Below are 142786 nucleotides of genomic sequence, written 5' to 3'. Positions count from 1 at the left end.
GCCTCTGGAGACCACTGTTCTTGTCACTGTCTCCATAGTTCTGCCTTTTCCAAAATGTCATAGAGTTGAAATCATACAGTATTTAGCGTTTCGGACTAGCTACCTTCACTGAGCTGCATTTAAGGCAGCTCTGTGTCTTTTCATGGCTCAACAGCTCATTGCTTTTTCAGTGCTGAGGAAATTGATTTTCTGAAAAGTAAATTCAAAGAAGAGCTAAGTAGATATTGTAGAAATAATATATATAGATTGCATTAAATATATATAAATAAACATATATATTGCATTCAATATATATATTGCAATATATATAATGCAATACATATATATATATATTGCAATATATATAATGCAATACATATATATATATATGTGTATATATATATATATATTGCATTAAAAAAACTCTTAGCTAGACACCACTTCAGATTTAGTAATTTGGAAGATGTATTTGAGAAAATCACCCAGAATGAAGCACCAAGAGGCAAAGAGATGAAAAAATATGAAAAATAAGTCAAAAGACATCTGGAGAACAAGTCAAGAAAACCAAACATACATTTACTAGGCTGTTCTGAAGGCGAGAATAGAGAGCAGAGGAGAGGCAACATTCAAATATTAATGACCGAGAAATTTTCACAATTGAACAAAAAGGCATGCGCTGTGAGTTTGAAAAAGCATGCTGATTTCTAGGCAAGGTAAATAAAAATGAATTCACACTTGGACCACCCATGGTGGAACTACAGAATATTAAGGATAAAGAAAACTCATAAAAGCCATCAGAGAAAAAACAGATTACTTTCAAAGTAATGATGATTCTGGCCAGCCAGGTACTGTCGGGTGCCTCACGTCCTCAGACTCAAACTGAGCACCTACTATGTGCCGGGCCCTGTGCTCTCCTGCTGCAGTGTTCTAGCCCTACTTTGTACATTTTACTTTTCTTCTTGAGCTAGCCCAGGTCATACACCTTCCTCCAGGAAGTCTTCCTGACTACCCCTGTTCTCATCACTTCCCCTTAATCGGTGTCACCATCACAGCCCACCCGCCACCGTTACCACCACCATTGGGTCCTGCGCTCTCTGGCTTCTGTTCCTTGTGTGTTGGTCTGTTTTCCCTCACATAAATAATAAGCACTGGGAGCTCTGTGGCCTTATCTGTGATCTTTCTGTCTTCCTCTCCAAGTTAGTACAGTGTTGGCTACACAGGATGTGTTTAATGAATATTTTTGAACACTTAATCCATTGATCCTGTAGAGTCAAATATAAGTTACATTTTCATGCAGAGTCGAGCCTATTTTTACAAGCTTTTGTGGCCTTTTGAAAGCACATGTCCCCACTTGATGATCTGGCTAGGATAGAGTTAATAAGGTACTCTTAAGCCACATTTTAAAGCCTGTCATTATATTACTTATGATCATTTTTAAAATAATGCCTTTTAAAACTAATAATCAAATCATATGTGCCTGGAAGAGTACAGGAAGTAAATAAACATCAATTGTAATCCCACTAGTTAAAATTGATTACTAATATTATTTATTTATTCATTCTAAATCCAATAACTACTTACTAAATAGCTATTTTGTTCCAGGCACCATGCTGAGTTTTGGGGGTGGAGCAGCCCATATTTTGATATAATTTTTATTTTTCATATAGATTTTTGAGTATATAATATAGAAATTTACCTTATATGCCATCTTTTTTTTTTAAAGATTTTATTGGGGGAGGGGAACAGAACTTTACTGGGGAACAGTGTGATTTCCAGGACTTTATTAGGAAACAGTGTGTTTTTCCCAGGACCCATCAGCTCCAAGTCAAGTTGTCCTTTCAGTCTTAGTTGTAGAGGGTGCAGCTCAGCTCCAAGTTCAGTTGCCGTTGTTCAATCTTAGTTGCAGGGGGCGCAGCCCACCATCCCTTGCGGGAGTCAAACCGGCAACCTTGTGGTTGAGGACCTGGCACTCCAACCAACTGGGCAATCTGGCCGCCCGGGAGCTCAGCGGCAGCTCGTTGTCTTCATTCTAGTTGTAGAGGGCACAGCTCACTGGCCCATGTGGGAATCGAACTGGCGACCCTGTTGCCCAGAGCTCGCGCTCTAACCAACTGAGCCACCCGTCTGGCCCCTTGTATGCCATCTTGTATCTTGCTTTTTATAGTTCATGCTGTCCCAGCATTTTCTCATATATTATCTTTAAAACATGGTTTTAATTAATTAGCTGCCCAATACATACTCTATTTTATGGATGTGCCACGATTCCTCTAATAAGCACCCCACTACACTTAACCCACTTTTAAAACACCCCTTCTGCGGCCCAATGAGCTAGCTGGAGCGTGACAAGAATGTAAGAGCATCAACTACAAGGTGACACCCACACCTTCCGGGGGGTGTGAGTCAGAGCTGGGGTCTGGGTTTATCGGGGCGTTCACGTGGGCTGGCCTTTGGGTGGAGCTTTTAAAGATAAATTCCAAGGTCAGACTGTGACCATCTCTCTGCAAACTGGCGAGAGGAATAGACCAGAACAGAAACAAGGGGACTCAGCCCTGGCCATCTAGGGGTCACTCTGAGCTGGGGGACCACCAGGGAGAGCTGACCTCCCAGGAAAGGAGCCCTGGGATGTTTCTGCACTTGGTTCTGAGCCACAGGAACCGCCTAGAGCTGAAGCTACTGTGAAAGGACTATGTCCAGTGGAGGGAAGGGAAACAAGTTGGGGGGACTCCCTCTCCATTCTAGACAAAGACAAGACGTATACTTTGAACTGAATTGGACTGCCTTCTGATTTTCCCAGCTCCTGCAGCCTCACCCACGCGGGCCGTGGACTGGGGTGAGGTGGGTTCTTTTTTCTGGCTGTGTGCTAGCGACTGATTTGTCTTCCTGGAAGTGATCTTAGAGCCCATGGATGGTTGTGGTTAGCCATGCTGTGGTGGGTCCAGAGGAAAAGGGTTTGTTGCCAGGTGAGTCCTGTCGTGTGCCGGATGCTGGGGTAAGAGATTTAGATGGGTTATCTAAGTCTTCCTGTCATCAGTCCATTGGACATCAATGGACATCAGTCCAAGGCAGCCTCGTCCATTCACTCATTTGATGAGTATCGACAGAGCACCAATGATGGATCAGACACACTCTCGGTACTCGGTTTTGGTAGCCAATAAGTCATACAGTCTGCTCCCACGCAACTTCGAGTCTACGCTGGTATTTTTGCTCCCATTATTCAGAGGAGGAAACTGAGGTCCCAAGAGGTCAAGAAAGTCACCTTGCTTACACAGCTGGCCCTGGCAGAGCCAGAAGAGGAGCTGAGTCCTGGGTGGCTCCAGCCCTCCTGCACTTCCAGACTCTCCAGGCCCTAGGAGGGCTGTTCCCTGATGTGCACACATGTTGCCCGTGGCATCCATTAAAGAGGCAAGCTTGACTCAGGCTGCCCGTGGCTCACTCTGATTCAGCATGACTGTGGAGGGAGCTGGACAGACTCCTTTCCAGACAATGAGAGGCAGCCTCCTAACTGGGCCAGGGCTGGGCCTGTGCACTGACATCAACCGGAAGCAGGTCCACAGATGAGTGGGTGGCAGAAGTTGGGGCTCCCGTAGGCATTTACAGGCACGGGCCCAATCGTGGAGGCCGTGAGACAGCAACAAGGGGTGAAGCCAGGGCAATGCAGGAGCAGCAGTGTTCTAGAAGTTGGGTTCCCACCGCCTCAGCTCACACGCTCTGACTTCCCATCCAGGCTCCACGATCCAACTTGGAATACTCCCCTTGAGGATAATACTCCCCTTGAGAATACGGCTTCCCTCCGAATTGACCCACCTGTTCCTTTGTTGACCCAGACAACAGTTCTTTTGTAGCAGGTAATTATGGAGCGATTGTGCCATATTTGGGAATGCCTGAGACTGTGGCAGTTTTTAAGTGTGTGCCAGCTCACTGTCCCCCAGCGTCCTGATATGGCACTCACTGTGTTCTGGGGTGTCCAGAGGGCACGTTGGAGGGGAACGTGGGGAGAAGGCTCAGATCAACCAGTTCAGGAAAACTCCTAATTCTGTCCTGAACTTACTGCCAGCCTGCACTTTCAGAGGGAGGCTCAGTGCTACCTGTACCGGCCTGGGAGTTGAGACAGCTCCTCTCAGCTTGGGGTGGGAATCCCGGCAAAGCCCTGGGCCCAAGCTGAGTGGTTGAGCCCCTGGAAATGGGGTTTTCTTGGGGAAAGAGACTGCCCAAGCTTCCAGCTTGCTGCCCCTCACGCTTGTTTTTCTGGTGCTGCTGTCAGACTAGATGTGAGCAGCTGCCTCCTCTTTGGAGAGATGGCGTTATTTCAATGTGATGGCCAAGAAGCCAGCGTTTCACCCAAAACTGGGCCCACAAGGGCTATTCTGGGGAAAGCTGAAAACCATGCCTCTTTCTTGCTCCCCAGAATTATTGGCTCACATTTATCGTGATGGGCTCCTGGAGGGCAAGGCTTGTCTGTTTACCTGTTTCCCGGCACATGGAAGCTACTCAACACAGATTTGTGAATTGGCAAAGGATCTTCCTGAAACAGGCAAGGGAATGCTGGCGACATGCTGTGCTCCCACAGGAGAGAAAGAAGGCAGGCGGGAACCCTCCACCACTTGTCTTTTGCGAGGAAGCTTTTGGATGTTAGAGTCCCAGCTGCGGGGCTTGTGGCAGGAGTGCCCGTTGTTTAGGAGTGTGGGTTCTGGGATCGGGCAGATCCAGGCTCGAATCCACCCACCTGCACCGACGCGAGGAGGTCATCTTCTGTCTCCCCGACTCATGTCTCAGTTTCCCCACATCTGTGATGGGGCCGCCAAAGCTGGCCTACTGGGCTGAGTGGGGAGAAGTAACCTTCCTTGTTTCAGACGTTTTGCTCTGGGCTCAGCGCCCACAAGACTACAAGCCATGTCAGCTGCTGGTAGCCTTAGGCAGAACCCTCTGAAATTGCCACTGTTCAACCATTTTTGACCTGTGATGGCGATTTCTCACGATTCAAGCCAACATTGCCATCTCATTGTCATTGCTTGGGAGCTGCAGTGTGGCACTGGGTTGGCTGAGGCCCCTTCTCAGCCTCCCCCAAGGAGTCAGGTCCCAGCTCAGCCTGCACGGTCACCTCCTCCAGTTCTCTTTTTGCCAGGTGAGGAGAGGGAGCCCAGGAAAGTGGGTTCTTGCCCAAAGGTATACAACCTGCCCAAAGATATACGACCCAGGACCGGAATCCAGTTTTTGGCTTCTAATTCAGTTCTCTTTCTGCTGCTTCAGTCCAAAGCTGCTGCCATGTGTGGGTCCAGGTGGGCCAGGTGCTCAAGCATCACTGGAAATGTCATAGGGTGCATGAAGATGGCAATTTCCAGAACTCCCCTCAGAGGCAGTATTGCACGGGGTTAGAAGTGTCTGGAGTCCCAGCTCTGACACTTATGGTTGGGGGAGCTCAGTTTCTTCCTCTGTACAATGGGATAATGATAGTGTCACTTCATGGGGGTGTCAGGGGAGTAAATGAATACGTATTTGTGAATCGTATTGTAAATAATACAATTTGTAAATACAATTTCCAAAATTTTTAAAAATATTGTAGAGCACTTGGTGAGTGTTGCTTAAATGTTTGCTATTATTATTATGAAGCATTTGGGGTTGGTATTACCGGTGGGTATGTGAGTTTGGGCCAGCGTTGAGTCACAGAATAGAAAAGAGCCCTCGAGAATGGACTCCGAGGTCTGCTTTTCCTCCACCCCGTCCCCTCCTGTGCCAACAGTGGCTCTAAATACACACGGACAAACACTCAGACTAGCCGCCTGTGGAGGCTGGGGTTGGCGTGTTTTATTCACGAAGCATGTCCCGTTCCTAGAACAATGCAGGACACATGTAGCAACACGGTAAAACTTTGCTACATGAATGAATAAACTTGTCCCCGCCCTAAAGGTGACAGAGTCTAAAGGAGGAATCTGGAAATAGTCACAGACGCTATGGAAAGCAATTCGGAATACTTTAAGTTCGGGCATTCTCAAACCCTCCCCAATTTGCCCTCCACATCATATGAATTCTGTTGCTTCTCATCTCGAAGAGCCAGGCTCCTCTCTCAGTTGTCACTGTTTCTGCTTTTCCAGGCTTTTAGTATATATCACCTGGAAAATTGCAATAGACTCACCTTCTGCCCCACCCCGTAAAGCCAAAAGAGGGACTTCCTAAAAAAATAAATCACGTTAGATCACTCCCTTGCGTGAACACATTTGGAATCTCCCCATTATTGCCTCCAGGCTAGAAAGATGCTCACCATCTCTAGACATCAGCAAAATGCAAATCAAAGTCACAGCGAGACACCACATCACATCCACGAGGATGGCGACCATCACAAAGGCACAGTAACCAAAGCTGAGGAGGATGTGGAGAGATTGGAACCTTCACACACGGCTGGTGGGAGCGTAACATGGTGCCGCTGGTGTGGACACAGTCTGGCATCTCCTCAAAGGTTTAAACACAGAGTGACCATGTGACCCAGCAATTCCTCTCCTAGCTAAATGCCCAAGAACCTAAGTAAACCCTTGATCGATTTTCTAAAGAACACTGTTGTGCTGAATCCTTCTCCCCCATTTTCATTTCAATTTTAAATCATATTTGATTCTTTCCTGTCTACATTTCACAAAGTTTCAACTTAGTCACCGTCACGGCTACCAAGCTCTATCCTGTTGGACTACCGTGTGCAAGAAGAGATTTTATCACAATGACAGTTCTTCCTCCCACGTTTAGGCAGCCACACGTTTTACCTCGTGTGGCCTTTGCCCTTGTTAGTTTTATTTTGTTATATTGTCCTAACAATAATGTTCATTATGGATTGAATGGCATCCTGATAGATTGCATTTATTTCTCAAATGTTAAATAAGTTTTAAATCGATAATAATGTACATGGTAGAAAAAAACGCAAGCATTAGGAAAGGGTATAGAGAGGAGAGGTTGTGTGCGTCTTAGGGAAGCCTCGGCGGACCCATGGGAGCCCTGGACCTGCGCTGGCCCTCGGAGCATCTGAGTCAGGACACGGAGGCCGCGTCTTTTTGTTCTGGGCAGGCCAGCTGTCAGACGCAGCCCTTCGTAGGGTCTGATCAGGAAGAAGTTCTTTTCAGCTGATGGCAGTCCTGTCCCACCTGCTCAGGTCTGATGGCTCAGGGGGCCATCTGCTCTGCAGCCAGCACTCCTTGAAGCTGGGGTAAGTCCCCCCAGAAGGGGATCGGGTGGGCCCAGAGTGGACACCATTGTCACACGTGATCACCAAGTTATCTCGGGCCCTCCCTGATCTTTTTGGCCAAATGCTTATGTTTTACTTTTGTTTCTTGAACCTGTGAAGGGCCCTCCCAGCCCGGGAGAGCTGTCAGGAGCCTCTCTGTCTTCCATTCCAGGTGCCACTCCCTGCCCCAGGGGAAAGAGTCCACACACTTGGGGCAGCTGGGAACTTAACCTCAGGCAGCCTGGGGAAGAGAACCTTGAGAATCAAGGCTTCCCCCGCCCCCCCCCGCCCCCCCGCACCCCCCCCCTTTTTTTCTTTTTTTGTAAGGCAACTTTCTAGGGCTGTGGAGTTATAAAAAGCTCCCATGTGTCATTTTCTGGCAGTTGGACAGATGCAGAACACCACTTGGCAAGCGCTCCTATCTTACCCAAGGCTTAGCATTTGATTGATGTGTTGGGCTTGGCAAAAGCTGTTGAAGGCTATCACAAATTTCTCCTAACAAGGTGTGTTAACTTATAATAAAAATTTAACACAAAATACTCTTTTCCAAATAAATGCCCCTTCGCCGATGGCTCCTGGGCAGAATGCTGCCAAGCTCCTTGGGAGACACTTGCAAAATTGGTAGACAAGGCTTAGAAGGATGAACCCCATGTGGGACGACAGGCCACCCCAATCTCAACTGGCTGACGTGTGGGGTAAGACCCCCTGCCTGGGAGGAAGTCCCACCCACCTCAGGATGTGACTGAGGGCACTCCTCTCCTCTTTCCGTGCCTCCCCAGGCCCCATGGCATCCTGCCCCGTCCTGCAGAAGGAGAGGGTGTTCCAATCGGGCTCGCACGCCTACAGAATCCCCGCTCTGCTCTACCTGCCACAGCAGAAGACCCTGCTGGCCTTTGCAGAGAAGCGGCTGAGCAAGAAGGATGAGCACGCACTGCTGGTCGTCCTGCGCAGAGGAAGCTATGATGCGTCCACTCACCAGGTCCGGGTAAGGCAGGATGCGGCTGCCTAGCTGCACTGGGAATGCAGGACCACGCCATCCTGGGGCGGCTGGGGTCTGGGGGAAACCCAAGAGGGACCCAGGGACCTATCAGCGCCCCCAAGTGATCACCTGGATGACACACGGGCTCACTGTGCACACGTCCAGTTGGCCTGGCCGCCTTGGCGTCACTGCGTGACTGGACAAGTCAGTCAGGGAACCTGATGTTCGGAAAGGTTTCCCTATGTGACTGTGAAACTGAGCGAGGACTTGTTTAGTATCGTTTCCCTGGGAGGTTGTACCATTCGAGTAAAATTAACCTGGGGTGTGGGGGCTGGGGTGGGTGGAGTGATGCTTTGTGTCCTGAAGTTCCAGTGTGCAGATCAAGTTAATTAATTTTGACAAAGACACCCAAGGCTGGCTTATCACATATGAAAAGTTTAATAGTATCACGATCATTACTGTGTGGTCATTATTACATAGTAGCTGTTCAGAGCATGGGGTTTGAAACAGATGGACCTGCATTCAAGTCCTGGTTCTATCATTTCCCAGAGGTATGGCCTTGGGCAACTCTGCCCTAGTAAGCTTCTCGTTTCCCAGATGTAAGGTGGAGCTAAGAACACCTGTCCCCCAGGAGTTAGGTGTTAGGGCAGATGAGACAATGGATGTTCGACTCTTGACACGGTGTCTGGGGCATAGGGGGAGAGACGGCACGGCTGCAGCATATACGACATAGATTTGGGATTATGGAAGCTCAGGGGGAGTCCTTAGTGTCGTGGTGCTGCCCGCTCCTAGGTTGCCTTAATAGAAGATGGGAGGTGATTGTCACATTCTGCCCCACACTGGACATGCTACTGTAGTTACTTCTAGGGCTTTACTTTTCCAGAATGGAAAGTTAGACCAGGCCAGTAAGTTGAGGGAACCAGGGTGAAGCTGGGAATAGCTCGTGCCCAAATCACCTTTGCATCTTGAGGTCTCGCCCGCCCTGGGTGCTCTGTAATGTACGTTCGTGGGAATGGAGGCAGCAGCCATTTGAGAAGTGGGCTGCTTTGGAGGGAGTGAGGTGGAGCCCTGGCTCCCACAGCTCTGGGAGGTGTTATAAGGGTGAGTGAGTGATGCTGGATGAACAGCTTTCCTTGACGACCTTTGATCCTAACCCCACGAGAGCCTCCTTCTCCCCAGAGTCCAGCTCCTGTCACTGTCACTGGTCATTTCAAGGCAGTGCTTCTCCTTCTTCCTCTCTCCTCACATTCAGTGGCACGCTCAGGAGGTGGTGGCCCAAGCCCAGCTGGAGGGCCACCGGTCCATGAACCCTAGCCCGTTGTATGACGAGAAGACAGGGACTCTCTTCCTCTTCTTCATCGCCATCCCCAAGCAAGTGTCTGAGCACCACCAGCTCCACACAAGGGTCAACGTGACCCGGCTCTGCCAAGTTACCAGCACGGACCACGGGAGGTCCTGGAGTCCCGCCAGTGACCTCACCAGCTCTGCCATTGGCCCCGCCCACAAGGAATGGGCCACTTTCGCGGTGGGCCCGGGGCACTGCCTGCAGCTGCACAATGAGACGCAGAGCCTGGTGGTGCCAGCCTATGCCTACCGGAATGTGCACACCCACCGGGGGCCTTGCCCCTTTGCTTTCTGCTTCCTCAGCCACGACCACGGGCTCACGTGGGAAAGAGGCAACTTTGTCGCCCAGGACACCCTGGAGTGCCAAGTGGCTGAGGTGGGGGGTGCGAAACAGAGGGTGGTGTATCTGAACGCTAGAAGCCCCCTCCGAGTCAGGGTCCAGGCTGAGAGTACCAATGACGGGCTCGATTTCCAGGGGACCCAGCCAGTGCAGAAGCTTGTGGAGCCTCCCCACGGCTGCCATGGGAGCATCATCAGCTTCCCCATCTCCAGCAAGGGGTCCCACTCCTTGGACAGGTGGCTGCTCTACACTCACCCGACCGATCCCCAGCAGAGGTCCAACCTGGGCGTCTACCTCAACACGCGGCCCCCGGCCCCCGACGCCTGGTCCCTGCCGGCCCTGCTGGCCAAGGGGAGCTGTGCCTACTCGGACCTCCAGGGCCTGGGCACTGGCCCGGATGGCTCACCTCAGTTTGGGTGTCTGTACGAATCAGATAATTATGAGGAGATTGTCTTCGTCATGTTCACCCTGAAACAAGCCTTCCCAGCTGAATTTTCACCTCAGTGAGCCCACCACGTGTTCCCCAAGGGCTCCTACTGGCCTGGACCCCCCTTTCTTGGCTCTTGGTTCCCATCACTGAAAGTGTGAGGCTGCCTCTTGCCCTCCTTTGTGGTTTCATCTTCTCAGAGGATTCTATTTTCAGCCCAGAAAACGAAGGAACCTGACTTGGCGGAGCCCCTTGCCAGGGCCAGCCCGGGGAGCTCTGCGTGGCTCAGCCTGCCTGCTCCGCAGGCCACCAGCTTCTGGGCACGTCTGGATACATTATCTAGGGCGCCCCGTTCTTCTTGGGAAATGCTCCTTGTGTTCGCCTGGGAAAGGTTGAGACAATGATGTAAATTAGCAGAGGTGTGTGTTTGTGTGTGTGTCCTTGGTAATGCTTTATGGCAGACAGGGTGGGGAACAGCTTTGCAGGGAGCTAAGGCGGGGTCTAGGAAAATCAAGCTAGTTTAAGTCATTGGGTCAGCTTCCCAAGGTTGCCATAACAAATTACCACGAACTTGATGGCTTAAAACAACAGAAATTTATTCTCTCACAGTTCTGAAGGATGGATGTCCAAAATCAAGGTGACTGAAAGGCTGTGTTTGCTCCCAAGGTTTTAGGGTAGAATCCTTCCTGGCCTCTTCCAGCTTCTGGAGGCCCTGGTATTCCTTTGCTCATGACTATATAACTTTAATGCCTCTATTTTCAATGGCTTTCTCCTCTGTCTCTTGTGTTTTCTCTTCTGTCTCTTCTCAGGACACTTGTCACTGAATTGCACACTTGAATAATCCAGGGTGATCCTTCCCTTAATTACATGTGCAAAGACTCTTTTCCAAATAACATCATAGATTCATAGGGGGTTAGAACACGGATATGGCTTTTGGGGGATACCATTCAATGCAGCATAGTCATAATAAGTTATTTTTGTATAGGTGACGTGGCTAAAAGTACAAATGAAATTCAGATGAATCAGATAAATCAGGATAATGGAGAGGGCAGCAGGGGGTGAGCTGTTTAATGTGCCTGTGACACAGCTACTTTGGGGCGCTCAGTCTTTGTGGTAACAAGTATGTCACCAGGAGGAGGCGGAGAGAGAGGGGCGGGGGTGCTGTGCTTGTGTCGGTCTTGCCGTATAGAGAGAGCGGGGAGACAGCCTGAGAAGGGACCTGACCTGAATGAAGGAGGCTGACATCTCTCTGACCTCTGGGGTCTTTGGGAGCCTTTGGCACACGTCCCTATGGAAGAGCGGGCTTGCCCCGTGCCCCTGCTCACCCCTCTAATCAGTTCTCCTCCTGATTGGGTCAATCTCGCAGTTTGATAATGGAATGGGGAGAATCAATGACAACAGCCGTGGGTTGTTGCATTTGAGCTGTGTCTCCGTGTGGCCAGGCAGTGGTTAAATGGAATTTTCACAGTGGGGAGCTTTGGTTCTGGGTGTGGTTCCTGGCACTGGCCTCCTATCTGGGTGCTACTTCTCCTTGTGGGGTTTTAATAGATCCAGATGAGTAATTGGGGCCTGGTCGTTGCTGGAATGGAAAGTTGTGCCCCTCTGTTTTGGGGGATGCTCACCAGCTATCTTTCCAACCCCACCGGGGTAGCTGGCGGGAGATGGTGCTGAGGCTGTCAGTAGGTGTGGACAGGGCGTGAGGGCCAGGGCCGTGCACGCTCCAGATGCGGGCACTATAGTGTATCATCATTCACATCGGGAGACTTCTGAGAGTGAAAGGAGGACGCTGGTAAGAGTTACACCAAAACAGTGGGGATTAACCTGGGCTGTCCTGGGCAAAGCAAGAGGCTTCAAAGAGGAAGACCCACCGAGGACTGTGTCAGGGGCTGGCCTCCCTTACCCACCTGGAAGAGAATCAATGATCTATTAAGGGGCTTGAGATGAAGCAGAATAGGATGGAGCCTCTGGCCACTACCAAGCAGAATGGCACTCTCTTACACTCCCTCCAGTCTCAATTCCAACTGCTTGTTAGAATTCCCTGGGGAGCTTTTAAATCATGCTGATGCCCGAGCCCCACCCCTGACCAACTGACTCATAATCTCGGGGGGGGGGGGCCCAGACATGGGTGTTTTTTCAAAAGCTCCTGAAGTTATTCTAGTGAACTAAGGCTCCTGAGCCGCTGGCACAGACGATCTCTAAAGTTGCTTCTAGTTCTAAATGTATACAAATGCCGACGTCTTCGGATTTGAATGAAAAAAATAAACTGATCTACTCTTTGAAAGACACCACTAGGAGTGAAAAGAAAAGCCGTAGATGGGGAGAAGATATTTATTGTACATATATCTGACAAAGAACTTGTATCCAGAATATATAAAGAGTATCTACAAACCAATAAGAAAAAGACAATCCAAGAAAAATGGGCCAGAGGCTTGAATAAGCACTTCACAAAAGAAGAGATCCTACAGGCTGTTAAACACATAATCATTAGGGAAATGCAAATGAATACCATGAGAAACCCTCTAGAATGACTAAAATTAAAAAGATTGACAGCAGCAAGTATTGGCAAGGATGTGAAGCAACAGGAACTCTCATACATTTTGGGAGGAAGTGTAACGAGTACAAACACTTTGGAAAGCAGTTTTGTAGTGTCTCCCTAAGCTGAACATGCAAATACTACTCTCTGACCCAGCACTTCCACTCTGAAGTACACGTCCAAGAGAAATGCGTGCAAGACAGCTGCCAAAGACACAATGAGAAGGTTTACAAAAGCTCCATTCATAAGAGTCCCAAACTGGAAACAACCCAAATGTCAATAGAAAATAGAATGGATAACTACATGGGGGAGTAGTCATGCAATGGAATGAATATTACACAACCATAAAAGAATGAACTACTGCCACACACAGTAGCATGGCTGATTTTCAGATGTTACGGTGAGTGAAAGAAGCCAGAGTCAAAAGCATACGTACTTTATGATTCTATGTATATGAAGTTCAAGAACAAGCAAAACCAATCTGTGGTACACAAGTCAGGATAGAGGCCAGTTCTGGGGGGGAAGACTGTTCACGGGGGAGGGGCGAGGAGGCTTCTGGGTGCTGGGAAGATGCCAGTGATTGATCTGGTGCTGGTCAGAAGGGTGCATCCATGTGTAAACATCCAACGGGGTCTGTACACAAGGTTTGTATACCTTACTGCATGCATGTATACCTAATAAAATCGAAAAGTTGAACTGAATAGCGGATTTTCTGGTTAAACCTCCAAATCAATATGTCCTTTTGGGTTGTCAAACTTTGGAACTTTAGAATTTTTTAAATAAACTTTTTTGGGGGAAGCAATTTTAGATTTACAGAACAGTTGCACAGGCAGTATGGAGAGTTCCCGTACACCGCACGTCCAGGTCCTCCTAGCTGTGGTACACTTGTGAGAACGAAGAGATTAACATTGGAACATTACCACTCACTAAACTCTAGACTTTATTTGGATCTCACCAGTTTTTTCCCACTAGTGTCCTTTTTCTTTTCTAGGATCCAATCTGGGATATATTTAGTGTATTTAGTGAAACCGAATTTTTATTATAATTTGTGTCCACGTACACACAGATTGATACACGTTTCCAGCACGCCCTTCCCCTCCACCCATCTTCCCCTAAAAATTTGTCAAACAAGTGAAAAAATAAGCAAATGCCAAGATTCGTGCCTCAGGCCCAGACTGCTGGATTGCAAGTGTCAGACGTTGTTCAGCCTCTGAAGGCTCAGGGAGGTGACCCCTCAGCCACCCAAGTCACTTACACCGGAGCTCCAGGTCTAGGCTGTGGCCCATTGGCCAGTTTTGAGCCCAATGCCACTGTGTGGGACATCCGTGAGCTGGTGTGGAAAGTGTGTGTGTGTGTGTGTGTGTGTGTGTGTGTTTTGTGATGTACATGGTCCACTGCCAGGCCCACGCTGGAAGGAGCCTGGTGGGGCAGCTCTACTCAGTACTCTGCCTGGTAATCTGACAATCAGGACATAGAACAGCAGGGAACAGGGAAAGCTGACCTCACCAGCACACTCCCCTTAGTGCAGACCAGGGGGAACCTGGAGCGCCAGGTCTGGGGAGCCCCCTTCGTCCTGGTCCTTGCAGGTATTTGACTCAGGGCTGTTATCAGCACTGAGGTGTCGGAGCTCTTGTCACCATTAGGGACCCCTGGGACAACGGTCGTCATTTCCATCACCTCCTCATCCATTTCCGCTCTTTGTTCAGTCCAGGCATTTGATGGCTCATGGGAAATGACCGTGGAGGATTGAGAGCTACGTGCTGTGGTCTCACCCGTTGCCGCATGCAGTGCAGAGACTTTTCAGAAGTGGTCCGCTAAGGACCCTAGAAATAGATCAGGGTCAGTGACATGGCCAAGGGTACCTTTTCCACCATGAATTCAGTTTGCTGCCTCAGGATGGCTAAGGCCACCATTATACAACAAATGTGTATTGAGTGGGACCTGATGGTGCTCTAGGGGATGGGAATTCCATGGAAACAAGACAGAGCCACTGCCCTCAGGAAACTCACATCTTGTGGGATAAAGTGGACGATAAACACGTAAGCAACTGTGAGGTGTGATTGAAAAATGCAGTGACTGTTTAAAGAAAAAAATATATATTACAGTAAAAGACACATTGCCATTGATCCTCCTCAAAATACGCCCCCTCGCTTCGAATACACATATCCCATCGTTCTTGCCACTTTCTGAAGCAGTTCTGGAAGTCCTCTTTTGTGAGTGTCTTTAGTTGCACTGTCATGGCTGCCTCGATGTCCTGAATCATTTTGACTTTGGGGAAGAGACAGAAGTCACATGGTGCCAGATTCAGTGAATAAGGTGGATGAGGACACACCATAATGTTTGTCTTTTTTTTTTTTAATGTATATACATTTTTGGCACCCCTGGTATTTATTCTTTTTTTAAAATAAATTTTATTGGGGAATATTGGGGAACAGTGTGCTTCTCCAGGACCCATCAGCTCCAGGTCACTGTCCTTCAATCTAGCTGTGGAGGGAGAAGCTCAGCTCCAAGTCCAGTCGCTGTTCTCAATCTTTAGTTGCAGGAGGCGCAGCCCACCATCCCATTCGGGAACTGAATCGGCAACCTTGCTGTCGAGAGTTTGTGTTCCAACCAACTGAGCCATCCGGCAGCCCCCATAATGGTTTTATTTGACAGAAATTGCCGCATAGCAGAAGTGGTATGTGACACGAAGCATTGCCATGATGGAGAATGAAGACACTCATGAAAGAGGACTGCCAGAACTGCTTCAGAAGTGGCAAGAATGATGGGATAAGTGTGTTTGAAGCAAGGGGAGTATTTTGAGGGGGATTGATGGCAATGTGTCTTTTACTGTAATAATTTTTTTTAATTTAAACATTCACCATATTTTTTGATCACACCTCATAAGTAGGAATGCAACTCTGTACTGTTTAGTGATAAAGAGAATGTAAAAGGGAACAATATTGTCAAGAATGAGTGGGGGTCTGCTCAATCTGGGGTCCTCAGAGATGACGCCTCTGAGTAGGTGACGTTCTCATGAAGACCTGGGAGGGACAACAACACATCTTGCTTGTTCCCCTCAAGAAGCCAGAGCCATGGACCCAGGACCCGCTGGCTGCTGGACCCGGGGACGTTAGTCTCCTGCCTTTCCCTCGTGTTACCCAGGCAGCCACTTCACGGATTTCTACCTGTACTTAGAACAGTGGTTTTCAAAGAGTGGTCCATGGAGCAGCAGCCTCCCCTGGGAAGCTGAGAGAAATGCAAACCCTTGGGTGCTCCCGAATCCTACCTACAGACTTTGTGAATCTGAAACTCATGGTGGGCGCAGCAAGCTGTGTTTGAACAAGCCTTCCAGATGATTCTGAAATATGAAAGAGTTTGAAAACTTGGAGATGCCCTGGTGTGGACCGCAACCTGCCTAGGACTTTGTTCCAGATGCAGGAAACTTCTCCCAGTTCTGCAAGACCACCCTGACCACCCTGATGGCCTTACCTGATCGAATGGCTGCCTGTGGGATTTCAGGTAACTCTGGGGGCCCCAGAGAAGGGTGGTTGATGATCTGGGCTGGGTCAGAGGATTTGGGGCGTCACTTTGGAAGGCCCAGAGACTGGCCCTGTGGAGAGGCCAGGAGGGGGTCTGCTAAACCCGGTGGTATGATAAGGAGAGTCTACTTTTCCCAGAAGGGGCCCTCTCTCTGCAAAGCGAAGATTAACTGGGACAACATGTGGCCCCAAAAACTGACTGAAACTTGTCCACTCTTAGCGGTAAGGCCACACATGGCAGGACACGAAAGGTTAGCCCTTTAGAGATGGGAGTGACCTTGAAGTCTAAGTCCACCCTAGTCAGTTGACGGGGTTAAAGCAGGTCGCATGAGGTCCAGTGGCTTCCTCAAGACCACACAGAGGCAGGGCCAAGAGAGCAATTGGCTTTTCTGAGCCCAGACCAATGTCCCCGCCTCTGTTCAGAGTTGTCTTCACAGCCTCCGCCTAAACATCCAAGAAGAGCAAAGGGGTCTGTGCATCCAGGTTCTGGGAGGTGGAATTCTGGTTGGCTTGTGTCCGGAGCCAGAGCCTTTAATCCCTGGGCACTGTGCCACCTTTCCTGGCACTCCCTCATCACCTCATCAGAGTGGGCGGGGAGACGGCAGCTCACATGTGAGGCCTGGTCTGCGGACTTACCAGCCCACGATGTCTCAGAAGGCACCATTCACGATCAGCATCAGGAGATCTCAGTGCTGGGGCCATACTGCAACCCCCCACCGCACGTCACCTCCCCACCACGTGAAGAAGGAAGGAAGGAATCCAGTATTTAAATGCGATACTTTCATCCTAGTGCTCAGAGGTGAGAAAGCTGACTGTACTTTTGGCAAGGTGTTACTTTTTCAAATTCCATTTTTGTACTTTTTTAAGGGGAGGGTTTCAAAGTAATAGATGCCAAACATTTGCAAGTACAAAGAAGCAGGAAAAAATATCACCCCAAATCACACTAACTGGAAGCACATTTCTTCTGGTCTTTTATCTGTGAACTTTTCTTTTTTCCTAAAGCTGAGATCGTGCTGTAAAGTCGACATAGAATGGTGCTTTTGCTCCCCCGTTGACATTATATCGTGAGCATTCCTCCACGTTATTTTCTTGCAAAAGATAATAGATCAAAGAGAGACACCATGAAGTACAACCTAACTTGTAATGCGCTTATAATTTTTTAACTAATAATTTCTTCTTCTTTAATCCAACCAGAAAATATACATACATTTATTTATTTATTAACACTCACTATGTGTTAGGCACTGAGCTGAGGGTATGAAACAAAAGTGAATGTCTAGTGAGGGCTGACTGTGCACCGGTCTCACTCATTTTATCCTTACAACAATCCTATGAGGCAGGTTACTGTTATCACCCCCATTTTACAGAGGGACAAACTGAGGCAGAGAGAGATTAAGCCACTCGACCATGATTTTACAAGCTGGTGACAGGAGACAGGGGGTCAGTTTTCCGAGTTGGCCCTTTTCCCACCTGGCTGGGGAGGAGTTAGACGGTAGACTGCTGCACAGGGCAGACGTCCCCACGTAGAGTGTAGGCTCTGAAGGCAGGCGGTTTTGTTCCCTGCTGTATCCCTGGGGTCTAGGACAGCGTCTGTGCACATGGCAGGCTCTCAGTCAATATTGATTGAATGAATGAATGAATGAATGGAAACAGGCAAGGTACCGATTTGGTCATATTAGAGCCCAGAGTGAGTGTGGGAGAGGGAGGAGTCAGGAAAGGCTGGCAAGGCACGGGCCGTGAAGGGCTTGGTATGACCTGCCAGGGAGCTTGCATCTCATCCTGCCATGGTAAGGGTTTCACTCAGAGGAGTGGCAGACTCTGATTTGTATTTTAGACAGAGAGCCCTGGTAGAAATGGGAGGACAGAGGGAGAGATGTGAGTGGGGTGGGATGGAACGTGAGGGAGGAAGGGCTAGGGAAAGCCCTCTTGGAAAGTCCTGGGGACAAACAATGCAAGGGTGGAATGCAGCCAGGGCCAGTGCAGCTGCATCAAAGAGAATGGATTCCAGAGAGTTCTGTAGCTTGGCGATCCATCCATCAGATGTGGGTGGGGATAAAGACGTCATCTGGATTCTGGCTTGGGAAGCTGGGAGGTTTGATGACAGGAATCTAGATAGATGAGACGTGTAGAAAAACAGGTTTTTGGTGTAAAGATGGAATGTTCAGATGAGGTTGGGCTTAAGTGTCCATTGTATATTCACGCAGGCAGCAGGAAGTGTGGATGGGAGTTCAGTAAGGCCAGGGCTGGAAGGGCAGATTTGGAAGCCATAGTGGAGAAAATGCCCTGGGAGAGTGTGGGAGAGACAAAAGAGAAGCCAACAACAAGAGCGGGGGACACGCCAAGAGCTCAGAGGCTGGGGGTGAGACAGGACGGTCAGGAGGAAGATAGGGAGCTGGGGGAGCAATCAGAAAAATGTGGGGAGGTGGGAGAGGGCGGGAGGATGTTGGGAGAAAGAAATTAGTGAAGATCTTGATGAGAAGGTCTTGGTACGGCAGGTGGGTGGGTGGAGCCAGGCCACAGTGGGAAGAGGGGACACTGTGACAGTGGAGGACAATTTATCTATAAAGGTCATCAGTTAAGGTGAAAAGAAAGGACGATACCCAGGCAAGAAGAAAGCAGGTGGGAGCCCGGTTCTCAGTCTTTGCTGTCCACTAGACTAGCCAGGAGATGGCCAGGCCCCACCAAGAGATTTCTATTTAGTTGGCCTGGGACCTTTCAAATGCACAGCCAAGACTGAAAGCCATTGGCAGGGTTTTTGTTTTACAAAATGGAAAAAATCTTCAGCTTGCTTATAGGGGGTTGTGGAGGGGAGGGAGACAATCAAGGGGGACCTGGGTGGCTTTTGGAGCCATCCCAGCATAGGCTGAGGGAAACCTGGAGAAGCAGGGGAATGATGAGGCTAGAGGCAGATGTGGGTGCATTTAAAGGTGCTTGGGCAGAAAAGCGAGGAGGTTGTTTTTTGATGGCTTCCAGATGTGAGCTGCTCTGAGGAGCACGGGGAGGCGAGGTAGGGAAGCAGGACCAACTAGGAGAAACACAGGCGTGGGTACGGCAGCCATCGGAGAGGCAGAGGAGACGTGTGGAAGACCCTGGCTGCCATGCTGCTTGGGAGCTGTGGGTTTGTTCTGGTGCTAAGCCGCCTGGTAGGAAATTTCTCTGTGAAAGGTCAGCAGCCCCGTCAGGAGGGAGGAGGTTTTCAAGCAGGAGTGGGGGGAGCAGTGGGGTGAAGAGGGGGCTGAAGGCCCCAGAGAGAGGAGGCAGGGGGGTGGATACTGTGTGTGCTGGAGGCTGAGTGTGTGGAGGTGGGAAGCGGGTGGACGGGGTCCGGGCAAGGACAGGGGCTTGTGAGAGACTGCGGGAAGGAGATCGTGTCTGAGGGGGTAGAGGGAGATCTGGACGTCAAGTTTTGGGTTGCACACGTTCCGAGGGCAGCAGCTACAATGGGCCGAGGTGGGAATAGCTGCTGACCCAGACATGAAATGAGAAGGTCCCCTGGCAAGTCCTCGGGAGTGGGATGGGAAATCAGTAGAGAGGCAGGTGGTGGCCAAAGTAGAGAGCCTTTGCAAGTAAAGGAGTTTGGGCTTTGTCCTACAGACAGTTCAAGATTTTCAGTAGGGGAGGGGCAAGTTCAAAGCGAGGTCTGAGGAAGATGAACCTGGACATTCTTTGCAGTCTGGCTACAAACCAGGACTTGGAACTATAGATCCCGGAGATCGAGTAGGTCACGGCTGTGATCAGACAAGGACCTCCAGGTGGGAAGGGATTTGTAGTTTGACAGGTTCCACGACTAGCCAAGGCCCTGGTCCCCTTTACCACCCCTCCACCAGGGGGTCGACAAGCCACATTTGAGTTCACAGTAAAAAGGCCTAGAGGATAAGGTGAGACCCATCCTTCTGTTCCACCAGGAACCTGTTCTGATCCTACAGGCCACGCACTTCCCCAGGGACCCTTAAAGTGGTCGTCTGAAATTCTTTTATGCAGGGGACCAGCACTCCATGCCTGGAACCCAGCTAGTCCTCCATGTGTGCTATTTCCAACAGTGGTCTGGGTAACTCACACGGGGGCCCAAGGGTCTGCAGAGGGGACGCTGGGGAGAATTTAGGTGAGTGGGGCAAAGACTCTGGCCTGAGAATCTCAGAGTCCAGCACTGAATTGAGGGTTCATCTAACTCAAAGCATGTAGTATGCGTAGTGGCCATGAGCTCAGGCAGACACGAGCTATAATCTCAGGCCTGCCACTAATTGGAAGATGAATTATTTAACCTCTCTGGTTGTCAGTTTCTCTGCCAGGAAAATGGAGATAATGATAGGACCCCCTCATGGGGTATCACGAGGCTTGAATGAGGCAATTGACGCCTGGAGCTCAGCACAGAGTCCCACACACAGTGGCTGATAGATTGTAGCTGTTAGGATAATTTAGCAGCTATTTCGTGGGTACCAGTTTGGACCGAATTGATTCCCTTCTGAATGCATATGTTGAAGCACTAACCTCCAATATGACTGTATTTGGGTGTTCAGGAGGTAATTAAGGTTAAATGAGTTCAGAAGGATGGGGTCCTAATCCTCCAGGGCTGGTGGCCTTATAAGAAGAGGAAGAGAGAGATCTCTCTCTCTCCACGTACAGGTACTGAAGAAAGGCCACGAGGACAGTGAGAAGGCACCATCTGCAAGGTAAGAAGAGGCAGTTTACCAGAACCCGACAATGCTGGCGCCCTGACCTTGGGCCTCCAGCCCTTAGAACTGTGAGAAATCAACCCCCACCCCTACCCCAGTCTGTGATAGTTCATTATGGCAGCCCGAGCTGACTGAGACCCCTACCGAAAGCCAGTGCGGATTGGAGGCTGTAGCCTGGAGGGATGGATAAGACAAATGCGGATTTGGGGAGGAGCAGGCAAAGCTGGGCAGGCTCGGGGGCTCAAAGAGGAGGGGGGTTTCAGCAGGAGTGCCAGAAAAAGACTGTGCTTCTGGCAGCCTGCGGAGCTGGAACAGTCCAGGGAAGAGGTGATGTGGGGGGGGGAGGGGGGGAGGCAGAGGGGCGGGGATGGTGGGTAGAAATGCAGGGGTGGAGGGGCATTGAAGAAATGACTTTCATGAGGCTTTAGGAGCCAATAGGTGGGCTTTAGGAGCCGATGCAGTGAGGAAAATCCAGGGCTTCCTCAGACCAGGGGTGGCCATGCAGGGGAGACATCAGAAGACGAAATTGCTCAGAAGAGTCTGATGGGATTGAGGCCGGAAACAGGAGGGTGGGTATGTTTTTTGTTTTCGGCACATCAGTGAGGACTGCTGGCTGCTGAGGTAAAGAAGAAGAGGAACAGAATACGAAGCTGGGGAGGAGTTGCCACGTAATCTCTGGGGAAAGTGAGTGGCTGTTGGCAGAAAATGCATTTAGGAAATGCAGTCACAGGCCCTGCCAAGGAAGGGTTGTCATGATTCAGGCTTGGGAAGTGTTCGGAAGCAGAACAGAGGTTGGAGGCAGCTCAGGGGCCCGGGGAAGTGGCCGCCCCAGCACCAGTCAGCAGCAGCCAAGCAGAGAGCTGCTGTCTCCGGAGTTTGGCAAATCTGACCCCAGAGGCCGAGAACCAGAAGGGGTTGGTTGCTATGACAACGTGGTTACCTTGGGGAGACCACTGGTGTGTCTTGCACCAGGTATGGGCTTAGTTCCACAAAGATGCAAATCTGTAAGGTCCGCCAAGGCCATTGGGCCAGCCCCTTCACGCCTCATGTTCAGCCCAGGAGACACACCCAAGCAGCTTTCTTGGGAAGGGACTGTTTACATTTTGTTAAAAATTCAAATCATGTCTTAAATCCAAGGAGGACAGCTCAGTTTTAAATGCCTGCTGTGATGAAAGTCGAGAATCCTTTTGAAACACAAGTTACCAAGGCCTGTTTTTTAAAGTCTATTTCAGAAGTGGGGTTTTCATCCGTGTCGCTTTCTTCAGGATGGCTCCTCTAGGCTGAAGGAAACAGTAAGCTCCGATTCTCCTGCACCATGGGTATGGCAATTGCCGCAGCCACTTTAGAAGACAATATGGCACAATTAATCAAAACTGAAACTGTGCACCACCTTTGAACCTGAGTTGCTCTTCGGGGGGTATTTATCTCTGACTGCACAGGACCCAGAGACACGGCCACGTGTGTACACTGTGGCATGGTTTGTCATAGTAAACGCTGGAAACAATCTAAGTGTCCATCAACAGGAGACTGGTACCATTAATTATGCTATGGCATGGAATGGTATGCTGGCTTTAAAAAAAAAATGTGGTAGGCACAAAAAACCACCACAACATGTTCAGAAATATTGTTAAAGTGAAATAAGCAAGGTGCACAGCAGGGTAAAAAGCAAAGAGGCCTTGCAAAAATATGGTATATGCATAGAAGGTTTTGCAAGAATACACAAGAGGCTGGCCTGGGGGCAATGGGGTTAGGGGTCTGGGAGGGCAGGAAAATGTAGTTTTCATTGTGCTGGCTGAATTTTTAATATGTATTACTTTCAATAAAAATTTAAAAAAGATCCCAGAGAAAAGTCATTCTCTTCCTTATGACTCCCTAGGGATGTGTGTGTCTTTGGAGAGGCTCCCAGCCATGTACATAAAGCCACGCTGTGCCACAGGATTTTATACACCCCTTCTGGAATTGGAGTTGGCTTGTTATTTATTTAATTTTTATTATTATAGAAGTAGTGTGTGGTCATAAAGGAGTCTGGAAAAGTAGGAGGAAGGAAAAAAAAAAATGCCTGTAGAGATGCCACCTAACTCAGCACTTTTCATAATCAGTGATTTCCCAGTATACACTTTTTTTTCCATAGTTAAAATCAATATTTCTTATCGGTTTCCTGATATTTTTCTTTCTTTTTTCCTTTTCACTTACCATTGTATTATGACTATTTTCCTTAACAATCTTGGCAAAAGACACAAGATATTTTTGTGGATGTGATTCTCCCTTACTTGATTCTTGCCAATGTCAAACCTAATTTTCCTTGTTGTAGTTCACCCGTTTGATTTTCCAGGATCTTCAGTGAAAGGGCAGAATGGCTCATTGCCAGGCCTTTGGTAGTCACGGGACGTCATTCAGCGCAATTATGGACTCTGTGGGACCTTGGACCCCTGGGGAAATCTCCTTCATCCCTGTTGGCATCGTTGCTATGGGAACACGAAAGTTGGGGCTCTGCAGAGCGTCACACCTGAACGCCTGGTGGAGGCTAGAGTTTGAGGCTCCCCCTGGTGGCGGAATCACCAGGCTCAGAACCTGACCCATTTAGGTTATTTTTAGTCGGAGATACAGAGGGCTTTATAGAATCCTGTCCTTTTTCAAACCAGGGTGGATAAGCCAATGGCGAGTGTCACTGACCCTGGTTGTGTGCTGGAGCCCACGGACGCTCTGCCCTGCAGGCACTGGTCTGGAGGGCCACCTCGGAGACCTGCCTTGTCGCGAGCACCTACTTTGCACGAGGCATGTTACGTAACTTCACAGAGTCGCAGACTGAGATTCAGACGCCAGATATTTGTGGCAGGGCTGGGACTGGGACCCTGGTCTCACATGTGTGTAATTCAAGGTCTGATTTGCACTCTGAAACAGTTACCAGAGATGTGGAGGGCACAGGGTGGGCGGGTTGTGAACCGAGACCTCACCCTCCCACTCTTAAGGATGCTCCAGGCCGCCGTCTCAGGGACGACTAAACCAAATCAGAGCCAAATTTGTGTGTGCCGGGGTCCAGGGAGAGGATCCGGAGAGGCCAGCTCCAAGAGGCCAGGAGCAGAAGTGGAACTGGGACTCAGTGCGAGGGAAAGTGAGGCGGCGGGATCCTGCCACATAAGCTCATTGCTTTAACACTGAAGGTTTGTCGGTTCTTCCTAGAACTTCTAGAGATGGCCAAGTGCCCGTGCCCTGATGCCTGGCAGCCCACCCTGATGGTGCTCACTGCACTGACTTCCTAGAAATTTTCCTCCAGTGCCCGGGACTGGCCAGGGTTGGCAGTGTGGTTGGGTAGGCTGCCTCAGCCTGAACATGGGCCCACATGAAACATGACCCAACTTTTCCCCTTCAGCTGCTCTCCAACCCTCTGCCCTATGTGCGAGGTTGACCAGATGCCCCCAAGGAGCCCCGGGACTCAAGCCCATGGGCTCTTTTTGGAGCCGTATGACTGGGTATGATTCAAGGGAGCAGCTTGAGGAGCAGATCATGCTTTCTGACCAGTGTGGTATTTCTTTTGTGTGATGGCACAAGATTGGGCTGCTGGGATGGTTCTGAGATGCTGATTTTGGATGGTTCTTACTGATACCGAGCACAAGACAAGTTCAGGGCTCTGGACAACCCATAATTCATGGCCAGTCCCTGGCCTTGAGCTGTGTGGGCCCCCAGGTCACCCCTCACCTGCAGCGTTCCACCCATGGTGCTGCCTCTGTTCAGTAGCACTAAGGATGGCAGAGATGGCGGCAGGTGTTATTTACCCTCGACACGCCTGCCAGTAGTGCCTGGGCACTCATTCTACCCCCTCTGGAGGCGCCTGTCCAGCTGTCAGGCCGCGTCTCCTCCAACGGCTCGCGAGACCATTGCTCTGCAATACCCATGGGCTCCTCCAATCAGCTCACATGAAGCCGTCCAGGATGCCCGTAAGCAGGCCAGGTGCGGATGCACATTCCTTGAGAATGGGACCACTCTCATGTGTGCAAGGCAGGGGTGTGGTCATCAGTGAAAGAGAGCACTGGGTAGCAATGCAGTGATTATGGTCTAAACAATTCACGAGAAGCTGGTTAGAAGATGTGTTGTTCTCCGTTTATGCTACGAATGTCAGAACAGTAGCTTTAACATGACTACAAAATCACGTACCGTTAACATTTTCTCACACGCTCTGGGCAAGACACGCATCTGTGTTTATCCGTGAAACAAAGAAACAACCTCTGAGGGAATTACCGGAAGTCGGTATTCACGGGTGGCGTGAGTAATGGTGCCACCAGCAACAAATAAATAGTGTGGGAAGGGGGCAGAGGCAAGGATGAACAGGTGCTGAAAAGCCACGACATTGTGAAAAATTGCAGCACTGTTGACTTCATCTCCCTGCACAAGATATGAAATCAGCCAGGAATAGTGTGCTTGTCAGGAGAAAACAGGACCTGAACAGGAAGAGAGGACCTGGACATCACTTCATATGCACCAATTAGACATCGAATATATGCGTACTAACCTCCTCTTTATCCATTATTCTAAACCTTATTCAATAAATCACTCTACCTCAATGGATCCTTCGATTTCATAACAGTTCTTAGTACATTGTTTTATAGATAAGGGCCCTGCAAAAAAAAATATTTACCTGGCCCCCACCTGCCGTTAGGGCAGCCCTGAGCGAGAAGTTGGGGTTTTCTGAGCGTGGGGGGCTCAAGGACAGGGGGACAAGGAAGCTGACCATGTCAGATGGCTCAGGCAGTTGGGTTGGGAAGGAAGTGAAGATGGGATGGGCCTTAAAAATGAAGGAAATGAGTGTCATGTGTGTGTCAAAGGGAAATCACACTGGAGTCAAATGGCCAGGACAGTCCCACTGGCCACCCCCAACTCTGCAGAGATGTGGGACTCAATGGGAACAGAGGCGTGAGGCAGGGAGGGTGGGAAGCTGGAAAGTGTGGGGGAAAGATGGTTCTAAGAGTCTTAGACGTGCTGCAGGTTCTCTAGGATGAGTTGGTCAAGGTACAACGGGGCCAGGATTTCGGATGGAGCCTCCTGATGGACCCTAGAGTGACCCAGGGGCTTTGAGGCTGAGAGCAGGGTGGAAGTTGGTGCGGGTCAGCAGGGAAGCGAGGAGAAGGGTGCAAAGTGCATGATGGGAGCATCCAGGTGAGGTAAAGCTGAGGTGCGGGGAGGGACTTCTGGGGAGCCGGCAGACACAGGGTCCGGCTGGTTGGGGGAAGGCCAGAGCATGGAGGCCAGCGCTATGCCCACTGTGTCCCCTCCCCCACTGAGGGCCTGCCCAGAGGGCCCCTGATACAGGCTTGCTGAAGGTTTAAAAGTTCAGTCCTTGGGTTCGGTGGGAGGAATGGGGAGGGGGCTTGGGAGGCAGAGTGAAGACTGGACTTCTCTGGGCTCACGTTTCCCAAAAGGAACTTCACCTGGAGCCCAGAGAAGGCCTGAAGTGGGGGGCCACACTTATTCCGGGCCTCAGAATCAGGACGGGGTCAGTCCACCCGGATGACAGCACTTTGCTCACTCAGCATCACCTGCATCGCATGCTGCTGCAGGCGGGAGGTGCTGGCGCTCCTTGGCTCACGTGAGCTCCTTTAGGGGCTATTTTCCTTAAGGTAGAGGCCTGGCTTGGGCCCTGGAGGGATTCTGCTGTCATGTCCTCCGGGGTGAGGCCTCGGGTTGGGAGGCCACCCCCTGTGCAATAGATCAGAACTTACCCCTTTACCTGGTGGGCCTGATTCAAGGACTGAAGGCACCCAGTCTGGGGCCCAAGGGGCAGGTGCCCACTTTGGAGCCCTCAGAATCTGCTGGTCCTGGCTGGTGGCCTCATGGAGGCAGTTCCCCTTTGGGCTGTGGGCAAAGGCAGCCATGCCTGGCTGCCCCCGACGCTGCTGAGCTGCAGGACTCAGGAAGGAACGTCATTCTTGGTCAGGTGGCCAGTGGGGATACGTGGGTTTCCCGAATGTTCTGTGAAGACCCAGAGGTGAAAATTCCAGCCTTTATTCATGCTGCCATGGAGGATGTGTCGTCCAGTTTCTTTCAGACCCACCAGGCCCAGGGAATGAGTGTGAAAGTGTCAGAGAGCTCCCGTGTGGGCCCTCGGAGGCATCAAGCAGTGTCACCCAAGGTCCTCCCAGCAGCCAGGGCTGTCTGGGGTCTGGATGGCCATGAACCTCCAATATGGAGAGGAGGGCTCAGCTGTAACCCTCCCCTCCATTTTGCTCAGACCTGGGCCAGGCCTTAGCCCCAACTGAGAAGGTGGACCCGGAGCCTCTGTGCCTCGGGTATGTTGGGGGGAGGGCACAGGGAACTGAAAAGCCCTGGGGTAGGGCAAGAGGCTGAGGGATCTGTCCAGGAGGTGGCCATCCCACGTGGGCATCGGGCCAGGCCTTGGAATGGCCGCTGCTTTGGCCTGTCCACACCTGCCAGGCCACTCTTCTTCAGAAGCCAGCCATGAGCCTCCTGACACCACAGGAGCTGCCAATTCCCCTAGGACTTGAGCTGGCATTTGACCCTCTGGGGACTGGGACTCATTAGAGGAAAGAAAAAGGGCCTGCGAGTGAGCGGGAGGGGGCGCAGGCTGGGGATGGGTGGTGGAGGACTGGGCGCTCCTCCGGCTGGGTCTCTGCAATGAGGAAGTTCTCTGCAGCTCGTTTCCTTTCCCTCGCCGAGCGCCTGAAACAGGAAGTCAGTCAGTGAGCTGGTGGCAGCAGCCGGGGCAACAGAGAGGGGACAGACGGCAAGTGGCCGTGCAGGGGCCTCACTCCCCGTGGTGGCGTGTTGGTCCTGGGGGTGGCCGCCGGTCCGGCCCGAGGAGGTCCACGCCCGCCATGGTCCCGTGCTGGAACCATGGCAACATTACCCGCTCCAAGGCAGAGGAGCTGCTCTCCAGGACGGGCAAGGATGGGAGCTTCCTCGTGCGTGCCAGCGAGTCCATCTCCCGGGCCTACGCGCTCTGTGTGCTGTAAGTATGGTGTTGCCCCCGCCCAGGCCCTCCGCCGGGGCCTGGCCTCTCCTGCCCGGGCACAGAGATACGGAGGTGTCACTCAGAGAAGGGAGGCCAGCCTGGGCCTAGCCAGGGGCCCGGCACTGAGACGGGTGGTTTCGTGTCACGGGACAGAGTGACCTGCCTTGCACACTTCCCGGGTTTGTTGGTGAGCCTAGGTGAGGTTTCCTGGGACTTGCAGGCCTGGGAGTTTGGGTTTTGCCATGTTAGAGCTCTCCAGAGCCACTCTGAGGCCTGGTCACACACCCCGGCTGCCCATAGCTATGGTGCCAGGGTGTCCTCAGGGTCTGGAGTCAGGAGAAGGGGTCGGGGCTCTTTGTGGCAGGCAAAGCTCAGGGCTCCATGGTGGTGGGTGTGTCAGAAAGCAGTTCGGTGTTGGTCAGAGATGCCCAGTGTGCAAATCCTCATGGAAGAGCAGATGTGGCAAAGGGGACACTTCCCATGCCAGGTTTCGAGTCCCTGGAGGAAGCTGTTATAGGGGAACCATGAATATGGGGTGGGTTCACTGAAGAAAGGACTTTCAGTTCACCCAGAAGTGGCATCCTGGGCCGAGAGCAGAGGAAGTCACCACCACAGGCAGTTTTATCCTCACGACAACCTGCAGTGCGGGTCCTGTTATCACCCCACTTTGCAGATGAGGAGACTGAGGCGCAGACAGGTTAAATGAGTGACAACAGTCAAATCCAAGGCCATCTGCTCCCAGAGGCTATCCCCAGACAACCAGACTTCTGCCACCCCACTCCTGCCCCTGTCAAGCCGAGTGTGAAGATAGATTCCAGGTGACAGCAAGAGAGCCAGAATGTTTACAAGGGCCAGCTGGCAATACTTAGAAAATAACCCAGGTTCACAGCTGGCCCGCTGGCTTGAGCTCTGACTGCGTCAGAGGGCCCACCTCCCAAGGCCAGCTTCCTGCACCGCCCCCGCCCGCCCCCACACACACACTCAGGGGAAGGGACACAGGCCTGGATTTCCCCACAGGCACTGCCCCCATGGGGACCCACCAACAGGGCTTTGGAAAGAGTAAGGAGATACTGAGCCGACTCCACTCAGCCCAGGTGGATTTCTCCCCTGCCCCAGCGGGCCCTGCATCCAAGGCTGATTCATTAGGTGTTTGCTGTATGCCAGCCTCCTGCAGAGAGCTTCCAGGGCACCTGCTGGTTAACAGGCATGATAGCCCTTTGACCAGGAGCTGTGGCTGTGCTCAGGCTACACATATGGATGGAGGGTCCCTCTGATTCCAACTGGGAGCATCGTGGCCAGTCAGAGCCAGAGCTAGGACCAGAAGCCTTGGGAACCCCTCATCCGACGGCCCCTGAATTTGCAGGTGAGCAGATGGAGCTCAGAGAGCTGGAGTCCTTTGTCCACACTGCCCGTTGGCTGGCAGCAAACTGGGATTCAGGCCTGGTTTCTGGAATTCACTCTCTGTCCCTCCCCTCCCCTCACCTGCACTGAGTTCTCAGACCTGTGGCAGACGGGCGTGGTCTGCACCTTAGCAAGGGTGCCCAGGCTGCCTACAGACGTTCACCACCCTCTAAGCTCACGCCTGGACTCCTTGTCAGTCTCCATCCTCAAGGTCCTGACACCAGGGCCGCTTGGCCAGGCCTTCCCCCCCAGCCCAGGGCTCCCCTTTTCCTCCGCTCTGTGGGTGAATCCACACTTCCTGCGGGCTCAGGAGCCACTGTAAGCTGAGGAATACCATGGACCACCAAACTTCCCCAAAACCTGGGCCACCTCATTTTGCTGCTACCCTTAATTTTGCTAATTAAGATTTAAAAACTCAGTGACAATTAACTGCCACCTTCCAACAGCTCATTTCATGAAAGAAAGCATCCTTTAACACCAAAGAGGCAAAAAAATAATAATAATAAAAGCCAGTGTTTTTAATCAAATAGATTTAACTTCCTGAAAAACAAACTTCACCACCCTTATGTTCTCTGTTCCCTGTGGACCGGTCAGTGGAAAGCTCGCCCCACGCCGTCCTTGGTTCATGGCCTGGTTTTGGGAATCCTGATGGGTGAAGAACAGCTGGGCTTTCCTCCGTTTCAGAAGTGGCAGGCTTCAGCCCTCTGCTATCTCTCTGGAAGTCAGCCAGGTGCAGGGACCCTGAGTGGTGTGGCTCTGGGGTCAGGGCCGTTTAATAACCTTGCTCTAAAAGTGAGCCAGGACTGCTGAAGGAAGCCACAAAGACGCTCCCCCCTGCTCTAGAAATAGCCATATGGAAAAGACCTCACAGCCCAGGGTGCCCACACCTTATCCTGCCTGGGCCCCAGGGGCCAGGACTTCTTCCTGCTCCCCTCTGGTGAGTGAGGGGACAGCAGGAGTCCATCTGATGGTTTAGGCGGCTGTGTGTGGAGCTCCAGGAACTAAATGTAGCTTCCTTGGACATGCTCAGGAGTGAAGACAGGATTTGACTATTTAAATGGAGCCAGGAAGGGGGGTGGGGGGCACCAAAAGACAAGGCTGCAATTCAGTGCTGCCCAGGTGACTTGAGTACACAATCACCCCAGGCCTAGCAAACCCGCATTTCCTCTCAAGAGTCAGCCCTGCCACCTGCCACTGGGCAGGAAAGCTCAGATCTGTCCTAAGGCACTCAGAAGTCTTGCTTTAGGGGGACCCTAGAGGCCTGTCTTGGGGTACAGTGAACCCCAGGGAGAAGACCCCAGGCAGCCGACCACATGGCTGCACAGGGTTTGAGTGGGGTTGGGAACAGGCTGGAGAGGGGACCCCTATGATGGAGTCACAGAGAGGGCCTGGGAGGTCCAAAGATCCAGGAGGTGCAAAACGGTTTCCTGAGGTGTGAACGGATGTGACATAATCCTTTTCTCTCCCTCCAATCTTTGTGCAAAGCTTCAGTCAAGTTGACACTGCTCATTAACTACTGTTGTGCAAATGCAAAGAAAAACAGTTCTTCATATCTGGTATTAAAAGAAAGTGGGCGGGAATGCTGGCACAGACAGTAGCCAGGAGCCAGAGCTGGAGAACCTGGGGTTCCTGAAATCTGGTTTCCATAAGAGTTTGTGCACGACCAGGAGGGAATGGAGGCCCCGAAAGCTGACGGAGTTAGTGGGTTCGTGGTATCCTCTGTGTGAAGTGACTCATAACAAGCGTGGTGACGTTGAGTGTCTCCAGATTTTCTGTGTCTGTGCCCAACACCCCAGAGCAGTTTTTCCACCCAAGGTTTCACAAGCTTGCCTACCTGACAGGTTAAACTCACCTGTGCATAGAACGTCACCGCTTCTCCACTGAATGGTCCCATCTCCTGGAGCGTGAACCCAAGCATGGTGATGAGATGTGGTCCTCCTAGCCAAGCCTTCCTCTTTGGCCCAGTGATGGAGTGAGAGGAGGTCCACTCTCCCTCCCTAATTCATGCCACATGACGCAGTCCTTAGGGGAAGCCCTCTGTGCTTGCCTAGGTCTGATGCGAGTTCTAGCATCTGCGAGACGCTAGCTTCCTTATGCCCACACAGCTTCCTCATTGGTGAAACGCCTACTTGTTGGGTTAACTTTTTTTACTGAGGTATAATTTACATCCCATAAAATCACTCCTGTACAGTGTACAATTCCGTGATGTTTAGTACATGCATGATGCTGTCCAACCATCACCACTAATTCCAGAACATTTTCATCATCCCCCCAGAAAACCCTGGCCCATTACTGGTCACTCCCTATTCTCCCCCCTCCCAACCCCTGGAAACCAGTAGTCTACTTTCTGTCTCCAACCATTTGCCTATTCTGGATGTTTCATATTAGTGGAATCATACACTATGTGGCCTTTTGTGTCTGGCTTTTTCCACCTAACAGAATGTTTTCAAGGTTCATCCAGGTTGTAGCACGAATCATCCCTTTTTATGGCTGAATAATAATAGCCGACTGTATGGATACACCACACTTGATTCGTCCGTTCATCAGTTGATGGACGTTTGGGTTGTTTCTATGTTTTGGCTCCTGTGAATAATGCTGCTGTGAAAGTCACGTCCAAGTTCTTGTAGGGACATACGTTGTCTGTTGTCTTGGGTGGAACCACTGGGTCATATGGTAACTATGGTTATCGTTCTAAGGACATGTCGTACTGTTTTCCGTGGCTGTGGCACCATTTTACCTTCGCAGCAGCAGTGTATGAGGGTTCTGAGTTTTCCATGTCCTCACCAACACTTGTTATTGTCTTTTTGATGATAACCATCCTAGTGGGTGTGTGCTGGCATCTTATTGTGACTTTGATTTGCATTTCCCTAATGATGAACGATGTTGAGCTTCTTCTCATGTGCTTATTGGCCATTTGCACCACTTCTTTGAAGAAATGTCTATTGGTATTCTTGGCCCGTTTAAAAAATTGAGCCATTTGTCTTTCTGTTGTTGTCACTGGATGACTGAGAGGATAAAATGGGAGAATGTGGGCAACATGTATGACCCAGGGCGAACCCATGGTAAGCATGTACTGAATGCTGGCCATTATTTTTTACAAGCTATAAAGTGAGCAGTGACATCTCGGAAGCAGAGGAGCCTAGGGCCCATCTGTGAAGAAAATTCCACAGAAGGAAAGAGGGGCACAGAGGCAGTGTCACTTCTGGAACTTCCTGGAGGCCTGAAAGAGCCTTCCAGAGACCGTGAGCTGTCATGTGGACCTCCTCAGAGGAAGTGCTCAAAGAGATGAGGCAGGAAAAGGACTTGAATGACGCACGAGTGGCTGGTGACGGCTGGGGCCAGGGTTGAGTGCTTGGAAGCCTGAGGAAGAGGGGTCTGGAGCACGTATGCTGGGAAGAACCACTAAATGAAACCAGATAGAATGAAGATAAAGTTGACATGAAATGCAGGCCGTCTTAAGAGGCCGTCCCGTTTAGGAGAAAGATACTGAGAGCACTGAAGCCCTAAGGCTCTGAGAAGGAGCACAGTGTGTGGATGAGGTAGGGGTCAGGTCCTGTGGCACTGGGGAGAAGCAGCCTGGGCCCTGCCCTGCTCATTCCTTGCTCCCTACAGGAGGAAACCATTGTATTTACCAGTACCAGGACCTAAGCAGTTTCGGTTCAATTACTTATTATAAATAACACCAGACAGGGTGATATATACTGGGGGTGCCAAAAAAATGTATACAAGTGGACACTTTATTCAATGTTGCTCAAGCAGTAGTTCATTGTAATCAGAAGTGTCTGGACGCTGATGGTAACCGCTTTGAGCACCTCTTATAATTGCAGAAGTCAAATGTGACTTGTGTTCATCTTCTGTTATTTGTATATATTGAGTATTACAATTTTAATACAGTTTTCCTTTCTTAAAATGTGTATACATTTATTTGGCACACTGTATATATATCATACACATATATGATATATATATACATAATCTCATATATATATGATTTCCATTTTATGTATATAACCATATAATTTTTGTCAGCATTTTCTAGCTGCATTGGCATTTTCCCATTTAGTTAAAATTTCTTCCTAAGTATCATATTTAATGGATGCACAAATTTCTATTACATGATGGACCATAATTTGTGAAATATCAAACATTTAAGTTATTGACAGTGTTTTGTTGTTATAAATATGAAGGTGATGAACATCTTTCTGCAGAAATGTGACATTTCTGTTACAGATTCCCAGGGGTGGAATTACTGGATCAGAGGATCCAGCATTTGTAAGGCTCGGGATACAGAATGACAAATTGCTTTCCAGAAATTTTGTTCCAATTTATGTTCCCAGAAGCAGTACAAAAGAGTGCCCAGCTCATTCCAGTATCACTAGTTTGAATATTTTCATTTAAAAAAAAATACCATTCCGTTGCAAAGTAAAAGGTGGTCGCTTTCTGTTCAGCTTGATTTACATTTCTTGATTGCAGTCGTGGCAAATCTGTTTGACAGGGTTACTGTCGTTCATCATTCCTCTTTTTGTGGATCATCTGTTCCATTGTCTTTGCCATTTTTCTTTTGAAGCTACAGTTTTTTCAATCGATTTGCACAAATTCCTTATATCACATTTGTTGCAAATATTTTCACTGCGGTCTGTCGTTAAACATTGTGATTCTTTTTGACATCCAGAGACTCTAAATTTTTGTAAGGTCTATCAACCTTTTCCTTTTGTGATGTTTCCCCCTTCGCTTTTCGATTTCTCTGCACACAAAGATTCAATTCTGTTTCCTCCTGTGGAAGGCAGGCGGATTGGGACGGGGCGTTTCGAGCTTCATGGACGTGGGCCAAGGGTGACTCTGCTGTCCAAGCTCCAGCAGGTCACCTAATTTCACAAGGCCTTGTTTCCTCATCTGAAAACCGGGACTAAGAAGAATACTTACTTAGGAGTGGTGTTAGGTGGATGGAATGAAAAGTGTGTATCACGTGCTTAGCACAGGATTTGGCAAAAACAGATGGAGAGATTATAGGTTTTGTTGTTATTTTACACAGAACACATTAATCTTTCTGGAATTAATTTAATGAATGATGTAAGACAAAGATTTATGTGTAGTTTTCTTAAGTAACCATCTTTCTCAAAACCTTTTACTGAATAATTGATTTATTTTCCCTTTGTGACTCTTCTTTTACCATATACTAAGAGTGTGTGTGTGTGTGAGAGAGAGAGAGAGAGAGAGAGAGAGTGTTTTAAGAGTTTATTTGAGCCAAACTGACAACATATGACAGGGACCAAGATCTCAAATGCTCCTATAAAGTCTTATACATCTCTTTCTCAACTGTTTACCCCATTCCATATATGTCTGCCTTTCTTACACCAATATCATATGAAGTGCATTACCATACTTTTATAAACTGTTTTATTTTAGGATTTCCATATCTATTCCTTTCAAATAATCTTTCAGGTGAAACCGATAATAATTTTGTCAGGTTTGAAAAAATACACTTAAGCAAGAAAAAAAGAGAAAACATGTACAAACTTTAGAAATTAGGAATGAGATATAACATGTTACCAAGGGATTAAAAACAATAATAGGAGAATGCTAAGCTTATCAGCAGAGTGAGACAGAGAACCTGATGAGGTTTTTGAATTTTAGAGAATGATCTCTCTCTCTGTCATTCACCATGGTAAAACCTGTTTCTGGGCATGCTTGTCTGTGTTTATTTGGCTAGGAATAGTCATACAGAAATACTTTTTTTTACTGAGGTATAGTTGACATGTGACATTATATTAGTTTCATTTTGTATATTATACAGCATAATGATTCACTATTTGTACATGTTGCAAGAATATCTAGTTAACATCCACACATAGTTACAAAAAAATTTTATCTTGTTATGAGAACATTTAAGATTTACTCTCTTAGCAACTTTCAAATATGCAGATACAGTATCGTTAACTATAGTCACCATACATCCCCGTGACTTCTATGATATTTATCTGAGAATAAATAAAACACCACCATGTTTCTTCCTTCTTCCATTTGCTTGTCCTCTTACAGGGGAGTAAAACCATATTAGGATTGATCTGGAAATGCCCTTCCCAGGGGAAGCATCTTCCTGCCTCTTCCTTTCCTCCTTGCTTACAGAGTGTGTGTAGGCGCCTGCTGTCACCAGTGCCGTCCATTGCCACATGGAAAGCTTGCTCTAAGCCCCACTTCCTTTGAGAGCGGTGCTCTCTCCTGTGGTAGCAGAATACGCACTGCGGGCCTAGCGCCATCTTACCCTGGGTGACCCCTGGAAATACCACCCAGTCATTGGAAGGAGTAGCCACTGAGGACCAGTGTTAGAATCTTACATTGTGATTGAATCACCACAGAGAGCTGGCAAGGGCTGCATGGGACGCACGGCCCCCAGAGATCAGTGAGGGTGTTGTCTGGATCATGTTACAGTACAGTAGTTGTCAGAGATGAGTGAGTTGTGAAATCTTTACTGTAAACATTTGACATGTAAGATGGTGTGTGTGTGTTATGTATCTGTATATGCACAGATATGTTTATGTACCCATGTGCGTTCTGCGTGTGTACAGGTATGTATATGCATATAAGACCAGAGGGACGTGCAGCTGCCAGGGAGGGGGAAGGCTGAGTGAGGTGTCCCACCCCCACCTCCCTGCTGAGCCCCCAGCACCCCATGGCATGCAGTTTGGAATAACTATTCTCCCATGGGTTATGTGTAGCAGGGGAGGTTGCGATGGCCACATTTTCCTTTGAAGATCTTAACAGATTCAAGCCCAGGGACGACGTATCTACCCCATGCACTGGGAGTGCTGCCATATTCCTGTCAAGGGCAAAGCGTCCTCTCTTCTTATTGCACTTGCTTTTGAATTCTAATCTATTTAAGTAACATGGAGCTGTTTTTTGTTTCAGTGTTTCTAGAACATCTTTGAAAAAGTCATAAAGGCTTCCTGTTCTGTGTGGCTGTCTCTGTCCCGCTCCATGTAACTCTGTGTTCTTTCTGTCTACAAGCTGATGTTTTGGCCCTGCTCAACCTCTTCCACAAATTAGCTGCCCTCAGCCAAATGAGAGACTGTCTGTGCTCTGCCCTCATTTGCATATCTGCTAAAGGAAGTGTCACCAGACCTAGCAGTGAACGATAAGAGCACAGCAGGGTTCCAGCTATACTCAGGCACTTGTCTGGTAGGCTCTGCAAATGGGCTTTGAGGCTGGAGGTAAAGGGGCTGCCATCTCTGTTTCCCAGGATATCGCCAGGAGGTGAGATGGCACTGGACTAGAGAGTCACCCTTGTTATCTCTGATAGAAGCCAATTGTGGTGTCAATTCAGGCTCTGAAGAATAGGACAGGGAGTGGAAAGATGGGAATTAAATGGATGCGAGGAAGAGAGAAAAAGAGACTTTCCTACGAAAAATGAAGAGAAGTGTGGAAGTGAAATTCCCACAACGTTCTCCAAAACTTTCTTTAAATGTCCATTGATTCAAAAGCCATTAAAGATTGTAAAATTGACCACATAAAATTGTAAAACTTCTATTGTGCTTAAAAACCAAACAAAAATCCCCCCAAAATCAATAAACACTGTTAAAAATAAATAATTCGAAACTATATTATACTAGATATCAGTCTTACAAATAAATAGGCAACAGATTTAAAAAAATGTGAGCCCAAGACATGAAAAAGGAATTCACAGAAAAAGAAATACAAATAGTGAAACCCATGCAAACATGTTCAATCTTTCTCATAAAGAAAGGCAAAGCAAGCTATAATTTTTCTTTCACCTCTCAGATTTGCAAAGATTAAAACGTCTGATAACAGCTGGTTGGCAGGGTGTGGGGAAGTCGACACTTTCATATCCGGTTAAGAGGAGAAAAAAGTGACACAACCTCGTTAGAAGGCAACGGTTAGTCTCTATCAAAATATAAAGTGGACATGTCCTTTAGACCAGCTGCTCTCCTTCTAATGATTGATCCATCATCCCTAATTAACGTCAGCAGGTATGTGTTTAATGTGTCCAGGCACTGCGCTAAATGCTTTTCCTATGTTAATTCCCTTAGTCTGCCCAACCACAGAGTAGCTGTCGTGTCATCTTTGTCCCCACTTTACTGATGGGGAAACTAAAACTACGAACTCGCCAACATACACAAGATGTAGGAACAGAGAAGTTCACGGCGGCACTATTTATAATAGTAAAAAGTTAAAAATAACTGTCATCATCATGGTCAAATAAATGAGTGTACAACCTCAAGGTAGAACATGACTTAAGAAGGCCTCTAAGATATTTGTTTGGTCAAAAAAGCAAATTTCCAAACAGTGTATGCAGCATGATGTTATTTGCATTTAGAAAAGCATGCATATGTCAGTTTGTGTGCATGTTTTAAAGTCCTGGAATGAGGTACAAAGTAGTAAGTCTAAGAAATAGTAAATCTAAGAAATGGGGAAAGGACACATTTGTTTTCCATTTTGTATCTTTGTCTGTGGTCTTCAAATTTGTGAAGTCGTGTACAATTTTCAAATCTAGTTAAACAAAAACACATATAAATGCTTCATGAAGTGCCAGGCACACAGGAGGGGCTATAAATAAGTGAAATTTTTATAATGAAGCACTCATTGTCTTGGTCACAAACACAAAAAAAGTATCTGTGAGCTGGAGTGTGACCCCTGCCTACGGGTTCAGCAGAGCTGGGCAGGTTTTCAAGGTTCATGAGGATCCCAGATAGAGGAAATGGGGGGAGAGTATGGTGGGTGAGAGAACAGACCAGCAGTTTCAGTTAAGAGTGTGAGACCCAGATAGCGTTCCTTGGAACTCCTTCTGCCTCTGGGCTCAGCAGTGGAGCCAATGGACTTTTATGGTTGTCCCCTGCGGCCAGGCTCTCTGTGGGCGGGGTCACCAGCTGGACCACCCACCACTGGGCAGACTTGACAACTCCCATTCCTCTCAAACGTTTTAGGAAAGTGAAAAGTAGCTCCGCCTTCTCCTCCTCACCGTGGGAACCGAAGGAAGGTGGAGCTTCTAGAAGAGAATCCAGGGCCCCAGTTTCTTCCTCGTTAGAAGCAACTCTAAGTCTCAGTGACCAGTTGCTGGGAAAATCCAGGTCTCTGACGAGATGGTGGCTGACATTTGGGAGAATGAACCCAAGGGGCAAAGTCTTCAGGGGAGGAAGCCATAGGAGTGAGGGGAGCTCAGCAGAAGGGAGACACACCCCAAAGCTGAACAAGCCTCACCTTGGCCAGGGTGGCCGTCTGTGGCTGTGTCTGACACTCCTTGGCATGTCCCCACCTTGCTCAGCCCACTCTAGAGTCTTATTTCTATTGGAAACACCCCCTTTGTCTGTTCTTTTGGCCAACATGCCAGCCAGAGGTGGAGGAAGCCCTTCCAGCTGGCAGACTCCTTTAGATCAGACCACAACGCTGTCATGCGGTGGTGTGAATCACACCCCAAAAGTACCCACCCACGTTTTCCTGAGGTTCCCTGCATGCTGACTGGGTGGGGAAAGGGTCCTCAGTCCAGGACCACTTGCTGTCAGAGCCAATGTCCGCCTCAGAACAGTTAGCTCCAAAGTTCAGAGATTTCACGCTCAGATTCCTCGAGCCATGTCAGGAACTCTTGTCATTTCACCTACCAGAAAAATGTTCCTGCAGGGGTTCTAATGTCCTCTTTGGTCTGTTTCAGGTATCGGAATTGTGTTTACACTTATAGGATTCTGCCCAACGAAGATGATAAATTCACCGTTCAGGTAAGACCTTTCTAAACCTAGAAATACGACCCTGACTGGAGCCTATATTGGCAGAGAAAGAGTGCAAAGAGGGAGAAGAGAAGAGGCGCATGCTCCAGCTAGCCTAGACAGAAAGTCCTGGCTGAGCCCATCTTTCTTCTAGAAGTGCACAGGTGGGGTGGCTTAGCGAGTAAACTGTGACCCTGCAAAGTGACCGTGCTCTGTGACGTGATAGAGCAGACATGCCAGACATGATTTGTGCTCATGGGTGTGAAGAGGAAACGATGGTGAAGAGGAATGCTCAGAGATGAAGGAAAGTGACTGTGGCTCGTCTGTTACTTTCTTCAGTGCGCTCAGAAGAGTGAGAATCAATAGACCAGGAAGGAGAGAAGGAAGGGAACTTGCAGGAAAACAAACCATATTTTCTGTGGGGCTAGCAGTTTGCCCCAAGGATGGGCACAAAACAGTACCTTTCTATTTGTAGAAATTGGTTCCGCCAAAGGCTGCTGCTCGTGGTTTCAGATTGTATCACATACACTCCAAATGTGTAAAACTTGCCATTAAAGAAAAACCACCTCGCTAGTCCAAATCTGTGAAGACCACCCTATGCACAGTTTGCGTGACAAACACACAGGCTTTGTGCCACCACAGTGCATGACAACTTAGTGATGTGGAGGCCAGGGCAGCTATTTTTATCTGGCTGCGTTAAGGGAGCACGGGGGGGCTGGGCAGAACAAAGGAGGTGACACACCCAGTGTCCTCACTGGGGACAGAGGAGTCCTGCTCAGTTCTCTGGACCGTGGTGAGAAGCACCGGCAGGCAGGTTCACCTGTGTGGCAAGCAGAGCAGGCAGGAGAGACAGAGCTTGGGACATGATGTCACAGAGGAGTAGTGACAGGATCTGTGGGGTTTAGTTGAAAAGATAGTAGAAGTGGAAGGGGAGAGGTGGGGCACAATCTCTGATTCCAGAACCTGAAGGGATTGATGCATTTTGTGCAGGACAGAGCTGGACTCAAGGGCAGAACAACAGGCAGGCCCCTGGGGCACAAGTCACTGGAAATATGTCAAGAGGGAGAAGCGATGGAGTAGAATGCCGCTGGGGAGACTAGTTCTGGGGACCAAAGGAATCACTTCAATGAACCATGGGGGACAGAGAGTAAGACCTTGAGGGGCACACTTGAGCCAACACAGGTGGTCACAAAGCTGTCTTGTCAGGAGGCTGGGGCTGTTTGCGGCACGGTTTCAATGGGAGATGCAAACTTGGGCTCAAGTGGAACCGCTCCACCTCATAGAGGTCAGGCTGGGTGTTGCTTCAGGCTTCTTCATCCCTCCTATACATGAATCTGCACCAATATCTAAAAAATGTCCACTTGAGTGTTTTTAGCTAGTCTGGGCCACCCACATGTCCCGGCCTGGTTGCCAGGAACAAATGGTGGCACACCTGGTACAAGACTGTACTTTGAAGTACTTGGTGGCTGCTTATCATTAAAATGGTTGTCTCTCAGGTGGGCTCCTCACCTGCCAGGGATGTGGCCACCAAGGGGAGGCCAGTGTGGGGCAGGCAGGCGGCCGCAATGCCCTTTACAATTTTTTCCAAGTCTCGTACTGCATGAACTTTCTTGCCTGGGTTGGAATCCTTGGTAGGTGGTTTGCTGAAAGGAGTCTGAACTCTCTTAAGTTAAAAGTTGGTCAATGCGTTTGATCTTTTTTCCCCTTGTGGTTTCTTGTATTCATTCAAAGTGAAGAAGACTTTAAGTATGACTAGGCCTTAAGCTGGAAAAGACATGACTTTGTGGCTTCTTGTGTAGTTTGTACCCATGGCTTGTAGACGTATAGACTGTGTCTAGCGTCGGTCCCCTCTCGCCTGCACACTCTTGCTGTTGTGGTATTGTGAAGTACTGGAGGTCCTACAGGTATCTCCAAGCTGATGATTGTGAAGCGGCTTCAGAATCAGGGGGCATCATCAGGTTTGGGGGGGTCGTGAAGGCCAGAAACTCACTTTGACTAACTCATGTAAGAGGTGGGCCTTTGTGGAGATGCACAGGGCAAGGAAGGAGAAGGCCTGGGAACTGGGACCAGAAGGGCCTGGGGCCCTACACCCTAGGTGCTACCTGCTACAACTCAATCTTTCTCTGTGGGTCTGCTCTTCTCCCACTAACAGGCTCACTTCTCAGTTCCCAGTCCCAAGAGGGAATCTGGTTGTCTCAGCCACCAATGGCTTTCTCTGCATGGGCCACTCAGGGAACACCTGTCTGTGTATAAATTGGCTGTGTTAGAACAGATGACTGCCCAGCACTCAGAGATGGGGGTAGAGGTGTAGGGAGAGAGTGTGATTATCTGAGGCTCAAAGTCAGCCAGGGCAATAGGCAGGCAGTTTCACAAAAGAGCTGTGGCCCTGCTGGGCATGTCTGCTCCTGACCCCAACTGTGGGACTGTGGCCTCCTTTGTGGCCAAAATCAGGTAACCAGGTTATAGGGAGCTGTGGGGACTAGGAGGCCCAAGGAAGTTTCCACCCCTAAGATATGCTTTACTATAAAAATACAATACCTTACTAAAATAATAAGAGTAGATGTTCACTGGGAGCAAATGAAAGCCAGCACACAATTAGATGAAGTCTGAGATTCAACAGAGCTCTAACAGTTATTGACCGCTTCTTATTTCCTCTTTTCATGCTGAGGCAAAACCTCATACTCTTTTCTGAGCTTACCCACAGTTTCTAAATAACTCATTCCTTACATCTCAGTCTCTTTAGTGCCACCAGAACATGAGGCTCCCAAAATAAGTATCTGGCCTGAAACACTGCCAAGTAAAGCACTGAGGGCTTTAATTGCTTTCTTATGTTAATTACCTTACCTCTTCTCTCTGGGGCTTTGGTCTTTTTGTCAGAACCAAAGAGCCACTGCCTCTTTGTTCTCGGCAGAGCAACCTTGTGAAGTCAGTCCATGGTTCGTGGCCCGTGACAGCCCCATTTTGGTCAGGAAGAGGAGTGATCCTGACACTTGGTGACTTTACTCTCCACCTTTTGCAAATTTATGAAAAATCAGTGATGAGAGGGAAGGAAGTAAAGTATAACTTCATTCAACTCCCGTGTTTTAAGTATGAATGTAGCCGAGGCCTGCAGAAGTTGGAGCTCACACCCAGTTCCCCAGACCTCCTCTTCTAAGCCTTTCTTCTTTGACCCCACAAAGTGTGTCCAAACCTGGCTGGGCACTGGATCCCCTGGGAAAGGATGGACTCTGCCCCAGGAAGATGAGGAGGCAGGGTGATGTCACCTCTCAAGGGGAGAGGCTCTTTTCCTTTCTACAGTATAGATACCATTTGATCACAAGTGACATTTGGCCTTGCAGTAAATTATTGAGGTACCTGGAATACAGGCAGACCCCTCTGTTCCCAGCTGGTTCAAGTCCAGAATTTGCTAGCTGTGTGGCCTTGGGTGAGGACATAATTCTGCTGGAAAGTAGACGTCACACATGTGCCTCCCAGGGCATGTGTAAAACACCCAGGCCCAGTGGGTGGCCAGTCTGGGGGAACTGCTGCCCTCACCATCACAGTCTTTATTCTTTGTGAAAGGGAGCAGATATCAATCAAAATGATCATTCTGCTAACCAACATAAGTCAGTTCTGCTTCATAAGTCAGGTCAAGTGAAGGAGGAAAGGAAAAATGGGGGGAAATGAGACAGAAAAAGAGGGAGAAAGACCATGGAGGGAGAGGAGAGAAAGAAAGAACAAATGAAAGAGGGAAAAAGGAGACAGAGGGAAAGAGATAAGACAGAGGAAGAAAAAAGAAGAAAGAGGGAAGACTAGTGGGGGGGTGCCAGTCAGGGGCAGTTTTGACAGAAGACGAGACGGGAATAGGTGTGGGGCAAAGTGATGGCAGAGAAGGAGGAGGCAGGTGGTATTCTAGAAGATTCTAGGCAGTGCCTAGGGGTGGTGGGAAGGAGGACAGATATTGTGGTGACCAGGCTTCCTTAGCTCTGCATCTCGGACTGTGGATTTCCACATCTCAGTTACCTTAGCAGCCCATGGAATTGTTAAGTAGTTGTTCAACAGCTGCTCTGACCCCCACACACTGAGAAACCTCTGGACCTGAATCACAGGTCCTCAAGGGTGGGCAGCACTCTGAGGGTTGTGTGAGGCCAGAGGAAGGCAGGTCGGCTCAGCCCCTCAGGCCTGAGGTTCCCGCCCCAAGTGAGTGGGTTTCTTGTAAAGCTCAAACTCCTTTCCTGACTTGGAAAGGGAAGTGACCCTGCGCTAAGGAATGCTGAGTCCAGAATTAGCTGTCTGGCTCCTGCTGCCTTTTGAAACGATCCTCTTCCCTGGGAGATAAGGAGGCATTTGAGGCGTGCAAGCAGTCCTGATGGGCCAACTTCAGCATGAGTGAGGGGACGCCACAGGCTTCATGAGTGGACTTGTCACATGACTGGCTGCCCCAAACCCAATGCCACAGTCAAAGTTAATGGGGCCCTTTGAGAAATGGGGCCCTGGAGTAAACGAGGCTCCATTCCTACAACCCCTCAACCCTTGTTCTTTTTCTGACATCCTTCCTACCAAGAAGGATAAAACGGAAAGTAAAAACCACCCCAGGTCCCCCGTCAGTATTCCCTATGAACTTCCTGTCTTTTCTCATGGTTGAGATTGTATCCAGGATCCTGACTGTTTAAGTCAAGACAAGAACACACACAAGTTTTAATGCAAGTTTAGTTGAAGAAGGAATTTGAAACTCTGACTCATAGATGCTTTCGGTATTCTTTCCTGATTTAGAAGAAAAGTTCAGTAGCTGGAGTCATTCTGGTGAGAGACTTAGGACTCAGTTCCTGGTCCCTGATGGTGGCCGTCACGTTACTCTGGGCAGTGTGGCTTTTGGAGAAGGAAAACGAAACAACTTTCTAAAAGCTGTTCCGTCACAAGTGTCCGGGTGGGTAAACGGTTTAGCCATTGTTATTACTCTCAGGAAGAGGGTGGCAGCTTTTATTGTTCTGAGTGGTCACCAAGTGAAGTAAAGATTCCGTCTCAGCCACCGGCTGAAGGATGTGGCTCTAACACACACTTCCTGACATTGCACAAGAGGGAACAGAAAAGGCCCAGGCGACAGAAGCCATGCAGGGCCAGGGCCACCCTGCAGGACGCTGTGGCCATGTCGAGAACAGTGGGCCTGGCGGGGATCCACAGTGTCCGAATGGTCCCTTTGTGTCATGACTGCCATCTTCTAGAAGCCTGCATTTTTTTTTTATTTTATTATTTTATTATACTACCTGCCATAGACCATGGACAGGTTTGTTTTCCAAGCTTCTGAGTATTTCAAAGCATCTTCTAGTTGCCGTTATATTCAAAAGGGAATTTGATGGAGATAACATTCCTGGGGACCAAGTTTTCCTTCAGAATTCTACAGAGGTGTTGTTCCGCTACCCTGAGAGAGTTAGTAATAAAATAGCCCCACTTACAAATCCCAGGCCAAGCTGGTACCAGTTCCATTATAAGGAACCAGATGTTTTTCTTTTTCTGATCTGAAGCTGGGGGGAATTCTTTTCTACCCCTGTCATCTTTCCTTTTGTTGATAGTTTCTGGAATGCATGCAGACTGTTCGCTTTGCAAACTTGGGTCTTTCTTTTGGCTCAGAAGACGTTCCTTCTGTTTGGTCTTCGAGGATGTTTTTATCCCAGCTCTTCTGGTTTCCATTTGTCAGCTGTACCTCTCAATGATTGTCTTTACTTTCTTCCCCTCCCCTGGGCCATCTTGTCCCTGCTTCTTGTGCTCTGAGCCTCTGGTTCACCTTCTCTCAGGGCCCATTTCCCTTTTATTGCCCAAAGCAGAGCTCACCCAGGCCCACACCAGCTGTGGTTGGTGGGTTTAGGCACGGGACTAGAATGCGAGTGTAACCGATGAGATGTGAAGGGAAGTGTTCTGTGGGGCTTCTGGCAAAGCTTTATTTGTCTTAGAAAGAGATGCAAGACTGAAGCGGTCCTATTCCTACCTTTGGAAGCTGTCATAGGATGCGATAGCTGAGGCTACTGCTGTCATCTTGTAACCAGGAGGCAGGTAGCTGGAGAGTGAGGTGAACATGCAGGCGCGGGGCAGAAAGATGGTATTCCATCAGTCTGGGTCCTCGATGATGCCACCGAATTAACTGAACAGAATTAACCAGCCTGGTCATTGCCCTGCCTCCAGACTTACTGTTTCTGAGATAATTGATTCTTTTTTGTTCAAGTAACTGAATTAGGGTTTTCTGTTACCTGCAGCTAAAAATATCCTAAGATGTGACAGTTTAAACTCTCCTAGGGGAATTTCAAAGCAGAAAATGAACATTTTAAATTGAATGTCAAGTTCCATTGCACCCAAAACCCACAAGCCACGGTCTGACGCACAGTCTCTGACTCTCCCCTCTGAGCTGTGCGTGGCCTGCCCCATGTTTTTGGGACCCAGTCCCACCCCTCCTGGACATTCCCTGTGATGGGTCTTCATGTCAAACATCCTGGGGTTCAATATCCCTTTCTCTAACTCTAACCAGAAAAAGCACAAACACAATATTTTAACAATTAGTTGCTTATTGCAGAATGGTTTAGCTTCTCTCAACTACACCCTTCAAGGTCATTATCTGGGTCTAATCTTCAGATATGTAAGAGGCCAGTTAAATTTACCCAACAGAAGAGAATCTTTTCTCTAAGAAAATACCTCGCCCGAGAGGCCTTCCCTGATTACTCCATAAAAATATCTACCTGCCCCCTCCTGTGGCCCTCTAACCCCTTACCCTGCTTGATTTTCTTCATGGCACTTGTAACTACCTGACTTTATATACTCATTACCGGATGTATTTATTTTCTGTCCTAGAACAGTTCCTGGCATCTAGTGGGCACTGAATAAATATTTATTGAATGAATTAATTCTGGCTGCCCCTGTAAGAATCTAGAAAGAGCTGCGAGTTTCCCTTAAAACTATGACTTGTTGCCCTTATCATTTCAGTGGGGTCTCCATGGTGTTCACTGTATCTATTGATGCGTCGCTCTTGATTTTGATGCCTTGGCCAAGTCCCTCTGCGTGCTGGGCAGGCTGCTCTGGTCCATAGTCCTGATTTTGCTATCACTTTCTCCCATGTGGATTTTCATTTCGCCAGTGAGTTTTTCATTTGGGTGCAAGCCTGCCTCATCTGGCTGGTCTCCCTCTTTAACCGGTCCAGTGCTCCATGGTCTTTCTGGTGGGTTTTCACTTCTGGGTCACAAATGCCTTGCCTTTTTACATGCATGCGAGAAGATCAGCGGCTTCCCAGGATGTTTTACCAGTTCCTGCAGCAGCGTTTTCAGAGAAACCTTCCTCCGGGTCTTATTCTCCCCAGCCTCTGTTTCCTCCTCTGAAATACTGGGATAACAGCAGAACTTCTCACATAGGGAAGGTCCCAGGACCAAAGTGATGTTTTATGTGAAGCAGTTCTGGGCAGTGCCTGGTACGTGACTCAATGAATGAACGTTTAACGATCAATGCCTGCTCGTTGGGCTTATGTCACCCCAGCTTTGAAGGACTGGGGAAGACTGAGGCAGGGGGTCAGGGCAGGGGCTGGTGCCTGGGGTCAGTAGGCAGCAATGACAGGGTCTTGAGGATACCAGGGAGGTCAGAGAGAGGGTCTCATAACTCCCACTGGGGCCCACCTCATCATCCCTTTTTCCCCCTGCTCCCACTTATTGAGCTCTTATGAAGAGCCAGACATTTGATATAAGTTCTTTAATCCTGCAAGGGGGATATTATCATTATTCTCATTTTAAAAACAAAGAAATTCAGGCTCAGATGGGAGGGATAACACTGTTTGCTTGGTTCATATTAGTCAGTGACAGACTAAAGACGTCATTTGACTTGCCATGCTATGGCTTAGGGGTCAGGCCACTCTCCCCACCCTTGGCTTGGCCCGTTGTCATGGAGATGCCCAGCAGCTGGAAGGTAAACACCAGGCTGAGTCTGATGCTGCTGCCATGTTTGGATACTGGCCTTTGCTTCACCAATCACCAAAGTGTGGCCCCAGCCATGGAACCAGGTGTGAGTTGTATGGCATTGGAGCCACTGACCTTCCTGAGTAGGGCTCAAGATGACCCTACTTTTAAGCTGAGCCCGGTCAGGGTTATAGCCATGTGCCCTGACCATATTCCTTGATGGTCAGCATGACTTAGCTCAGAGAATCCCCACAGCCATCTGTTCATTTGCTCATTCATTCAGCAACTACTAGTTGGGCCCTGGGTACAATAGTCAACCTCAAAACATAGTCCCTGCCTTCAAGGGACATTCAGTTGAGAAACCGAAGATAAGCAGTGATCAAGATTATCCCTTGAGCACCAGGTTTATATAGCTTGAAACAGAGGTGTTTCAGGAAACTTCTATAGCAAAAGTAGCTCCCCTCAAAGGGGAGGAAACGAATGGCCCAGCCAATCCCTACAGAAAATCATCACTTCCCCTCTTCTGTGGCACCCCTAGCCATGAGGGGTGGTCCTTGGTCCTGTGTCTGTCCCCCCCAGTGAGCTGTGGGTGCCAGGCAACAAGAATGAGGGTCTCATTTGCCCAGAGCCGGGCACAGGACAGAGGGTTCATGACCGTTCACTGAGTGAAAGGCCCAACTGACTTGGCTCGAGAGTGTGCTTTTATTTACCTCTCAGTGCTCACGAAACCTTTCGAGTTTAACCTTCAACCCCCAGTTCTTGGCAGAGGGGTACCCCATTTTGGGCAATCTCAGGGTAGAATAATCCAAATTTCTTCCCCAAATATTGAACTAATTGGTAGGCGATCGCTTAGTCATTTTTACAAAGCGATTCTCCACAAGGGAGTCGGGAGTTCCCAAAGTCCGTTCATTTCAGCTGCTGTGACTGTCCAAGTCCAGAAACCCTGGGAGGCGACTGCCATCAGAATGTCTGCCTGCTCTCCGCCATATTTATGCTACCTCATGGCTTGGGGGGAAACAGTTCTGAAGTCTTGAAATGAAGAAATGTGTTTTCCAAAATCCAACGTCTCTGGCAAATATACACTCTTAAAGCCCTAAGAAGAGGCCTTAGCACCTCATACTGCGACCAGGACAAGACATGAAGACATAGTCCTAGGTTTTAAAGAAGGAAGCCAGACATTGCAACAAGTAGATTTAAAGGTTACTCAGAAGTCTGCAAGAAAGACCATTAGCTGCTGGGGAAACCAGACAGTGCTTCTCTCTTCCTGGGAAGGCATCCAGGAGATAGTTCCTCCTACGAACATGAAGCTCCTCCCTGCCCCAGGACCTTTGCACTTGCTCTGACCTCTGCCTAGGACTCTGTTTCTCCAGATCACCATGGCTGACTGCCCTGACTCCCCCTCTAAAGTCGTGTCCTGCTCCAGTAGTCATTCTCCATAGTACTCCTGGTCTAGTCTTTGTCATAGCGCCTAACACCATCTGCAACGGTATGCATCTCCCTGTTGCTCCTGCCACCGTAGCGAATGACCACAAACATAGTGATTTAAAATGAGTAGAAATGTATTCTCTTACAGCTCTGGGGGTTGGAAGTCCGAAATGGGTTTCACTGAACTAAAATCAGGTGTTGGCAGGACTGTGGCCCTTCCTGGAGGCTCAAGGGCAAATCTGTTTTCTTGCCTTTTCCAGTTTCTAGGAGCCACCTGCATCCCTTGGCCCTGGACCATTTGTCCATCTTCAAAGCCAGCAATGGCTAGTCAAAGCTTTTTCACCAGGCCATCTCTCTGGTTGAGTCTCTCACCTCCTCTTTCCCTTATGAGGACCCTCACGATTTGATTAGGCGCCCCCTGAATAATTCAGGATAATCTTCCTATGTCAAGGTCAGTCTGGGACAACCTAATTCCCTCTGCATCTTGGTTCCCCAACTCCATGGCAATAAGATCTTCACAGGTTCTGGGGATCAGGACGTGGACATCCTTGAGGGGTCATTGTGCTGCCCACCACAGCGACTATCTTGGTTCTTTATTGATTACTTTGCAATCTGTCTCCACGAGGAGGCTGTAAGGCCCATTTTGCTCACCACTGTGTCTGTGGTGGCTCCTAGAAGAGCACCTAGCACATAGTAGGTGCTCAATAAATATTTGCTAAATGATTGAATGGAGGGATAACTTTGTAATATGAACGAGGGAAGAAAGGCCTCCATTTCTTTACCTCTGAAAGGAGGGCAGTGGACTGGAGACTTCCAAATGCCTTGGTGCTTTAAAATGCTATGATTCCTTCTGTAACAATTCCTTCTGTAACAATGACACCAACAAATAGCGGCGGGTGTTCGGGGCGGCTGTTTCATAACCTGCTCTGCGGTGTTGGGGCACTGTGGGTGCAGGAGGGACTGGATCTAGGATGAAGTGAGGGCAGCAGGGAAGTTTGGGGGCGAGCTGCAGAGTTCATCAAGGGGCCGCCCCAGGCTTCCTTGCCCCCAAGGCAGCTCCTCTCCAGGCTGAGGGCTCAGAGCTTGTCTGCCAGCTGTCATTTCTATCTCCGCCAGAGTACCTCCAGAGTTTCACAATAAGAAAAGAAGCAAGCTAGAAAGCATTCCGGGGATATGTAATTAAGGATAAAAATATCCCTCAGGCTCCTGCAGTAGGGAAATGGAGCCTTCTCCATTCTGTTCCTAGGATAACTGGAAAGAATGGCCAGCAAGGCTTTTCGTATTGATGAGCCTGGACAATTATAAATACATCTATGTCCCACGGTGCCCTATGCCACGTGGTTCAGTTCTCGAAGGGGAGGGGTTTTGACTGTGCAGAATCCCAACTGCAGGGCCTTGGCTTGGGGTAAGAGAAAAGGGGAAATGGAAACAGTGAAGAAGATGAGCTTCCTTCTTTGCATGTGTCAGAGGGAAATGGCTCTTTGAAAGGCAAATGTTGAATGTTAGAGATGGCAAAGGACTTAGGGGCTCCCAACAGGTCTCTCCCGCACCCCAGTTTCCCTCCCCCTTTTCAATCTTGAGGCAAAGGGAGGTACACCTGGGAGCCCCAGGCCCATGACGGTCTCTGGCCCCCAGGTGCCCGGGCATGGCGCCCCCCTTCCCATGTTCCTCAAACCCCTCAGCACCCCTCAGCCTCACCCCATGCTTTGCACCTGAAAAGATGTATTCCTGCTGGTGGTGTGAGTGAACAAATGTTAACCCCATGATGAAAATGGCTGCACAGGAAGAAACAGAAAGATCAAATAGCACATCCTGAGAGAAATGGGGAACTAGGCTGACTTCCGATCTGAATGCTGCTGAGGTCCTGTTCTTTTCATAGCCCGTCTGGGACCGTGAAATAACTCTCCAGGCTAACTTTTCTTTTCTTTGTTTGTGTTAAGAAGAATTACTGCAGATCAGTATTTGTTATCTCTGCTTTTTCTCTTAAGAAAGTAGATAGTAAGTGAGGGTGCGGAAGTTCAAATTGAAAACATGAAATAGAAATCAAACCCCCTGACACCGAAACAGGCCTTGCTTCTTGGGAACCTGTCCATGTAAGTGTATTTCTCTAAAATTTATCATTAGAACCAGTAATATATTTGACATCTTAAAAATAGTCTTAAAGGCTTTATGTTAAGCACTTGAGTGCTCACTGAGGCATTCTTTAAATGTCAACAGTCCTCTTATATTTGTGGGAGAAAAGATTTGCAAAAATTTAGCAAGAATAGTATCATGCCTGGTCAGCTAGAGCGAACTTTGCACAACTTCAAGCATGCTATGATTTCCTTTAAAAGTCACTGAGTGAAGGTGGTCCAAAGGTACAAACTTCCCGTTATAAATTAAATTGTCCTGGGGGGTGTAACGCATGGGGGCTATAGATAAGGATACTGTCATGTATTTTTCAAAGTTGCTGAGAGAGTAGATCTTAGAGGTTCTCATCACAAGAGAAAAAATTGTAAGGATACGTGGTGACGGATGTCAGCTAGTCTTACTCTGGTGATCATTTCATAATATATACAAATACCGAATTGTCGTTATACACCGGAAGCTCATGGAGTGTTATATCTCATTTTGAAAAACGTGAAAAATAGAAAGCTGTGAGGGATGTTGCCTAGAAACAGATAGTGGTAATGATATTAACAATAGCATGGTTGCTTTGAGTCCTTATGTGGGACACCGCCCCCTGCTGCTGTCAGTCCAGGCGGCTTTCAAGCCACACTCCCTTTGGCAGGAAAACCTGTTCTCCCCTCTTATGCCCCCCACCCTGTTAGCCACTCCCTGGGGTCTGAGAAACAGGTGTTGCCCTGCCCCCCTCCCTGGCAGAGCTCAAGAGAATCTCTGAAGCTGGGCGGTGTGGCAGCCGCTGGCCACACATGTCGATCAAGCATCTGTCATACAGCTAGTCAGAATCGAGATGTATTAAGTGTAAAACCCACATGAGGTTTCAGAGATTTAGTACAAGAAGGAAAAGGAGGAGGGAGACGAGGCGGGAGAAAGAATGTAATATATATCAATTTTTTATTGCAGATTGAAACCTTAATATTTCAAATATATTGGATTCAATAAAATATATTCATCAAATTAATTTCACCTGTTTTTTTAAAATTTAAAAAAAAAAATTTCAATCACACCTGAGGCTCTCGTTATTTTTCTGCCGAATGGCATTGCTCTAGAGCAGGGGTGTCCAAACTTTTTTCAACGGTTTTCACCAAGAACCATATGCGGTAAAATACACAAACAGCCGGGCCACTCACTCGAGGTGAAGTACGTATTGCCTCACCTGGTTTATTTAAGTAAACTAAATATATTTTTGGAATTTGCTGCGGGCCAATTAACAATGGATCGTGGGCCGCAGTTGGCCCGCGGGCCGCCGTGTGGACACCCCTGGGCTAGAGCCTTGCCACTCAAAGTGTGGCCCACAGACCAGCAGCACCTGGGAGCCCGTTAGGACTGCAGAGGACCCGGCCCTACACCTATCGTTCAGAACCAGCATTCAAACAAGCTCCTCAAGGGATGCGCTCACCCATGAAAGTCTAAAGACCACGTGGAGGTGGGGGAAGTGGCAGTAAGTCTCACACAAGATGGGAGGCAGTGCAAATAGGGGCAAAGAAGGCTCCATAGGGCAAATCCATGAACACCTGTAGTGTCTGGGCCCCGTGACGAGTGCCCCCAGCAGGTCACACGGGGCAAAGATATATGTACTAGGACATTCACTGTGGCACTAGTTCAAATAGGGACCCACAAGAACCAGCAGAAAACCTAAATGTGATTAACAGGGAACTGTTACATCCACTGAGCTTGGGCCAGTGGAAGTCTGTGCAGCTGTTTAAAATATTAGGGCAGTGATGTGTGTAGTCAGTTGGCAACATCTCCAAAATTAAAAAGAAGTTGTTGCAGGAGGATATTATAGTATGAGAGTTTGGGGGTTTGTTTGTTAGAGAGTAGATTATAGATACAGGGTAGCATATACATCAGAGTGACAAGAAAGATAGCTCAGAGACTGTTAACTGTGGGGCGAAGACGGGGTTATGAGAGAAGGGGACTTCTCTTTTCCAATTTATACCCTTCGGTACTGTTTTCGTTTTTTTAAATCATGGCTGAGAGGTAACTTCTATTATCATAATTTTTTTCTGTTTTACACTTCACCTTTTGTCTTTATTTTTTAAATTGTTGTTATAGGAAATGGGATCATCTCAGAAAATCTGGGGGGTCAGCCTGCTGTAGTTTGGGGTCCCCAGTAGGAGTCCCAGCAGAGAAGATTGGGAGAAGGGAGGTTGAGACCAGATTGAAAAGGGCTTGAATGCTCCTGGCCTGAGAGTTTGGCCGCTGTTCTGCACACAGCAGGGAGGATGGGGGTGGGGGGGAGTTGTTTGTTTGTTGTTGTTATTGTTTTTAATTGAGATGCAATTCACACAACATAAAATTTACTATGGTAAAGTGAGTGATTCCTGGCATTTAGTACATTCACAGTGTCTTGCAACCGCTACCTCTATCTAGTTCCCACTAGATAGATTCACTCCAGAATCAAACCCCATACCCATATAACAATAATTTTAAAGTTAGCTTTGTTTGTTTGTTTGTTTGTTTTTATTCCCTATGCCCCTCTGGGAAATGCATATGTGTTGAATTTAAATCCCCCAAGGCAAAAACTGAGTGGTGGGGGTGATTTTGGGGGGGTTTAAAAAAAATTTGTTAAGCCCTGTTTGTGGGGGCCACTGCTGTGTGAGTAGGGACAGGGCTCCCAAGGCAGCGCCCAGGCCAGGGACGCTCTTCTCAGGTAGGAGCTCTTCTGGGTCAGGTACAGGCAGAGACCCCAGGCATCAAGAACCTTGTTGGAGGAGCAACAGATCTGCTTACAACAGTTATACCTGTTTTCTTTCTTTCTCGTTTTCCTCTTTTTTTTTTCTTTCTTTTTCAACCCAAGTGAAATACGAATATACTTTTTAAAAGAGTTCAAACCAAACAGAAGCACAGAGTAGAAAGTGAAAGCTTGACCTCACCATCCCCACACCCCTTTCTCCTCCATGGGGGTAACCACTGCCAGTGGTGTGACGTTTGCCATTTTTTGAGCATTTACATAGAGATATGAACCTATACAAATATATAGTTTTTAAAAAATAAATAGGATAAACTATTCGTATTGCTCTACAGTTTTCTTTCTTTTCTTAGCAATTTGTCTTTGTGATCTATCCAAGTCAGCTCACATACCTTTGTGCTTTTTGGGGGGAAGGGAAGGCTATTTTACTTTGTAATAGAGATATAATTGACATATAACATCATATTAGTTTCAAATTAGCATAATGACTTGCCATAGTGCATTCTGTGAAAGGATCATCACGATAAATTTAGTTAACCTCCATCACCACACAGAGTGACTTTTTATTTCCTTGTGATGAGAACTTTTAAGATCTACTCTTTCGGCAACTTCAAATATACACTATAGTATTGTTAACCATAGTTTTTTAACTGACGTGTCTTAACTTTAGGCTTAACTGTCATACTATACAGTTCACCATCCTCCTATGGATGGACATTTAGACAGTTTCCTTCTTTTTTTTCTTGTTATTACTACAAAAAAAAAATGCTTACAATAAGCCAAGCTTGCGTGGGCCTCTATGCATGTGTGCAAGTTTTCTTCAAGATGAAATATTACTAGGTTGAAAGAATGCGTATTTTTACTGAAGAGATAGCCACGTCACCCTGCCGGAAGCTTCTTCAAATGAGCCAACTCCCACCTGATGTCCCCACATGGTCTAAATACTGGACATGATCAGTGTCTGTGATACTCGTCAAACAATAGATGAAATATGCAACCTTAATATTTTACTTTGCATTTCCCTCGTTAGAAATGAGGATAAGCGTATTTTCATGCATGAGCTGGCCACTTGTATTTCTTTACCTGTGAATTGCCTATTTATTTTCTTTGTCAGTTTTTTCCCTTTTTGAAAAATCTTTCTGATTATATAAAAAGCTCTTCATATGTTTTCCATATTAATTTTCGGGTTTCTTAGGCTGGAAATATTTTTCTCCCATCCTGTCATTTTTCAAAATACCTTGTTTATGGTTCGTTTGTCATGTGGAAATTTACAACTTTTATGTAGTCAAATGTTGTCATTTATGGAATCACTCATCTCAATATTATTCACTCAGGGAAAATATCAGTTTTTCCTAGCACTTTGATAATATACTTTTATGTCTGGCTCTTTATTTATTTTTACATGTGGTATAAAATAAGGAATATGGATAGCCACACCATATATTGAACAATCCATCCTTTTTGTGTGGATTCCAAATGCCTTTGTATCACACACTGACTTCCCACATACGCCTAATCCAATTTTGGACTCTTCATTCCGTTCCACTGACTGACGAGCCTATTCTTGCCCCAGTTCCGTAATGTTTTCATGACTGTGGCTTTACTGTGTGTGTTCTCATCCCCTAAACCAAGTTCCTGTCTATCGTTCTTCTCTTTATTCCTTGGTGGTTTCCATGCATTTTCTTTTCCAGGTGAATTTTATAAGCAGCTTGTAAAGTTCTCTAAAAATTCCAGTTGGAATTTTTATATAATTACATTGAATTTATAGATTAGAAGATCACTCATCTCCTTATAATATTGAGTCCTTCTGTTGGAGAACATGGCATCTCTTTCCTTTTCTTCAGATTTTCTTCTGTATCTCTTATGCTGTCTTTCATGTTTTCTCCGTATAGTTCTTGAGTCTTCCCTGTTCCTGGGTGGGAAGTAGTTTTCGCCGCTTTGGTTAACAGAATCTGTCTTTGTCATGATGTTTTCTGGATGGGTCTTGTTAGTGTCTGGGAAAGTGATGACTTCTGTGCGGTGCTCTTACGTATCTTTCTCAATGATCTCACCGGTTTTAATTGTTTTTTGAATGTCTTCTTTTGGCTTCTCTGGGTACATGATCTTGTGGTCTGCAGATAATGATAGGTTGGTCTCTTCTTTTCAATATGACTAATTTGGGGAAAGGGGCGTTGTTTGGGTTTGTTCTGCGCTGGCTGGGACCCACAGTGCAGTGACGCAAATCCGTGGCAATGGCATTCATTGTTGTCTTGCTTCTGGTTTCCGGGGATGTTTCTGCTCAGGAAGGAGGATGCAAATCAAAGACAAGGGGTAAAATGGGAGTGCCAAGAGGAGGGCATCAGCTGACAATATAGCCGGGTGGTCAGTGCCCAACAGGGCGTTCTCTCTGACCCAACAGGGCGTTCTCTCTGACCCAACAGGGCGTTCTCTCTGACCTGACCCCTTGCTCCAGATCACGGAGCTCTGTTTCATTTTGGTTCTGCCTGTCGCCCAGCATGTGTGAGATGCCTCCTAACTTGGTAGTAGCCACACCTTGGCAAGCCCACTTCCTGGATCCTACTCTGAATCACTGATGTAAATGAGAGGGAGAACCCAACAGCACCAGAAACCTAAGTCCAGGCTGACGTAGTGTATTCTCACCCTATCCCATATTCCTCCATGTGGTTCTCAACAAAAACACTCAGATGAATGTCACAAAATGCTTTATTGAAATCTATGTAAATATTACACCAAAGATCAGAAGTAGGCCTTGCATTCGATTTAGTGTTCTGTTTGCCTGACATATGTTTAAAAAAAATATAAGCGAGTTAAAACCATTTTTTAAAATTCAGAGCTTTTTATATAATATTCTGAATTTTCAGCTTCCCTTAAAATTTTTGAAGCTCTGATCACCTTTGACCTGCCCCATGGTGATGTAACAGAGGTGAGTGGAAGTCACCTCCTTTTCAATGAGGCATTTCTCATTGATGTGCCACAGTCCCCACCTCTCCTTATTGCCTCACTTCCAGCCTGTTCCACTTATTTACATTACCTGGCCTCTGTAGGCATTTGAGCGGCGATATCTATCAGATTCAACAAATGATCCAATTCATTAGGCTAGCAAACATGCACTGACCTTCTGCTATGTGAAGAAAATAAAACAAACATGTTCACCTGACTTGGTCTGTTCCCAGTAGACCCCTGCTGGTTCCTAGGATTCATGCCTTGCTTTGGCACATCTCACAAACCATACTCTTAGTGACCTGACCTAGAATCTCGCCTGGGATGGACATGATGCTCAGTAAACTGAGCTGCAGAAGAACCTGTCTTCCCCGCTGTGAGCATCGCAGCTTCCCTGGCCCGCCCTCAGCCGTCTGGCCCCCTCCTCTTCACTCTTCCCCAACTTGGGAGCAGCCCAGGGTTGAGCTCTCCTCTCTTGGGATGAGGCTTGAATTTTGCAGGACAGGTACAGTGGCGTTCCCCCTTTCTGCCTGGGGCTTCAGTCCCATGTTGTAGGGGTGCCTTTGTCACTTCCTCAGAGCAGCAGAGCCTGCAAACGGTGGCTTTCAGTTCCTCTGAAGGGCACACTGTTTACCCAAACTGAGTTTCTCTACCCCCAGAGGTCCAAGGTGAGTCCTGCAGGGGAGCTGGAGGACTCACAGTTGTCACAATCTTGCCAACCAGAACACTTTGCTATTGTCCCTTTTCAGCTTCTGTAGTCTCAGACATCCCATCTACCCACAAAAGCAGGCTGGAAGCTGCCCGTTTTGCTCTGGGCCTTGGCCATCTTCATGTGAAAAAGGGTTTTTCTGCACTGAACAGTAATCCCCCTCGACATTTCCCCCAATGAATCATGAACCATCTTGTGTCAATGGTATTTTTTTCCCGACCCAGTGTTGCTTCTAGAGACTGAGGCCGTGCAGAGAAAAAAACCAAGTTTGCCTGTAAGAACTGAAGGGATGATTTTGCCCAAGTGGTAAATGTGGCTGGGCTACCTGTAGTGACAAATACTTGACAACCAGTTCTCTGGGGAAGAAATCAAGGCCTGATTTGCAGTGGTTGCCAATTTCTGTGGTGTAAATACTCTCACTATGGCTTCCACCATAGTGGCCACATTTAACAAGCAGCTATTGGGGTGCCGGAAAAATTGGGTTTTGAACTAGTGCAGGTTGCCACAAGCTGGCATGAGCCAGCAGCAGCACTCACTGGCCTGTGTATTATAAATTCATCCCTGTTGCTGCCCTGGTGGCTTGTTAGGAGTCTGGCATTAATCATCACCACTGCTTTGCTTAGAGCCCTTTTAATCCCCAAACCCCTATCTGTAAATTGTTTTAATCCCATTTTACCTATTCCTTTTTTTTTTTTTTTTTAACCTATTCCTTTTGATCACATTTGGGGAAGATATTTTTTTCTACTTAATTTTCCATTCCGCTAAGCATCAGGTGTTGTTTTTTTTATCTGACAGATAAGCACTGGTAATTATATTAGCATATTCAACCCACAACAGGTAGTCCAGGATGAATGATTCTTCCTGACTGAGAGCCAGGCCCTGGACTTGGTTAGCTCATTTAAACACCTGGCTGAGTGAGTCTTGGAAACTTCATTCATGGACAAGGAAATTGGCTTAGTCTTAGAGAGTTAAATACCACACTCCAGGTCACAAAACTACTTGGTGTTGGGGGTAGGATTTGAATTTGTAGCTGACATGATGTTTTCAAAATTAGTCACAAGCATGAAAAAAATCTGAGATTTCATCTAAGCATCTGCATTTTTACCTTCCCCTGAATATTCTGAAATTCTGACAACTCTAGGCATTTACTACCCCGTGGTGCTAAAACTGGAGCTTAGTGGAAGCTGATCCCTATAAAGGGACATTTTTCCAATGTGCCATAGTCTGCACCTCTCTGTAGTATCTCACACCTGCCTGCTTCAGTCACATCAAGCTTCAGATTCTGTGCTTGTACTTATGGGCCACACTGCTCCCTAACTAAATGTTACTTCCCTTGGTCCAGTCCTTACCCCACACTTGACCAAAGAAAAAACTAGACACAGAAGATTTCAGTAATTAATTCAAGTCAAATCAGAAAGGTCACAACAAGGTGAAGAACCCATCTTTCACAATCGGGCTACATGACAAAACTGCAGTGCATTCTTGCTATAAAGTGAGGTCTTCCCAAACTGTTTTAATCCCTCTATCCCTCGACGGCACTTGCATGACTCTCCTTTAATAGCCAACCGTTTGAGTGTTGTTTTTTCATCTGGATAGGTTCTTTTGAAATGTTTATTGTTCCGTGCTCATGTGTTTTTAACTCACCGTTGTGATACTAGCTTTCATTCGTTTTCTACTTTCTTCATCAAAGGATCGTTTAAAAATCCTTCCACATTGCTGCATACACATAAGTCTTTGCTTCTGGCGTCTGCTGGACACCCTGTATGCCTTGACCACTCTTTACCGGTCTCCTTTCCCAATGATGGGCACCCAGTGTCCCTCCAGAGCTCTGTCACCACAGATTGTGATGACCATCCATCTAGGTGGCCCAAGGTGAGCCCTAGCTCTATGCCCAGGGGTGAAAATGCTGGGTCATAGGACATACACATATTTAATTTGTCTAAATTGTGTCTGATTACTCTCCAGAATAGCTGCACTAGTCTACACTCCTGGGATTCTTTGTTCAACACAGATATGGCAGGAGAAACGGGAGAGAGGGCTTTTAAATCTGTAATATCCATTAGTAAATAAGGTCCTTGGGATGGAGCTCAAAATAGGCTTGCCTCATACCAAGGTAGCAGAACACACAGGTAGAGAAACTGGAGGACAGCCACCTTTCAGAGTCCAGGAGCACAGAACTTAGAGTGAGGGACTTGGTGTTCTGGTGCTGTCACTTCCAAAGCAAGTCATTTAGCCCTTCTGAGCCTCAGTTTCTTCATCTATAAAATGGCGAAACCAACAGAAACTTACGGCACATTGTTTGGATACTCAAAAAAGTAGTAATGCTTTCATTCATTCATGCTCAACACAGAGGTAAACACATGTGCCTAGTCTCATTGAGGGTCTCCTGTATCCCCTCTTGCTGGCCCAGGGAATCGCAGGACCAGTGGCCCAGCAACGGGGTAGGGATTTGAAGCGGTCTGTGTAGCAGGTGAGGTAGGAGGTATGCTGAGCCCAGGGGAGTGAGGGGAGGAGGGAGGAAGGAGCGGGGGAGCGAGGAGGGGTAGTAGGGGTCCCTATGGGCAGCCGTGTTGGGGGAGAAAGAGGAAGAGGAAGATAAGGGCTTCAGGGCTGATTGGTTCCTCCAGAAGGTGGGGGTCCAAATTCTTGGCTGTTGGTAAGGGTTTAAGGGTCAATCCTTGGACCAGCTATTGTGGGAGGGCTCGAGAAGGACGAGTGAAAGGACTGCTTTGAGGGTTGACCATCGTAGGCCAAGTTCTTCTAGAAGCAGACCCTAAGTTTGGGTACTAGGTTCCCAGGAGAACCCAGTAAGAGAGTGGGATGCAGGGTAGGGCAGGGGAGAAGCCAAGCAAAGCTGCAGTTCCAGGTGAAGTCTCAGACTCAGCCTGATCCTACAAGGAGCTCTGGAGTGTGAATTACACCTCCAGCGTTTCCTGCATGGAACAAAAAGCTGGGCTTTTACACACACACTTCGGGCGGGGCCCAGGGAACAGAGAGCTCCCCAGTTTCTCCTGTATCCTATTGTGAATGAGGTGGCTCCAGGACCCAAAGGGGGCCATCTGAGTTATAGGTCCAAGTCTTTACCAGAAAGCACATAGCCCCCAGGAGAGAAGGGGGATGGGAGCATAGAGCAATAAAGGGACCTACAGGAACTAGGTGGGATACCAACAGCATCCATATAAGGGCCTAACTGTAACCACAAATTTAAATGAACACCCATGCTTGGCACAAGCTGCTCCCTCTGCCTGGCAACTGTTATCCATTCTTTGCATCTCAGCTTAAGTATTGCCTCTTTAACGAATAATTCCCTGACCTACCAGGCTAAGTGCCCTTGTCATACCCTCCCAAGGCACTGCACTTTGTATTTATTGACTTGTTTATTGTATCATGTCTTGCTTCTCTGCTAGACTGTGGGCAAAGCCTGGGTCTATGTTGGTCCCTGCTGAACGACTGTGAGCGAATTTCAGGTGAGGTACATGGTAAGAGCTCAGTAACTGTGTGTGGGCTGCCTGCTGGTTTGAGCCCCCCAACTAAGGTTTACTGCATCCCTGCTCAGATGCAGAAGATGGATTGGGGCACTGATGCTAGATAGTGGCTTTGACAGGCAGGGCCTGCAGAAGTACAGGGAATGGAGGGTGCAATGGGGACAGGACCTCTGGTGGCTGCAGTGGGGTTCAGGCTCATCAGAAAGATGATGGGGTCCAGAGGGACCCGAAGGTCTGCACAGAAGATGAGATTGTAGGATGGTGGTCTCTGAGAGGCTGGAGAGCAGACATGGTGGGAATGAGGGCACAGAATTTGAAGATTTGTCCCTTGTGGCAAGTCCTGGTGATAAAACAAGTCATGTGACATTGGACAAGTTACCTAATCTCATGGAGCTTCAGCTTCCTCATGGGTAAATGGAGAAAATTGTGTCATGAAGTTTCAATAAGAGAAAGACTCAGGGAAAAGCTCATTTTTTGCTTCAAATTTGTATTTGTCAGTGTTTGCTGTGTAACAAGCACTCAATAATCTCAGTCGTTTCCAACAGCAAGCATTTACTTTTCTCTCCTGGGTCTGCAGGTCAGCTGTGGTTGGGTGATCGAGGATGGGCTCTCCTGGACTCAGCTAGACTGAGCTGGACTCCAGGTTGCCAGTCAGGTCCAGGTCTGCTCCTCAGGTCTTTATTCTTGGTCCATAGGGTCCCTGGGGCATCTCTTCTTATGACAGATCACAGGGGCCCAGGAGAGGCAAGCATAAACCCACAACGTCCATTAAACCTGGAGTTTAGAACTGGCACTTTGCCCACACTGCATAAGTCAAAACAAGTGGCATGGCCAAGCCCAATATCAGTGGAGCAAAGATGTAAATTTTTTGCACTGTAGTCCAAGATGTGGCAAGAAGCCATGATAAGGGGGTGGCTGCAAAATTCTATAACAGGGAAGGCCCACTCTGCCCCAGACTTCCTTCCTCCTGGGCCAGGCTTCTGTTTATGTGAACTCGTGGAGAAAGCACGGAAACCTTTTCCATAGTTAGCTCACAACCTCCCTGTGATGCTGGGTGTGATGCATAGTTTCTAGTTGTCAACTGTAACTCTACTAAAGGACACATCCTCTCCGGGGGTCTTCATTGTAGGCCTAAGGTCCCCAGATCGGGGTTCCACTATCCAAACACACAGACTACATGCTGACAGGGCATTGGCGTCCCCGGTCCCCTTGCCCCCTTGCTCTGGAGACACCACTGGGAGACCTGAGTGCATCTCAGAGTGTCATTTCAGTACCAGCCAGAGGTGTGAGTTTCCCAGCCTCCAGTGTGCAGATCCTTTGATGTGAGAAGTTCAAAGCATTTTAAAAGCTATTCAGGTCTGCCAGGCAAGCATAGGACTTACTCCCACTTCACAGGCATTGGGGAGCAAAAGGCAGAGATTTGGGGCCTCACAATCTCAACCTCCCAATGGGGGTCCCAGCTCACAGGTGATAAAGCAAACTAGCCCGGGGAGAGTCTGGGAGTTGCCCTGGCATGGGGTTTCCCCAGTGGGAGACTATATTAGACAGGGCTGCTGGCTGCTATCTCTGTTGGGGTGCGGGTGAGGAGTGGGATTAAAAAGCCCAAGGAAGGAGCGTGGGTTCTGAGAATCGGGGTGAGATGTGGATTTAGAAATGAGTGCAGAGCGATGCCAAGTTGTTCCTAGAAGTCTGCCCAAAACAAGGCAAAGGAAAATCTGAAGAAACCAGCTTCCGGAAGTGAGGGCTGGTGGGAGACCCCAGCTTGCTGGCTGAACGTAAGACAGAGCCCACTCCGCCAGTCCTGGGCAGAAAGGGCCCAGTGGGCAGCCTGGTGGGAGTTAGGAGCAGCAATGTCCCGCTGGAGACGGCTAGCGTGTGGGGCTGGGCAGGGTGGGCAGTTTCCGCGTTCTTCCTTACATTTCAGGTCTCCTCTCAGCTACCGTATCACTCCCTTTTGCACAAGAGACTCTGAATGAGCCCACTGTCATCTTTCACCCTCTTCAAGCCCCCAGATGTATGGTTTTGGGGACCCTGCCATGGAGCAGACCAGTAGAGAGAGGATCGTGCTCCCAGACAGCAAATGCCAGCCTCCCCACCAGCACCACCAGCCACCACAGCACAGAGGGCAGGCCTGCTGCCACCCAGGATCCAAGCTCCTCCCACATGCTGGGTTTCACACCAAACCCAGCCCCGGAGCCCCAGGAGGCTTGAGTTTACAGGAGAATCTCTAACCATCTGGTTCCACCCTGAGTTGGCAGCTCCCTGTGTTGTGGTGCTTGCTAACAGGTTGTGAAAGGATTCACAAGTCAGGTAGAAGTACAGAAGGAAGATTTATTAAAGTATGAGGAGAGTCGGCTGGGCAGAGTCTACTGGAAACTACTGCAAACGACTGCATGGAGTCTTTGTCTGAAGTTTTATATTTTCTAGTCAGGATGTAAATTGCTTCGGCCTGTAGTGGAATTTTCTGTTGAGTTCCACTGTATCCCTTGGGGTGGGGGATGTAGTTAAACTGGTTATCATGTATTATGTAGATTTAAGTTGCAACCAGGAGTAGATCCCATACAGACGCAAAATCTCTCCTAAGTCACAGGGCCTGCATGGTGGAAGTAAACAGAACCATTGAAACTGCATAGTAAACGTATAGGAAGCAGAAACATTAACATTTGGCGGAAAGGAAGTAAAGAAAAAAAAGAAAGCTTTCAAAAAGTCCCAAGCTAAATTACACTTGTTAAATTATACCAGAGACCCAAATCTCAAAATAGAAGATTTAGTGCCACCATTACATCCCCCGTCTTAACACCCTACATGCCGTACTCTACCTTCTGTCCAGCTAGAGAGTCCACGGATCCCCACCCTCCACCTCCATCCTCTTTCTTGTCTTGAAATGTTCCCCTGGATGCTGCTCTCCTGACAATGTCTCTGACCACACAGGCAAGTTGCTCAACATCTCTGAGACTCAGTTTCCTCGTCTGTACTATGGCACCCACCTGTGATATTAGATATAATATAAATTAGACAACATACTTAACACACCTGATCCAGGTTCAGTTTCTTCCATTTGGGGAGTGGGGTCCTCACCTGGGAAGAGCCAGAGCGGTTCCAGGAGACCCCTCAAAGGGACCCCTCCCTGACACAGGACACAATGGGACTGTGTTCTTGCCACCATGACCTATCTTTTGTCCTTAGCAACTGATTCATGGGATCGATCACTGTTTCAAAACAAGACCTGAGGGAAGGTGGAGACCCTGCTCCCCTCGGCCTGGACAGCCCTCATTTCCCACCCATTTCCTCTGCCCTCCAAATGCCATTTACCGCTCACCGCCGTCCAGCCCATGAACCCACAACCCCAGGCCATTTACTGCACACCAGGCCCCGCAGCCTGACTGCCAGAAAGCAGCCCTTTCGAAAGGTCCCACGGATAGTTCTGACACGTCCAGGAAGACCCCTCCTTGTGCCCTCCACTGGCTGGCCAGCTGCAGGCACCACACAGAGAGCATTGGTCCTTTCTCCTTCGTCAGCTCCTGCTTGCACAGGGCTGTGACAGGCATGACCAATGAAGAAGCTTCATGCTGTCCCTGTGTTCCATGAGAACACCAGGGTCTCTGTCCCTGCCTGGGGCTCTGTGCCAGGTGCCAAAAGCCCTGTCTACCAGTCGGCCAGGTTCCACTCCCCCCAAAGTCCATGCCATCAGTCTCCATTCACCCCAGAACCTAAACCAAACTCAGGGGTGCTGGGAGAGAACAGAAGCTATGTCAACATCTACCCCCATCCCCTGCCCTTCCTCCCCACCCCAGGCTTCCATCTTTCCAGCCACAAAACAGAACCTGCCCTGCTCATCCATGGAAAGGACCTTTGCAGGAGCCCAGCTTCCGCGCCATGGCAATGCCCAGTACACCTGATTTCCAACCCAGCCTGCAAAACCTGTGTGATCAAAGCGAGGGCTACCCCTCCCCTCTGGTCAGGCTCAAGAACAGTCACATCACCCCAGAAGCTGTACCCACTGGTAGGTGGCCGTGGGGCTGTGACCACCCCGTCACCTCGGTCCACTTGTCCTTTGAGATTCCTGTGGTTGTCTTCGTATTCGTGGTATGTGAGTGTTATTACAGTTATCGGAGCATCAGAGATGTTTCCAAGGTGTCATTTTTGTACAGAAAGCTTCAGAGGGATCTAGACTACGAATGCTTCTGTACAACCAAGAACAAAAACAAAAACAATCAGTTGCTTTTAGACAAGATGCCTTTTAAAACCATCTCCCTTTGGGCGTGTGCATTGCACACATGTGAATTAAATGAGCTAGGTTACATACACATAAGCTAAGTTTTTAAAAACTTTTGTATTACAGTGTATAGCTCAAAAACGTGTTCACCTGTAACCACCGTCCAGATTAAATACAGATTATTTCCAACCTGTCTTTTTTTGTTTTTACTTTTTTTTTTGAAAATAATTTCAGAATTATAGGAAATTTTCAAAGAATCCCTGTATACCCTTCACTCACTTTCCCCAATTAACATTTTAGCATACTCAGTTTACCGTTCTCTCTCATTCTTATTATTATTTGTTTTCTAATTATTGGAGAGTTAGTTGCCGACGATGACCCATTATCCCTAAATATTTCAATGTGTTTTTCCTTAGACCTTGTTCAAATTTCTTCAGTTGTCTTAATAATCCCCTTTCTAGCAAGATATAAATGTAAAAGATTATATGTAATATACACATATAATCTCCCCCTCTGGAACAAAGTTCAATCCAGGATCATATGCTACATGTAATTATCACATCCCTTTAGCTGGGCACAGTTCCTTGTTTTTCTTGACCATGGCATTTTTTACGAGAATAGGCTAAATTTTGTAGAGTGTCCCTCGACTTGGGGTTTTCAGGTGTTTCCACAGGATTGGGTCCAGGTGCTGCATTTTTGGCAGGAGTACCATAAAAGTGTGTTCTCCGTGTACCCATCTCAGGAGGTACAGTGTTGCTTTGTCCCATTACTACCAAAGTTAACTTTGTCACTTCGGTATGGTGGTGTCTGCCAGGTTTCTTCGTTGTAAAGCTACAATTTTTCCCTTTAAAATTGTTAACTATTTTCTGGAAAGATACTTTGAGATTGTGTAGATACCCCATTCCTCCTCTCACACTCATTGTAGTGTTTTTAGCATCTGTTGATTCTTGCCCGAATCAGTTATTCATACGATGGTTGCCAAACAGTGGCTATTGCCATCATTCCTTCCACAGTTATTATTGGCATTTACTGTGAGAAAGAAATTTCCATTCCCATTTATTTATATCAGTACAGATTCATGAATTTATATTTTATTCAATGAATTGTAATTATTTTTATTATTCCTTATGATGCTCAAATTGTGTCAGATGGTCTTTTCAACTGTCCTTGCAGCCGTCTCCTGCCTCCTGTATCTTTTTGACAAATCCTCATCATTGTGTGAACATTTCCTTACGTTTTGGGGCAACAGATGTTCCAAGCCCACATACCTTTCCTGCCCCCACCCTGGAACCAGCCATGTCTCCCTGGTTTGGGTCATGAAGAGTGTACTTAGGTGGACTCGTTGCCACTGCGGCGTCTTTGCTTCCAGATCCTCTCAGCAGGCAGAGCTGGGAAACGTATGTGTGCAGATACACTCACACCTGCTTCAGTATTACCTGTAGAGAGTAAAATCCTGAGTTCACGCTGGAGCTTCCTCTCCAACCTGACACAGCAGAGTTCATTCTCGCCTAACTCCTTTCTCTGACAGTGAGAAGCCCAGCTCCCATATCTCCAGAGATTTTATCATTTGCTCCTGTCCCCATGTGGAGCCAGTCTCCTGCTCTGCGGCCCCTGGATCCTGGCCAGGCCAGCTTCTAAGGCCCCCATCACCTCCTCACCCAGCTCACCCTCTGCCTGCCGGTCGACCACCTCCTCCGCCCCAGCCCCAAAAATCCCACTGGCCCTGGCCACCTCAAAGGGAGAGCAGGGAAGGGAAGCAAACTGATAAATGTGTTTTAAAGAAGAAAGGAAAAGGGATGGGGAAGAGCTGATTGGCTTTTATGGATACACATCCTGGGGTTCATTCTAGGCCATATGGCTGAAGGCGGATTTCTGAACCTGAAGGTGCCTCCAGAGCTCTTCCCAAACCTGTCTGCCTTTCCCCCCACCATGGCTTGCTAAAGCTGCGGGTCTGGAATCCTCCTCCCTGGTGCGTTAGCAAGTCTAACAAGTGTCTGTCTGGCTGTTCTAATTCCAGCTCCATCCTGGCCCCTGTTCTTCCACTGCACCTCCCCCATTCAAGCACCAGAGTGGGGTTGCCAGGGCCCCCAGCTTCCGCTTAAATTACTCTTAGCACAAAATCCAAAATCTGTAGGGCTCGTAAAGGCCCATGATCTGGTCTCCTTGCTTCTCCCGTCTTCACTCAAATTGGAGTCTAATTCTTAGGAAGAGGTGGGTGGTAGGGGGAGCTGGTTAAGGATTGAGAACAGTCCTGAGGGCAGAAGAAAAACCAAGGGAAGCATTTCAGGGGTTGGCAGAGGCAGGGCTGGGAGGAGGTGGGTGTGGCAGTGGGAAGGGACCGGAAGGAGGCGTCCAGCCCCTGCTGAGCTGATCTCTGAGGGGAAGAGACACTGCTGGACCTCAGCTTCAAAGCCTGGGGAGCAGGAGGTCATGTTCAGAACACAGACGGGGTCTGGACGGCCAAATTCCACACCACCCCTCACTCGTGCCATCAGTGTGGTGCTTCTGTGGATGTGGGGAGCCCAGGGCCTGGGGGGCTCCGAGGCCTGGACTGAACCCAGCCCCACCCGCACCTCCAATGCCATTCCAGCCTCCAAGGGAAAACAGGGGGGGAAATGACACCAGCTACCCCACAACCTTCCCTGCCATTCTCTTCACAGCGGCCAACTCGTAATGTCACCCTACTTAAGACCTACCTAGTGACTTTCTCATCGAACGTGGAAAAAGTGCTTTGCTATAGGGGGCTCATGAGCAGGGTTTTTTCCCCCACTTCTTTTAATACTTTCCCATCATTTGTAAAATTTCCACAATGATTGTATATGCTTTTTCAATTTAAAGCTAAGGCTGGCAGAACCTTGAGGAGGGCATCCGTCGCCCCCCCCACCCCCCTTACCCTGTGGCCCCTGTGTCAGCTTCCTCCTCTGAGGAACCTCTTTCGGTTCCCCAGTTACAGGCTGCAGACAGGACTGAAGTTAAAATCACCCGCTGGGGAAGTTCCGCCTGTCCAGAGCTGCAGCCTCCGTTTCCCACTCCCCCACTTCAGTGGGTGTCTGAAAGTCACAGCCCAAGAACTGTTTCTGGAAACAGGCCATTTCTCAGAGTGCACAGCCCCGAGCCTCTAACACACTGGACATTCAGCTGTCTTTTGTTCTAAAGACCCCAGGGTTTCTTCACTACCCCTGGGGCTGGAGGTGGCTCTCTCCCCTTGCTCTGTACCTTCCCCAGAAGTGTGGTACGTGGGTTAGCTCCGGTGCCAAGTGATAGGGAGCAGGGCCCCTCGCTGCAGGGCCCAGCCCAGCAACCCGCGTCTGTCTCCTTGTACAACTTTTCCATCATGAGTTCCATTTCCTGCATGTGCCCTCTCCTCCGAACAGCAGTGCGGCCTGTTGTTACCCCTGGAGGTCTAGACGAGGCTGAGCCAAACAGGGTCCCTTTCCTTCCAGGACTTATAAGCTTGTGGGAAGGCAGGCACATCTGGGCTTGTTGGGGAGCTGTCTGCAGGGCCTTTGTGGAAATGACCATGCTGGAACGTGCCTGGAATGTTCCATAGACCTGGAGATTTTAAAAGGAGGCTGGAAAAGAGATAGGTATTTTGTTTCACAATCTGAACTAACCCCTACCACGTTGTTTTCTGTGTGACTTTTGGGGACAAACATTAAGTTCATGTCCATTCTGTCGATCCCACGAACCCCAAAGGGACATCTGCTAATAGGCCGACTGGACTAGGAAATGCTGCCCTTTGCTTGTTCACAATCAGGCTGTCAGTCATGTACTCTAGGGATCCGCTCAAGACAAGGAATGTATTCCCAGTGGGAAAGTTGCCAGGGAGCAGAAATCCAGGAGTCTGTAGGTACTACTCTGGAACGTGTCTGTCCCTGTGTGGGGCTCATGTTCACAGTGCACGGCTAACGTGGGGCTTCAGGGTTTTCTTCTTTGTTTCAAAATGACTTGATAAATCTCTTCAGGAAGCCAGTGGTTGCGGAATGAGGAACAAAGTCTGGAGGCCTTGACCGTTAAGGATCAAGGACAGCCCGCTTCCCAGCTGGGAAATGTGGTCGGTTCCCCTCCTGGTGTGAGCACAGACTGTACGATACGGTATGTGCAGGACCAGCAGGCTGGCCTTCCCACTGCCTCCATCAATGGCTTGTCACCTGGGACTTGACGAGCTGAGTGGCTGCTGTGTGCTCTGAGCCCCGCCTTCCAGTTGGGTTTGGCCAATGGAAGGCACAGATAGGTGATGGGAGCATAGAGGACCTTCTGACCTGTGTTCCAGGTTTTGGGGGCCGCAGCTCCTGCCAGGCAGTCCTCTCTGGGTTCCCATGCTTACTCGTCCCCTGCGGCCGGTCCCACGGTGGTAACTGCTCTGCTGTTGCTAGATCTGGGCTGTGGCAACCCTCTTACTTGAATCCCTATGTCCTGTCCGTTAAATTCTCCCCAAGTTCCCCAGTTTAACAGGACATCTGCTTCCTGCCAGGACCTGACTGATATACCTGACAGCCTTCTTCTCAGACATTTTGTATTTTAAATTGTTGAAAAGGCACTGCCTTTGGCAGCTGTGCTCAGGGGCGAGGGGAGGGGTGCTCCCCTGCTATCTACCCTCCCCCAAGCCATTTCTTTGTGCCCCGCCCCCCAGTCCCAGACCCACATAGGGTGATCCTTGACCACCCCGCCTCCTGCTCTAAAGGCACAGCTGTCATCCTGACTCAAACACACAGGTCAGTCCAACCACTAATTGCCGAGCACCTCCGACAGCCAGGCGCAGTGTCACCATCTGGGGGTACAACGGTAAGGAGACCTAGCCCCTGACTCTGGGGTGTACAGTCAGGTGCATACGCACTTGACCAGACCCCCACCCCACAGGACCCCAGTGCTCCCAGCAGCCTATGGTCCACCTGAAGGCCCGGACTCCCGACTTTCCTGGCTGTGACTTAGCAGGGTTCGTTAGGCACCAGGTGTGGCTGCCCTTGGAGCAGACCGACCCCCTCGCTGGCCACACCAGGGCACCGCCCAGCCTCCCCTGTCACTCCCAACCATGCTGGAGCGATAGGTACCTGACGTGAAGGTAGGTAAGTCAAGATGGTCCAGCCGTGCTCAGCCCTAGACCCCGCCTGTTCACCAGCGTGGGTGGGTTTTCCACCCTGTTTGCCCATTGGCCTCCTTCTCCACATGCAATGGGTCCGTGTGTCTTTAGCAAGAAAGGAGCTGGTAGCCCCAGGGGAGTAGTTAGACCTACGACCTACAACCCCAAAGAGGGCACCTTCTCAACTCATTTTAAAATTACTGATATGATAGGGGTTATGATAACAGGGGTGAATCACAGGCACTCAGTGTTAGGAGCACGGGCGCTGTGCTCTCGCGAGACCAGGGAAGCCCGAGACAGAGGGGGTGAGTCTGTGGCACTCATCCCTGTGTCCACCAACAGCTGACAGAGCCCTTGCTCCCGTCCAGCTGTCCCAAGCTCCCTGCCCCACCCTGGAGCCCAGCTGCACCTTCCTCCCCACCTGGGGTTGCTGCCTCTCTCAGCATCTCCTTGGCTGGGTCCACAACACACAACACCCTGCCTCACTCTGCCTGCCTTTGCCTTCGGTGCCAGAGGAAGGGAGAAGTCCAAGATGCCTTTGGGTCTCTGGCTGGGCCATTGGGGAGATGAGCGTGCCGTCCCTTGAGACAGGGAGCACTGAGGAGTCATAGAGCAGGGAACTGGACAGGGAGGATAGATAGGATGTTGGGACACGTTGGTTTGAGCTGTAGAGTACAGCACTGATGAGAAGGCAAGTCTCCTACTTGCAGTTCTCCCATCTGCCCTGATGCCTGACACCACCTCAAAGGGAACCAATAGGGGCTGGGCCTCGGCAGGATGGGGTCTCAGCTAAGCAGGGCCTCAGCAAGAGAGCCTGGCCTCCAAGCGACCCCCTCCATAGAGAAGAAGGAGACTTGGCCCCAGGGCATTTGAATAGCCCAGTAGAATTACCCAAAGGCTCCTCTGTTATCAGCAACAGAGATACAAATCAGGGAAGATTTTTGTGCTGACTCATTTTCTGGGCTTTGGAAAAACAGAAGTACAGCAAATGAAACTATAAAAATAAAAGCAAAACAATTGCTAGAATAGGTTTTTCCTCTGTTTAAAAATAAATGATTTGGGGGTGGGGAGAAAAGGGGAACAACTCCCCCCACCAAACTCTCTCTCTCTCTCAAAACATATTCTAAACTATTGAAAATAGATTTTTCGAGGTTGTGGGACTACAGGTGATTTTTCTTTTTTAATTTTGTATTTTCTAGTTTTTCCATAACAAAAATATATCACTTGTATAACAAAATACTTTAAAAAATAAACTTTTTTGTGTTCTTTTTTCTTTTTTTAACTGAAAGGAAAGAAATCTTTAAAACTGTCCTATTTGTGCCTTTTGCAGACTGGCTCTTGGGGCTGCTGGTTACAGGATGTGAGGGTGTGGCGTGGCCGGCAGACATGGTGTAGGAGCCCACGGCTTTTTCTGTATCTCGGTCACTTTGTCACCCACGCTGCAGGTGGCCTTGGTGGCTGGGTGACGTTCCAGCCAGATCAACCATGCTTCTGTTTGGGGTTCTGTCCTCAGGCATCCGAAGGCGTCCCTATGAGGTTCTTCACCAAGTTGGACCAGCTCATCGAGTTTTACAAGAAGGAGAACATGGGTCTGGTGACCCACCTGCAATATCCCGTGCCGCTGGAGGAGGAGGACGCAGGCGACGAGCCAGAAGAGGAGACAGGTAGGAGGGACAGGGGAAGGCAGGAGGCTGGCAGCTGCCTGGCATGAGAGGAACCTCTGGGACCCTGCTCTCTAAGTGCCATGGTGGAGAGGTCCTGGGGTGCTGGTCTCACCACAAGTGCTTATAGATTAGGTGGGTCCAAGTATCAGAGGGAGAGAGTGTGACATACATGGCTAAGGACAAATTAGGAACAGAGACTCGAGTCAGACATGGGTTGGACTTCTTGCTTCTCAGCTTCTTAGTTGTGTGACCTTGGGTAAATTACTTAACCTCTCTGAACCACACACTGACTTCTCTTAAAGAGACAGTAGAAATAATATCTACTCTCAGGGTCATCAAATGAGTCAATAAATGTAGAGCCCAGAGCTTAGTACACAGTAAGCGCTCAATAAATGCAGCGACCACTATCATCATCAAAATAATTAGCTGCATTTCACTGTGAAGAGGATAAAGGAGTAGGGAATCTTTGCACCTAACTGGAAGGATAAGCCAGGTGTTTCTTTGTATCATCATTAAAAGGAAAAAGTAGAGACCCTAAAAATTATGTGAGTCAGGCCTGCCCTTTAAGTGGTGGAGGCACACAGACCAACAAAACAAGTCCAGCGGAGAGGGGCAGTTCAGTGGGGCAGCTCATGGGGGCAGGATGTGGTGGGGAGCCAGGGGGGGTACTTCTTTTCCCTTTAAAATCTTCCTAAAAGAAAACCTGAGCTATGTAATTGAGTCTCTCAACTGGTCAGGGCTCCTAAATTCCAGGGCCTGGAAACAACTAGGTCCCCCAGGTCCCCCCCAAGGGAGGGCAGAGTAGACCAGAGACGCTGAGGTCCCTGGGCTGGTTCCCAGGCTGTCCCTGGCAGGGTGCCCTTATCATCCCACTCCGGTGGGCTGGCTTGTGGGCACCGCCCACCTTCCTGGAGACCCGCTTTGAGTGTTTGCAAAGCTCCCCCGCTGCCCCGAGGAGGAGCTCTGAAGAGCAGCCTCCCAGCTCTGTGGAGAAGGTTGCGGCGGGCAGAGGGTTTCAAAAGGACCGCAGTTCCATGGAGGCTGAGAGGGACCCAGGCAGGCCACGCCTCTTCTTGCCTCCCTCAACCAAGTAAGAGGTGCCCTCCGCTGTGAAATAGCCAGAGCTGCCGTGTCCACGTGTGAGGGCAGGGCCACTCCCAGGGCCACGCCGTGACCACTTGTCCCCCAGGTATCCCCAGTTGGCCTTGCCCCCATCCTGCAGAAACGCCCTCCACACACGTGTCCTCACTTCCCTCGCATCCCAGCCCAGCTCTTCTGCCTCTCGGGGTGGCCACCTGGAGAAGGACCCCGGAACCTTCTGTAAGGGCTGGAAAGAGAAACTCAGTCTTGTGACTGCTGGCTCCACCTCACCAAATGAAGCTCGGGTCTTCTCAAGGCGCTGCAGTCCCCACGAGGTTCAAAACAGGCTCACAACCATCTAAGGAACCAAACTGGCCCAGCCAGGAGAGGAAGTGAAGGAGTCATTCTTTAAAGAGGACGCCCCCATGTAGCTAGCTCTGTGGCTGGGGCCATGGGGTGGCCATTTGGTACAGGAAGAGGCTCCCGCAGGAGGTTCCGGATTCAGGGGCTCGGGACCCTCACCCGTTTGTGGTACTTGCAGGATGGAAGTCCTCCTAAAGGTGAATGGCCAGGAGTTTCACCTCTCAGCTCGAGTTCAAGTCATTTGTGTCATATTTCAGTTCTCTGCGTGAAGGGACATTCCTCTCTTTGACTTGTCTCTGAAGGGCTGGGGGGAGAGAGAAGGAGGGCAGAGGCTGGAGAGGAAGCAGAGAAAGGGGGATGAGGTGGGAGACAGGAGCAGTGTGTCTGGGGCCTGCCAGCTGCCCGCCCCGCTCCTGTTCTGGGGACTGGGCCTCTGCCGGGTCCAGGGCCCCTGCTTCAGCCCGCAAGCTGGCCATCCCACTGAGCTGCCTAGTACTGCTGGCTCCACCTGCCCAAGGCCAGAGCTCTGCCTGGGATGGCCATCTGACCCCAGATGTCAGGTGTTCGCTGAGCGCCTTGGTGGGACAAACTGTGCTAGGCCCCGGGGCCAAAGACCACTAAGACCAGGTCCCTGCCTCTCAGCAGGCTCGCCGTCTAGTCAGGGAGTCAGTGAGGGAGTGGGGACTGAGGGGCAGTGGGGGCACAGATGGGTCTGTAACTGGGTACAGTGGCCGGGACCTCGCATGTCTGGCGGGGTCACTGCACAGAGGATATGGGATCTCTCTATAGGTGGGCGAGGTGGAGAGAAGCTAGCACTTAGCCCAAATGGCATTCCTACTTTTCTCTTGGTTAGAAGGTGTCCCGTCTCCACCTGAACTGCCACCGAGAAACATCCCTTTATCTGCTGGGCCATGTGAGGCCAAGGAGGTCCCTCTCGTCAGCGAGAATCTGAGAGCCGCCGAGGTCAGCCGGCCGAGCCTCTCGGAGACGTTGTTTCAACGACTACAGAGCATGGACACCAGCGGGTGAGTTCCCTACCTGGCGGGTCCCCTTAGAGGCCAGCCTCGGTGCCACAACACCCAGGCAGCTCCCTCTGAGCTCACTCCTGGAGGTACCCCTTCCACCCTAGAACTTGTTGCTATGAAGCCCACTGCTCTCCTGACGGTGTGTCTGGGCCCAGCTCAGTGCACAGCTTCACTGCATAGTCCTGCTCAGAGGTTCCCTCTCCGCCAGGCCCCACAGCATGGCAGGAGCTGGGGATGGAGTGGGGTACAGTTCTCTGCTCCAGACTTCAGGGGTCTGTGCTGCGATTCCCTTCCTGGGGCCTGCCGTAAACTCAGACAGCATCTTTTCCCATCACACATACCTGTTACCATGGCATCTACTGGGTCAGGAGACCCAAGCAGAGGGGCTGCCTGCACTGCAGCCTGAACCAGCCACACAGTCCTTTCCTGCTCGGGGCCCCATTCAAAGGGGGCCACCTTCCTTGTCACCAGTAAATGGGTCAGAGCAATAGTTCCATGTGTGGTGTGGACCGTGAGGTCTACACAGCATGGTGCTCCTTTCTTTGTGGTGTGAGGTGTACGATGCTGTCGTCCTAACACTGGAAGTTGTACTCGCTCTGATCCAGGGTTCTCGGGATCTGGTCCCTATGTGGTCCCATACGGGCGCCTGCTGGACCATAGTGACGAAATTCTGTAGTTTCTTTGCCATCTGGTCCCGTTTGTCTCTTAGCAGTCCCAGCCCTTGCAAATCGGAGGCCCCGACTTTGAAGACATGTCAGGGGGCTGGCTTCAATAGGAAGGAAGCTCCAGGAGGGGAGCTTTGTCCCCAGTGCCCAGCATGTCACCTAGCGTAGAGCAGGGACACACTACTATGTATGTGCCAAGTGAATGAATAAGTTAGGAACGTCCATGCATTAATAATTTAAAAACATTTTTTGTTTTTATGTGAGAAAAAGGACCCCCAAAAATGTCCTTGCGGCAAGGCTGCTGCATCATCTCCAATTAGAAAGATCAATTTGAGGCAGCCAGAGCTCCTTACTTGCCATCTGCAGATAAAGGAACCACCTGAAGGTATACACAGCCACCCAGTTGCTAAGATACCTGGTGTTTTACATTTCTACCTTGACACATCCTCTGATTCATCTCCAGGCCCACTGGACTATGTTCTCCTCACACTCGGAGTTACTCGTGCTCTGTATCCATGGGCTAAATATCCAGTGCTTTGAATATGTTGATACGTACATTATCATAGTTATCCTGCTATATGTGTCTAAATAACAAATGCTTATTAAAATATTCCGTGCAGCACCCATTGTTTAGTGTCCTTGAGTCTGCATTTCTCTCCAGATTAAATGCAGTGCACTCCTTGGGGAAATAGGCAAGGAGGCCCATGGTGCCACCGTCTGCCCATTCCTCCTGACTCTCCCACTCCAGTACCTCCTCTGTAGGGACAGGTATTTCTCTTGGGCCACAGGGCTCAGGAGGTCAGGACAACATGTGCAGCCAAGCCTCTGTGCAGCATCTTAAGAGGGCTTGCAAGCAGGCGAGGCATGCTCTCTCTGGTTTTTGCTTTTTAGCTAACATGGCAATGGAACTTGGATTTGAGGATGAGTAAATGGAGCATGGTGGATGGCCCATGGTGACACTTTGCTTATAAAATAGTTTTCTACATAGAAGACTGCCTTTAAATTATTCTTTATTATAAGACAAGCTGCACAGTCTTTTGTGCAAGTTAATTAGGTCTATCAGTTAGGTCAGTTAAAACAAGGTAGCTGAGTAAAATTCACCTTCTCTGATAAACAGTTCACATCTTATGTCAACACTTTTCTACAACAAACATTTTAACAAATACAGCTTCCTATAACAAGAAGTCACGGCCTCAAAGTTACAAGTCAATAATCATTAGAACTATTAAAAATACATGTCTTAATGCTACTATAGGAGAGAATTTGCCCTTTTTAGTAAAATGAACTTAGGCAGAAATTAGATTTTTGTGATGTGAAGATTCAGAATAAGCATAGATTAAACCTAAGTGTTAGGACAACTCTTATGTAAGCAATTGCTGATCTTGACCTCAGGAAATCAGGATGGCTCATTCACCCCTTCCTAATCTTAAGAGCAGTAGCTTTCCGTTATTCAAGGATCCTACAGAAAAAAACCTGTGACCTCTAGTTTCCACTTGATAATCTATCAAGGCTAGAACAAAGATTTTTTTTAAGGCTTGTAATAATTTTTCACACAGACAAATCAACGTCCTTGAGCCTGGTTTCCTCATTTGTGTGTGAAATAGGAATAATAATAATCTCTGTCTTGTAACATTGATTTGAGAATTTAAGGGGAAAATGAGCATAAAGTGCTTAGCAGAGTGACTAGGATGGGCTGTTATGCTCAGGAAATACTTGCTGTGATTAATTTTGATTATTATAGGAATCAAGATTCAAAAGTTATCCCGAAAAAAAAAGAAAGAAAGGGTGCTACATAGGAGATAGAATGTAGAGGTAGGATCAGTCCCAGGTGATGGCCCTGGTGCCATGCGGCCTGGGCTCTCCTCCACTGGGTCACCATGTTCAGTGGACAAGCCCTGCCTGCAGTCCCATGGCATCGTTCATAAATTGAAGGGGCTGGACCAGACCCAGGAGGCCAAGGGCGGTGCACCTGGGCGGCAACCACCATCTCCCCACCCCCATCTCTCATCACAGAGACGTCCTCACGGAGCCTAGAATGACCTGGAACCTCCTCGACCCAGAGGTCCAGGTCGCCCTTGGCTGTGACTGTGCAGTTGGCATGTGAGCTAGAACCATTTAGCATCCCTTGACTAGAGCCTCTGTAGCCCTCAGCTCCTGTCTTCAGAAATAGATGAAGGAGGGAAATAAGTCCGCACTAGATTTTCCAAGCTGTTTCATCTCCATTTTAAAGGATAAACATTTCCCAGTCGCCAACCGGTATCATTTCCTTCCAGACTCTGGCTTTGGAAATAAGCCTTCATGGTGGGTGACGCGCAATCTGCCTTGCTGGACCCTTCAGTCTTGCTCCCACCTGCTTCTCTACCCTCCGGTGAGAACTAGAGAACCACACAGGTGTGTGGAAGTCCCCTCGAAGGACGTTGCTGCTGCCAGAGACTCTGAGAACGTGGATTTCTTCTTGTTACTGTTGGTGTTTGTGGCCAAAGAAACAGGATAAACACGTTTTTATTTCTTTTTTTTCCCCCAGGCTTCCAGAAGAGCATCTTAAAGCCATCCAGGATTATTTAAGCACTCAGCTCACCCTGGACTCTGATTTTGTGAAGACAGGCTCCAGCAGTCTCCCTCATCTGAAGAAACTGACCGTGGTCCTGTGCAAGGAACTCTATGGGTAACGGTGCATGTAGGGGTGGGGGGAGGAGGGATGTGTTGGATGAGCAAGAGAATCGGCTCGTCAGAGTGGCCCCTGGACCCCACCTGGCTGTTCCAACACCGCTGGTATACTCAGAATAATCGCACAGTTGGCAGGAGCTTAGAAATCTCTGTGGCTCTTTCAAGGTTTTGTTTTCATGGTATTTGAACTATAGCGCTTTCTCTTCTCTTTTCTCTTCTCTTCTCTTCTCTTCTCTTCTCTTCTCTTCTCTTCTCTTCTCTTCTCTTCTCTTCTCTTCTCTTCTCTTCTCAAGAAGTTAATTTGAAGCCAGTTGGTATGGGAAGAGGTGAGCAGGCGGACACTGCCAGCCCTTTCACACTCGCTCAGGAACCAGCATTTAAGACTTTTGGGGCTAGTCTTCCTTCTTGCTGCAGCCAGCAAATTCAACAAGCACGTAGGGCACAAAGAGGAAATAAACTAAAGTCAGCCTCTTTTCTGTATGATGGTGATGGCCCAAGATATCCAGTGATGGCAGGTTTTTAATTGAGCAAATTCACCAAAACTTCAGTTTTCTGCTTTTGAATTCATTGAATGACAAATTTGGAAAAAATTCCAATTTCATTTAGATTTTTTAATTTCTCATTTTAATTTTATTAATACAAAACTTAATTCCAAGTTTAATTACAGTTTAATTGTTAAAAGTGGACATCATCTACATTAAACATGTGCTTAAAAAAGAAGAAAGTGAAAGATTCAGGCAGATATGCCATCTGAAAAATTAGTAGAAAAACACTGTGAATGCCTTTTTAAAAGCTTGAAAAATAGAAAATAACATTCAAAAACATCTGAAAGAAATCACGAGGAGCCATAACAATCCCGTCATAAATGAAAGGCCAACATTTCGTTAGGAAAAATAGCATTTCATGTGAGCGAGGTGGGTTTTTTGGCCTATACTATTCTGCGTTTTATTACAGATACCCCAATTTCAAAATTTTTCTATCAGATTCTCTGGTGCGTACCCATCTTAGCTTAGTTGATATGCAAAAAAGAGTCTTTCATCATCAGTAATCAAATTGAACTTTTCCTCTCAAAGACTCTAAAGTACAATCAATATGTTTGGTAAATTTAACATTATTTCGTTGACAAATCAAGCACTCACCAAATTGGCCAGCCAGGTTTATTTTCATTGAATTGGCTTTCTACCAATGCGGTTTTGGCCAACTGGACCTAAGGCCATCATTTATAAATTCCCAGGGAGAGCTGCTTTTCCGTGTGACACTGTTGTTACAATCCATTTATCACCAGGGAAAACACGTACGTGGCACTTTCTTTTTAAGAAACGTAACTTCAGGGTGACTGATAACAAGCTTTTATTTCTGCTCCGGTGGAGAGCCTGTGCCACGCCGCTTCCTTGCCCAGGAGGAAATGTACCGTTAAGTCTCTCCCCTGAGCTTCCCCCTGTCACCCCACACATTGGTAACATTCCTCAACACCTCATCGCTACCTGGACTTTCCTAGGATTTGAGTCACCCCCCCTTATGGGGACAACAGCTTCCCCAACGTGCATACCTCTCTGGTACGTTGTGCTAGTGGAAAAAGCTTCCTTTGACTTCTAGCTGTTCCACATCTTTTTTTACTGAACAGTTACCTTCCCGTTAGAATTGGAGATGCTGAGGTTCCCCGTGCACGACTGTTTGTCTTCGCCATGATAGGCAACGGGATAGCAGGCTTGGAGACTCGGTTAACTGAAGGGTGGCGTTTTAGAAAATCTTAGGAATAAATTATGTTTTCCATGCTCTTCACCCCCCAGTCCCCCCACCCCCTGCCCTGCACCCCCTGTTGATGCTGTTCCAGGAAACTAACTACAAACTCATAGTTTTTAAACTGCTTTGATTGGAACAGGTCATTCATTCATTCATTCATTTAACAAGTATGTCTGGAGGGCCTCCTTTGAGCTCTGTTCTGGGTATTGGGGTATAGCAAGAAACGGAACGCATAAGATTCCTGCTTTTTTAGACCTTGTTGCAGCTGATATCTTAGTAAGGAGCACAATAGGAGATTAAGTCTGTAAATACGCAAGATAATTTTAGTAAGTGTCATGGCAAAATAGAACAGGAAAAAGTGATGGAAAGACATTGAGTATGTGTGTGTGGAGGGTGTCAGTGTCCTTTGGGCGTCAAGGAGGCCTCTCTGAGGCAGTGACAGAGCTGAGACCTGGTGACAAGAGAGAGCTAGCCATCCAGTAATGTGGCAGAGGGACGCCAAGTACAAAGGTCCTGAGGTAGAAATGAGGCTGGCCTGCAAGGAACAGAAATAAAGTCTGTGTGGCTGGAGCATAACAAGGGAAGGAAAGCATTAGGAGTGGAGGTCGGGGAAAGGCAGACATAGACGGCCAGATCCAGCAAATAAAACACTGAATGCCCAGTTCAGTCAGAATTTTAGGTAAACCACTCATACTTTCTTCGTGTAAGTATATACCATGCAATATTGAGATATACTAGATTTTCCATTGTATATCTGAAATTCGTTTTAACTGGATGTCCTGTGCTATATTGAGCTATATTGAGCAGGAGCCACAGCTTGTCCACATCACAAGGCCCTGCACGAATTTTACAGGACTGGGTGTGGTTCGAGCTGGGGCTGTGAAGAATGGCTCTCAGGTGGCAGACCCAAAGTGGGCCATTGTGGACTGCTGTGGCTATGACGTGATGGTGGCCCATGAGAAGGGAAGTGAGTGGAGGCAGGCATCTGTCTGTTTTGCTTCCTGTCGAGTCCCGAGGTTTAGACAGTGTCTGGCACCTGACAATGGCAGATGGATGTTAGTTAAATGACCCCAGGCCTTGGGGGTGCATGGGTGCTGAGAGCTGGTGTGACCTGGGACATGTGTCAATGGTAGAGCTGGAAAAACCTGCTGCCTGATTAGATGTGGGGTGAGGAGTAGACAAATCGAGGGTGACCCTAGGTTTTTGGAGTGAGCGGCTAAGTGAATGGTGATGCCAGTTACTGAAAAGGTGAAAAAGTCAAGGAGGATTGAGTTGGGGGGTATCTTTCTCTGAGCTACCATTGGCTTGAGGTGCTATTAGACATGCCGCCAGCTGAAACGCCAACCAAGACGTTGTTCTGGAAGTTAGAGCCCAGGAGACCTCAGGGATGGGGTATACATTTGGGACTCATCGGAATACAGTTGGCACTTAAAGCTGGGGGACAGTGGGGTACTGCAGGGAAAAGGGGACTCAGGCTGGACCTTTCGAGGTAGGGCACAGGAAGAGAAGCTGGGGACTGAGGATGGCAACAAAGACGACCAGGTCTGTCCACTCAGACCACTTGGCATGACACCAACTCCCTGACTAGGATGATCACAGAGACTCAGCAGTGAGAAACGGTCTGAAGCCTCCTCTGTAGAAATGTTGTTACCACGTCACCACGTGCATCTGAAACAAAGGCCTTTAGCAGAACATAGGCTAAAGGAAGATTTGTAACCCGGAATTAGGTTATCTAGAACCAGACAGAAACTTTTCCAGAGAAAACAAAAAATAAACTCAGCAGCGTCTGGAAATATTTGGTAACCTTTGAAATGGAGAAACGAGAAGACATGCAAGTGGAATTTTAAAATAGGATGTCAAAGTGTGGAAATACTAAGTGAGGGCAGGGTAAAGATTTTAATAAACAAAGAAACAAACCCAAAACAAAAATACTTCATCATCATTTTAACTGCTTCATTGGAGGCCATAAAAATAAACCCATAATTTTCAAATCAAATTTGAAAATCAAATCACAAAACAGCCGAGTATCAGGGAGGACTGAATAAGCATATGTAAAGAATGTGTGATAAAAAGTTGATAGTCTTTGCAACGAGGGCATAGAGCTCAACTTATATAGTGGGTGGAATGGGCTCTGGAGGAAGCCGGAAAAAATGATGCATAATTGATGACTAAATGTATAAAAGAAAATTTTTTCCCCAGGCTTTTAAAAGAGCTAAATTCAGGAATTGAGAGACCTCATAAAGATCCAATTAACAGAACAACCAAATAGCAACACCTAAAACTCTTCTTAAATGTTTTCTAAACCACAAGAGAAAATGAATGCATAAAGTAAACACTTACTTTAATAAATTGCCATATTTAATATTATTCACACGCCTTGATGACACAATAAAAATTCTGAGCCAGTATCTCCAAGGAGAAGACTACTGACCTGGGATTAACTCAACCTAGATGTCATTCAAGGGCACTGGGTGTCTTTGCAGATTGAAAAAAAAAGAAAGTTTGTGAAAATGTGCTAATTACATGCTTCTACTTCTAAGAGGATCCAAGAATTTTTTCCAAAAATTTTAGCATACTGGTGATCCTAAAAATAAGAACCCAGCAGCTAACTGAGCAGCTGGATATAAGTACACCCAAAATGAAAGCATTCATTCTGTACTCCCAGAACACAGCATGCTGGAAATAGAAATAAATAACAGAACTAGCCACAACCACCCAACCATCTAGATATTTTTATTTATTTTTAAAAGATTTTTATTAAAATATAGTTAACACACAGTATTGTATTCATTCCAGGTATACTTTTTCTTAAAGATTTTTCTGAAAATATAGCTACTTCTAGACATTTTAAAATCATCTCCTAAACCACAGAAAAATTAAGGAACTGACACAATGATTGCCTATCTGGGTTAGGTGTAGCGGTACAAAGTACAGTAGGTTCTTGAACAACAACAACAAAAACCCACATATAACTTTTAAAGTAGTGAGTGAGAAACCAATTTAAAATGAGCAAATAATTGCTCACTAGTAAATACTAATGATAAATTTTTAACTAAGGTAAGCAAAAAATTACCGAGGAAAAGATGAAAAATAAAGAATTACAAATCATTTTATAATGGAATCCAGCCCACCTAGGATGAAAACAACAGAATAGAAAAAAATACTAGATTTTAAAAAAAAAAAAGCAAAGCAATATATAAAGAGTTTATACCAAAGTATAAAAATACTAAAAAAATTCCCAATAGAAAACTAATAAAGGACATGAACAGTTTATACAAATAGAAAGTAGTAGAAACCAACCTTGTAGAAAAATATTAATGACATTAGAAATTAAACATAGGCAAATCAATTCATCAATATTGAAATGTTATAACCACTAAAAGAGAGAGAGAAAAGAAAATAATAGAATTCAGACAGTACATCTAATGAGCAGGCTCGAACAGTGCTGTCAACGTAAGAACATCCAAACCTGTAGAGATTAAACCATGAGTTTATTTGAGCCAAACTGACAGCAATTTGCCGGGAAGGAAAATCTCAATGGATTAAGAAAATACTCTGGAGAATGGCAGCTCTGCAGTTTATTTTATACATTAGAGTCAAAGGAGGAGACATGAAATCCATTGGTGGTAGATTAAGGGGGAGGAAGAAAGCAAAGCGAGGGTGGGGGTTGGACACCTCTGGGATTGGATAAAAAGTAAAATGGAGAGATAACATACGTTTTTTGCATTGGTGGGCACAGGATAGTTAACATTTTACAGCACATAGAGATGGTATTCGGAGGAACAAGATAAAAATGAGGCGTTCTGTGGTCTCGTTCTGTGGTCTCGTGCTCTGGTGCAGTGGGTTGTGCCATGAGGGGTCCCGGAAAAAGGGATTACTCTGCCATTCCAAGGGCCTGTTATCTTAGATGCAAAAAGACAATAGGCAGGCTCGCTTAAGTTAAAGATTGACCTTTGTCAAAGAAACTGCAGGCCAAGGATGTGGCTACGGCCATGACCCGCCTTTAGTTAGGGATTTTCTTGTTCAGACCATCCTATGTGGTTGATTTGGGTCTCTGAGTTTGTAGGGCCTGCCATGTGGGCCTCCCCTGAATTTGTCAGGTTTAGTATGTGTCCCCTTTTTCATGCACAGTATCTATGGCCCTGTAACTGGTACCATCTCTCAAAGGCTTGGCAATATTGATCAAGAGCTTTAATCTCTGCTTATCCTAAAATTGCAATTGAAAATAAGAAAAGAAAAGCTATATGAACAAAGCTGTTCAGAGCAGCCTTTGTTTATGGTCCCCAAGGTCTCAAAATAACCCAAATATCTAACAATTGATTTGGACACATTTCCCCCACAGACTATTTTGATACCATTAGAAAGTCAACTATGTAAAAAATGAACAGTCTTTGGTGAAATAAGTGAAAAATAGAACTCAAAATTGTCTGCCACCGTGCTTAAAACAATAAAGCTGAGAAGGGAACAAAGAATCGATAAAGCCTGTATTGGCATCGTCAATGGATGAGACCGTGGGAAATCTCTGTGGGCGTCCCTCTCAGCTGCTGGGAAGGGACTGGAACCTGAAAACACTGACAGCTGGCACCGGAAGCCCCTGGGGCCCACATTTAAAATGCAGATTCCAGACCCAATCAAGTTGGGGCCCAGAAATTTGCATTTTTAACACTTGGTGTGTGTCTGTGATTCTTATCAACAGTAAACTTTGGAATGGTGGCTTGCTAAGTGATTTCAAAGTAGTTTTGTGATTCTAGATCCAAATTTTCTATGGGCCACGTATGGCTAAACAGGTAAATCGGGTCCACACACCACACTGCAGTTTGGTCCGGGGTGTGTGACGGGAAGGAGTGGGGGTCTGGGGGGTAGGGGAGACCAACACTGACAGTCCTGGGAGCTTGTTCTTCTGGGGAGGATTCTTGCCCTTGCCAGACGGGGCTCCAGACGGGGCCAGGGATGCCTCAGCCGGGTCCTCACTAATTCTTAACCTTTACCGTGTCCCCTGCCCACAGGGAAGTTGTCCGGACTCTCCCCTCCCTGGAGTCTCTGCAGAGGTTGTTTGACCAGCAACTCTCCCCAGGCCTCCGTCCACGGCCTCAGGTAAAGATTTTGGGGTTGGAGAGATGAATTTGATAAACTGGGGGTGGAGGTGGGGAAGAGGGGCTAGCGCGTGTTCCCAGGACTCCGAAAGGAGCCCCGCCCCCACCCCACTGCCTGATTTTGATTTGAGGAATAAAGATTTCAGGTTATTTCATCAGCAAAACTGCTTACTAGTGCTGAATAACGAGGCGAGGCAGGGCCTTTCCCTATCCTTTTTCCTCTGAAAGGGAAAGAAACACAGGAAGTGCTAAATTCTTGATCCTGCCTCTTGCCCCAGGGAGTTAGGTGCCGGTGTCCCTCCACACAGACACCTGCTCACAGCCTAGTTGGGGGCCAAGGCCAAGTTGTCTCCTGAGCAGAGATCTGTGTAATAAGAGGCGTTATCATCAGCAGAATTAAAAACAAGCAAAAGCTGTATCTCAAAGTACATGGAACCAATGTAAGGGACCAAAGGATTCATATGTTTTTTAAAAAAAATCTTCTGCAAGTAATTCAGTAAAAACAACCCAAATTTTAAGGTGGGGAAAGGATACAAAGAAGGTTGTTTTCCTGAAGAACTGGGAATGGCCAATGTACACATGAAAAGATGTTCAACCTCATCTTGTTAGTAACCAGAAAATGACACTGAAAATGAGGAGATACCTTCTTCCCTATCAGAAAGGCAAACCGTTGGCTGGTGAGGTCAGGACTTGGCTGTGGGGACCAGGGACTCACGGGGGTGGGGGGGGGGTGGGGGTCTCGCCTCTCCTCTCATGGCTGGGAGTGGAAATGGGTTTTCCGAAAGCAATTTGGCCATTTGCATTGTTGGAGAGGGGGGAAGAATTCCCCCCCCCTTCCAGCCTTTAGTTCTTAGGGCTGGACTAGTACTCAAATAATAAAAATTACGCAGACTAGATGAACAGGAGAAAAAGCAGTTTCATACGTGCGCACTGGGGAATCACAACATGATACTCTGATCATAAAACGAGGCTTAAAGAACTGACTGCAGTAGGCAGCTCTTTATACTTTTTAGGCAGAGAAAGGTCTGTGGGAAATTGACAAGACAAAGTCCCTGCTCATTAGGAGTCTAAGCAGATGTGGGCTTGGGCAGTGAGTTGCTACAGCCGGTACAAGGCTTGTTGCACAGACTTTCTCCCACTGGATTGTTTAACTCTTGTGATAAGGTGTCTCAGCCTCAGGAGCAGGGAGGGCTCCGATCACGTGGAGAGTCTTCTCCTGCTTTTAGGGGCACAGGGGAGAGTCAGGGCTCCTCCCGCTCCTGCTGCCTCTCAGGTGACCTTGGTTGGAAATGATCAGGAGGCCATTGTGGGATATTAGGGTGCGGCCTGCCCTGGGCCCTCCATGAACATGTTAAATGCACTAGCCTTCAAGCAGTTCTATATGTAGGCAGTTGTCTTAGAGACAAGGAGATGTTGACACCGATGTTTATTGTGGCCTTGTCTCTGAAAGCAAGAACGTTGGAAACCAAACAGACATGGAGAGTTGTAGACTATGGGACAGAATTTTCTAAGGTGGATGCACTGATGTGGGAAGACCTCCAAGACACACTGTTGGGTAAAAACAAACAAACAAAAACAACGGTATATAAACTATGACATAGAAATTGAAGCAGAAGGATTTATACCCAAAAGGCAACTCTGATTACCATGTCGGGATTGGGGGACCATAGAAGTGGGGAGAAGGGGGCTGGTCCAAGAGGAACTTTGGGTTTGACTATATTGTTTAACTGAGTTTTTTAGTGAGAAAATGTGTGTATACTTTATGTGTACAACTTAAAAATTCATCAGAAAATGTGAGCTAATTTTGCTTTCCTCCAAGTGAATGATGGGTTAATTTCCAGGAAAGTAAGAACAAATCTAGACAAAGCAAGGGCCCTGCCGGATAGTACAAATTTAAATGGTTTGACTAGGAGACCACACACCTGAGTTTCTGAAGTAGATTTGAAGAGGGAGAAGCTCCCAGAACGCTAAGCTGACAGCAGTCACTGGGCGGGCTGCCCCGCCAGCCAACGTTTGTAATTGGTGGCAGGACACAGCAGCCAAGGAATGGAGGGTGGCTGTGGACGTGGAGGTTGAGAAAGGGCTTTTGCTCTTACCTTCCCTATAATTCCTGATGCTCAAAGAAAAGCAGAAAATGGCATTCTTGATGCCTTCAGCTCACAAATGGAGGAGGGAGTTCCGATGCTGCCTGAGGTAAAGGACTCTGGCCCCTGGATCAGAAACTTCTAGTTCAATCTGACTCACCTCACTGCTCCTTAGTTTCCTCATCTGTGAATTGGGGATGGTACTGTCCATCGCTGCAGGGTTATGTGAAGGAGTAAATGACGTTGCAATTCTTACCATCATTAGGCCCTTGCCCTTAGGTGGACGACACAAGATGGGTACCCCCGGACCCCTCCGTGGAATCTATGTGAGAACTGCGGGGAGGTACAAAATGTAACATCAAAATGACTGCTGGCCTGAGGGTTGGGGAGAGCCTTGGATCTGCCCTGTGTGATAAGAAAAGAGAGGTTCTTAACCTTGGAGCCCACATCCTCCTTTGAAAAGTTCAACCGAAAAGCCAAGTGAAAAACGGGGCCAGTTGATGTAAACCCGCAGGTCACATTCAACCGATGAACACACCTCTAGGCTGGGCTGTGAACTATGCCTCAACCTGCATTCTCAGGACATTTGAGGCTGGATCGTTCTTTGTTGCAGGGCACTGTCCTGTGCACTGTGGGTTGTTCACGCCTGCTGGCCTCTGCCCACTGGATGCCATTAGTATATCCCAGTTGTGACAATCCCAAATGTCTGCAGACATTGTCAAATTGCCACCAGCTGAGAACCACTGGGCTAGATCTCCATTCAGATCTCAGGGGTGCACTAGCTGTGTGACCTTTGTCAAGTTGACTCACCACTCTGACTCAATTGCCCCATCTGCAGAACAAGGACTAGAAGAATCAATACATATGTGGATTAGATGAGTGAAGGCATTCAAAATATGCTTGGCACAGTGTAAGAATTCATCAGAGCCTCATATGCGTTCTGCTGAATAAGAGGCAAACAGACAAGGCTCCAGCATTGTTCTCAGACCTTCTGTTCCAAGAACTCACTCCCGTTTGTCAGTAACTTAATTGATACTTTGTAAGTTTTTGCCACACCTGCCCCAAAAGACACAGATTCAGAGAGAGTGGGGGGAGGAGACACCAGCCTAAAATTGCCAGGTGACTGTCCAAGGTGGCAAGCGGGTAATTCCAAGTGTCCAAGAGGGAGAACAAAGGAGCTTGAAATCTGTTATCTTTTCAGTCTTTGAGAAAAACAACCCTCAGACAAGGGGATCCTGAACTCTCCCATGTACTACCAGTTTTTCTGCTCTTACTGGAGTCTCCTTCCACTCCTTTAAGCCTTTCTCCTGATCGTAGTAGCCATAGACTACAAGCTTTATTAAGGAGCAAGGGCAAGACCAAAACGTAGTCAGAGAAAGTGTTGACAGATCTGAACTGCTGTGAGGAGATGGTGACAGTTGTGGTGGGGAATGATGGGTGGTGGTTGGAGGTGATAATGATGGTGCTGATGGAGGTGATAGTGGTCGTGGTGGGGGTGGCAATGGTGGCAATGCTGCTGATGACAGAAGTGATGGCAGTGGCAGACATGACGGTGGTTGGTGATGGCAGATGCACTGTACTAAAGTGGCTGGGTCAAAAGCAAGCGTAGCTTGGCTGACGTTTTAAGCAAGGGGTTGAGTAAAGGGGCATCACCTGGTTGGGGATAACCCTCCTTCTGTGCTGCTTGGTGTTCAGGTTAGTCATACGTATGTCTGGTTTTCTCATCCTGCTTCTGGAGGGCAGGGATGGTATCTTATTAACACTATACCTCCAGCACCCGGCAGCGTGTCTGGCACGGAATAGATGCTTTGTAAATGTTTGTTCTGTGCATAAATGCTTGAGATTGCGGACTCAGTGCCGGGCCAACAGGATTCAAACTCTGCTCTGCCATTTGCTAGCTGTGTGACTTCTGACAGGTAACTCCAGCTCTCTGGGTCTCATGCATGCTTGGGACACCTTTACTGAGCATCTTCACTGGCCAGGCGCTGTTCCAAGCACCCAGGTCGCAGCACTGAACACGGCCCTCATGGTGCCGATTCTCACGGAGCTTACCTTCCAGCAGGGAAACACACAATGAACAAATCAGTGATCACGGTGATTGATAGAAAACAAAGCAGGGGGATGTGATACAGATGACCTGGTGGCTACCTTAGCTAGCATGGTCAGAGTAGACCTCTTTGTGGATCTGAGACCTGAGTGACAAGAGGGTGGCTTTCCCAGGTGAAATCCACATCTCTGGGGATTCCTCAGAAAGTACAGCTCAAGGCCATGGGCAGATCGGAAGTGAGGGTGAGAGTGGCTGGGGGCGGGGCTAGTCATACAGTCTTACAGGACAGGGTGAGGAGTCTGGACAGTTTTCTCCCAGCAGTGGGAAGCAACTAGACTGGGGTTTTAAGTGGTGGGATGGCTATATTTAGGAAGAGTAGGAGCAACGATGCAGTAGGTACAGGAGGAGGGAAGGTAATTAATACTGAAGCCAATCCTAGAGTTTTGTATCAGCAACTCAGTGGATGAGGTGAGACGTACTGGGGCAGAAGTGAATTTAGAAAGAAGAAGAAATGAAGACTTCTTGTTTGGCCATAATTATGAGATGATCAGTGATATCCCTGATTTCCTCATCTGCAAAGGGGGATAATCATAGTACTTACAGGGTTTTGGGGGATGAAATGAGATGAAACGTGGGAAGCGCCCAGCGTGCCACCTCTCCGTGGCCTGTACTCAGTGAACGCGTCCTCATTTGCTCATTTCTCAGGTGTGTGGTGAGGCCAATCCCATCAACATGGTGACCAAGCTCAGCCAACTGACAAGTCTACTGTCCTCTATTGAAGATAAGGTACTTGAGGGGGTCCTGCAGCTTCTCTTGGCTTCTCTGTGGTCCCCTCTCCATCAGAGAAAGCCCAGGGGTGCAGACTCTGTGCTCCCTTTGCCTCTGTCCCAAAGGATGCTGCCTTCCCTTCGCCTCCCAGCTCAAGGACCTTGTGCATTTGTGCCCACAGGTGAAAGCCTTGCTGCATGAGGGCCCCGAGTCTCCCCATCGGCGCTCCCTCATTCCTCCAGTTACTTTTGAGGTAAGTGGCTGTACCCTGGTGCTTCCCAGTTGGAGGCTGGGGGACCTTCTGCCCCCTGTGGAAGGAGGGCTTTTGGCTCCCCTAAACGAAGGCAAGGAGCCCAGCTGCCGGGAATGGCGGTCAATGGAACCACCCGTGACGACGCTTAAACATTAGAATGGGCGCCAGATGAATCGGTGGAACCTCCCTCATAGGGAGGCTCCCCAGGAAAGAGCTACTTGGCTCAAGATGCCTTAAACTTTGTTCTTCTCCAAACAGGGGCTATGAGTGACATCAAATGGGCACCCCCAAATGGGCTATATAGTGCCTGAAGGGAGGATGAGGAAAAAATACAACTCCCATGATTTCCCCTAGGGTGACTGAGTAGACTCTCCAGGCTCTGGCCCAGAAATTTGTTTTTCTTAATTATCCTCAGAGATTCTTGTGTATCCATCATGGCTCTGATTCCACATTCAGAAACACAGGACGAGACACCCCTTGTAACCTCCCCCAAGTCCTTTCTAACCCTGATGGTAATTCTGTATTAGCCTATATTTCCATCTTCTGAGCACGGCAATTGTCTTTTTCCTAATTATTATCAGTCATTGTTCAATTATGGGTTGTAACAGGCCCAGGAGCTTAAAAAGCTATGACCAAAATCCTTTCTGGGTGTAGATGACACATCAGATTAATGAGCGTTGTCAAATTAAGCAGTAAATGAACGCTTTGCCAGCAGTTATCGTTTTCTCCATCACACCTGTTGGCAGATGGCTGCTGTGCACACAGTGGACTAGCTGGGCTCCTTCCCACATTTTAGTGATTCTGGGGAGCCGACAGTGGAACCGTGAGCATGTGGTCCTGGGGTGCGACCCGAGGGCTGCCCAGCCTCACAGACTAGAGGCTCACGGTTGGCACCACGGAAGCCTGGACAGAGAAGGGATGACCGACATCTCCCTCCCCTTCCCCTCCTTCTTCCTCCCTCTTCTTCCTTCTCTTCCTCTTTCTCTTTGCAGGTGAAGTCAGAGTCTCTGGGGATTCCTCAGAAAGTACAGCTTAAAGTCGATGTTGAGACTGGGAAACTGATCATTAAGAAGTCCAAGGATGGTTCTGAGGACAAGTTCTACAGCCACAAGAAAAGTAAGAGCCCCTCACGCCCACCATGGTCTCACTGCTAGTGCCCTGACGGATGACCCGCCAGCAGCAGGCTGCTGGAGAAGCAAGTCTGGCCAGGGACATCCCAGCCGTGTGCTAGGACACCCGCCTGCCTGTGGAAGCCCCACCCAGCTCTAGGGCCCACCTCTCACGCCCCCGCCTACCTGAGGCCTACTCTGGCCATTCCACCTCCTTCCTCCGAACCCTGGGGACATGTAGCAATTCTGTGATGCATTCCTCCCCACTAGATCTCCTCCCAGGGCCCTGCACATGTAAGGGACGTGTCCCAAACCAGGCAGCATTTTTACTGTAGTACAGACTGAGAGGTAGTTTCAAATGCCCGGGCTCTGCAACCAACATCCCAGCTCCACCTCTGAGCAGCTGTGGACCTGGACACATCACGTAACCGTTCTAGGCCCCAGTTTCCTCATCTGTAAAATGGGGATGATAAGGATGAAGCGAATAACCTCTATGTAAGGCTCCTTAGGAAAGAGCCTGGCATGTAGGAGCCACTCTGAGTACCTGAGGCTTTGCATTTTGCACCATCGAGTAAACTCACCAGTAAAAGGGGAATGTTCACACACCAGATGCTTGTGGAGAAGTTGCTTTGGGCAAGGCACGGGGATCCAGGACAAACAGATGGATGAGGCCTTAGCCCACGTGGAATTCACATTCCAGAGCACTGAGTGGCCAATAAATACATGCTCGAATAAGTTTATCAATACGGTGATTTCAGCTCCTGATTAAGTGCTGTGAAGAAAACAGACAGAGGAATGGGGCAGACAGTAATGGGCGGGAGGCAGTGTAGAGGGCGCAGAGCCTTGAGTTGGCAGCCCCGCTGGGGAGGACGGCCAATGACAGCCGGGCAGTGTGCCCCGAGGTCAGTGGGAAGAGACATTCTGCAGGGAGGCTCCTGTAGGAGGGGCTTCGGATGGCAACAGAGCAGAGGGTGAAAAGTGCAAAGATGGGGACCTGCTGTCTGCTGCCTGGACTGAGAACCTGCCTGCCAGGGAGGGGAACTGCTCCATGCCTCAGTTTCCCCATGTGCACAATGAGGGTAACCAATGTATAATTACGTACTATTTTCTGAGCCTCATTTCCTTACTTAATCTTACCCTCACAACGACTTTTTGGGGAAAGTAACTTTCCAGATAAGGAAACTGTTTCACTTGCTCTCGATAACTCAGCTGGTAGGTGGCAAAGTTGTGACGCAAGCACAAGACTCAGCACAGAGTGGGGTGCTTAGTAAGTGCTCAGTAAACGCTGCCATCGTTGTAATTTGGGTGGGAAGGGGAAGGCGCATGCAGGGCTAGGCATCAAAAGGAAGGGCACGGGGGCGCATGACTTAGTAGAAACCACCTGGGATGGAGTGTCCCCCCGCTGGGAGGACAGTGGCAGGAGTTGCTTCGCTGTGGAACTGAGGACTTGCAGACAACCTAAACCAAGTGGAAGAAAGATGGTGCTAAGAGGACATCTGTGTGCCAGGCCTGGTTAACCCACAGTACTGAGTCCCCAGAGGGGCTGGCAGGCCAGGGGCCCAGGGAGGCCATGCAGGGTCGTGGGAAGCAGGGGGATGCCAGCGCCAGGCTGGGGGCCCCATTGGGCCAGTGATCCCAGCAGAGTGGAGGAGAACACTTGGAGAAAGCACTTGAGTTTCCTGAGAGACCCCCAGCCCCCTGGTTCTGGCGGATGGGTGTCAACACTTGCCCCCGTGTGGTTCTTTCCATGTGTAGCTGATAGGTTTACTCTGTGACACTTGACAAATGCTGTGGATTCTTCCCTCAGATAAAATCTCACCTCCACACCACAGTTTGTATTCCATTTCAGGAGGGTTTCAGATGCCCTGAAGCCAGAGTCTGTCTTGTCTACAAACAATATTCTTCATTCTTCGGGGTCTCAAAATCCCTTGCAATGCAGAACTATTAGGATGCCAGATTTAGCAAATGAAAATTCAGGACGCCCAGTTAAATTTGAATCTCAGATAAGCAACAAATTATTTTTTAGTATAAGTATGTCCTGTGCAGTACTTGGAACGTACTTATGGTAACAATTTATTGCTTTTCTGAAATCAAAATTGAACTGGGAATCTTGTATTTTACCTGGCAATCCTAGGCGTGAACAGCATCTTAATAGAGGAGTTTGGGAATAGACCAAAAAAGGCCAGGACAGAAAATATCAAAGTGATTTTGTAGAGAGTAAAGGTAAATGTTTTTTTTTTTATGAAACTTGTGTTGGTGTTACACACACACACACACACGCAAATTTGTGTGCATGGGTCACCATGTAAAACATATTTTTCCTGGGGTCACAGGCAAAAAAAAAAAAAAAAAAAAAGGCCATAAGACCCTGAGCTACAGGCATTTCCTTTTTCCTACTGTTTGGAAGCGGAGGACTCTTGTCATTTGTGTTAAAAGTCCATGTGGGATGGAATGTCCTGGAGGCAGGTTGTAGTTGGATGGAGACGACTGCTGATGGCCAAAGTGGAAAGTTGGGAAAATCCTGGTGCATTAGGCTTGCCACACAGGTGCCCTGGAGGGAGCCAGGGCTGCAATTCCATGCTGTCGGCCCACTGTCACTGAGCCTTTGACTTGGAGTGACCTTCCAACATTGTGCTGGGTCAGCAACACCAGCCCTGAAGCAGACACCTCGCGGCATGTCCCACACAGGGTCCAAGGCGCTAGCCACAGCCTTACCCCCTCAGAACACTCACCTGAGCTGTTACTCACATGGTAGATATTGGGCCCAATAGTCAAGCCCTACAATAATGCCCATTGTCTAGGAATCCCTAGCGTTAGATCTCCAGAAGGGTGGGAAGGGAGATTCTGTGCTCAGCACCGACTTGGTGTCAGACGCTGTGCTGGGCACAGTGGGACAGAGGGTGAGAGCACAGATGGGCTCGGGGGCTAGACTGCCCAGGTTCAAGTCTAGGCTCTGGCACTAGCTAGCTATAGCACGTTGGCCTGGTTTCTTAACCTCTCTGTGCCTTCATTTTCTCATCTGTGAAATGAGAATAGTAATAATAATATTGATGATGATGTTAGATTTCTCAGAGGCTTGTCCTGGGGAGTAGGTGAGCTAATACATGTGACAGCAGCTCACATGTGTCCAGCAGAGGCACTGGCCCCATGGCAAAGTGTCCAGGCAGAGACCGGGGAGGGAGGTCTGCCCCCCATGGGCCTGCCCCATCCTGCAATCTCCTGCTCCTGACTCCCACTTGGAGTGTGGCACCAAGGTCTGAGCGATACTCTCAGGGCAGCAGGTGGGTTGGGAGTGTGGGGACCAGGCCTGGGTAGGAGGTAGGGTGCAGTGAGCAAACAAGCGTAGACAGCACAAAGAGGTGTTAGAAGTCCAGCCTTGAGTCCCAGCTCAGCCACTTGTGACTTTGGTCTAATGTCCTCTCTCTGGTCCTCAGTTTACTCTTCTGACAAATGTGTATAGTAGCATCCTGGAGGGCTGCTGTGAGTCTTAAATAGGTAAGCATCAAAGTATGTAGTGCCTGGCCTCTAGTAGATGCTCAATAAAACTGCCTGCTCCCACCCCCTTCATTGTCATAATGATCCTTCCCACATAGCTGTGAGGAAGGCAGAATAGAGCAGCGAAGAGGATGGACCAGGAAATAAAGTCCCTAGACACTGGACCGTGACAAGCTGTCATATTCACGCAGAGTTGAGGTCACAGTGTCGGGCAGGACTACTGTCCACTGCCAAGTTGGGCAGGAGAGATGGGGACTCACTGAAGGTTTGAGCGGGAGAGGGCTGCGTTAAAAGTGATCAGTTCAGAGTTGATCTTATCTGTCGTGGAAAGTGAGTTACAACTGAAAGGGCTGGACCCAACTTTGACAAGAAGAAACAGAAACCTAAGATGAATGAAGAGATTGTCAAAGGGTGCCTGATTGCTCTAAAAAAAAACTTGAGGTTCCTGGGCTGAAAGAGATACCTCCCAGGGCTCTGAGAAGCACTGTGAACTCTTGCCAGTTTCATTCAATGCACGTTTCCTTCTGAGCATCTTCATTGGCCAGCCCTGACTTATAGCCCTCTGTCAGAGAATTAACGTGTTCGAAGGGAAAGCTGACATGGGAGCACATTAGGATGTGTCTGAGGCCAGGTGGGCCCTGGGGGAGGGCTGATTAGCTGTGCTGTGGGCTGGTGTAAGGAGGCTTTATACACAGAGAAGGCTCTGTCTCTGAAGGAGTTCACCAAGCACAAGGCATGCGAGGGCCCTGGCACTGAGACAGTGGCATGTGCAAGGCATGGAGCAGGGTTCTAGGGAAGTCACATGTAACTTGTGGTCCCACAGGGAGGAGCATGGGGTCTCAGATGTGGGCAGGGCTTTGAATGCCAAAGTCAGGGCTGGAGAGCACCGACGGGCTTGCCACTAGAGGGGTGAATAGACACCTTCGTGCAATTAGGGACAGTGGGGAAGGAAAGTTTCTGTCAGATCAGGGAGGGGTGAAAGCCAAACTGGAGATACGTGGCCCTGAGAAAACCCAGGTCCAGTCAGGAATGGACTATTACAGTGCGGGTTTGTGAGACCTTAAAAGAGAAGCATGGATGCCCAGAGCCTGGTGGCCTTGACTCTCTGAGGAATGCACCCACCTTGCTTCTCTCCTCCCTCCAGGCCAGTGGAGCTCAGCTCACCCTCGGTCATGGCACCTGTCACACCAGAACACAATTACCTGTTCACAAGTTCCCTCCCCCAAAGTCGGCAGGGTCTTTACCTTACAGACCCTGGATCTGCACAGGATGTGGTCCCCAGCAGGGATTGCCAGTTGATGGAGGTGCTTGCAACGTTGCTCATAAATCACTGGCCCCCCCAAAATCGATTAACGCATGTTCCACAGAGACCTAGAAGTGGATCTTTTTTTATTCATTTCTAAATTCCCAGAGTCTAGAACAGTGCTTGCTACAGAATAAGTGATCAATAGATATATACTGAGTCAATGAATGAATGAATGAGTGGATAAATTCCAGGCCACTGAAATAACACAGTTCACGTGGCTGCCTGTTTAAGTGTCTTCTATAACTGTCACTGAGAGGCCGTGTGTTGGGTAACCTGGTTTGATGTAGTGGATTCATGTCCTGGCTTCATGGCTTGATAATGGTGAGAACTTGAGTAAGTTACTTAACTACTCGAAGCCTCCATGTCCATGTCTATTAAATAGGGGTTCCTATGGGGCTGCTGTGGGGGCGAGTGGGATGAGGCACGTCCTTAGCCAGTCCTGGCTCACAGCTTCCAGTCACGGTTATTACAGCAACGTGCTGCCCACTAGGAGGGATGCTTTGGTGGCAGGTGTTGGAACTTCCTTGCCCTCTTGCAGTCACCATATTCACTGGTAGCTTTGGCATCAAGGCTTTCTATGCATAGGAGAAGCCAGCTGCTCTATGAGAAAATCATAATGTATTCACTCACTGAGCGGCTACCACTCATGTGCCAGGTGCTGGACATGAGGAAGTGAACAAGCCAGGGAGGTTACGTCAAGTCACGGAGAAAACAAACAAGTACACAAATATATATATATACATATACCAGGAAAGAGTCGGGGGATGAACTCTAGGCTGGGAATTTGAATAGGGTGATCTGAGAGTAATGGAGAAGTGTCATTTGAGCTGACACCTGAGTGTGTAGAAGCTGCTCGCTGTGCAAACACCAGGGAAAGAGGTGCCATGGCGGGAGAAAGCTTGGTGTGGGAGAAGGCCAAGCGACGGGGACGTAAACGACGCAGAGATGGAACACCAGTCACCGGGGCTTGGTGAGCTGAGCCACCGTTAGGAGGTTTCAAGGAGGGGAGTGGTGTGGTCCCACTTTAAAGTGAACTGTGGCTGCTGTGCTGAGAATAAATTATGTCTGGGGGTAGATGCAGCTGGGGGACCAATGAGGAGGCCCTGGTAGTAGCCAGGCAACAGATTGGTGGCTTGAGGTGGGGAAAGATAGACAGATTGGGAATGTTTTGGAGGTGAAACTGCTCGTACCTGCTGATAGATGAGAGGAAGAGGACCAGAGGAAAGAGGAACCGAAAAGAGCTTCTCGTTTTCTTTAACTAAGTGTGGAAACAGGTGGGCCACTTACTCGCCCTGCTAAAACATTAACCCAGATCAAGCAAGATGTCACATCCTGGGGGCAACCACATAGTCTTGCACATGGATGTCAAGGAAAACCGGAAATTCAAAGGGAAGGAGACCTGGCTGAATAGTGGCAGATTTGGGAAAGTCTTGGGCTCTCCCAGTTGGACCTCCCAGTAGGAACCACACCATGGGATGTTTGCTGCTGACTGGAAGATGGGATTTCCGAGCGCACAGGACGTGCACAGTGTCCCCTGGGTGGAACTTCCAGTCAAGATGGCAGCCAAGCACACACACTATCGTCAGCTCCCTTCCTAAAGGCAAAGCTCACAGGTCAAAGAAAGTGAGAGAAAATGATGACAACAATATTCTGAATGCTGAAAAGCAGATGGATGAGGACAGCCGGATGGCTCAGGTGGTTAGAGCGTGAGCTCTCAACCACAAGGTGGCCGGGTCAGTTCCCGTATGGGATGGAGGGCTGCACCCCCTGCAACTAAAGACTGAAAACGGCAACTGGACTTGGAGCTGAGCTGCACCCTCCACAACTAGATTGAAGGACAACGACTTGGAGCTGATGGGCCCTGGAGAAGCACACTGTTCCCCACTATCCCCATTTCAACCCAAAAAAATTTTTTTTTAAAGCAGATGGATAATGGTAACCAACTTATAGGAACCAAAAAAGCTGAATTTTAAGCAAGTAGTTGGAAAAACTGAGACACCTGACTCATACCACAGAACCCACAAAGGGCACAGTAATTGATAGCATCAGGGGCCCCTAGAAGTGGGGGTGAAGGTGGGGCTATAAGTGGCAGAATTGGACGAAAATCTGTTTAAAAAGAGTTAGACCCACCAGATCCCTCTCCACTCCACATAGACCATGGTTGCCCCTTATTCATTAGGCAGAAGACTGGATGTTTAGTCTCCAGAAAAGGTAAAGGACTGGGGGACACCAGGCCTGATGAGGGCAGGGGAAGCTGCTGGAAACAGAGGACTAAATAACGTCACTTTCTGAATGCTGTGACACAGCCTGCCTCCCTGCCTGACCCCGGATGCTGCCAGCCAGACCCACACCCCGCAGGCAGGAGACTAGAAGATTCTTCACTGGAGCACGTGACCAGCAGAGGGGCAAAAATCTAAAGACACTGACATGAAGAGGTTTCCCTGTGAATCAGCCCACGAGACCACCCAGCGGAGAAGCCCTGTTCAACAGGCCCCCTCTCTCACTGCCAAGTGAGAACTGACAGCCAAGGATCACCAGACAATGGAGGGAAGCCTGGGATAGGAGACATTCAGACTCAGGGCAAAAATAAGCAAAAAGACAAAAAACTTGGAGGAAACAATTTATGAAGGTTAAAAGTAATAGGACCATGAAACAACAGAATGCTATTTTAAAAGGAGCATTCAGAGAACAAAATAAAAATGAAGAAAGAGGGGGAAGAAGAAGAGGAGGAAGTAGGAGAAAAGGAAAAGGACAACACGTGTGAAGTGCTGTCTACCGGGGAAGCTCACGAAGGGCTCAGCACCCAGGGGTTTCCTGGGGGCTGGTCACGTGGTCACGCTCTGCCTGGCACGTACCCAAATCCCAGACTCCCAGGAGGAAGGCAGGTGTTCAGCCTGTACCACACTGTTTGTACAGTGTAGGCACAGCGAGCCGCTTTTATCAGTCAGTGAATGCTGGGAACCCTCCCCCAATCCAAGTTCCGGATGCCAACCAAAGGCCACTTTGCAAGCAGGCTTTCCAAGGACAGCAGGCAGGCCTGCCGTGGGAACTCTGTGCAGGCGGATCAGCACAAGATTGAATTTCTCAGCAGCAGTGCCACAAACTAGAATGGAGCAAGGTCTCCAGAGTCTGAGGAAGATCACTCCAAACTCAAGAGTTCTGTTAGTGAAGCACGAGGGTAGCGTTTTCGGTCATACAAGGCCTCCAGAAACTTATCACCCATTCTCCCTTTCTTGAAAAGCTGCTGGAGATTTTGTTCCACCAAAAACTGGGGCATAAACCAAGAAAGAGAAAAAAAACATGGGATCCCATGCAAGAGAGACAGAGGTGAATGGGTTTCTGGATGACGTGGAAGTAAAACCTGAAGATAATGGCTGTGCATCAGACCCAGAGGTCACCTGTCCAGAGAGGAGAAGACCCAGGGGCCCTGGGAGAGGCTCCCTCGGGATGATGAAACTGATAAACGGCTTGATCACATAGAAAAGAGAGTTACAAACTGAGAGAATTTGGACCAATGAAAAAACATGGCAATTATTAGTTCCAGGAAAAACGGAGTTGTATAGTAAAAGGTAAGCAGTCAGCTTGTCTGTCAATAGCATTTCCACAGTCATAATGAAAAAACACCGACCACTTACCTGGCCAAAATGATGGTATAATTAGTGAGAGGATGGTGGGGGGGGCAACATTATGCATTGGTGGGGAGAGGGTCGGGACGAGAGCGGGGACAGGCTGTGTGTGTGAAAGACAGCTAAGCCCTTATCTTCTTCTATAGTGGGAAGTCAATATGTAACAGGAACTAGTGAAAAATCTAACACCCAAATCAGGACGTAACAACCTAAGCCTGCCATTTAGAGACACGGAATAAAATTCCAAAAAGAATCCATTAAGAGAACGGAAAGTGGTTGCTTCTAGGAAGGAGAACATTGCCGGGAGGTGAGCTTGGGGGGTACTGTGATGTGTACACACCTTGTAGAAAAATTGGAGCCTTTTAATCATTAATAGAAGTGAAAAAAAAATTTAGATATAAAATGAAAGCGAAGGAAAAGAAGGAAAGGAGGAAGAGAAAGAAAGGAAAGGAGGTAGGGGGGAGAGAGATAAAGAGAGGGAAGGGAGAGAGGGAAGATTATGAAAAGATGGAAAGTCCTGCTGTCTCTGCTCTGGCCAGGCCACCTCTTGTTTCCAGGCAACACCCTTCCCAAGCACGAGCCCCTCCCCGAAAGAACAGCCAGGAGCAAAGGGATCTGGGAGACCAGGCACCAATTTAGTGCTCAGCCTGGGGATGGGAAAGTCAGCCTTGTAGATAGGTGCCAGAATATATATCAGAGACTCTATACATATTGGGTGACGAATGAATGAATGTGGGTGAATGAATAAATGAACTTCTGTTTCTCTTAAGTCCTGCAGCTCATCAAGTCTCAGAAGTTTCTGAACAAGTTGGTGATTTTGGTGGAAACAGAGAAGGAGAAGACCCTGCGAAAGGAATATGTTTTTGCTGACTCCAAAGTAAGTGACAACAAACTACTAAGATGGCCAAGAGGGGAGTTAGGGACACGTGTTTTCTGAGGCTGGCTCTGTGCCTGGAAGCTTGCACCATTAGCTCACTCAGTTCTCACAACCCATTTCCCAGCTGGGAAAGCTGAGCCCGCAAAGGTGAGGGGACACGTTGCAGGCCAGCTGGGATTTGCAGAGCAGTAGCTCTGTTTCCCCCCTCCCACGCTGCCTGCTCGGGAGGGTACATCCTGTATCATCCTGTCTACCCAGCTCCCAGCCCCACTGGGAGGCCTTCAGCTTCTCTGGTCTGCCGTCGGAAGCCCTCTGGGGCACCCTAGAAGGGCAGTGCTCCCGCCCTTTCTACACTTTACTCACTCTGCAGAAATGAGACTCCCTGCCAGGATTGGCTCCTGGGGTGAGAAGTGGTGTGGGCTGATGGAAAGCTCGGGGTCTTTCGGTGTCCCGGTGGGCCTCTGTACAGCCAGAGCAGGGTTCTCTGTGACCTGATCCCTTCTCTGAGGTGCCAACCAGGGGATGAAACCCACCATCACAGCCTTACTGTTTGTCCTCCAGTATATGGTGCGTATGAGGCAGGGCACGAAGGGCTCCCACCACATCAGGTTGGCACGTGGCCAGGCTGGGGAAAAAGGGCTCCCAGTTCACATTCAGAGGGACGGCCCCCAACACCTGCCCTGTGGGCGAAGTGGCAGGCCTGGGCTGGTAGGAGGCCAGTGGGAAGGCTGGGGGTGCCCAGAACTGGCCAAGAGGGTGCGAAGGACTGGGAGGGATGATAGAGAAGGGGCTGGGGGAAACAAGGAAGTGGGGGCCAGACAGGTGACGGAAGGTGGAGCCTGGCTGGGCATCGTTCCGGACACAGGGACATAGGTCCAAAACTCAGTGCAAGCTCAGGATTGAGACACAACAGTAAATGGAGGCACCAGATTTTGAGCTATCCCTAACTAAAGGCAGGTTTCCATAAAGACAGCCATCTTTGCGAGTTGGTTTCTTTAGAAGGGAGTTCTTGAGATTTGCAATTATTAGGATGAATCATGAAATTGCCATCTTGGTAGGCCTGGAACAAGTAAATATTGGTAATTTCATAGGGTATAATCCAACATTTTTATGTATGTGTATTTACTCTATTTGACTGTACGCTATAAGAGGCTGCATTGCTCTGTGCCCCACTGCGTACCCAGGACAACTAAATGAAGACTTAATATTAGCGAGGCTCTGACAGCCTTCATGTGTTCTTTCCTTTTCAATTAGTTTCTTTAAATTGTCTTTCATTAAGCAAGTAATCTATTCTCATGGGTGAAAACGTTACAAATAAGCAAAAGATTTAAAATAGAAACACCCGTATACCACTAATAAACCGTAGATTACATAGTTCAGGATTAAAATAAAAATAAAAATGCTATGGTGCTCCTCATAATGTTTTATCTATTGGCTGTTCATACTCACCATTATATTTTGACCATCTATTCTTGTGGATAAAGTATTTCTGCACCAAAATTTAAAAATCCTGTGGTGTTCTAGCATATAGATGACCCATAATACGATAATCAATTCGTTTCCTAAGATTGGACATTAAGTTTGCATCTAATTTCTCCTGTTCGGAAACGTGTGCTGCAGTTCCTGTGGTACGGTGGGGTCTTTGTTCGATTCCTGAACATTTTCTTAGAGTCAGGTCCTTGCAGCAGAATGGCTGACTCACAGAGAAGCCACTTGCTTAGACTTTGGACACATGTTTCCTGAGTGTCCTCCTGGAAGTTCCTACCAACTTGTGCCCTGTCAGTGTTCTTGAAGCTGACGAGCCCTTTGAAAGGGGAAGGTGGAGGAAGGCAGAGGCCTTTCTGAGTCTGTCTGCCCTTGAATCCCTAGAAGAGAGAAGGCTTCTGCCAGCTCCTCCAGCAGATGAAGAACAAGCACTCGGAGCAGCCGGAGCCTGACATGATCACCATCTTCATCGGCACCTGGAACATGGGTAGGTGGGCTCGCCTCCTGTCGCCTCCCCTGGGGTTCCGCTTCCTGCCACAGGTGTCCTCCAAGGGCAGGCACACCTGTCTCCCCCACCCCCAGCCCTCAGCCCATCGGCTCAGCCTCCGTTCTAGGGAATTCCACCCTGTTCCTGAGACCCTGGGTAAAAGGAATGAGCTCTAGGACTCTCACACCTGCAGTGCCGCTGAAGTGGGTGACTTTGCACGTCTAAGTTGGAAAGTTTGATGTAGAGAGTCTGAACATCTGGGTGAAGGGGCCTTGGGTAACTGCCAGCCTTAGGCAACTCGTCTAGGGGCCCAGGCCTGCAGAAAGAACTTTTCCCCTGAGCAGCATTGCCAGAGAGAGAGAGAGAGAGAGAGAGAGACAGAGAGACAGAGACAGAGACAGAGAGACAGAGAGAGAGAGGCAGAGAGAGAGACAGAGAGAGACAGAGAGGAGAGGATGCCAAATTAGATTTGAATTTCTTATAAACAAATAATGTTTTAGTTAGGTATTTAGCTAGAAATAAATACACACACACTAAAAATATATTATGCTAAATGTATGCGTTATAATATTTACATACTAATACATGCTATATGCTAAATATATAAATGCAATGTACCAAATATATATTGTACTAAATAATTATTTAGTGTAACTATTCAGCTAGAAATAAGTACTAAATACCAAATATATATTGTACTAAATATATGTACTATGTACTTATACCAATATATGTTTATATACTAAATATAAATTATGCTAAGTAATTATTTAGTGTAAGTGTTCAGCTGGCAATGAAAACATAAGTGGATACAGGCTATGCAGTTGAATTTGAATTTCAGGTAGACAGATATTACATAGGACATACTTATTCTAAAAATTATCTGTTGTTCATCTGAGATTCGAATTTAACGGGGTGTCTGTCTCCCCCACCTGGTCCTGAGCGGAGTCAGGGCCACTCCCCTTTCGACACAGGGGATGTGGGAGGAAGCGGGTGAGCTGCAGCCATTCACTGAAAATGAAAACACAGTGTGTGACTCCTGGCCTGTCCGCTGAGTGAAGGGTGGGCCAGGCCTCTGGCAGGGAAGTCGAGAGCTCCTGCCCCTGCCTCCAGAAGCCGCCAGCCCCTCCCAGGCCGTCATGCGCAGGCAGTCCAGGGCCACGGCGGCACTGCCGTAGTACTCTGGCGCACGTCCTGGTGTCCCTCCTTCCCCTCTGTCCCCTCCAGTGTTTCCTGTTGGCCCCCTGATCTCGCCAGCTCTCACACTCGGGGTCACGCACATGCGCACGTGGCCCCTTTCCCTGTTTTCCTCTGTAAGCGCAGAGGTCTAGATTTGACTGGGCCTGCTGAAGGTGTCCTGTTGCACAACTGCAGGGGACGATCTTCACACAGAAAACAATGTGAAGGAGCCGGCTACGCCAGCGCAGGGTGGGAGAGGCTCCCCAGGCAGAGGCCACCAGCCCCCAGTGTTCACCCTCCCACTGTGAGCCACAGGGGCAGCAGAACTCAGGGGTGGTCATAGTACTTCAGTTCTTGTCTTTTTGGCATTTGTGAGCCAAGAAGTTTACGTCTTTGGGGAAAGAGTTTCCTCAACCTTCCAGGGCATTGAGAGGAGAGATAAATCTTCCATTGTGTCCTTATTGAGCTACATCAACTCATTTTTCGAAATTGGAGTGGGGCGGCTCTCCACACTCACACCTTTGCCTGACACCCTCACATCTCAGATCTTGGCTGAGATCTCTTCCAAGGAAGCCATTGTTGGCTCCCAACCGTAGGCTAGAAAGCCCATCCTAAACCTGCCAACCTCCTGGGCCATCTGGCCACCAGAATGTAAAATCCTCAAAGAGTCTGTCTCAATTACTGATGTCGCCCCAAGGACTAGCTGGTGTTTGACATCTTGTGCAACTACTTTCAGACACCACATGGAATCTTCTAGTGTTTCTAGTCTTTGAAACAACATTATCTTTAAAAAGAAATGTAACTGACCTCTGACCCTGCCTGACGCCCAGGGGGATAGTGGTACCTAGTTCTCCAGCTCAGGTATTTTGTTGGGGGGCCTCAATGGTTGTCATGACTGTGGCTCCCCCCACCCCAATGTCCCCCCACCGCTGTTTTGCATTCTTCCGATGTATCAGTGACTCACTTGGTGTTGGGTTTTGCTGTTGAAGGTAACGCCCCCCCTCCCAAGAAGATCACGTCCTGGTTTCTCTCCAAGGGGCAGGGAAAGACGCGGGATGACTCTGCGGATTATATCCCCCACGACATCTATGTGATTGGCACCCAGGAGGACCCCCTGGGAGAGAAGGAGTGGCTGGAGATACTCAGAAACTCCCTGCAAGAAGTCACCAGCATGACTTTTAAAACGGTGAGCAGCTAGCCACGGCCCTGGGTGGGACTCGGGGGCAGTGGGCTTCGCAAAGCCAGCCAGGAGCGTCTCAGCGGCAAGGGCGGGCTCAGCCTGTTGGCTGTCAACTTCCAAACATGCGTACGTGCTTAGTGGTCCCCTCACTTCCAGGGCCGGAGAGGGGCACCTGTATTCAGGAATCGATGGGGTCCATGGGCATTGCTGAAAAATCCCGGGGTCCTTCCTCACCCCTGCCTGTGCTTATAGATCACCCTTGCTTCATCGAGCCTCGTCATCCTGGCTCTCGTCTTTAGGATACTTTGTCTCATCTGTGGGACATCCTTAGGAGCCCCCAAAGAGATTACAGACAGGGAACCCCACACCCGGGAGGTGAGGGCTGGGGTCAAGCACTGCGTCCTCGAGGGTCACAACAATGTCCTTCCCACCAGATTGCCATCCACACCCTCTGGAACATTCGCATTGTGGTACTGGCCAAGCCGGAGCACGAGAACCGGATCAGTCATATCTGCACCGACAACGTGAAGACGGGCATCGCCAACACACTGGGTGAGCAGGGAGTCTTCTTCACAGCACACTCCTGCGGACAGCCGCGTTCATCCAGTCCTGGCAAACAGGGACGTCCCCGAATTGAAAACTGAGTCTCGTGTCCTGGGCAAACCGGGTGGCTGTTCCCCCAGCTGAAACTCACCTGGGTTGACACCAGTGCTTCTGGGTACTGGCTGAAAGGCAGGTTCTGATTCAGCAGGTCCGAGGTGGAGCCTGACAGTCTGTGTTTCCAGCAAGCATCCGGTGTGTCAATGCTGCTGGTCCCTGAGCCCCATCTTGAGTGGCAGGGACCTAGGACGGGGGACTACAGACTTGCTGTCAAGGGCCAGAGAGTAAATACTTGAGGCTTTGTCACTTCTCGTCCCCGCTGATGTCACACAAAAGCAGACACAGACGTGTGGAATGAATGGGAAGCGCTATTATATAAAATTTTATTAACGACACAGGCTGTGGGCTCGATGTGGCCACTGGTGTAGGCTGCAGACCCCTGGTTTATATCAAGACCGAGTCAGGTGGGATGTGAAACGCTGGGATCAGCTGTGAGCCAGAGGGACCAAGCAGGGTGCCTCAGAGTATTGAAATAAGAGTGGAAGACTGCATGAGTGTGTGAGTGTGAGTCTGTGTGGGTGAAACCGTGAGTGTGAGTGTGTGCAAGTCTATATATGTGAGCCTGTCTGTGTGTGTGTGGCAGGTGCGCCCACACAGGCCGTGGGTGGAGGTGAGGGCGAGGCCAGTCGTTCTGGTGGTTTGGAGTCAGGGACAGGACAGTCTCAGAGATAACAGGAAATAGAAGGATTGCTACAACTGAATGTGAAAGCTCTCTCAGCTTTTCTGCTGACAAACCGCACGCTGCCCGTGTCCACACCCACTGGTCCCTCCTTCCTTCCTGTCACAGTGGCTGCCCTGTTCTGAAGCCCACGCCCTTCGGCTGCTCAGGAACCTCCTCTGGTCCTTGTCCCATCCCTGCTGGGCTGCCCGCTGCCCCCACGGCGCCCCTCCCCCAGGACGCAGAGGGGATGATCCCCAAGGTCCTTCGGTGCAGGCTCTACGCAGCCCCGTCCAGCCCAGACAGAATGGGAGCCTGTGGGTCATTTTAAATTTCCTAGTAGCCTCATGAAAGAAAGGAAACAGGTGAAGTCAGTTCTAATAGTACATTTTATCAGACCTCATACATTCAAAACACTACCATTTCAATAGGTATTCGTAAAGAAAATTATCAGGTAGTACACATTCTGCTTTTCTTACTGAGGCTTGTAATTCTGATGTGTCTTTTACACTTATGGCCCATCTCAGTTTGGACCAGCTGCATTTCACAGGCTCAATGGGTAGGCTTGCAGCTATTGTGTTGGACCGAGCAGGTACTCAGGATTCAGCATGTGCCAGAATTACCTAGAATGGAGGTCAGCAAACTTTCTCTAAAAAGGCAGATAGTAAACATTGTTGGCTTTGCAGCTCATGCAGCCTTTGTCACAGCCACACAACTCTGTCTCTGGGTGTAGCTGTGTTCTAATAAACTGTTATTTATGGTTGTGAAACTTAAATTTTATATCATTTTACTGTGTCACAAAATATTCTTTTGATTTTTTTCCAACTATTTAAAAACATGAAAACCATTGTAGCTGTCAGTGGGCCAGCGTTGCCCCTCCCCCCCCTACCTAGAGGACTTGTTAAGTACACATCACTGTGCCCCACCCCCAAAGTTGCTGGTTCAGCAGGTCAAGGTTGGGGCTTGAGAATGTGCACTTCCCCCAAGTTCCCAGGTGACTGCTGCTGCTCCTGCTGGTCCAGGGAACACACTTGGAGAACCACTAGTCCAGGATAGAGTAAAACTGACCAAAAAAGAGGTGGCTTCGGTGTGGATTTTGGTCTCACCGGGAACCTGGAGTTAGCTGGGTGGGAAGGAGGTCAGATCACCCGGCCCTGGCTCCTTCTGAATCTTCTTCCCAAGGCTTCTGGCTGTATCTCAGTTCCTGCCTGCTTGGCACGTGAAGTGACTGATAGCCCCTTTGCAGGGAGATGCCAGGATGGGTTCACCAGCAGCCTCCTCCCTGGGCCCTGTGGAGAACCCCAAGGCTGCTGGCCATTCATTTACCCCGTTTTCTTGGCCTGGAAGAATCTCAGTTCCTGTTCCCTGGCACCTGTCCCATCTCCCTCCCCAAATGAAGCTGTCGTGCTTTCTTCCTTTGCCTCCACTTTCCCACACTTGCTTCTCCCACTCTTTAGTAATTACCGTGCCTCACCTTGATTTCCTGCCACTTGGGAGGTCTGCCTGGTACTCTGACTTCTTCCTTCTCCCTTCCCTTTAGGGAACAAGGGGGCCGTGGGCGTGTCATTCATGTTCAACGGAACTTCCTTGGGGTTTGTCAACAGCCACTTGACTTCCGGAAGTGAAAAGAAACTCAGGTAATGGAATTCATTCCTGGAAAGCCTGCATTGGGGTTGTTTACCCAGGCAGACCTCACACCCCCGACTAGACACCATAGTGATTGCTTGGCCCTGGGCTAGGACCCTCACCTGTTGGCCTCTCAGGGCTTTTCCCATTGTCTCATCAAAGACAACTGCAGCACAGTGGTGACTCCCGTGCATAGGTCGTGTCTGAAGGACAGACGGACATTTCCTTGTGTCGTTAACCTAGTAGACTCCTAACTACCACTCCTTTCTAAAGGGAAAAATCTCATCTGGAGCACCCTTCACGTCAAAGCCCGTTTTACCATTGGTGGCCCAGTCGTGAAGACAGCCATCTAGAATAGTCACGGCTCTGATTGCCTGCAGAGCAGATGTTCTCAGAGCCTGTGCCCTGTGTTCCCAGTTAAGCGTGAAAGGCCCTTTGCCCCCCCTGCACATAAAGGTGCTTTGTTGCAGCAGGGCCTGGAGATTTGAGTTTCAGTTCCCCCCACACCCCCTCTGACTTCCTGCCACGGTGGAATGGGGAACCCTGTGCTAAGATGACTGCGTGGTCATTTAATTAGGCGAAACCAAAACTATATGAACATTCTCCGGTTTCTGGCTCTGGGAGACAAGAAACTGAGTCCGTTTAACATCACTCACCGCTTCACTCACCTCTTTTGGCTCGGGGATCTCAACTATCGTGTGGAGCTGCCCACCTGGGTAAGGAGCTGACCACCTGGTGCTGGGGCTGCCCACCTGGGTGAGGGGCTGTCCACCTGGGTGAGGGGCTGTCCACCTGGGGTTGGGGGTACCCACCTGGGTGAGGGGCTGTCCATCTGGGTGAGGGGCTGTCCACCTGGGGCTGGGGGTACCCACCCACCTGGGTGAGGAATTGTCACCTGGGTGATGGTGTCCACCTGGGTGGGGCTGTCCACCTGGGCAAGGAGCTGTCTGCATGGGGCTGGGCTGCCTGGGACAGGGCCTCACTTGAGTTAGCTCAGGGCAGAGGGTCATGGAGACACACAGACTGGGCTGAACAAAGGCAGCTACTTGCATTCTGGGACTCAACGCTGTTCCCATCACAGAAGGTTCACCCTGCTCATGCCTAGTTCCCACGTGTCTGTCCTGGCTGCCCTTCCTCACCATCACTCTGGTCCTCCAGCTGGCCATCAACAGCCCCTTAGCCCGCCAGTCCCAGATCTCAGAAAAGACTGAAGTCTGAGGAGACCAGATCAATTTTACTCCCCAAATCCTGGGTCACAGGCCAGCCTGAGGAAGACTTTTTTTTTTTAATTGTTTTTATTGTTTTACCTCAAAGCATTATTTGATTTAATGTTGGTTATTGTGTGTTTTTCAGTTCTAAAATTTCCATGTGGTTTTCTTTGTATCTTTTTTTTTTTTTTTTTTTTTTTTTTTGCTGAGAAGACATTCTTTAAGGTAGATGCCCACCCATGGGCTAATGAGCAGCAGTCAGAGGAGCCATGTGGCACAGACACAGCCTCAGGGAGGGAGAAGCTTTCCCTGGGAAGGGAGAGTGGACAGACGTGGCCGCTGGATGTGTCCAGAACCAGACATGGTTGTTTTCGGTGCTCCTGGAAGATGGGGCAGGGGCCAGGCGTGGGAGCAGAACCGAGCTCGTCTGCCCGGGGACCATAGTTAACAGCCTGTTGTTTCCCCGTGTAACACAGATGTTGACTACTTCTGTGCTGCCATCCTGTGAGGGGAGAGAGAAGATGGCAAACATGGACCCACTTTAACAGAAGACGAGGGCCCTGGGGCATAGATAGGCTAAGGAAACAGCCTTGGGTCGGTTACAGATTGCTGACAGGCTGACAGAGCTGGGACTGAACCCAGATCTCCTGGTTCCCCTTCCCAGATGTTTTCCCAGCTGCTCCACATCCCTCAGCCACCTCGGCCTCACTGCCATAGCAGCTCTGCAGACACTGAGGAGCTTAGGGCCCATTTGTGCCCATCTTGCCTCCCCACCAGTCCCTCCCTCACAGAATGCTCCTTGGGGCAATTTTCCGTCTCTCCCGCCTGCTGAGCGGGCAGATGGGGGAGGAGTGGACAGGGACCCTTCACAGTCTAAGGGACTGTCATAGCCGTTCACTCACCAGGAGGTGGCCAGTTGCATTGGTCATAGCAGAGGTATAATGTAAGTCTTAGGAGAGAGGACTGCTGGCTTCTGAGGACAGCGTATCCCATGGATGTCACACTGACTCTCCAGGTCCCAGCCCAGATCACGGAGGCCCAATGCCTTCAGATTTGGGGGCTGGGGTTTCACATCCTTCATGGCCTTCCAGCAGGCTGTCTCAGTTCCCACAGAGAGAGCGAGAGAACAAGAGGGACAAACCTACCTACCTAACGAAGTGTCATTGTAATAAAATGACTTTAAAAGACAGGGTAAAAAAAAAAAATGTCCCTTTGCAAATTTGGAACAGCCCGAAACGTATGCTATCAGGCTGATGTTTCACTACTCTCGCAGGATTTTCTCTGTAAAATGGTTGAGCCAAGAAGCACCCACCTGGCAGCCCCTGGAGGGTCCAGGCTCTGGGGCAGCGTCAGGAGCTCTGGGACCTGGTGCAATGGGCAGCGGGTGGTGCCGTGCCTCCTCATGTTGGTGAAGTGGGGGGGGGGAGTGTGTCTAACCAGTGGCCATGTCGTTGCTGCAGGAGGCAGAAACTATTATCCAGAAGATTAAGCAGCAGCAGTACGCAGACCTGCTGTCCCATGACCAGCTGCTTATGGAGCGGAAAGAGCAGAGGGTTTTCCTGCACTTTGGTAAGAATTGCCGTCCTCTTCTCCGGGGCCCTCTCCAGCCATTGTTCTGCCTCCCCTGCTCCCCGAGTGTCCTCACCAGGGGAAGGATTATGCTTGGAGAAGGAAACATGACCAGATGTGAAACGTGGGGAATGAAAGCTAAAACCGGGGTTGTGTTTGGTTTCAGAGGAGGAAGAAATCACGTTCGCGCCCACCTACCGTTTTGAGAGACTGACTCGGGACAAATACGCCTACACTAAGCAGAAAGCCACGGGGGTGAGTCCTCTCCTTAAACACCCTCCCTGCCCTCCGGCTTCCCCTGACTGGCACATCTCACCTCTCGTGTCTGTTCCCATAAAGGCGAACAGAGTGACAAAGGAAAGGAGAGAAAGCTAGAAATCACACGTTTATTGTGTCACAGAGCCAAAACCTCTCTTAAAGGGAGGCTGGGCAACCAGACTTGTACATTGCAAGGAGCTGGACTCATGACTCTTACGACATTTACCTTCTGTCCAGGTATTCTAAGATTCTGAGAGGATTTAAAGCGTTATTTTCTTAACTGGGTTCTGCAGCTCATTTGAAAAAAAAAAAGTCCTGTGGTGAAATACACTTGCCAGTCTGCCAAGTGTATGTAACTATCATTAAACTAGCTTCTTTGCTGCAGGACTTATCAGAGCCTTTATGGGTTTATGTGCATTATAGTTCTCCGTGACAAAATTCATGTCCCAAACTCAGCTGGGCACAATACCAGTTAATATCTTATGAGGCCACTTGGTTCCAAAGAACAGTGTTTGGAGAAAGCTGCAATAAAGCATGTATTCACTCTTGTTCGACAGATATTTACTGATGACCTGTAATGGTCTGGGCATGCTGCTAGGTGGTGGGGGATTAGAGGGGAGTGAGATATCTGCCCCCAAGGAGTTTATAGTAGGAAAGACAAGGCAAATGCACCGCTAACTGATACCAGAGAGAGAACATGGTGATGCCGGATGCAGTAAGGAGCTGTCAGACAAGGCACTGACCGGTGAGGGCGGGGAAAGATCAAGGGAGGCTTCTTAAAGAGAGGCTATTTGTGATACCTACAGGACAGCTTGGATTTCAACAAGCAGACTTGACAAGGGGTGAGGGGGGCTGATCCATTTCTGGTTGAAAGAATTGCTGGAGTTGATGCCGAGGCAGGAAATTCTGGTATCTGTCACCTTCCAGGGGACCCAACCCAGGGAAGCCAGCCCTGTGTTGGGGTCCTGAGGGCCCGAATGCCAGAGTGGGGAATTTTCCAGGGCCACTAGAGGCCCAGGGAAATGGAGCGTGGTTCACAATGCTGCCTGAGAGCCTTCTGGGCATTACCTGGACTCGGGCAAGTGGAGAACCGGAAGTGAGAGAGAAGGGCCAAGTGTTGGGGAGATGCTAGAACAGAGCAGGACTTACAGAGAAAAAAAAGAAAAACCAACTGAGAGGAGGAGCCAAGACCCAGGACTGGTGCCATGAAGGAGACTGAGACCCCTCCAGGACAGGAAACCTTGTGAGGTGTCCACTGGCTGCTGTGTAGCAGGATTGTCTGCTTTAAAGGCACTGTCAGGACAGGTCCATGGGGACACATTTGGAAGTGGTTTGACTTGAGTATAAGGAGGAACAGACACACTAGGGCCTAAAATGGGAGAGGGGGAGGTCCTAGACACCAGGTGGAAGCTTTAACCTGAAACTGAAAGAAAAGGAGAAAAGCAGGCTATATTAGTAGATCTGAGTGCTATTAATAAAAACTGGAAGATTGGAAGACGGAACTGGCTTAGAGCAGAAAGAAAGAGAGCTTGTTTTCAGACTTATTGCATAATATTAGTGGAAAATCTCAGAAAACATCCAGAAGGCAGTTGAAAATACTAGATTGATGCTAAAGAGAAGCGCCAGAGCTGGGTCACCATTTGGTAGTTTTCCACACAGAGAAGACAAACAGTGAGTGTAGGATGAAAAGAGAACGATGGGCAGATTTGGGGGTCATCTATTCAGACATGAGAAGAAGAGGCAGAGATAACAAAGGAGCCAGAAAAAGAGTCATTCGCAGGGGCAGCTGATGCTGAGAACTGCAAAGTTAAGAAGTGACCATTTCCCCGCATCTGGGAAACTATACATGCACCTACCCCATGATTCAGCAATTCCATTTTGGTGGATACTTAGGAGAAATTAGTACATTTGTTCACCAAAAGACAGGTAGAGGAATGTTTATAGCAGCTTTGTTCACAATCTCTGAAACCTGAAAACAGCCCTACTTCCGTCAACAGTAGAATAGGTAAATGTGGTATAATACATACAATGGAATACAACCGCAACAATACACAAAAGAACTTCTACAAGCAACAACATGGATGAAAGAAGCCAGACACAAAAGAATAGACCATTGACCTTTGACCAACGTGGGGGTTAGGGATGACCCCCCCCATGCAATCAAAAATCCACGTATAACTTTTGACTCCTCAAAACTTAACTACTAGTAGCCCACTGTTGACCAGAAATTTTTCTGATAACATAAACAATTGATTAGCACATATTTCGTGTTATATGTATTACATACTGTAGTCTTGCAATAAAGTAAGCTAGAGAAAAGAAAATGTTACTAAGGAAATCATAAGGAAGAGAAAATACATTTACAGTTCTGCTTGTATCTATTGAAAAAGAATCCACATATAAGTGGTCCCATGCAGTTCAAACCTGTGTTGTTCTAAGGGTCAGCTCTATACTGAATGAGTCCGTGTAAAAGTTCAAGAGTAGGCAAAATTAATCAATTTAATTGATTAATCAGTCACAGTAGTGTTCACCTTTAGGAGATGGTAGAATTGACACGGAAGGGACATGAGGGAACCTTTTGGGATGATAGAAAATCCCTGTACTTGACCTGGGTAGTGGTTAAATGGGTGTGTACAAATATAAAAATTCTTTAAGCTATACACTTAAGATTAGTACAGTTTACTGTATATAAGTTGTATCTCAAGTTTAAAAAGAAGTAAATGGCAGCCCAAAAGTAGAGGCAATGAAAATAAAACATTCTTGAAAGACAATTGGTAAAAAGTTGTTTGAGTGAGTGATTGGATGGGCGAATGGATGGATGGATGGATGGATGGATGGATGGATGGATGGATGGATGAGCAGGTGAGTAGATGAAAGTATGAGTGGGTGGGAATGTGGCTGGACAGTTTGGTGGATGAATAAGTAGATGGATGGGTGCATGGATGGATAAGTAGATACGTGGATTGGGGGGTAAATGGGTTGGCGGGGGAGCCATGGTTGGAGTGTGTTATTAAAATAAGTCACTGGTGAAGATAAGCAGAGACTGGGGCGAAAATACAGGTAGAAAGATTCATCTGCGTCAGAAAAAAAGCAAGAAAATGGAAAAACACAAGAGATGCTAAAGCAGTGAGGAGGCTAGGTCGGGGAACACAGCCAGGCAACGCGGTCTGGCTCTGAAGCAGGAGTCCAGGATGTCTGGAAGTGCGGGGCCTGGTGGTGGGCTTGGGACTTGAGGCAAGTGAAAAGGTTTAAAGCCACCAGTTGGGGAAATTCTATAAAGAACCAACAGCAGACGAATTCAAGGATTACCGAGGCCACGAGCTAATCTTTTACCGATATATTTTCTAAACAGTAACAGGCATTTAACAACGTGTATGCCTTTGATTTGCAGATGAAGTACAACTTGCCTTCCTGGTGTGACCGAGTCCTCTGGAAGTCTTACCCCCTGGTGCATGTGGTGTGTCAGTCCTATGGTGAGTGGCATGATGAGAGGATCGACTGCCCTAAGCTAAAGGGCTTCGGTCCATCCATCTGTAAAATGGGAGAGCTCCCTGCAGCCCTCGTCAGGTGACCTGAAGGAATGGATGCAGCCTCTCCCAGTTTAGGCAGCTTCCAGTTTGGGAAACATTTGAATTATGGAGCACTTTTTAAAAGAAATCCAGGTTTCTTTCTTTCAAAGAGAGCATCTTAGGTTTGAACCATGTGGAAGTGGAGTTTTTGTAGGTCAAAAAGAGTCAAATACTGGATATTCACATGGTTTCACCTTATATATGTTGTAAGTACACACACATGGATTTGGGAGATTTAAAGGTAAACTGAGTTAAATTGATGAAAAAGGCATAATATGCAATACTAAAATACATAATTATAGAAAAGTTATCAAAACAAATAATTGTTGGCCCTGGCCATGTAAGATACGCTGAAGGGATTCTCAACGGCTTGAGAGCTTTTTCTTAGAACCTACTTGGTAGTTCTCATTATTTGGAAGCATTCTGCTCTGTGTATTTAAAAATTCACTCAGGAGAATTATTTGGAACACTTCACTGACTGAGAATTGTGGTATTATTTTTAAAACATTGCAAATTTCCAGATAATGACATCCAAAGAGTCAAATACTAGAAATTCACATGGTTTCACCTTGTATATATTGTAAGTACACACACAATGATTTGGGAGATTTAAAGGTAAATTGAGGTAAAGGTAATGGCATTCCCCTTATGTGACCAAGTTACAGGCCAGGACCCCTGATAGGCTGCTCGTGACCCTGGCCTGACCCACATCTCAGGCCTCCAGCTCAGGGTCGGGTCGGGGGGGGGTCTTGCTGCTGCCCTTTGTGACTTCTACCCTCTCTCTTGGGATCGACACAGCCCCACATTGACTCAGGTCCTGTAAAGTTGGACTGATTTCCAGAGCTTTCCATCGTGCCTGGCTTCTGCTGCCCCGAGGATAGTTTAAGGCATGCAGCCTGCACTCTCCTAACCCCTGAGCTGTCTCACAGAAGTGACTTCACTCGACACACTTCACACATCTTTAGATGTGCAGAAAGGCAGTCCACCCCCAGAGTCAGAGCCAAAGAATTGTTCCACCTTCAGAACCTACAAAGGCCCGTATCCCACCTCTGCCTGCAGCCCCTCCACACCTGAGCACTCCAGGTCCACGACCCCTACCTGGCCTGGACACTACAGCCATCACACCGGTCCTGCAACTCCTGCCAATTCTTATCTGTAGGAAGATCCCACTATCTGCCTCCTTCAGCCAGCTCTGAAGAGATTCAGGAGAAAGTGGTGGCCTGTAGCCTGGAGAGGGTTTGTAGCATCACCGCTTTTGAACTTAAACTTGGCATTCAAGATGGCTCCATAGTAGAGGGTTTTAGGACAAAGCAGGACGGTGGGTTTGGAAGTGGCATTGAGGAACAAGGCGTACACACCTTCCCCCAGTGTCTTCCAGGAGGGGCCAGGTTTGGAACATGAAGGGTAAGTTGAAGATGTAGGGAATTTTGCTAATATTTCACAGAGTGCCGGAGGGCACAGAAGGATTTAATGAGTTGCGGGTGGGCAAGAAATTGGAAAAGAAAAGGGAATGAATATCCAGAGCTCAGGAAATGGGGGTCAACTTCTGTTCTCTCCTGCTTCACGCAGCGCTGACCTCTCACTGACTTCTTCCTGTCTGGCTCCACATATGGCGTAGGCTGGTGCCCCTTCTATTTTCTTCCCTTCTTTCTCAGAGAAAGGGTGTCCTCCTCATTTGTGGGCTAAGCTTTTCACCTGGGCCCTTTATTCCTTCCCTCCTTCTCCTGTGCTGTTTCTCCTTTGTCCATCAATGATTGGTGTGTCCTGAAGTTTCCTCCTTGCCTCTTCTCATCCTTCATGTTTTCCCTGTGGGGCCCAAATGTCCTCAGGGCTTTTGCTTTCACCTGGAGACCTCAGGACTCCAACTCTGAAGATAAATCTCCAGCCCTGACAACCCAGCCAGACATCTCTACGTGCCTATATCAAAAGCACTTAGAACTCAGTATTTCTAGAACTGTGTTCCTTCTTTTACCCCCTCCAAATGTGCTCGGCTGCTTTCCCTTCTTGTCCAAACCCCAAGCTCCTTGAAAGAGTTGTCTACACTCATTCTCTATACTTGATCACCTTGCATTCTCTCTCAATTCTGTGCGTCATTATGGGATGGGGGAAGGTGCCATCTCTCTCACTGATGAACTCAGTGACCTTAAATGCCCATCTCGTCAATACAACAAGTACTTAGACCAGAAAACTCTCTAGAGTTCACACTCCACAATCTATTCAAAAACTTGTGAGTCTTTAGGAAAAACTAGTACAGGCACATTTCATCCATGGAGGAGACAGTGTCACACACTTTTCACTGAGACTTTTGAGCGTGGTGGTGGAAGGTCAGTGGAACAATGGGTGAAAAACCACGACCCTTCTGGAGGCTTCCATCAGAGTGAGTTGATTTCTGGCATGGGTTTGCCATCCTTGGCTTGACCAGAAGAGTTTGTCCTTCTCTGCTCAGAAATGCCTTCCCTCCCCTGCAGGCAGCACCAGTGACATCATGACAAGTGACCACAGCCCTGTTTTTGCCACATTTGAGGCAGGAGTCACCTCCCAGTTTGTCTCCAAGAATGGTAAGTGGTGGGCAGTGTCCGTTCCTCCATTCTCCACAAAGACAGGAGGCCTTGGGCACTCGTCTTCTGGTTGAGGCCATCTATTGTCTCCGTTAGATGAAGGCTCATCCTTCCAGCAAGTCCACAGTCTGTCGATCAGGTTTCATCACGTCCACGTCACATTATGGTTTCAGTCCAGAGCGTTTTCTTGCTCTCTTTGGCAAACGTGTCAGCCTGTTAAGCCTCAGCTTTAATACAGTCTTTAAAATGGGGTAAATGAGTGTCTTCCGAGGTGTGGCACCTCTGCCACCGAAGATGATTCTGGGTGGGACCTGGGTGACCATTTATTAGTAATGCATTCATTGTAATATGTTTTAAATTTGTCTCTTCTGTGTAAGGCAAGCAACACTGATTTTCCATTCAGTCTTGTGATAGGCCTTCTTACTTAAATATGTTTATTTAAGTTTGAAAAGTGAGTATTTAAAGAAAATATTAAGTCAGTATTAGTGCAGGTGCATGGTAGGCAGATGTGGTAAAAATTGTGAAGATGGGATGTGGATGACTGAGTTTGGAGAAATGCTAGTGTAAATAATAATAATAGGTTTGCGGGTAATTTTTCAACTAATCCACTTCAGCCCTGGTACCAGGCCGTCTTATCTCAGCAGAGGCCTGATGTTCTTTGTGGCATGTCCAGCTCTAGGCCTGGGTGACCTGGGAGCCATGTTGTCACCTTCTCTGCCCACCCCCCATGCCTGTGGTTAGCAGACAGTCCAGGCTCATTTGTGAAGGCTGAATGGGGGTCCCAATACAGGTTGGAAAAGCCTGTATTGTTCTGTGTCATTGGCACTGTCGTGGACGTAGGTGAGGCTGGAACAGACTTCGTGGGACATGTCTCCATGCTGTTGGGTCAAACATCCATGGTCCCAGGAGTATGACCTCCCCTCTTCATGCAGTCACGACCCACCATCCTGTCTGCTTCCTAGCGCTGGCCACTGTGCCTTTCCAGGACCTTCCACCTTTTCCCCAGCTCCCACCCCCCTTTCTCTGAGTTTCTGCAGCATTGATGGGTGGTCCACGCCATCACACCCTTGATGAGGATCCTTACCACATCCTCAGGGTCAGGCTTGCCTTCCCTCCGCTGGGACTGAGCTGACAAACACCGATGGCCTGGACGAAGCGTTGGTTGAACGTCTACCTAAACAGAGCCTGGCCTAGGAGCTGTGGGGCTTAAAAGGAGCTGTGGGGCTTAAGTGAAATAAGCCAGGCAAAAAAATAAGTTCTGTATAGTATCACTTATATGTGGAATCTTTAAAAAATAAATAAATAAAAGGAAGGAAAAAAAGATTTCATAGAAACAGAATGGAATGGGGGTCGCCAGGGACTGGGGAGTAGGGGCATTGAAGAGGCACAGATCAAACGGAAGACACTTTCAGTTATACAATGAGTGAGTTCAGGGGATCTAATATTCAGCACGGTGACTGTAAGTAATAGGACAGGATTGCGTACCTGAAATTTGCTGAGAGTAGATCTTAAGCATTCTCACCACACCAAAAAAAAACCAAAACAAAAAAAACCCCAACACCCAGTTAACTACGGTAATTACTTCACGATGTGTATGTACACGCATATCAAATCATTACGTTGTACACTTTAAATATATACAATTATATTTGTCAGTTTTTCCTCAATATAGCTGGAAAAAAGAAAGGAAGGAAGGAAGGATGGGAAGGATAGAGGAAGGGAATGTCTGTGCTTGCTCTCAGGTGGCTCAGAATTTATATGGAAGAACAGATACCTGTTCAAAGCCAGCCTAAAGATGCTTGCCAAAGCGTCGTCTAAATGAATAGCGTTACGAGCAAATTAACTGATTATGAAGCGCGGAAGGAGCTTGGAGTAAGGAGAGGAGGTGACTGTGCCTGAGGAAGGAAGAGTAGGTATCCCTCAGGACCTGAGCTTAGAAATGAGATGGATTTGGGTATCGAGCAGCTGAGCCATTATACAAGCTCTCTTTGCTGGAACTGACGGGGAGACTGAGGCAGTGAACTTGAGGGTGTTGCACGGGTCCACGCAGCTCTAACAAAGAGTAGCTCTTGACCCTTGAACTCTGGGTCTTCCTGCTCTGCTCCCCACCAGCTTGTGATTTGTCAGAGTGGCTGCTACCATAGTGGAGATTTGCTCGATGGGATTTCAAGGAAAACCTCTCCTTCCCCCAGACTCTCACCTTCCCTGGACCCCAAGAAGGAACTCGCTGTTGGGGGCCTGATTTGAAATGCTCTGTCTCCAGGCACACTTTGGAACAAATCTCTGTTCTCACCTGTTCCAGGCCCCGGGACTGTTGACAGCCAAGGGCAGATCGAGTTTCTCAGATGCTACGCCACCCTGAAGACCAAGTCGCAGACTAAATTCTACTTGGAGTTCCACTCGAGCTGCTTGGAGAGTAAGCGGTTGTTGAACTTCCATTTGGTTGGGGCAGGCATGGCTCTTGCTCTGAATGCCTTTTCACTGTTGGTGCTTTGCCCCATTTCTCCTTTCCGGGAAGGACTCATGGATGGACCTCAAGGGGCAGGGTCAGAGAAGTGGGCCGCAAGTGGAGGTTCCAAGGGGGCACCCTATTATGATGTGCTGACCCCTCACCCCTTGGAGGCGACAGGGCAGCTGGATCCTCTCCTTGCCCCTCAGGGCTGAGTGCAGCCCAGTTGAGGGTCCCCCCAAACTGGGGCTCTGACTTAACCAGAGGGTCCTGGGTGAAGGTCCAGAGCTCCTGGAGGCCAGTGCCAGGCTCTGAGCAGTTGCTGGTAGCTACCTGTTCTTCTTCGGGGTCCTCTGCTCTTTCCTACACCCCAGGCATCTTTCCCTAGTCTGGAGCATCTGGGAGCAAGCTAGAGATGGACAGCCTCCTTGCAGCCATCAGCAGTTAGCACAAACTATGTTTAGGAAACACTCTTTCTAGGTGACACTTCTAGGCATATTGTCTAAAGCTGTTCCATGGTGAAAAGATCGCATGGTTTCTAGCTCTCCTCGCTGAGATGGTCTGCGTAGTGGTGGTGGTAGTGGGGATAGAACCAGATCTACTAGAGGAGGTGACGGGATGATGGATGCTTCCAGACACCGGGAAGATGTGTGCCACCAGCTACATTGCCGCACCCCACTTCCTTCGCCAACTCCCTGGGGCTCAGTCCTGGTGACAGACCCACCTTCTCACAAAGGCTCTAGGTCCCGGTTCACCGAGCAGGGGCAAAGCACTTCCAAAAATGATGAGGATTTTTGTGTGGGTGTTTTTAATAAACTATCGAGACATTTGCATACATTTCTATGGAAACAGCATATTAGGAAGCTTAAATTAGCATTTCAAAAGGCTGCTATCTTGAGTGGCGTGGGAGAGCTGTCATGTTTCCTAATTTCCTTGCCTGCAAAGTGATGGTTTCTTTGTTGCCCGGTTTGTTGCAAAGAGGAGCCAAAAAGGAGGGGAGTCTCTGATTTTCCCAAAAATAACCAGACCGTGTTGGCAAATGACCCTCCCCTGCCGCAAAACAGAATCCCCACCAAGCCTGACTCCCAAACGATGTTGTGGTCCCTACAGAGTTAAGTGGCAGGAGAGTATCTTCACTGGGTGGGGTGGGACAACCCTAGGAATCTTTTCTGCCTGGTTCTCGTGCTGTTCTCTGAAACCAGCCTTCTTATCCTCCGACAGGTTTTGTCAAGAGTCAAGAAGGAGAAAATGAAGAAGGAAGTGAAGGGGAGCTGGTGGTGAAGTTTGGGGAGACCCTTCCAAAGGTAATTCAAAAATGGGATGTCACCCAGCCAGCAGTGCTGCGCAGTGGCAGAGCTCCAGCCGGGCCTCCCCAGAGGGAGTCGGCCTGCCAGGGGCCAAATGCAGAAGAGGCTACCCCAGTACTACCGACCTGGAGGGCCAGCTCTCTTTCGAGGCGCTTTATGGCACACTTTCTGTGGTGGTTAATCATGGGCCTGTGCCTACTGACCCCAATATTCCTAAATGGATTTCACTTCCCATAATGGATCATGGAAGGGATCTAGAAGTCTCCTCGCCTGACCACATGACTTTACAAAGAAGGAAACTGAGGCAGATCTCAGAAAGGTTTATCGTGGTCACCGGCTACAGCAACGGACCCACGACCCACGCCCCAGTGCCCGGCTCCCCAGCACTGCTCCTTCGCCTGGTCAGCCCCCCGCTCGGAGGATCAAGGGAAGGAGTAGAGAGGACGCCATTGGCTCCCACACGCACTCTGTATGCGGACAGAACTTGACATGGGCACGGTCCATGCGAGCAGAGGGTAGAATTGAAAATATGTAGGAAAACCTTGGTGGGGACACATTTTTCTTTATTGCAGAAAAAATGGTTTTTGACCTGGGACCCAGGACTACTTTTGTTGTTCAATTGATGTGTCCGGATGTTCATGCTGAGTACACAGTGGAGTAGGACCCCATTTCCTTGTCACATAACAAGGGAGGGGTACACTGAGAGGGAGTATAAGACACAAAACCGATCGCGTAAGGCGGTGGTTTCAGGGACTCTCCTGGCAGGTTCCCTTGGTGACACCTGATATGAGTTGTTTTTTGTTTGTGTTTTTAAAGATTTTATTGGGAAAGGGAAACAGGACTTTATTGGGGAACAGTGTGTACTTCCAGGACTTTTTTCCAAGTCAAGTTGTTGTCCTTTCAATCTTAGTTGTGGAGGGTGCCGTTCAGCTTCAAGTTGTTGTCCTTTCAGTCTTAGTTGTGGGGGGCGCAGCTCAGCTCCAGGTCCAGTTACCGTTGCTGGTTGCAGGAGGCGCAGCCCGCCATCCCTTGCAGGAGTTGAACCGGCAACCTTGTGGTTGAGAGGACGCGCTCCAACCAACTGAGCCATCCAGGAGCTCAGCGGCAGCTCAGCTCAAGGTGCCGTGTTCAATCTTAGTTGCGGGGGACGGAGTCCACCATCCCTTGCAGGAGTTAAGTTGTTGAACCGGCAGCCTTGTGGTTGAGAGCCCGCGCTCCAACCAACTGAGCCATCTGGCCACCCGGGAGCTGAGCGGCAGCTCATTGACTTCATTCTAGTTGCAGAGGGCAGAGCTCGCTGGCCCATGTGGGAATTGAACTGGCAACCCCGTTGCCCAGAGCTCGCGCTCTAACCAACTGAGCCACCGTCCACCCTGATAGGAGTTTTAAAGGTAAAGGGATCCATCCTCTCTTAAAGCTGGGGTGGGACGCAGGCAGTCTTCAGGGGGCTGGGCGACCCACACTGGCCTTCATTGTTGATTGGAACCAACTCTTGGGACACACACATGAAGGCCATACCATTTCAGGAGCAGAGAGCTGTTTTCAGGCACCTGGATCCTGGTGGCTCGGCTCCAAGGTGACATCTCACCTTGCCCACCCCCCCACCCTCCTGCTGCTCCTCCCTGGCTGCTCCCACACAGCACCCCAACAGCTGGTTCCTCCTTCAGTCAAGTGGGGAAAGGAGCCAGCATCCCAGTCCCTGTAGCACCCCTGTCCTGTCCTCACATCCTGACGACCGCCAAGACCTGCCTCTGTCCCGTCCTCCACCCACTGCCATGTTCCAGGGGTCACCATCCCTCCTCTCGTCTGGCTGAGGCATCCTGAAGCCTGACGGATCTTTCTGGAATGCCCATCTGACCCTGGCATACCCCTCGTTATCCAATCAACTCCCTGATGTCACGTGGGATGAGCCCAAGGTCCTCGGGGGCTCCCAGCCCCTCCTCGCCCTCCAGCCTCATCTGTCCCCCCAGCACCTCAGGGGTTTGACTCCCTCCTGCTCCCTGACCCGCCACCCACCTCTGTCACTGCCTCCTCCCGCGTCACCCTCTAAAACCCCTTTGAGGCACCCTGACAGAGGCTCCCTGCAGCCACCCCCACCGTGGTGAGTGTTCCCCACAGACATTCCTTGTTCAGCGCTCAGCCACCTCACTCTCACTGCTGCCTGGGAGGCTGGGGTCTTCCTGCATTCGTAGGACCCCGGCTCCGGGTCTAACTTCAAGCCGGCCAACATTATAAGTCAGTGAACAGAGTGGTTGGTGCAGCTCTGGAACTCCAGAATGCCCCAGAGCACCTGGGCATTTGTTCTGGAACTTTCTGAATGAAGATAGAGTCCATCCTGTAGGTCAACATGGCTGCAGGCCTGCACCAGGGGTCTCTCAATACCTGGGTGGGAAGGAAGGGGGCAGACTGGAGCAGCGTGTGACCCTTTACTAGGCCCTTCTATGTTGGAGTCAGTGTGAGAAACAGCCTTAAATTGTGCAAAAGTCACAAAGTTAGCCAGCACAGGGGAGCTAGTGCGTGCATTAAGCTCCCTGTTTTTGCGTGGACTCGGCCTTCCACTGATGGGGTTTCGGATCACCCTGCGTGCAAAGCCTGACGTGCACATGCGCCGAACCAGACCAGCAGGGCAGCCAGGAGCCAGCCATCCCTCGTTGTCACAGAAAGTCAGGGATACAGTTAGAATTCGGGGTCCGTGTCTGTCATTCACTGAGCCACCCTCCAGCAACTTGCAGGACACTTCAGGTCCACTTCCGCTGGTGGACACAGGCGTTCTCCTGCCCAGATGGAGGGCAGCCTTGTGGCACCACCTTCAGTGCAGCCTCTGTCCTGGGAGGGGGCTGAGGAGAGAACTGCACTTTGCTCGGGGAGCCTGGGGTGGGAGAGGGGTGCATTCAGACCTGATTCCTAGTCCCGTTAATAATTTGCGTATCAGCTAATAATTTGCGTATCAGCCTGGTCCACTCCCAGGACCCTGTGGGCTGCAAAGGAGGGGAAGGGAGCTGGGGCACATGTGGGCTCAGGCCCTCTCCTGGGGTCTAGAGTGCAGTGTGATATGGGGTGAGGGACAGGACAGAAAGTTAACCCCACCTTGCTGGGTAGGGTGTACATAGGGGTTACTTCCTGGTCTCTGGGCATGAAAAGCAGAGGTTTAAATTTGTTTAATAACAACTCCTGTAGGCCTGTTTTCTCCAGCGTTCCCCTCACCTGGGCTGGCGACCCTCACACGCCTGCCCCTGACTTGTCAGCTCTAACTCCATGCCCTTCTCCTTACAGCTGAAGCCCATTATCTCTGACCCCGAGTACCTGCTGGACCAGCACATCCTGGTCAGCATTAAGTCCTCCGACAGCGACGAATCCTACGGTGAGTGTCCCAGGGCAGGTGCTGCAGGTACCACACCTGCTGGTAGCTGGCAGCCTCTGAGGTAAGGGAGGCGGTAAAATCTCCGTCACAGAAAGCCTAGCTGCCGCCCCTTTCTCCATCCCAGGGCTGCCAGAGGGCCCATTACTGGTGAGTCATCCTTCCCGCCCCATCGGGCTTCTGGGAGGAAGAGCCAGCAGCCCCTCCCAGAGGCCCTTCCACTCGCTTTAGAGTCTTTCCTGTGTCAGATTTTGTGCCAGGTGCTTTGCAGGCATTTTTTAATTCTCACAAGATCTTATGAAGCAGATGCTATTCTCCCAATTAGTCAATGAATAAACTGAAGCTCAGAGAGGTTAAGTGACTTGGCCACATCACACAGGTAGGAACTGGCTGAGCCCTTATTTGAACCCAGGTCTTCCCAGCATTGCTCAGTGCTCAGGCCTGTGTCTCCACAACTGTCCCACTAGAGAGAGACCGTCTTCCGTAACATCTTCAGCCGGTCCAGGGCGCCAGCCCTATGTGAGTTCACCCTTGTACTTAGTACATTCAGTGTGGCTAGAGCATGGAGTCACACTGAAAGGGGCAGGTAGCCAGAGAAAGGATGAAGGCAGGAGCCAGATCAAGCAACTTCCTGCAAGCCAGGCTCGGGGTAAATACCTTATCCTGGGGCAGTAGGGGACCATTGAAGAGTCACGCTAGACAGTGATGTGGCCAGCTTTCCATCAATGATCAAGATGAGAGATGAGGGGGCCCGCGTGAAAGTAGTGACAGTAAAAATGGAGAGACAGGATAAAATTGAGAGGTGTGGAGAAGGGACATGGGAATTGGGGGAAATGGCGGTGGGGGATGGCCCTGCACTTCTGGTGTGAGTAGCTGAGTTAATGTTTCCGTTTCCTGATCTGGGTCAGCTGTGGTGAGGAGCAGGCCCAGGAGGCCGACAAGGCACAGCCATAGGGTGTGACGCCGGGGACACCGGCAGGGTTGGGTTGAGAAGAGGGCGTGGTTGTGAGAGCAAAGGTGGCCAAGACATCCAACAAAATAAAGACTGAACAGGGTCCCTTAGACAGATTGACTCGGGCATCATCTATGGACTCGGTGAGGCGGCGTTTGCTGTCTTCTGTGTCAAAATTTTAAACTTTTATATCCTTTTATCTGTACGTCCTGTTTTGTCATTTCTTACATGGCTTCAAACCTTGGAAAGTTGTCATTTCCTCCAGCCATCAGATTAGTATTTAATTCTGCTTTTCTACTGGTTTTTCTATGAATTCATTTTTTATTTTTCACATCGACTGATCTATGTAGAGTTCATTTGCTGTCAATTTTAAGATGGTGTCCCAGATTGCTGAAGAGTTGTTCCTAAAGGTTCATTCGATGGTCCTGGGCCTTGGCCGTTGTTCGGAAGGACTGCCTTTGAGCGGTAGCTCTGCATCTCCACGAGGAATTCGCGATGTCTGTGCTGCGGAATGGCGAGGCCTTGACATGAGTGTTGTCCCTCCACCTCCACAGGCGAGGGCTGCATTGCTCTACGTTTAGAGGCCACAGAAACTGCGCTCCCCATCTACACACCGCTCACCCATCACGGAGAGATGATGGGTCACTTCCGGGGGGAGATCAAGCTGCAGACCTCCCAGGGCAAGACGAGGGAGAAGCTCTACGGTAAGCGGGCATGCCCCCTCTCCCCCCGACCCCCTTTTCAGGGGTACCCCTGGTACCCTTTTCAGTGCTGTGGGGTTAGGCACAGGGGTGAGGTTCCTCTCAGCAAAGTCATTGAATATTCTGAGCACCAGGTATCAACCTTGTAGATGGGGAAACGGAGGCACAGAGAGGGAAGTGATTGGCTGAAGGTCACATACCTAGTAAGCAGCTAGCCCAAGGTGAAAGTGCAGGTTCGCCCATGCTCAGCTGGAATTCCTAAATGTGATGGGGTCCCTCTTCTCACGGGAACCATGAGATAGCAAACCTCACTGCATGTGGGCAGTCTGGCAGCCGCAGCTCCTGGGAGGGCACTGGGCCATCAGGGCTGCTGCCTCCCGTGGCTGTGCCTCCCCTCTGCCCTGAGGGAGCTTCTCTCTGTAGCAGGACTGTGGGTTGGAGTGAGGGGCCTCAACACCTCTGCAACCATAAACCAGAGTCAGAAATGAAAGTGGGGTTCCAGCTGCCCCTTAAGCCCACAGAGGCTTTGCTATCAAATGCTCTGGTGGAGCCACCTTGTTATACTTGTTTTATGCGGAAATGTTTGCCTTTTTTGTCCCTTGGGGATCTCCAACAAGTTGGAAATGTCACACAAAATAACTGCTCTGAATCACATATGCCAACTCTCCTCCCTCTGGAGCCATAGCAGACATAACTAATCAATCACTGAACTCGTATGAGGTCTCAGAATCTTGCTTAGCCTGCCTCCCGGGCAGCCGATGTTCACTGTTCAGCTCTGGATGCCAGTGCAAAGCTCTCTGCCGTCCGCTGGGCCCTCATGTGCTCTTTCCTGGCCTTGTCCTTGCAGACTTTGTGAAGACTGAACGCGATGAGTCCAGTGCGCCCAAGTCCTTGAAGAGCTTCACCAGCCACGACCCCATGAAGCAGTGGGAACCTGCCAGCAGGTAGAGCAGGGGGGTTGCCAGGGCTTCATTACAAACTAGCTGACTTTGCAGGCCTAGGACCCAGGGGAGGGTAAGTGGAGCCCAGAGGAACCCAGGAGTTGGAGGGAAAGAAAGCTTGGCCTGAGAGGCACTGTCCTGCTTCCAGCTCTGAGGCTTCCAGCTACAAACCCACGGCCCTGGGGGATGGGGGAATTGGTGTGACGGTGACGAGGCCTGGGAGACTCCTTTATGTAGGAAACTTCAGTTCCGTTCAACAAACGTGGGCTGAACACCTACTATGTGTCAGGTTCTAAAGAAACCAAGGCACATTAGGTACAGTCCCTGACTTGGGAATTCACAGCCTAGGAGAGAAAGGCCCAGTCCAGGAGTTGACTCGTGGATTGGTCACTGTGTCTCCTATAGGTGGGGGCCATCAGCAGTCATGGCTCTGTGGCCAACAAACCCCATCCTGTTACTAAGAAAAAAAATCACTGGAGAAAATGCACACAGGTTGCTCTTGGCAGAGACTGGACTAGGAATAACCTGGACAGTGTAAGAATCTGTATTACTTGGAGTGAGCAGTCCCCTGTAACAGAGTCAGCTCAGCATGCTGATAGGGTCTCAAGTCCCAAAATCCAGCCAGCAAGGGTGGTCAGGATCTCTGCCAGCTTCCTTGCTAAGGAAGCAAAGCTGTGCTAATTCGCGAGGAAAATTCCAAGAGCCGCAGCAGAGCCCAGCTCACTCCTCTCCTCTCCGGCCCCCACTCTGCCTATCCGTCCAGCCCTCGCTCACACGCCCACCCACCCCTTGGGAACACAGGACCTCCAGCCCTTTCCCTCGTCCAGCTTCTGATGGTTGTAGCCATGGGCACCACGCTATTCCCTTTTCATCTTTTTCCCCCACTATTATCCTGTCAACGACGCATCGTAGCTTGGCTCCAGACTCAGGATCGGTGTAGGTCTACAAATTATTTCCCATCTGACTAGTGTTAGAGTTAGTATTTCTGAAGCAGGCATTGACGGATGGGCGAGAGATGTGCTCAGAACCAGGCTGAGCAGATGGGAGCAGGGAGGATGCTTGTAACCTGTCCACTCAGAATGCTTCTTGTCAGTGCTCATGAGAGCACCGGCTTACACAGGATGACACTTCTGCTGCTGAGGCGGCACTGTGTATGTCTCAGGGTCACCTCATTCAGGTTTGGCCCATCCTCTAGACAGCTTGAAGCTGCCTCCCCACCTTCCATCCTTGACCTCTGTGACTTCCACACTCATCTCCAAATACCAACATGGCTGTTTCCGTTCTGATGACTCACATAGAGACATGCAAACTGACATGTCCCAGATGGAACTCTCCACTTACCCCCACCCTAGCCTGCCCACGCCGCACAGTCACTCGGCCCCACTGGCCTCGCAGCCTCCCAGTTCACGATCCCCACTTGCTCGTGGGGCCTTCAGACGGTTCCTGGAATAGTCAAGCCCCTGTCACCTCAGGACCTTTGCACTTACTCTTACCACTGTCTCCCTCCCTTCCTTCTTATCTGCCTCCTCAGATAGGCCTTCTCTGACCACCCTCTGCCCAGTTGGTCCCAACCCTCCTCCTCATCTCTCTCTGCCTCTTTTGTGACTCTGTCAGACTACAGCATTGTATATATGCCATGGCTCTCAGTCACTGAACTTGTTTTATTTGTCTCTCCCACCAGATCTGGGTTCCATGAGAATGGAGATTATGGCTGCTTCATTCACAACCATATTTCTTCCCAGGGCCTGGTGTCTACTAGGCCCTCAGTAACTCTTTTGTTTTATGAATGAATGAATGAATGAATGAATGAATGAATGAATGAATCCACTGCCCAAAAGTGAAGGACTGGGGCAGATCCTCAGGTGTCCTGAGGAGCATCAGAAGTCACCATCCTCAGGCTGGTCCTGAGCTGGAAGAGAGAAGGGAGAGCTGAGGTGTGACTTTGTGTGTGTCCCCACAGGGTCCCTCTCTGCAGTGGCTCCAGCATCACTGAAGTCATCAACCCCAACTACATGGGGGTGGGGCCCTTCGGGCACGTGAAACAGGCCCTGTCCCCCGACCAGCAGCCCACAGCCTGGAGCTATGACCAGCCACTCAAGGACTCCTCCCTGGGACCTGGAAGGGGAGAGAGCCCTCCGACACCACCCTCCCAACAGCCCATATCACCCAAAAAGTTCTCATCCTCGGCCGTGACCCGAGGCCCCAGCCCCAGGACACAGGAGTCGAGGTGAGTGTCCCCTTCCCCGAGACCTCTCCCTTCCCTGGGTTTTCACTGACGGGAAACCTGGCTCTAGAATGGAAACTTCATTTCCTGACTGACTCATCCTTGGGGCCTGGAACACAGTAGCCACCCAAGAAATACTTGTACAATCTCCAACTCCTACCCTATGGGTGTCAACGTCTAACATTTCTTTTTAGAAGAAAAATTTAAAGATGCTACCAGGAAGAATATCTTCCTATAAAAACTACATGTATTGAAAAACACTTTTCTGTAACAGTGAACCCTCCGGCCATCTTTCACTCCCTGGAGGCCCCCCAGGAACAGGTGGGAATTTCTATGTAGAAGTCCCTCTCCAATGCTGAGCTCCCCTCTCCCTTCTCAGTCATGAAGTGCCTGTTCCCACGGGCAGCTTTCCCCTCTCTCCTGTTGAGGACAGTCAGAAAAAGACGCAGCTGAGACTGGGCGAAGGGGGAGAGAAGCTAACCAGGAGAGGGAAGGGGTTAGCCATGAAACTTCAGGAAAGGCCAGGAGGTTAGAGAAAGGTGACCTGCGTCTAGAGCTGGTGCGGGCAGCACGTGTCAGGAGGACGGAGACAGGGAGGAGCCCAGCCCAGGCAGCCAAAGCCACAGCCCCTTGTCACATGTGCAGCTGTCACCAAGCAAACACATTCGTGAACATCTCGTAGAAACGCAGCATAGGGAGCTCTAGAAGTTTCTAGTAACCAGAGGCTGACAGATGGAAATTAGAAGTGCAGGGCCCATTAACAGTGATTGCAAAGGTGCAACATGTCATTAGCATCCTCTGTGCTTGGTGGCTGTCTTCACTGTTTGTAATGACTTCAGGGGGCCGCTCTCAGCCTCGCTTCCCTTTCATGAGATCTTAGGTTTCTCAGCAGTGTTTTTGTCACTGATTAGAAGCCAGAGAAGAGAGTGTTGTCACTCATCTCCCCCCACTTCCAACCTTTCTGAGGGGCAGTTTTGTTCCTTAAGGTTTTCTCTAAAAAAAAAAAAAGAAAAAGGAAAAGACACCATCCTCTGGCTGGTACTGACCTGGAAGAGAGAAGGGAGACCTAAGGTGGATAGATGAACGGAAGGAAGGAAAGGATGGAGGGAGGAGGATGTGATAGGACAACAGGACACGAGAGGGTTGGTCAGGGCAAGTAAACATGTCTGTCCCTGCGCTCAGCCCTATCTCTGTACCTCTAGTTTTCAGAATTTGGTGATAATATTTTAGGACTCTGATCATTCTGTAAGAAACTTGGAGGAAGCAAAAACAGCCTCCATCTCCTCCCCTGGAAAAACGAGGACAAAAGCTACCGCACAGTGAGGGCTGAGGGGCCTCTTTAGCAAAGGTCATCTCTTTATGACTCAGGAAATGGAGCTGTGAACAACCACGTGGAACAAGGAGATTATTTAAGTGAAATGTTTCTGAGTTCTCAAAGTAAATGTATCTTCGTGCGTAACAACTTGAACACAACACACATCTTGCAACTGGGTGGGGGACGTGTTCCCTCCAGTTTCACCCGTGACAGCTTCAGAACAGGACATCTGTCGGCCAGCGGCCCCCAGGGTGGCGTTCTAAGCTCACTGCTCACCAAGGAGTGGTCAGAGGCAAGCAGCTGGCCGCTCCCACCCCTGCCTGCAGCCGCCTTCGCTGCTCTCAACCCCTGGCTCAGCCTGCGCAATGGCTATGGAAAAGGGGGTGTCACCAGCACCCTCCGTGTCCTCCACCATTGCCCCACACTCAAGTAGGATGACCAGCTGTTTTGGTTTGCCCAAGACTGTCCCTTTTTTGCACTAAGAATCTCACATCCTGGGAAACCCTTGAATCCTGGGCAAACCTGAACAGCTGGTCACCCTGGACTGAAGTCGTGCGGTTAGACAGAGGGTTCTGCTCAAACCGTGTTCGGTGTTTCGCTTCTTTAGAAAAGAACAGACTCCGGAATCTGGGAAGTGGGGTCCTTCTACCACAGGAATTAACTGTGCCCTGGATATCGGTTCACTTATTCCACAGCTGCAGACTCCTATGGGAATCGGTTTCTTGTTACTTTTGGTCAGGGAAATGAGGCTTTTAAGGTTTTGTGTGGTTTTCCCAGTCTACCCTGCCCCCACTAAGATTTCTCCTCTCTGAGAGTGACAGCCGCCTCCATCGCTGCTCTTGTCCCAGGGGCGTGAGCTTCAGAATCACCAAAATGCTTGCAATCCAGAACCCTGTTCCTGGCCCTGGCCCGAATTCTCTGAGGCTAACCCTCTCTTCCTACCTCAGTCATTGAGAGTGGGCTGTCAGGTGTCAGACCACACATTCTTCTTTTCTCTGTCTTGCTTCTCTCCATCAGAACTTCTGGTTGGTGCTGCTTGTACCCTCCTCCGCCTTCCTCCCTGGGCGAGGTCTCATAGCAGAGGTCTTTGAGGATCCAGCTGGGGGTACAGAGGATGGCCTGCGGGGGAGAGGTGGCTTTCCAAAGTCTCCAGCATTTCTGGTTACACAACTGCTCCAGGTCTTTCCAGAGAATAATGAGTCCAAAACTGAGTCTATAGTTAAGCCCCTGGGGGCACGTCCCTGAGGCTAGCCTCCCCAACTCCCCATGTCATCTCGCCTCATTGGCACTTACAAGGATGACATCTCTGTCCCCTGAGCCCACGCCTCCTCCCCAAAGAGTCTATTCACCTTGTCTGTTCAGCAATCACAAGCAGCGTTTCAGCACACATTTCATTAGTAAGAGGTTTCATGACCTGCACTGTCCATGGGTTCCAAGGGACACACGTTTCCTTCATAGCAGCCCCCGTTTTTGCAGAAAGCAGAACCTAGAACACTCCTCGGGGAGATGATGCTGTTGGCCAGAAAGTAAAATGTGTTCCCATTCCTGGTTCTCATAATTTGCTCAGCAGAAAGTCACCTCAAGTAAGAGTCGTAATAAATGCGGAGACAGACGAACAGGCTCACGTCTCTACTCGGGCCCCTGACATGGGGCTCCTTCTCTGCCACACGTCAACAGGCCTATTTTCTTGCTGCTGGTTTGTTTCCCAGTACTCACATCGCTCCAGGTTCCCTCTGATTGCCAGCATGACCACCGTTTTTTCCTTCCCACTGAGTGACCACGAGAGAAACTGCACTCACCAGGAGCTCTCCAGGGAGAAGACTGTGGTTGCAAAGAATATTGTGTTCATCAGGAATGTCGGCCCTCTCAGCACAGATTTTGTCTGGTTCACGGTTTCCTGTGCCTGGGGCACATGGGGGGGCTACTACACATCTGTTAAATGGAGCTCCTTGACCTGGGACCCTCAAACAGCGCAGAAGGTCACTGAGGACATCTGGTCAGCTGCAAAGTTTCTGTTCCCCTGAGAGTCAGCAGGATTTGCTCAAGAAAGCAGAGAGGCTGTGGGATTCTTGTGGGAGAAGCCAGGAGGGCAGGTCTGTTGGCAGCAGTGAGGGGCAGACTCCTCTGGTGAGGACTGGCGGTGGTTTAGATACTGGTGATGCCATGGAAGCCCTGTCTTGCCTTCCGCCCGCAAACGCTTTCTTAAAGTCCCCTTGCTCACTAAGGCGCTGGTGTGAAGTTTTTTTTTTTTTTTAAAGATTTTATTGGGGAAGGGGAACAGTGTGTACTTCCAGGCTTTTTTTTTTTTTTTCCCCAAGTCAAGTTGTTGTCCTTTCAATCTTAGTTGTGGAGGGCGCCGTTCAGCTTCAAGTTGTTGTCCTTTCAGTCCTAGCTGTGAAGGGCGCAGCTCAGCTCCAGGTCCAGTTGCCGTTGCTAGTTGCAGGGGGCGCAGCCCACCATCCCTTGCAGGAGTCGAACTGGCAACCTTGTGGTTGAGAGCCCGCACTCCAACCAACTGAGCCATCTGGGAGCTCAGCTCAAGGTGCTGTGTTCAATCTTAGTTGTAGGGGGCAGAGCCCACCATCCCCTGCAGGACTCCAGGAGTTGAACAGGCAACCTTGTGGTTGAGAGCCCACTGGCCCATGTGGGAATCGAACCGGCAGCCTTCGGAGTTAGGAGCACGGAGCTCCTACCGCCTGAGCCACCGGGCCGGCCCATGGTGTGAAGTTTTTAATGAAGGAAAGGGTCCGAGCCAGAACTGTGTGCTTGTCAACCTATGAGTAACACAGTACCTTCTCCTCTCATTTTCAATTTTGTTTTTCATTGAGGTGAATTTCACGTAAGATAAATTAATCGTTTTAAAGTGAACAATTCGGTGGCATTCAGTCCTTCACAATGTTGTACAATCAGCTCCTCCATCTAGTCCCACACACTTTTATCACCACAAAGAAAACCCCATCGGCATTGAGTAGTCATTGCCCACCTTTGTTTCTCCCTGTGTCTCCATTTCCCACGCTCCAGGCCCAGCGACTTGGGGAAGAATGTGGGGGAAGCTTCGCCTCAGGAGGACCTGAAGCTGACCAAGCCCGAGATGTTTGAGAACCCTCTGTATGGGTCTGTGAGTTCTTTCCCTAAGCTGGTTCCCAGGAAAGAACAGGAATCCCCCAAAATGCTGAGGAAGGAGGCCCTGCCCTGCCCGGACCCAGGAATCTTGTCGCCCAGCATCCTACTCTCCAAAGCCCAGGAGGCTGAGGGCAGCCAGGGGACAGGCAAGCCGGTGCCCACACCTGCGCCCACACCCACGCCCTTCCTCAGCCCCACACCGCGGCTCCGCTCCTTCACCTGCTCGCCCTCCCCTGAGGGCCGGCTGGCCGCAGGGGACAAGACCCAGGTGAAGCCCAAGGCCCCTGCCAGCTCCCAAGCCCCAGTGCCAGCCAAGAGGCCCATCAAGCCTTCCAGGTCCGAGCTGAGCCAGCAGGCCCCGCCCACCCCCGCCCAGCGGCCGCCCCTCCCGGTCAAGAGTCCGGCAGTCCTGCACCTGCAGCACTCCAAGGGCCGTGACTACCGTGACAACACCGAACTCCCCCACCACGGCAAGCACCGGCCTGAGGACATGCCGCTGGGCAGGGCCACCACGCAGGTGCGCTGGGGTGTGCATAGGGGGGTCGGGGGGTGCATGTGTGTATGCATGCGTGTGACAGCCATGCCCAAGAATGCATGTGTACTTGTGTGATACAACCTGCCATGCCTAGGAGTGTGCTCAGGGTCACGTGGGCTTGCATGAGTGTGTGAGTGTGCATGTGCGTGATGTAACAACCCAGCCCAGGAGTGGGTTCTGAGAAATTGTGGTTCTGGGAGCTGCATCCTGAGGAGGGGCTGGAGTCTGGATTTGAGCCCAGGCCTCTCTATCCCCAGAGTCCCTGCTCCGACAATGAAAGGGTTAAAGGAGGGCCTGTGGATAAACTGTCAGCCCTCCTGTGTCGGGCCCAAGGCTCCATAAACACAAAGCGCCCAGATCACTGACATTTCATTTTTATCATCATTAGTGTTAGTACTTAAACATTTCTCTGGATTTCAGTCTTCAGATGCAATGTCCCCTTCCTTTTTATAAAATAGATTTCTTTTTGAGCAAAACTAGTGCTAAGAAGAGACTCTGGAGCCAAACTCCTGGGTTTGAGGCCCCCGCTCTCCCACTTCCTGGCTCTGTGCCTTGAGCTTAATACTCCTCTGTGAAAAAGGGGGCTCTTAATGGGACCTGCCTCCTAGGTTTATAAGGAGGCTTGCATATTATTATATATTATTCCTATATGTTATATTTTATACGTAAATTATATAATACATATTTGTTTACATGTTACATATTACGATGCATACATATGACACCCATGCATATGGATTAGAATATATACGAATAGAGTACTTAGAACCGTGGGTGGGCCCTTTCGGCACTATGTTAAAGTGAGCCTGACCTAGCCCGGTGTGCAGGGACATAGGGACCTTTAGTTGAATCTGGCCTGGCAAGAATGCAGTGCTGACAATCTTCTGTTCTCCTGCAGTGAGACCTCTGGTGAGCTGCCAGTGAGACGGGGGCCAGAGGAGCAGCACGAAGCCACTCGGACCCTCTCCTGGGACTTCCTGTTGGCCCCTCCTACCCAGCTTCCTGTGCAGGGTTTCGTACTTTTCAGCAGAGGCCCAGCTTCTGTGTGGTCAGCAGAGTACGCTGGCTGCGGAACTGGGCCCTAAGGCTGAGGTTGGAAGGAAAGTGTAGCCAAATCGTAACAAACAACTTGCACACCTGGGCCCCCGGCTTGATCTTGGTACTTGGCACCCAAGGGCTTTGTTCTGGTTGCCATTTTCAAGAAAGAAACTAAAAGTGCTGATTTGCGGGTAGAGATATAAATAATAATAATGATAATATTAATAATAATAATAATAATAATGGCTGCATGTATCGAGCACTCACCACGTGCCAGGTACCTGCTAAGTGCTTTACGAGTATTGTGACATGAGTCTTCCTCAGCCAAACCAAACCACATTCCCAGATGCCCCAGTTCAAAACAGGATGTCCTGCGTGATTTGGGCAAAGCACTAAAAATTAAGGCCTGTGACCTGAAGTGAGACAGCGCTCAGCCTTTAGGGAGCTGAAGAGTGAGTGTTAATTTAGGCCAAGAGGAACCTGACCTTGTCCAGCTGCAGTGATGCAAACTGCTTTAGCTGAAGCCCCAAGGGTGTGGGCAGAGCTGCCTGGAGAGCAGGGCTCTCTCTGGGTCCTCTCAGTTCTTTAGTCTGAAAAAGAAGGAAAATCAGCTCCCACTCTCCAGGGGGGAGAGCCACCTTCAGCTCGGGCTACAGAGGCCCAGGCGGGAGCCAGGTTCCCCATAACCTCCATGAGGTGGGCAGCTTCCACTAGGCCATGGGTTGAGCTGAGTCCCCCAACACTTAGGTCGTCACATTAATAGAAAGGTCTTTGCTCCCGAAAGCTGAGCTCTCCTACCTGGGAGCCAGGGGCCTCTCAAAACAGTGCAGTCTTTTCTTTAGAAATCCTTAGCTTTGGGCTCTGATTCTTTGATGACTAGGAGACTACGTGGATGATGTGTTGTGTTGCTTTTTCACATAACAGAATTAATGAAGGAAGCCAAACAGTGAAGTCTCTGTGTAAGGCAATAAAACTGGGTACGCACCTTACATCCCCTTGTGTGTCAGTCTGCGCAACCAATAAATTGTGCCTTTCTCACTCAGCTCCCATCTGTGTGACAGTTTTTCCTGACATTCAGCCATGAACACGCTTGTAGGCTGTCAAGGCCATACAGCATCAACCAGGGGACGGGAGAATACTGAGGTTGACGATGGTGACGGGCAAACATTGCTCTGACCTGAGGGGGCTGTAGAACCAGTTTGAAGTTGGGCATGGGACAGGAACAGCAGTAGACATCACACATGTTTGTGGGACTCCAGGCACCCTGCAGCCGCCCAACTTCCACCAGCGCCATCCCCTCGACCACCACCCCTCCTGTCCTGCAGCCACAAGTTCCTCCTGGCTTTTGTAAGCGTTCATTGCTAAGCTCCAGATAACAAACACATGTAAATAATCCCCACGTCTTGGACCTCCAGCTCCCTGCCTTCAGGGTCAACTTGTACCGCCCACGGGTCAGGGAGCAGTCCCCAGGGACAGCCAGTGTGGGCGATGCTTGGCCCCACTTCCAGGGTGCCTTGGTCTGGGCTGCTGTCCCCACCAGTACCAGCTGCTGGGCCTCTGCTCCAGTTCAGACACCAGGCCTGGACTCCGGGCAGAGCTTGAGGGAGTGGTGTTCTCGGCAGCCATGGAGCAAACCATTCACTGCCCTTCAGCAATGGCCTGTGGAGACTGCAGGGGCGGGGCTGAGAGCCCACTGCAAACTTGGCTCCTCCCCCTGCAGGCTCACTTCCTGGTCCCCAGGCGTCTGCCTTCTGACTTGATGTGGAGGGACAATTGGAGACACACAGACATCCCTTAGGCCAACCCCCCTGCATCCATCACCCTACCTCCTGGGGGACCCAGTGGCTGTAGGTTGGGCTGGTGTGCTGCAAAGGAGAGCAAAGAGTTCAAGCTCCCACCCCCACCTAGAACGGATGTCCGGGCGCTCTCCAACACTTCTCAGGGTCCCCGAGAGAAGTAAGTCAAAGAAAAGCAGTGTGGTTATTGTGTTCTGAGCATGATGAAGGTAGGCTAGGCGAAGCTGTGATGTTCAGTAGGTGAGGTGTAATAAATGCATTTCCTCTTTATTTTTTTAAATTTTAAATTTTTTTTTTTTATTGCGGAATATGAGAAAACTGTTTTTCCAGGACCCATCAATCGTTGCCCTTCAATCTAGTTGTGGAGAGCACAGCTCAGCTCCAAGTCCAGTCACCGTTTTCAATCTTAGTTACAATCTTAGTTACAGGGGCACCAGCCCACCATCCCATGCAGGAATTGAACCTGCAACCTTGTTAAGAGTTCCCGCTCTAACCAACTGAGCCATCCGACCGCCCACAAAGGCATTTTCGACTTACGATGTTTTCAATTCACGAAGAGTTTATCAGGATGCAACCCCATCATAGATCGAGGAGCATCTATTAATATCTGTATTTTGTTTCAGCTAGCCTTCACCAACAGCTGTAACTAAGAAGGTGGATTTATCAACAAGTTTTTCTCACAAAAGTGCCCCCCACGCCGAAGATGAATTCTGCTGTCCCCTGAGACTGCAGAAGCTGCTGCAGTCACTTTTTTAAAAAAGCAAACATTTCTTTCTTTGCATGATTATATGAACACTGGTTGACAACAGCAAATTTTGCGCCAACAGGAAGGTGTTGTTATCGCAATGGATATTCTCTAATAATAGCTGCTTGCTGGGCACCCAGCATCTCCACCCCCAGCACAGCCTGAAGGCCAGCTGCTGTGGCCTGAGGCGTTTCGCAGGGATGGGTCAGCCTGTGGGCGCCACCTCCCTCTCCTTCCTGGGTTTCCGTTCTTTTTCCATGCCATTTTTTCCACCCCTATAGGAGGGAAATTAGTGAGTCACTCAGCAAAGCTCTCTCACAGCTACTTTCCTTAACTGCAGCCTACAGGTTCTCCTCTTCGCTGGTCCTTAAAATAGCTCCTTTATGTCCACAAACTAATTTCCATGGAGATCCAGCTGTCTGAAGGCCCAGAAGCTCCCTGCAAGGCAGCAACCCCAGCTCCCAGCCTTTACTCCAACTGACAGAGACCCTTTGTAATGCAATCGCAGGGTCTCACTCTCACTACCCTCCCTGCCCCCAAAGGTCCCTTTTGGGGAATCTGCATTGGCTAGGAAGAGCACTGTCAGGCAGTAGAGTCAGGACAATTGACTTTCCTGTCATTTTCTGTTTGAGTGGCTGGTCTGCGCAGGTCAGTTTCCTCTCAGGTTACAGTCTGGGTTCCTGAGTACTTTGATCCCAGGTGTGTACAGCCAGTGGTCTCCTTCGTCCCTTCAGCCACGTGTGTGTGTGTGTGTGTGTGTGTGTGTGTGTGTGTGTGTGTGTGTGTTGATGGCATTTGCTGGGCCTTGGGGGTTAGCACCTTAAAGAAGGGCACCACAGGGGTGGGGGGAGGCCAGGTGTGGTATATCCTGGGCTGTGGGGTCAGACAGAACGGGGGTTAAGGATCTTGATTTTCATTTCCTAAAAGTATGATCTCGTACCAGGCACTTAGCCTTTCTGAGCCTTGTCTATAAAATGGGGAGAAAGATGCCTTCTGCCTGGCGTGGTTGTGCGGATTTGGTGAGCTTGGCTCTGCAGAGACGCGGAGCCTGGCTTTTGTAGGCATTCACTGACCGTTGGTTCCTCCCTCTCCCTGGAGATGAGACTGTGGAAGGGCCCGAGGGATCCTTTACACAGGAGAAGGGAAAAGGTCCAGGCGGCGATGAGGGTGGCGTCTGAGCTGGGCCTTCGGGATGTAGGAATGTCCTGGGAGGAGGTGGGTGAAGGCCTCCCAGGTGTGGGCGAGACCTGAAACAGGCAAGATAGGAAACAAGGGGCAGGTTGAGACTGGCAAAGCCTTGCAGGCGCAAGACGCTGAGGGGCTAGTTGAGGCCAGGTGGGCTGGGTGAGGCCAGGTGGGCTGGGTGAGGCCAATCGGGCTAGTTGAAGCCAAGGAGGAGCTGGCTGAGGCGAGAGGAAATAGTTGAGGCCAGAGGGACCTGTTGAGGCGGGGGTGGGTAATTGGATTGCTTTAGTTACACAGATTAGAGCTGCTCATATCGCCTGAGCCAATGGGAGCAGACCTTGGGGACACGTAAGAAGTCCTTGTGCAGGTACCCAGCCATACGTCACGGGGCAGTGGTGACCAGTACTCCTTGCCATTTGGGACGTCTTGGCAGTCCCACTCACCAAATAGCAGCTCTGTGCCCCGCAGCAGTTCCGGATCAGCTGTCCGTATGAGACTCAGCTCCAGCACTCCGGTTTCTCCCACCACTGACTTCTTCCTACTTCCCTAAGCAAGTAAGTGACTCTCAGTCCATGTTTTATCCTGCAGGGACTTGAGCAGACAGTGACATGCTGCTCATATGTTTAGGAAGGTCAAGAACAGGGTGAGGCAAGTGAGGCACCCAGATGCAAAAGGTAAGGACAGGCAGGTGCCTGCCTGAACCCACCATCTTGAATGTAGCACCTCGCTGCTTCACTTGCCTCACTCTCGCCCTGACCTGCCTAGCTGGGGGAGGAGGGGCCACTGGATGCCAGAAGGGGCTGAATGACTGTGAATGACAGGCAGCAACAAGGCTCTGCAGCCCTGGCAGGGGCCTCGGGAAGGAGAGAGAAGGGGAGAGGGGCAGACGCCCGAGGCCGTCCTTCACATTATGTGGAATTGTGTTTTAGTGCATGGGATGTAAATTGAATTTTTCTGCCTAATTTTGAGCATATCCCTAGAAATTGTCTTACTTCAGTTATTTTAAAATAGCGTTCAGTTTAGGTTGTGGCTAAGAGCCCAGACTCTGGAGTTGGAGTCCTAAATGTGTCAAAAGCATGCCAGGCTGCAGGCCAGGCTGTGAGGACCATGAAGAAGAAGGCAATACCCCAGGCTTCAAGGAGAAGCAAACCCACAGGCTAACCGTTATATTGTTGCATGGTGAGTGGTATGAGGACAAAAGACCCGTGCGATGAATTTCCTTCAAGTGTCAGCTATGACAATGGATTATGAGTTAGTATTTAGAATGATCATTACCATGGTGGTAAGGATCTTGGGCTCTAGGGTCAGACTGCTTGGGTTTAGCTCCAAGCCCTACTGCTGACCCCACTGTGTGACCTTGGTAAGTACTTAAGCGCACACTGACTCAGTTTCTCCATCTTTAAGAAAGAGACAGAAATGACATCAACTTCCCATGCACCCTGGGCACCCTAGTATTTGATATTAACATTTAACTGGGCACCCTGTATTTTATCTGGTAACCCTAACACTATTCCACCTACCTGAGGATCCAGGTGAAGGCTCCCTCCCCCACAGCTGGAGGACTGCTGGGCTTCCTCAGCTGGGAGGAGGCACTACATCTTTGGATCTATAAGGCCCAAGCTTACTGCAAGCAAAGAACAAGATAGTCAATAACACCAAGTGCAGACTGGACTCTAAGTTCTGCCTTCCATCAAAAAGAACCAAGTAGAAGCTAAGGGAGTGTTCATTTTAGGGTAGAATTTTTAAACAGATGGAAACAGAGAAGTCAACATCCCCTGTCAACAATTCATTTAACTCAAAAATTACCTAACGTTAGTTTCCTATTAACTGCATGATTTGAACACATTATTTAATATCTCAAGGGAGATGTTAAATTAATTCTGTCTTCCGCCATGCTAACTACCTTTAAAAATAAACAGTCAATACTCTTCAGAGGAACCTAATGGATCTGAGGATCTACAATTTATTGTTCACGATACCCAAGATGCAGTATCGTTTACAATTCCAGAATTTAATCCAAAATTGCTTAACATAAAAAGAATCTGTAAAACGTGACCCATTATAAGAGAAAAGATAAGCAACAGAGATCAACCCATTCTAGACTTTGGAATTAGCAGACAAAGCTGTTACGGCTGCTATTATAACTACACCCAAGGACATAAAGAAAAATATTCCTGGGCCGGCCTGGTGGCTCAGGCGGTTAGAGCTCCGTGCTCCTAACTCCGAAGGCTGCCACTTCAATTCCCACATGGGCCAGTGGGCTCCCGACCACAAGGTTGCCAGTTCAATACCTTGACTCCCACAAGGGATGGTGGGCTGCGCCCCTGCAACTAGCAACGGCAACCGGACCTGGAGCTGAGCTGCGCCCTCCACAACTAAGACTGAAAGGACAACAACTTGAAGCTGACCGGCACCCTCCACAACTAAGATTGAAAGAAAAACTTGACTTGGAAAAAAGTCCTGGAAGTACACAATGTTCCCCAATAAAGTCCTGTTCCTCTTCCCCCAATAAAATCTTAAAAAAAAAAAAAAAAAATGAAAAGAAAAATACTCCTGAAATAAAAAGAGAGGAAATCTCAGCAGTGGAACCAACATTTAAAAAGTCAACCCAGAATTCTAGTTCCAGTGAAAATATTCTTCAAGAATGAAGCTGAAATAGACATTTTCAGATAAAAGAAAAGTGAGAGAATTTCCTTCTATCCAATCTACTACAAAAAATGTTAAAGGAATCTTTTTAGGTTGGTGGGATATGATAACAGGTAGAAACTCAGCTCTTCAGGAAGAAATGAAAAGCATTGGAACTGGTAAATATATGGATAAATGTAAAAGACTCTTCCTCCTAATTTCTTTAAAATGTGATTATATAAAGAAATAATTATAACATTTTACTGTAGGATTTATAATTTATGTAGATGTAATACTTATGACAAGTGTAGCATAAGGATAGAGAAGGGTGGGAAATGAAGCTATATGATTAGAAGGTTTATACATTTTACATGAAGTGGAACAATATTAACTCTAAGTAGATTGTGCTATATTTAAAAAAAAATGTATATTTTAATCTCTAGAGCAACCATTGAAGAAGGGAATTCTTAAGGAGCTGTGCTTCTTCTAGTGGTCGCTTGTTCCACATCCCTATTTCCTGCATACGCCTGGTCTTTTGACCCTTTTCTGTCCTATGCTTGTCCCTGCCCCAATTCCTTCATTCCACAAAACATCACCAATGAAAGCCCATCACCAGTAAAAATTGGGGCAATGGATCATTACTAGAGAATATCACAGTCACAACTTACAAATAACTGCTGGATGGCTTTGTTCTTAAAATTCTTCAATCACCTGACCACCAGAAATTTCTCTCTGATGTCCTTTCTCTGGGGTCCACTGGCCCTGCCTCTGCTGAGAACCGTCCACAATCTTATCACTTTGTCCTACTGGGCAGCGTGGTTCTCTGTCTCATTCAAAACCGTCCTGGCCATGCCTTTGGGGTCATCACTGCACAAGAGCCATGACCCTCCAAGATGTTCTGCTACAAAAAGTTTTCTCCCTGAAAAATTCCACGACTAGCTTTTTAACCATTTTTTTTCCTCACTTCTACATGTAGATATGCCTTTGAGCTATCTGCTGGCTCCCTTCTCTGTTAAACAGAGCTATGAGCTCCCGCCCAAACTTGCCCAAACCATTTATCTAAGTTCTGAGCCAAACAAGTACCTTAGAGGCTTGAAAACCTACCTCTGATGGCTATGGTACTGCAGTACCCCACTGGGATCAATGCCCACTCCACATGGCTTATTCGCTCATCCAAAATATAAATGTATTAAGCCTTCCTAGATGCTAGATATACAGTGCTTATCATAATATTACATACATAACTCTCCCTAAGAAGGGCTTTTCAGAAGGCTGCTAAGAGGATAAAAAAAAATTCTCTTCATACCGTGTTTTCCCGAAAATAAGACCTAGACGGACCATCAGCTCTAATGCGTCTTTTGGAGCAAAAAATAATATAAGACCCGGTCTTATATTATATTATATTATATAAGACCCGGTCTTATTTTAATTTTTGCTCCAAAAGACGCATTAGAGCTGATGGTCCAGGTAGGTCTTATTTTCTAGGAAACATGGTATCATCTCCTCAGTATTGATAAATATTGGGTCGCCATAAGGCCACCTTAAGAAATCCAAGTCAGATATGAAAAGATGCTCAACATCACTAATCAGAGAATTGCAAATTAAAACCACAATGACATACCACTTCAAACCTGTCAGAATGGCTGTCATCAATAAATCAACAACAACAAAAAAGTGTTGGCAAGGCTGTGGAGAAAAGGAAACACTCGTACACTGTTGGTGGGATTGCAAATTGCTGCAGCCTCTATGGAAAACAGTATGGAGGTTCCTCAAAAAATTAAAAATAGAACTACCATATGGGCCAGAATCCACTTCTGGGTATTTATCCAAAGAATTCCAAAACAATAATTTGAAAAGATTTTTTGCACCTCTATGTTCATTGCAGCATTATTTACAATAGCCAAGATATGGAAGCAACCTAGGTACCCATTGATGGCTGATTGGGTAATGAAGAGGTGGAGCATATGTACAATGGAATATTACTCGGCCATAAAAAGAATGAAATCTTACCATTTGCAACAATATGGATGGACCTAGAGGGTATTGTGCTAAGTAAACTAAGTCAGGCAGAGAAAGACAAATACCATATGATTTCACTTATATATGGATTCTAAAAAACAAAAAAATGAACAAACAAAACAGAAACGGACTCACAAATACAGAGAATTAACTGATGATCACCAGATGGGAGGGGGGTTGGGGGACATACAAAAATGTCTAGTTTATCCAAATTACTGGGTTACTTTGCAAATATACACACACATATACGTGAAAATATTTAATAGTAACAACCTACCCCCTCCCACCTTCCTTAGGAGGAAGGACTTTGTTGGTTCCATTGAGGAAATTGATAGAAGTGAAAAAGGCTAAGGGATTAAGAAGTACAAATTGGTACTTACAAAATCGTTATGGGGATGTAAAGTACAACATAGGGAATACAGTCAATAATATGGTCATGACTACAAAAAAAAAAAAAAAACCCCAATTCTGACTGTAAAAGC

General features: G+C 48.8%; 2 protein-coding genes across 2 annotated transcripts; both read left to right on the top strand.

Moving 5' to 3' along the window:
* Nucleotides 1-7824: 7824 nt before the first annotated feature.
* NEU2 (neuraminidase 2) lies at nucleotides 7825-11362 on the top strand. The gene is made up of 3 exons (XM_033111587.1): nucleotides 7825-7875; nucleotides 7960-8165; nucleotides 9412-11362. Exons 1-3 carry the CDS (start codon nucleotides 7830-7832, stop codon nucleotides 10348-10350), a joined length of 1191 nt encoding a protein of 396 aa, XP_032967478.1. The 5' UTR covers nucleotides 7825-7829; the 3' UTR covers nucleotides 10351-11362.
* A 16305-nt stretch (nucleotides 11363-27667) lies between these two features.
* INPP5D (inositol polyphosphate-5-phosphatase D) lies at nucleotides 27668-134970 on the top strand. The gene is made up of 27 exons (XM_033112430.1): nucleotides 27668-27958; nucleotides 39024-39087; nucleotides 71203-71353; nucleotides 73650-73821; nucleotides 77011-77151; nucleotides 83903-83990; nucleotides 88826-88906; nucleotides 89070-89141; nucleotides 90134-90257; nucleotides 99448-99554; nucleotides 101424-101526; nucleotides 103695-103891; nucleotides 104320-104437; nucleotides 106744-106840; nucleotides 107407-107545; nucleotides 109498-109606; nucleotides 109773-109861; nucleotides 113256-113337; nucleotides 115902-115991; nucleotides 118294-118407; nucleotides 119662-119744; nucleotides 123021-123108; nucleotides 124612-124761; nucleotides 125606-125702; nucleotides 127660-127926; nucleotides 132260-132878; nucleotides 133795-134970. Exons 1-27 carry the CDS (start codon nucleotides 27825-27827, stop codon nucleotides 133795-133797), a joined length of 3579 nt encoding a protein of 1192 aa, XP_032968321.1. The 5' UTR covers nucleotides 27668-27824; the 3' UTR covers nucleotides 133798-134970.
* The last annotated feature ends 7816 nt before the right edge of the window (nucleotides 134971-142786 follow it).

Source organism: Rhinolophus ferrumequinum, chromosome 8 (genome assembly GCF_004115265.2).
Source record: "Rhinolophus ferrumequinum isolate MPI-CBG mRhiFer1 chromosome 8, mRhiFer1_v1.p, whole genome shotgun sequence".
NCBI lineage: Eukaryota > Metazoa > Chordata > Mammalia > Chiroptera > Rhinolophidae > Rhinolophus > Rhinolophus ferrumequinum.
Note: the sequence above shows the minus strand (reverse complement) of the source record. Positions and strands in the feature narration are given on the sequence as shown.

Excerpts from the sequence above, each read along its gene's own strand:
- NEU2 (XM_033111587.1), top strand. The coding sequence starts at position 7,830 with ATGTGGGACGACAGGCCACCCCAATCTCAACTGGCTGACGTGTGGG. Across the intron at positions 7,876-7,959 it reads TCAACTGGCTGACGTGTGGG|GCCCCATGGCATCCTGCCCC; the intron begins GTAAGACCCCCT and ends GTGCCTCCCCAG. Across the intron at positions 8,166-9,411 it reads CGTCCACTCACCAGGTCCGG|TGGCACGCTCAGGAGGTGGT; the intron begins GTAAGGCAGGAT and ends CCTCACATTCAG.
- INPP5D (XM_033112430.1), top strand. The coding sequence starts at position 27,825 with ATGGTCCCGTGCTGGAACCATGGCAACATTACCCGCTCCAAGGCAGAG. Across the intron at positions 71,354-73,649 it reads CGAGCCAGAAGAGGAGACAG|AAGGTGTCCCGTCTCCACCT; the intron begins GTAGGAGGGACA and ends TCTCTTGGTTAG. Across the intron at positions 88,907-89,069 it reads TGTCCTCTATTGAAGATAAG|GTGAAAGCCTTGCTGCATGA; the intron begins GTACTTGAGGGG and ends TTGTGCCCACAG.